This window comes from Schistocerca serialis, chromosome 4 (assembly GCF_023864345.2).
Source record: "Schistocerca serialis cubense isolate TAMUIC-IGC-003099 chromosome 4, iqSchSeri2.2, whole genome shotgun sequence".
NCBI classification, from domain to species: Eukaryota; Metazoa; Arthropoda; class Insecta; order Orthoptera; family Acrididae; genus Schistocerca; species Schistocerca serialis.
This window is the reverse complement of record NC_064641.1, coordinates 184,833,183-184,977,361: the sequence shown is the minus strand read 5'-3', so window position 1 is coordinate 184,977,361 and position 144,179 is coordinate 184,833,183. Positions and strand designations below refer to the sequence as shown.

Genomic DNA, 144,179 nt, shown 5'->3' with positions numbered 1-144,179 from the left:
GACAGAGCTGAACTAACAGACAGAGTAGACCAAGAGTTAACATGTGGCATCCTTTAATTCGGCTCCACAGTGGTAATAGCCATGCAGGCTGCTGAAGGTGTGTCTCAGGGCTGACCACAGACTGTTGGTGCAGTCACATGGCTGTTTCCATCTTCAGAACATCAATTGGTGTGGCCTAGTATTGATAGCAAATGATACCACATTGCTCATCCCCTCCCTCTCCTCACTCCCCCACCCCCTTCCCCACTGAAGAGGCAGGAACCAGAACTTCTGCTGATGACAAGCTCCTGCCTGCACACTGACATATTCAACATGCGAATGCACATCCACATCGTGGGATGGAGCATCTTCATCCATCAGTGGAGGCATAGCAGTGACTGGAGGATCCATGACAGCCCACCATAAGGTGGCAGGGGGGAGGGGCCCACTGCTTCTGGCTGGGACTGCTAGCACTGAGGTGATGGTGATGGCACTGTGTCAATGTCCATTGCCTTCACTTGTGGCACCTGTGGCACAGGATGCAAGTGAGGAAAGACTGCATGGTCCTCCTGGGCACTGACTTGCAAATGAAAGACCAATGGCAGCATCATGCAGCTCATAAACCGAAGCTGATTTTAATGACATGTTTGCAATCAAGTGGGACACACTTTGCTGTTAATGCCCTGTTCCCAGCCCCTGTGTCTTCCAAAAAAATGTGAAAAATATCAAAACCTGCATGTTAAACTTAGTGTGCTGCAGAGGATATGCTGACTGCTGTGGAGGCCGGCCGGAGTGGCCGAGCGGTTAAAGGCGCTACAGTCTGGAACCACACGACCGCTACGGTCGCAGGTTCGAATCCTGCCTCGGGCATGGATGTGTGTGATGTCCTTAGGTTAGTTAGGTTTAAGTAGTTATAAGTTCTAGGGGACTTAACACCACAGCAGTTGAGTCCCATAGTGCTCAGAGCCATTTGAACTGCTGTGGAGGATGCAGCAGCTGAAGCAGTGTCCTATGTTGGTGTCTATGAAAAGCTCAACCAGTGATTTGCCATTGCCTGGTTGGGAATGGTAGTACAAGAAAAAGAACAGTGAAACTTGCTCCTGTGTGTGGGAAGTGTGTAACTTATTCGTCTGTTGCTTGAAAGTCTTGACAAAGCATTTCACTTCACCATTGGATTGAGAGTGGAATGGCACTGTTATAACATGCTTGACGCCATTGGCATCACAAAATGGCTGAAATTCTGCCAATATAAACTGTGGTCCATTGCCTGAAATCAGCACTTGTGATAAACCTTTGATGTGAAAGATTGACATCAGAATCTTGACAGCGCTAGCTGTTGTGGTGGAGTTCATGGGCACCACGAGCAGAAACTTGCTAAAGGTTTCTTCCAAAATAATTCAATAAGAGTTCCATTGCCAAGCGGCGCCAGGTTTGGGCCAACTGAAAATTTTTTATGGTGGAGCAGACTGGTGCTTTACACATGCCACACATTGTAAAGTTAATTGTACTGTTTGACTGTACGTGCTGACCCACATGTAATAGCACTGGATGAACTGCATAGTGCATACAATGCCCCAATGGCCTTGATAGAGAACTTCCACCTGAGGCAACCATTGCACGGTCACACATGACTGATCACTTATAAAGGCACATTTGCATGCCGAGCGTGAGTTTCCGCGGAAACGCGAAATACTAATTAAATAAATAATCAGTGACAAATAAATAAAGCCTATGGCACACAACTGCAGCGCTGTGTCGCTGATAAAACAAAAGCACAATTACGTTACTCTTATGTTTGGATTAAGGAAGGGAGAGCTCTGGTTGAAGTGGTGCGAGAAGCACGTATTTTATTTTATTGTCTGGCACACCGCCATATTTCATGTTATAGAAGAATACTGCGAGTTGCAACCACACTAGGCACTCGATTCTGTAAAGAATTTATATTTATAAAAGTAAGTAGGATTAGGAACTGTAGGCTTATTCATTGAATATATCTGATTTAACTAACTGTGTAACTTTTTTATGTTTAGTAGACAATCACCTCTGTACGACGTATTGGCATGGCTGGCAAATTATTGTAATATTGAGATTTAGATTATGAGTCCGCACCTACCGCAGCAGTCTTTGGAAACGATTTAATTACGAAGTCCGATTATTCAGTTTTATTTCACGGTCAACTACGAGTAACATTGCCTTTACGAAAAAGCCATTGTCAAGCGTCTGATACCGAATAATTAAACGTCAACGTTCCAGATAAGCGAACACAATTGCAATCACAATCACCATCATACAGATAGAATAATCAATATCTAAATAACAATATATATTTTTATTTATTTATTTATTTTATATTGGCGACTGCGTGTCGGACTTGTTATTTTGTCATTTGTTACATTGTTCTCTTTGTTTCATGTAAAAAATCAACTTTCTGGACCTGGACGTCAATGTATGAGAGATAACAAAATCTGAAGATATTTTCCAATTCTGAAATTTTGCGGGAAGACGCAAGGAAACTTCCAGCAAAATAAGGTAAGACGCAGCATCTTTGCATTAGCAGGCTTGACCAGACGTATAATTCAGTGTATTAGCTTTTCAGTAAATTCTGTAGTGTTTCTTTTCTGCATAACAGTTTCAGTGATAAATTTCATTCTCAGTACTTTTCCCTAAACAATAACGTATGCAACAATACCAATACACGAGTGTACAATATGGCCGACTTCTGTACGATATCATGTAACATGGCCAGCAGCCATTACCAATAATCTCAAATTCAGTTTATATTTTTAAATTAACAGACAGCCATTGTTGCTACGAGCGATTCATGCTCAACTACATTTTATTTTAAAATCAGTGTCAAAAATTTTCTTGAAACATATATCACGTGTGGCATGGTAATAACTAGAAAACAATACGCAAAAATGGAACAGCAAGGACGTACTATTCAGACGCAATCCGACAAGGACGTGAGACAAGTGTTAGAAAATGACTTTACGACAGCAACCGGTAGTGACGATTCATCAAACATTGACGCAAGTGTTGACGAAAATTTTGACGATAGGCCGTCCACTACAAAAATTTCAAAATCTCAATCAGAGCCCATGTTAATGCATGACGTCACGTCTAATGACGCGGCGGGAGCAGAGACCTTGCAAACGGTAAACATTGCCGACATGTTACAAATGCTAATGAAACAAAACGCAGAAAATATGGCAACCATAAGGAAACAGAACGCCGAAAACATGGCAACCTTAAAGGCACAATTAGAGACACAAAATGAACAGTTAAAAACACAAAATCAAATCTGATCTCATAGCAATCAAGATAGGTAATGACACTTTGTGTAAACGTGTGGAACTTATAGACGCCACACTGACCAAACAGATGACTGAACTCAGTACTAAATTTTCCCAGCTTAATACGAGACAAGAAAAGACTACAACTGACGTAGCACTTTTACAGACACAAGTAAAAAACCTTAATGTCACGTGTGAAGTTCTTACTGAACAAATTCAAACATATCCTTCAGTACATGACAACCTTGAAAAACGAATTACTGACGTACAGAATAAATTTGACAATGTTGAACAACACCTGACTGACATCTTACAATCAGATGCCACAGCTCATTTTCAAAATATTAATAAAGAATTTCATGATTGGGTTGAGAACAAAGACAAACATTTTGATAGATGCTTACGTGAAAATTTACCAACAATTGTGCACGACTCCGTAGCGCAATACATTACTAATAACAAACAGCTGATCAGTGACGCAGTACAATCCGTCACTGCACCCATGAGACAATTCACCGATCAACTACAGTCTGAATGTAACGAAAATATCAGTCAAAATGTACAGTTCAGAAACCAATATACATTCGAGTATGATACACACATTCCGCACACGACAAATACACAAGAACAAAACACACCACGACTACAACACATACCACGATGTGGAAACACAAACACAAGCTATTATCGGCCCGCATCTCGTGGTCGTGCGGTAGCGTTCTCGCTTCCCACGCCCGGGTTCCCGGGTTCGATTCCCGGCGGGGTCAGGGATTTTCTCTGCCTCGTGATGGCTGGGTGTTGTGTGATGTCCTTAGGTTAGTTAGGTTTAAGTAGTTCTAAGTTCTAGGGGACTGATGACCATAGATGTTAAGTCCCATAGTGCTCAGAGCCATTTGAACCATTTTTGAACAAGCTATTATCATGGTAAACCACAGCAACATTATCGTAATTACTCGCCAGCTGAACATACCAGTAATTACAGTGGAATAAATCCATATCACAATGCGAAGGAAGATGAAAGCTTAATGAAACACAGGCAATTTCAGATTTTTATCCCAGAAAAACGAACCATTCATCCGGTGATTTTTCTTAAATCTTTTAGTAACGCATTTCCACGCACTTGGAGTGACCGGAAAAAGATTTCATATTTTGTCGGTTACATCCAAGGCGATGCAGCTGTCTGGGCATACAGTCAAGCTGACGTATGTACCACGTACAGTGAGTTTGAGCGTGCTTTTCTGAACAAATTCTGGTCGCAATCCGTCCAGGAGCGACTCAGAAGACAAATTTTAGAACCTGAAACTTTTAACAGTAAAAATGATAACTTACGCAGATATTTTGAAAAATACTTGAACATGGGACATTTTTTAGACGAACCAGTCGCAACGCGTGATATACTCCGTGCGTTGAAGGCCAAATTACCTTTCAACATTAAAGAAAAACTCCTACATATCCCGGATGACGATTCAGATTATTTTTTAACAGCCTTAGATTCGGTTGACATGTTACTTGAAGATCAGCGCTTCGCGCGGCAAAACAGCAGCCACAATGTTTACACTAGTGGTATGCAAAACATGCAGGCTTGCCAACTCAATTCTGGCGCGCCCACAGTTGGATACGCGGTACAGCAAAAACAGCAAACTCACATGCCGTCTCAATACGGAAATCAAAATCAACACGCGTATTCCAATACAAACAATAGTTACAACAGTAATAACATTTCATGCGGCAATCCATACAAGAGGCACCGCGGTAATAACTACAACGGTAACAACGGATACAAAGGTAATAACAAAAACACAAACAGAAATAGAAATAATAATAACTACGAGCCAAGACAGCATCAAGGTTGGACTCGTAACGATCAGTACTTTCATTCAAACTCTGCTTTACCACAGCAGCCACCAGGTCAAAATTGGAGCATACCTTACGACCGACAGGTAAGTTATAATGCGCAACAGCAACAACAACCGCAAAAGTTTGGAGATCATAATAGGCAATATCCGAATGTGAATATAATAGAAATGACACCTGATGCACAACCTCAATCTGTGTCAGTACCTAGTACAAATGATAATCCAACAAACTAGAAACAGTCACTACTTTGCCCCAGGTCGTGGCTGAAGAATTCTTGGGGGGCGACTTCAATGTTAATCAGTTATTTGACACCACACTTGAACAACAGAATAATGATATGCCGAGTAATTCTAAACAAAAACTACCTGTTTTATTTATAAGATACAACCACAATAACAATATATCAGATGAACTTTTACAAGACAGTACACAATGTCGTTTAAACACAAATGAAATTGTTTTAGCATCTACTACTGGTGTAGTAGGTGGGATTCCAACTACTATTATCCTAGATACAGGTGCAGCAGTGAGCGTTTTGTCTTTTAATTTCTATAAAAAGATATGTGAATTGGAACCTGTGCCTGAGTTTCCTGCCCAAAACTGTAAAATAACTACTGCACTAGGTAATAAGTCATGTAGGGTTACGAAGCAAGTTTTTGTAAACGTTAAAATAGGTAATGGAACCGTACAATGGCCATTCCTGGTTGTACAAAACCTTGTGACAAATTGCATATTAGGAATAGATATTATGAGCGAGAAGGACTGCATTATAGACTTCTCCAAAGGTAAATGTATTTTAAATGATAAAGGCAGTGTAATTATTATTGATTTGGACAGGAGAACTCTAAAGCATGACAAACACTGTACAGGGTACAAGGTTCAGTTAGTACTTGACAATGACATTCAAGACATGCAAACACACTCATCTGACACAGAGCTAATGGACTTGAAAACATTGCTTGATCATAAGATAAGTGAAGCTACAGCTCTCAGTGTACATGAACGTATAAAACTACAGGAAGTGTTATCCAAATATTTACAAGTTTTTACCAAACGATTAGGTGTTATCAACACGTATGTGTACAGGATTGAAGTTAAGCCTCACAAGATCTTCTACCATAAGACATATAACGTACCGTTATCTCAACGACCTGCTGTGTGGCAAGAATTAAAACAAATGTTAGACTGGAAGGTCATTGAACCATCCACCTCACCTTATTGTAGTCCTCTACTTGTTGTCAAAAAATCAAATGGAAGCATTAGGTTAGTGTTAGACGCACGAGCTATTAATGAAATAATTTTACCGGTTCACACAAAACCTGAAAATTTAGAAGAGCAATTACAGAAATTTCTAGATGCAAAATATTTTTCCACAATAGATCTCGCTAATTCGTTTTGGCAGGTGGGTATCACTCCTGATTCTCGGAAATATACTGCATTTATGTTCGGGGGGCGAACCTATCAGTTTTGTGTTCTACCCTTCGGACTGAATGTCAGCTCGGGGGTATTCATTACAGCCCTGGATACCGTGCTTGGCGACGATTTAGTTGAGACAGTCACACACTATGTAGATGATATACTGATAGCTACACAATCTTGGAATGAACACGTTGACACTCTTCAAAGAATTTTAGAAAAATTTGCACAAGCTGGAGTCACAGCCAACCTAAGAAAATCAAAATTTGGTTGCAGTGAGATAAAGTATTTAGGACATATCATTAATTCACAGGGCATACGTCCGGATCCCAGTAAATTAGATGCTATCAGAAACTTTCCTAGCCCTCGAACTAAAAAGCAGTTAAAATCATTCCTTGGGCTATGTTCATTTTTCAGACGTTTTTTGCCACAACCACTTTTGAACAGTAAACATCTGCTAAATCTACTCAGAAAGAATCAAGTTTGGATCTGGTCGGAACAGTGCCAGAATGACTTTAATACAATTAAACATGCTTTAGTGAATGCTAACATATTGAGCCATCCAGATTTCAATTTAGATTTTTGTATGACTTGTGACGCTTCACGTACTGGCTTGGGCTGTTGCTTATTTCAAGTTGTAAAGAATAAAGAGGAGGAACAGATAAGAATTATTGGGTTTGCGAGTCGCACTCTAACTGAATGTGAGCGTACATACTCCACTACTGAGTTAGAAACACTTTCCATAGTATGGGCATTCAAGAAATTCAATTATTATTTATTTGGAAAACATACGGTAATTTACACCGATCACCAGGCCCTGACATTTTTGTTAACTTGTAAACTTGTACATCCTAGACTATCACGATGGGCAGTTACACTTCAGAACTACTCTTTTGAAATTAAGTACATAAGAGGTAAGGACAACACCATTGCAGACACTTTGTCTAGACTTCCACAAGGTATGAATGATACCAACAGTGACTTAGAAAATATAAATGACTACAGGATTCTCTTAATGCAAGACAAGCAGTATCACCAATATTATATTGATATGTGCAGAAACATGGCTGAATTACAAAAATCTGATCCTCACTGGTATAAGATAATAACATTACTGGTAGAAAAACACAATCATCCTTTGACTAAGTATTACAAGTTACACAATGATGTGTTATTTTACCGCTGACATCCAAATGCTACTAACTGGTGTGTATGCATTCCCAAAGAGTCTGAACGTAATCTAATTTGGCACACACACTTAGTTTGGGGTCATTATGGGACGAAAAAGTGTTTGGCAAAGCTCAGTACATACTGTTATTTTAGCAATATGAGAAGAAAAATTTACAGGGAACTAAAAACATGTGTCATATGTCAAAAATCAAAACCTCAGAATTTATCCACAAAAACAGATTTACATTCTATTTTACCCAGTAAACCCCTGGAAATTCTGTGTACTGACATCAGTGGACCGCATCCAGCAAGCTCTGGAGGCGTCAAATATATCTTAGCTTTTTACGATATATTTTCTAAACATGTAAAACTTTATGCTTTAAAATCCGCCACTGCAAATGCTATAATACGAAGATTCTCAAGTGATTACCTGACGCACGTGGGAAAACCTAAAGCAATTCTATCAGATAATGCAGCATACTACTCTGGGTACAAATGGAGAAATTTCTTGAAGGACAATAACATTAAAAGTATATTTATTTCGAGGTTTAGTCCACAATGTAACGCGACTGAGAGACTTTTCCGAGAATTAAATCGATTCATGAGGACCGATATTTCATCAAAACATACTAATTGGGTGTCCTACCTAAGTCTTTTCGAAGACGTGCACAATAACTTAAATATTTACGATACGAATTACACACCTAACGAGATCATGTTCAATTGCAAACAGAACGATCAGTGGATAGAACCATTACCTAAGTTGTCGGACAAGGAAATCACACCTGAACAGAAAATAAAAGAAGTATTGACTACATTGACACATCACGCACAAATACGAAACAAACATCACAGAAACATAATAAAAAGAAAACAAAAATTCGAGGTAGGAATGCTTGTACTACTTCGTACTCATCATAAATCTGTAGCACTCAAACGACGCAACGCTAAGTGGCGTCTGCTATATGAAGGACCTTATATAATTGTTAACATACCGCATCCTGGTGCGTATCTGTTACAACATCCTAGAACTAACAAAATTATTGGGCTATACGCACACCGAGATCTTAGAGCATTTCATGCTGAATAATGTCAAGGTCATACCCATCAAAATATTGCTAAGCAACTCGAAAAACTCTGTTGTTACAACACAGATAATAAGTAGTATAGAAATTTTCATTTCAGCGGTTCCAGTGACGCAGTTGAAGACAGAAGAACTCTTCTTTCAGCGCGCGCCTCCACCTGAAAGACGGAATATTAAAGTAAAATTTATGATTACGTAGCAGTGGATGACATATTAATTTTTCACGGAACATTTGTTACTGAAGGTACCACTGACTTGGTGTGACACCTGACGAACTGACAGACGTCATCTGTGAAGCGATCTTTTACTTTGAGAAATAGATTAGACGCACATCTCTCAACACGAAAAGCATCTATCAGTAGTCAAGGCCACACAGACACTCTACACACACGCACAAAACGCGAGGAATCGAACATTTTCTCTCTCTTACTATTTTGAATATTTATTGAGTAGTGAAAACGCCTGGTCTTGCCTACTGATGTAATGAATGTTGTGTCTAACCTATCTTAATTTCAGATGTCATCACAAAAAACATCGATAATATCCCAGCAAAACCGCTAAAGAGGATGTAAATATCTGCAATTCATGAAATCAACTGTGGCACAATGTAATAACCTATAGCGATGTAATAATGATGTAAACACGTTTATGTGCAACTATATTATGTTTATGCTAAGAAAATATGTGACGTGTGTATGTATAATTACTTATTTTTTTTAACTGATGTATAGTGTAACTGTTACTATGTAAAAATTTGAACAAAACGCGTGCCAAAAAGACAGTGCATAGTGAACCACTGTTCACGGACATTAACGAACATTACTAACTCTGCAACTACGCGGAAACCTATGTGAAAGAAACTGTTAATGCCATTCATTATGCAGCGTATCAATGTAAACGCGATGAACGATTTCCTTGATTAATAACTATGAACATTTAGGTGAGCTATATTCAGCAAAAAACTGAAAATGTGAAGTGCATAATTCATGCATCGTCTAGTGACATTACTACAGTACCCAACTTCAAGATGTTAACTGGATTAAATGGACACAAAGTGCCTGTCCAGAAAACAACACGACGGGTGGAAGAATTTTGGTTGGAACTTCAGGGAATGAAATGTTCTCGAAATGTGACGGACACTCTTACCTGGACTGTCCAAGGATCGACGCCAGCTATGTGCCGTCCGAGGTTCTGCAACCAAGCTTCCACGGAATGTAAAAAACGAACTGCACGTGGACCAATTACTCGACGGGTCACGTCTGATCTGTAATAAGCAATGCTTTTAGTCACAACCAACTGCATCACTACGACTATAATGGAAATGAGAAATGGACACGCTTATGTATTAATCACGTTGTTATACAACGATGTTACTGTGATCAAAAAACTTTACCACGACGATACTAACCTGTAAAAAATTATTGTGCAGCAGATGAATATGAACTGTAATAACGACACGATGTGTATAGATCAACGCACCTGAAAAATACGGACATTTTTCTTTGAAGTATTTCAAAACAATACTATGTAACTAAGAACATTCAACAATCTAAGTTGTATTGTGTTATAACAAATATTGTAAATTTGAAACTAAGTTACCTGTCATAGAATGTAGTCTTCATATGTAATCTTGGTTGAATATTTTCTTTGTGCAACGACTGAAAAACGCGCGCACACGAATAATATGAACTGCAATACTGTGCCGCGTGATCTAACTGTACGATATAACGGCAGTCCCGCAGTTACACAGACGCTTCTGCGCATGCGCGCACTCTGTTTTGCCAACATAAGAACTTTTTCGGCGCACGCGCGTCATTCAAATTTTGTATATAATATACAGTATAATGTAAGTCATGTAAATAGTTGTAGATAACTTAGATTTTCTTGTGCCTTTAGGTGAATTGCTCGCCTGCAGGTGTGTCCTTTCGCCTCGCAATTCAGGGGGCAATATAAAGGCACATTTGCATGCCGAGCGTGAGTTTCCGCGGAAACGCGAAATACTAATTAAATAAATAATCAGTGACAAATAAATAAAGCCTATGGCACACAACTGCAGCACTGTGTCGCTGATAAAACAAAAGCACAATTACGTTACTCTTATGTTTGGATTAAGGAAGGGAGAGCTCTGGTTGAAGTGGTGCGAGAAGCACGTATTTTATTTTATTGTCTGGCACACCGCCATATTTCATGTTATAGAAGAATACTGCGAGTTGCAACCACACTAGGCACTCGATTCTGTAAAGAATTTATATTTATAAAAGTAAGTAGGATTAGGAACTGTAGGCTTATTCATTGAATATATCTGATTTAACTAACTGTGTAACTTTTTTATGTTTAGTAGACAATCACCTCTGTACGACGTATTGGCATGGCTGGCAAATTATTGTAATATTGAGATTTAGATTATGAGTCCGCACCTACCGCAGCAGTCTTTGGAAACGATTTAATTACGAAGTCCGATTATTCAGTTTTATTTCACGGTCAACTACGAGTAACATTGCCTTTACGAAAAAGCCATTGTCAAGCGTCTGATACCGAATAATTAAACGTCAACGTTCCAGATAAGCGAACACAATTGCAATCACAATCACCATCATACAGATAGAATAATCAACATATTTAAAAAATAACAACAACATTTTTATTTATTTATTTTATACACTGTAGGTATGCAAGAAGAAGACACACTGCTGGACTGGTACGCTGTGCTAAAGCACAAAATAATGGTGTAGAAGTGGGTTGCTAATCTGCTTAATTGTATGTGATCATCCGGTGCAGAGCTTCTGCAACAGTATTTTCAGATTGGGACCCATAACTATCACCTGAGCATTCCATTGTTGCTTGATTGGAAGACCATCAAGTGTTTTATGGTCCAGGACATCAATATGAAAGCAAGAATCTTCTGAGATGTCAAATGCCAAATCAGTCCTGACTAGTAGGCGAGAAATAACAATGCTTAGTCATGGATTGTGCTAAATTTCATACTGGTAATTGAAGAGGAGCACAGACCAACACTGCAACTTTTGTTCCATAAATGAAGGGTATGGCTTTAAAGGACTAAACAACAAGGTGAGAGGCTTGTCATAGTATAATTTTTTTGCCATACAAGAACTGATGTAATTTGCTCACCCCATATATGACAGCAAGAACTTTCTTCTCTGTCTGCAAATACTTACGCCACAACACTGCACTTTGTTTAAGAGTTTAGATGCAAAGACAATTTGCTTTTCTAATGATCCAACTCTGTGTGAGAGAACAGTGCCAGTCCTGTAAAAGGATGCATCAACCGCCAGCATGACCAGCTTGGCTGGATCAAAATGAACAAAACATCACTCAATAAAGCATCCTTCCAGTTTCTCTCCCTAGTCTACTCAAATGGAAGATTCTTTCATTGAAGATGAAGCAGTGGAGTTGCAATCTGCCCAGCATTTGGAATGAACCGAATGTAATAAGTGAGTTTATCCAACATAGTCTGGATTTGTAAACTGGCATCCTCCTCTAGCAATACTTCTGCTCAATATGTTATATTCCAAGCTAAAATTTATGAAAAGGAATTACTTCATTTTCATTATTACAGTCAATATTTACTAGCTCAGGAATGTACAGTTAAAAGTGTTTTTTTAGAAACATATGAAATTACAAAATATTTGGCACACTTAAAATTTCTATTATTAATTATGCAGTCTAGTACTGTTTATTATGTTTTTTTCTGGATTCATTTATGAAATAATAATCAAACTAATAGAAATTCACCTGTGAAGAAAAACTGTAAAACCTTTGGAATATTGTTATTGCTGCAGAGTGAAGTAGTAGTAAGCATGCCTCTGATGTGATCAGACATAGTTTTGTATTTTGGACAAATAGGGGTAATTTCGGCTTTGTTAATGTGAAAATTCAAAAGACAGTGTGATACAGTAAAATGTGAGACAATAAATTATCATGAAAACAAAAATTCAGCAAAGACATTCTTCAAAATTATTTACATCAATTGAACCATGAGAATGTAAAATGTGAGAATTTCAGCTTCAAGAATCAGACCCCTGGACATGAAGAACTGGATCCAGCTGTGCAAGAAAAGATCAGTTTATTGTAAATCTTACTCCTCTCAAATCTTCTGTAAAGACTTCACCATCATGGGCAATAGCAACAACAAGAAAGGGAGGGATAGATTACAAGTTCACAGAAGCTGGAGGTCCCAGATTGCAGTTAAGTTTGACTGCAAAGGTTGGATACCCTTACTGTTGATAATGTGTCCCAAATATTCAGTCTCAGTTTGGACAAAATAGCATTTGGCTTTGTTACACTTTAACCCAGAATCTGAGAGCACAATTTCCTGAGGTGGGAAAGGTGTTCACCAGGAGTACAACTTTAAACTATGATCTCGTCCATATAGTTCATATAAGAAGGAACTATAGCAGTCAATGTCCTAAGTAATGTTAAAAAATTTCAGGAGCAGACACACTGCCAAAGGGCAACTGCAAGAACTTAAATAACCCCATGTGGACATAGATCACAAAAAAACTCGTTGGGACTGTTCATCCAATGGAAGCTGCAAATAAACACCACGAAAATCAATCTTGGAAAAGAAGCAACCAGCACAAAGCTTTTCCTTGGGTTCCTCAGGGACATGGCAAAAGAAAAGACTCAATCACAGTCTGTAGAAATCTGCACATAAGCATAATTTGCCTGAAGGTTTCTTAATAATCAACAATGGGATGCCCACTGATTGGCTGCTGCAGAGGAAATAACATCATTGTCCCACTGAGATACGACTTCCTGTGTGCCACATGACCTCTGAAAGCATGAGGGATAGGCTATGCTTGACAAGACTGTGGTTGCATATTGTCTTGCATGATAATGTGAGCTTCAAAATTACTAGCTTTTCCATGGCCATCTTGAAAAATGTCACTAAATTTGGCACAAAGTTCTGCTACCCTGTCCTTTAGCACAGAGGAGCTCATGGAGAGAACATTGTCTTGAATCTGAAAACCAAGCAGATCAAACAAGTCAATACCAAAAATATTTTCACTGTCATGTGAACATAAAACCGCAAATGAAACCATTTCTATAGCAATACAAAATGTGGCAGATAAGCTGCATATACCTAGTACAGGAATGTCATGTTCACTGTAAGCAGAAAGAATTGTTTGTGACTCATATAGCTTTGGCCTGCCCTATGGATCACACATGTTTCCATTGGAAAGTCACAGATGTACCAGTGTCCAGTTGCATACTTACATTGTGTTAGTCAATTTGCAAAGAAACGCACAATTTATTAACTTGACACTGGATGGAAGAAGTGTGTGACCTCTTCGCTGTTGCACTTGGCTTCCATTGAGCAACACTAGATTCACTAATTGGCTTTGAAAATATTGCATTTACATCCATTGACTGAAAATCTGGAGTTTGTGCAGAGTGCTAATTGCACTTGCCTTTCTGCAAGCAGACAGATCAAACATGGCTGTGCTTGTTCCAAAGATAAAACTTAGCATCATGACAGGGGCATGCCTGTTACTTGTGCGCCATGAATCACTGAGGGCAGACTCCATGAGCCAGCTGGCTAAGTCACTGGTTTGGTTTATGATGATTCCCTGGCTGAGACTTTGCATGCCACACAACCTGTTTACCATTACTCTGAACTGCACAAACAGCAGCAGAATCAAACTCTGCCACTGCACTACCACACAAGTCCTGATGCTCCACCAATTGGTTCAAGTATGAGATGATCTGACACTTTTGAATAATGGCATCACTATAGTGATGATAATTACTAATACACTGTTTCAACTACCAAAACAACACCTATATACCTGGACTTCGCCAGATGGCCAACACCGGAACCAAATTGATTACATACTTTGTAATCAGAGGTGGAAGAGCGCGGTTCAGTCAGCTACAACAAGACCTGGGGCTGACTGCGGATCAGATCATGAGCTCCTGATTGCAAAATTTCGGCTGAAACTTCAGAATGTAGCAAAAAGTATCCCAACTTGCAGATACGACCTTAACTCTATACCCTCCGTCTATGCTGTAGAGGTACAAAACAGATTTAATGTATTACAGCTGGAGGACAAAAGCTTGCAAGAGATGTGGACAGAAGTAGCTAATACTGTCAAGGAGGCCACAGAGAAACACATTCCCAAGAAAAGGAACAGTAAGAAGGCTAGATGGATATCAGTTGAGGCACGCAAGTTGCAGAAGAACGAAGGAAACCAAAAATCAAGGGAGATAGATCAGCTATGTTTGAATTAAATAAAGATTTTCAGAAATTAGCTAGAAGAGATAAAAATATATTCTTTAATGAACAGTGCAAGGAAGTTGAAGGTAGTAATGGAATGGGGAAGACAAGAGATCTTTATAAGAAAATTAGAGAAATTAAAGGAAAATTCCAGGCAAAAATTGGAATGATAAAAGATAGAAACAGGAAAGATCTGAGTGAAGCAGAGGATGTTAAGGAAAGATGGGCAGAGTATGTAGAAGACCTATACAAGGAAGAACTGAATCATGACAGGGCTCCTACTGCTGATGTTAATGTTAATTTAGAACTAGAGCCAGATATTTTGGAGAGCGAAATCCAGTGGGCCCTTGAAAATATGGTTGATAACAAAACTAGTGGACATGATGAAATACCAGCAGAATTATTTAAAGTCACTGGAAAGGATGCAGTGAAAGTGCTGCACTCAATATGTCAAAAAATATGGATCACGCAGCAGTGGCCAAAAGAATGGAAAAGATCAGTATTCATCCCCATTCCAAAGAAGAAAAGTTCTAAAGAATGCTCAGATTACCAAACAATCACACTTATTTCACATGCTAGCAAAGTTATGTTGAAAATCTTACAAAATAGACTTCGCCAATATCTAGATCGATAGCTACCAGAAGAACAAGCTGGATTTAGGAAAGGAAGAGGAACTAGAGATCAAATTGCTTACATTCGATGGATTATGGAAAAAGCGAGAGAATTCCAGAAAGATGTGGACCTCTGCTTTATTGACTACGCCAAAGCCTTTGACTGCATCAATCACAACAAATTATGGAACGTACTGAAAAACATGGATGTACCAGATCACCTCATTCATCTGATACGGAGTTTATACCTTGACCAAGAAGCCACGGTGAGAAGTATGTATGGAACAACGAAATGGATAAAGATTCAGAAAGGGGTCAGGCAAGGCTGCGTACTGTCACCGTACTTATTCAATCTGTATGCAGAACATGTTATGAAGAATGCGAGGCTAGATGAAGGAGAAACAGGAATTAAAATAGCTGGAATAAATGTAAACAACCTCAGGTACGCGGATGATACGATCCTGTTGGCAGAAAGTGAAGAAGAATTGAGAACACTCTTACCGAAGGTGAAAGACGAAAGTGAAAAGGCCGATCTTATGCTGAATGTGAAGAAAACGAAAATTATGGCAACTACACCTACCAATTCGTGGGATATAGCAGGAGAAACCATGGAGGTAGTGACCACATTCTGTTATCTCGGTTCCCAGATCTCTGCTGACTGCGATTGCAGCCATGAAATCCAGAGATGCCTGTTGCTCGGTAGACAGGCGATGTCAAATCTTGACAAGGTTATAAGGTCCAGAGATATAACACTAGCAACAAAGATCTGTATTGTGAGGGCTATGGTCTTTCCAGTTGTGATGTATGGATGTGAGACCTGGACCATTAGAAAGGCTGAACGGCGAAGAATTGACTCCTTCGAATTGTGGTGTTGGAGGAAACTTCTTAGAGTTCCATGGACTGCAAAGAGAACCAACAGATCAATATTGGAGCAAATTAAACCAGATTTCTCCCTGGAAGGTCTAATGTTAAAACAAAAGCTGACCTACTTTGGACACACAATGCGAAGGCATGCCTCGCTGGAAAAAACATTAATGCTGGGGAAGATTGAAGGAACTAGAAGAAGAGGACATCAGATGATGAGATGGATCGATGGCATCACAGAAGCAATGTGTTCCAACCTGGAAGGTCTACGGGAGAAAGTGCAAGACAGGAAAAAGTGGTGTGATTTGGTTCATGGGATCACGAAGAGTCAGAACCGACTAAACGAATAGAGAGAGAGATAGTAACATACTCACCCTTGAATATGCAATGGCCTGTAAGTTCTTATGAGTTAGCCACCCATAGCTTATATGTCCAACTGGATTACCTACAGAAGTGAAAGAATTTGTAACACACAATTGCCACTTTAATCTGTTCACCACAGTACTTGTATAGTGCAGCAATTAGGTCTTTATGAGGAACACTATCAAGGTAGGTGACGGGAAAAAGTTTGCAGGCTACCCAGTTACCTGACACTACACCACCCCAACTGTTGCAATAAAATATGATTGCCTATCCCTACCTTCAACATGAAGTACTTATAAATGTGAACTGAGCTGTCAATGGTACTTGAAGCATTCCTCTTGATAAAAATCAAATGGAGCTTATGGTGATATGGAAAAAAGTGTTGCCAGCTACAGGGGTTGTTGCGGGTGCTGGGGACAGCACTACAGTGTTTGCCAGTGCAGTCTGGGCACAATTTCCATTAGCTGCTGCAAGTGCACAATATGAGTTACTGACAGATCTTACGGGGGACTGGCCATGGCCAAACACACAAAAATAACACTTGTCACTAACAGATTGCAGCCATGAAGGTACACTAGAAGAAATTACTAATCAAAGTCACTAGAAATATCAGCCCCTGAAAAGTGCAAAAACCTCAGTCAATTTCAGGACGAGTGTTCAGAAATACATGCATTAACACTAAAGCAATGTGGGGGACAAGCAGGGCTGATATCCACAATCCTGAAAGAAATACACACAAATAATGCACTTGATGGGAAAGGGAAACAACCAACAAAACAATGTTGCCAATCTACTATATTGATGAGAAGTACGACCAAACAGTAAATAAACAAAGCCTTCCCTCATCGCCAGGTCTTTGAGCACCCAACTTGTTGATGCAAACTACTTTGTGGGTGCTATAACAGAGAGAAAAGTAATAAGATACACATGTAATGTTTAATGAACTTTTTTTATTTAAACTAAATTCCAGTAGCAAAATCCAGATTGTAACGCAGAGACTTATTGAGGACATACAATGCACATGGTGTGGCCACAGTTCCTGCACCAGCCAATCCACATCAGAAAGAAAGATAGCAAAATAAAATTCATTTGATACTTTCAGCCACAGATTCAAGCTGACTACAGATTTCTGAACTCACTGGTAATAATCTGAGGCTGAGCAGATTATTAATAAATAATTCATCAAATTAAATCAATCATTTTATGCTGTTAGACTAAATTTCTCCAGCCAATTAGCATCAGTGAGGAATTGCCAACATGTAGGACTATCATATGGATGGGGCAGAGTAATTTTCACCTTCTCCATTTGTTTAATGTAGAAAATGCTCAAAATGACAAATTTCCTTTACAGTGAAGCTGCACTTATGTTTTCATTTCCTCCCTTTGCTGTGTTGGCTGTTGGAACCTACTCATTAACTGTGGATGATGAACCCTCACCCTAAAGGACATCATACTGGGCTCTATTATTTAAGAAGTCTTTGAGTCACTCTCATATCTGTGAACTTATTCCATGTGCTCATACCTTCATTAACACACTGCAATGAGGCACTGTGTCAAATATGTTGTGACTCGCCGATCATTCAAAGCGCCGCCGCGCAATTAAGAGCATCCTCTACGTGCGGCGCTGTCTGCCAGCCATGCAGCAGCTGCACCACCTAAGCGGCCAGCCGAGCAGCAGCCGCTAGACTGGGACTCAGTGCTCATTCAAATACTAACGTGTACACATGTCTTGCTTGTCAACTTATTCTGTGACTCATGTGTTGTGTCGTTCTGAAATATATGTGTTAAACTTGGCATTATAACAATTGGTGACAAGGTAGTGGATTTTTCCTTTTCACCATTGACCCACAGGTTTCCATGGCTGCTGTCGAGCAACTATTGCAAAATCTCCTTGAACAGCAAATGCTTCTAACAGCGGCGATTTGCGATTTCGTTGCGGCGTCAAATGTAGGGCATTTCTTGTTGTTGGCTATACCTCCTTTTCCTGCTTAAGACGAGACGGCGGAAGACTGGTCTGACTAGGAAAAATGTCTTCGACAGCACTTCTTGGCATTTCATGTCACGGACGAACAACCATGTAAGTCTCTGTTCCTTTCATGGATTTCACCTCAAATGTATCGATTGTTGTCGCAATTGGCTCCTTTGAAGGATCCTGTGTCTTTGTCCTTTGCTGAAATGTGCTCACTTCTGTCTGTCTATTTTCAAAAGCAAACGCATGTGGTAGCCTCTCATGTTGCCTTTTATCATTGTCAAAAACAGCCACATCAATCCTATCGCACTTGGGCTGCTGAACTTCATGGCCTCAGTCGAAAGTGTCAATTTGTTACTGACGTTCACAAAGAATCCTATGCCGATTCCATGGTACGGGATGCTATTATCTGGTCGGTGCCCGACAAAGAAGTTTGGCAATGTGCCCTTCAGTTGGCAAATCTGACTCTAGATGAAGTTCTCTCCATTGCGCAGTCTTTTGAAATTTCTCGCACTGCTGGGGCGCAAATAGAGGCGTGGGTTGATATTGGGGAAATACAACCTCTGTGCGCTGTTGACGATGTGTGCGGCGCGTCCCCGCTGGCCGACGTGGCCGCAGTGCGCTCACACATGCAGCCTCGGCCTAACCGTAAACAACCCGCTAAGAAACTGCAGCAAAAGCCCCGGCAACTTCCTTCCTGTCCGCGGTGTTTTACGAAACATTCACACGAGGATTGTCCCCAATGTTGGGCTGTGTGTCACAATTGCAAAAAGAAAGGTCATGTGTCTTCCGTTTGCAAATCCGACCGCATACATGATGTTCAAGAACATGACGCTGATTCTGCTTCTGTGTTGTCTGTCAATTGCACTTCTTCCCTTTCAGGGAAGTTATTCCTCACTGTCCAAATCCTTGGTCGAGATGTTTGCATGTGGGTGGATACCGGTTCTGCTGCCACTATAATTAATTCTCAGACGTATCTTCAGTTGGGTTCTCCACTCCTGTCACCCGTCACTCGGCAATTACGGACGTACAATAAACAGAAGCTTTCTCTCTTGGGACAGTTTAATGCTGAGGTATCTTACAAATCCGTCGTTCGCACTGTCCTCATATTTGTGGTCGACCAGAGTAACGCAGAGAATCTTTTTGGTTTCGATGCCTTTCGTGTTTATGGGTTCTCCATAGATGACTCTGTCAATGTTGTCTCTGATGCTATTCCTTATGCTCAACTGGATTCCTTGTTGACGACATTTTTGTACCTTTTTTTCTCCTGGGTTAGGCTGTGCGAACGACTTTGAAGCTCATATCATGCTCAAACCCACTGCTCGGCGTAAGTTTTTTTGGGCTCGGCCCATTCCTGTGGCCCTTCATGATCGGGTAAAATGGGAGTTGGATCATCTCACTACTTCAGGGGTCTTGCTTCCTGTCCCTTCCAGTGAGTGGTCCTCCCCTGTTGTTGTCGTTGCTAAGCCAAAAGTTGATATTCGTCCCTGTGGCGATTTCGAAGCCACTGTAAATGCTCAATGCCTCATCGACACTTACCCTATGCCCCGTTCTGAAGAACTGTCACTAAACTTGCTGGAGGCCAGTATTTTTCTCAAATTGACCTGTCAGAAGCTTATCATCAACTTCCTCTTGACGCTGCTTCCCGGCAGTTTCTGGTCCTTAACACGCCTTTCAGCCTCTATCAATACCAACGCTTGCCATTTGGGGTTGCTAGCGCCCCTGCTCTCTTTCAGTGATTCTTGGAACAATTATTGCTTCCTGTCCCTGGGTGTATCAATTACATGGACGACATTGTTGTCACTGGCTCCACCACTGAAGGACATCTTCAAAATATCTGCACACTTTTTCATGTCTTACAGACTGCCGGTATTAAGTGTAATCTTCAGAAATTACAATTTTTTCAGGCATCTATCACGTACTTGGGGTTTCAACTCTCTTGGGATGGTATTCGTCCGCTTCAGCAAACTGTCGCTGCAATCGATGCCCTTCCTCGCCCTACATCTGTTAAGGAACTGCAGGCCTTCTTGGGGAAAATAGCATACTATCACAAGTTTTTACCGTCTGCGGCTTCGGTGGCTCAGCCGTTGCATCGCCTGTTACATAAAAACGTGCCTTTTCACTGGTCCGCATCATGCGATGCGGCTTTCCAGAAATTGAAGACTATGCTGAAACAGGCCCCGTGCCTGGCTACTTATCGACCTGGCCAACATCTTGTTCTTGCCACAGATGCCTCTCAATACGGGGTCGGTGCAGTCCTTGGGCACCGTTTTTCTGACCGTTCGGAACAACCCATTGCTTATGCCTCCAAAACACTCAAGGATGCCCAACAAAAGTATTCTCGAATTGGAAAAGAAGCTTTGGCCATTATTTATGCTCTTCATAAGTTTGGTGTTTTTCTCTATGGCTCAAAATTTCATCTTGTTACGGATCACAAACCACTTGTTTCCTTGTTTCATCCATCAACGTCACTTCCCGACAAGGCTGCACACCGCCTCTTTACTTGTCTCGATTCAATTATGAGATTCATTTCTGGCCAACGGCTCAACATGCAAATGCTGATGCTCTGTCTCGCCTTCCCATTGGTCTTGAACTGGCATTCGATAGGGACGAACTTTTGTGTTTCCACCTGGATGTTGCAGAGCAGCGGGTTGTGGACGGGATCCCCATCACTGGGGACAGGCTGGTGGCTGCTACGGGTTCTGACCCTACCCTCTCCCGGGTTTTACGCTGTATTCAGAAGGGTTGGCCTGATCGCCCGTCCGCTAAGACTTCTGATCCGTTGCGGAACTACTATGCTTTGCGCTACCGCCTCACGGCTAGGGATGGTGTTATCCTCCTTTACACTGACAATGCTTTGCCGCGTGTTGTGGTACCTGCGTCTTTGCGTGCTTTAGTCTTGCGCCTCCTTCACCAAGGGCACTGGGGTGTGTCTCACACAAAATCTCTGGCGCACCGTCATGTGTACTGGCCCGGCATCGACTCTGAAATAGCACACATGGTTGCTGCCTGCAGCCCTTGTGCATCACAGGCCGCTGCCCCGAAGTCATCTTTGTCACCATGGCCTTCGCCTGAGAAGCCCTCGGAGCGCATTCATGCTGACTTTGCGGGACCTTTTTTAGGTATTTATTGGCTCCTTGTAACTGACGCCTACTCTAACTTTCCTTTCATTGTCCGTTGCACGTCGCCTACCACTGCGGCAACCACCAGTGCTCTCGCCCACATTTTTTCTTTGGAAGGCTTCCCCTCTACTCTTGTTACTGATAATGGTCCGCAATTTGCCTCTTCCAAATTTGCGGATTTTTGTGCTCGTCATGGTGTTATGCATGTCACGGCCCCGCCGTTCCATCCACAATCAAATGGTGAGGCTGAACGACTGGTCCGCACATTTAAGGCTCAGATGCGGAAACTTCTGACTTCTTCTGCTGCTGATGATGCGCTTCTCCAGTTTCTGGCGTCTTACCGTTTCACCCCCATGGACGACCACAGCCCAGCTGAGCTCTTACATGGCCGACAGCCCCGCATGCTACTTCATCTTCTGCGGCCTTCCACCTCATGGCCGCGGGTGCCTTCACTTGGTCGGTTCACCGCCGCCGACCTCGTCTGGGTACGGGGATATGGCAGGCAGCCAAAATGGAGCCCAGGCCGCATCTTAAGACACCATGGCAGACACCTGTATGAAAAGTGTTGTGACTCACCGATCATTCAAAGCGCCGCCGCGCAATTACACGCGTCCTCTACGTGTGGCGCTGTCTGCCAGCCATGCAGCAGCTGCGCCACCTAAGCGGCCAGCCGAGCAGCGGCCGCTAGACTGGGACTCAGTGCTCATTCCAATGCTAACATGTACACATGTCTTGCTTGTCAACTTACTCTGTGACTTATATGTGTTGTGTCGTTCTGAAATATATGTGTTAAACTTGACGTTATAACAAAATACTTTCCAGAAATCTAGAAATATGGACTCTGTTTGTTGTCCTTATATGTGTTGTGTCATTCTGAAATATATGTGTTAAACTTGACATTATAACAAAATACTTTCCAGAAATCTAGAAATATGGACTCTGTTTGTTGCCCTTCATCCATAGTTCACAGTATATCATGTGAGAAAAGGGTCAGCTGAGTTTCGCACAAGTGATGCTTTCTAAAACCATGCTGATTCATGGACATAAGCTTCAAGTCTCTAGAAAGCTTATTATATTCAAACTGAGAATATGTTCAAGGACTGTGCAGTAAACAGAAGTTAATTTTGCAGGTTTGTTATTTTACCCTTCCTATATATTGGAGTCACCTGCACTTTTATCCAGTCACTTAGGGTTTTGTGCTTGGTGAGAGATTCGTGATAAATGCTACTTAGATAAGAGGCCAATGCTGTGGAGTACTCTTTGTAAAATGAAACTGGGATTCCATTCGGAACTGATAATTTATTTGCTTTCAAATCTTTCAATTGTTTCTCTACCCAAGGGACGCTTGTTACTATGTTGTCCATACAGAAGTCTGTCTGATGGTTAAATGACAGTATGCTTGCATGATTCTCCTTTCTGAATGATTTCTTGAACATGAAATTTAAAACTTCAGCGTTCATTTTGCTATTTTCAACTACCACATCAGACTGACCAACAACGGACTGAATGGAAGGCCTAGACCTGCTTACTAATTTTATGTAAGACCAGCATTTTCTTGGGTTCTCAGTCAGATCTTTTGCTAAGGTGTGATGGTGGCAGTTGTGTGCTTCATGCATAGATCTTTTTGTAGCTGCATGAATCTCTACTAACCTTTGCTTGTTGTCATTTGTGTGTTCCCTTTGGAACCAAAAGTGCAACAGCCTCTGCTTTCTCTGAATTTCATTATTAAACCATGGTGGGTCTTTTCCATCCTTTATCCACTTCCTAGGCACGTAACTCTCCAGATCACAATTTACAGTCTGCTTAAACTTTACCCATAATTCCTTCACATCCATGTTAGTGGTACTTAGTGACACCAGTTAACAGTCTAAGTGTGATGCTAATAACTGATTATCTGCTGCATCTAGCAGAAAAATTCTCCTAACCTTCTTCACTGATTTATTAACTTTCATAATCATAGTTGCTATGACATCATGATCACTATCACCATTTCTATATCGATATTATTGATAAGGTCCGGCCTACTTGTAGCTACAAGGCCTAAGATATTTCTATTGCATGTGGGCTGCTGAGTTAGCTGTTCAAGACAGTTTTCAACAAATGTGTTCAAAAGTGTTTTGTGTGACTGTCTGTCTGTACCTCCCACAATTAATCTGTAGACATCCCAGTGTATAATTGGTAGCATAAAGTCACCTCCGACTAGTATTGCATGATATGGGTATTTACACACTATTGACTTAGACTTTCTCTTGAATGACTTTAGAACTGTCACAGCAGAATCAGGTGGATGGTAAACACATCCTTCACTACCACACTCTACTTTGGCCTCAAAAGAGATAATACTTTTGTCAGATGGAATGAATCATCAATACCAACACCACCACTACCACCAATTCCAACACCACCACTGCTGCTGATGCGACTACCAGCTTTGCCACCGACACTACCGCCAATGACACTGATACTGTTGCCACTGCCGGCGCCGACTCCACCACTGCCGCTGCTGTCACAACTGATGCCACCGTCAGCTCAGCTGCTGACACCACCACCAATGACACCAACATCACTACTGCTGCTGTTGCTGATGCCACTGCTGCCGACTGTGCCACTAATGACACTGACACCACCACCGCCACTGACTCTGCTGCTGCTGCCGCAACCACCGCTGCCACCACTGTCGCCACTGCTGTGCCACCAATGACACCCAGACTGCTGCCACCACTGACTACACCGCAACCACTGCTGTTGACACCACCAGCGGCATTGCCACTACTACTGCTGTCAATGATGCCAACACTGACTCCACCATCGCTGCTGATGATGCCACCATATACACCACCACCTATGCCAATGCCAACAGCACCAGCACCACCACCATTGCCAATGCCGATTAAATCACCACCGACGATGCCACCACTGACACCAGTGACATCGATGCTGATGCTGTCACTGCTGCAGACTTCACCACCATCACTACCATTGACACAATTGCACACACTGCTGCCAACACAGCCACCAATGACACTGATACTGCTGCAGCCGCCACTGCTAACTCCACTGCAGCCACTACCACTGCGGCCACTACCACTGCAGCTGATGCCACTAATGATGCTGACACTGCCACCATGGCTGCTACCATGGACTCCACCACCATTGCTGCTGCTGATGCCAGTGCTGCCGATGCTGTCACTGAGGGTGTTGTTGCATGGTGCCTGATGCCGGCACTTACTCACTCAGATCTATGTAAATAGGAACATGGGCAGTCTCCTATGACAGTGCTGCCACTGTTGATGGCACCATGAAAGAAACTGGTGGTGCATTAAAGCCAACAGCTTCTCTTGTGACTCCTTTGTCTGTCACCAACACTTGTGCAGGGCCATTTTGTTTTGTGACAGCACCTACACCAGCTAACTCAGATTATGCCCCAATAGTAGCCTCTGAAGTAAACAGAGCAAGTCAAACAAGGTCCCATGTTATGGCAAATATAATCTGAACTTTTCTGGAGTGAGAAAATTCTCAAAATACTATCAGAGAAGAGTTAGCTAGTTCATTAGTGGGGTTTACTCTCAGGCTTAGTATCCTCCTGTTCCATTTACTCCCCTTAAGTGGGAATGTTTCAGCAGGATGAGCAGTAGAATCTGTCCGGTAGACTTTTTACAGAATTTCCAAGACTGGTATGTCACACTCAGTATCATAGGCAACTGTTCAATGTATTTGGGCAATATCTTGTTTCCAAGGCAAGTCTGTGGTGGTAGATTACTGGACATTACTGCACAAACTTGGCTCAGGTGAACTGAGAATTCCTAGCACAGTAATGGAACCAGGTGTGTCAAAAGAGACTTAGGTGCTCTCTAATGATGGGTGCAGAATAGAGTCCGACTGGAGGATGACTGTGAGAGTTCTTTTTGTGGAAGTGTCTGTTGTGTGACATTTGGAGCTGCCAACAGAACCCGAGGAGATGATCCCCCTAATTTATCACTGCATACCAGAATGGGGAAGGAGACAGCTGCTGACTGTATCTATCATCGGCATTGGCAAGATGCGAAACATTGGTAGTGTCCACCCCAGCAAAATTCTAAAGAAATTGTGGCAATAGAGGTGACCATTTCCATTATGGAGGTTGCTCCAGAAAACTAACAGGCTGTGTGCAGCAGTTTGAGAAGGCAGGGTGATCTTCCCACAAAATCCACTAGAGATTTATTGACGGAAGAATTTAAATTATTGGAACAAGCATATCAAAGTGCATGAATAGCCCTAGCTTGTTTTGGGCACACAAAAGATACTTCTTGACACAGGTCCAACTATCTCCACTTTGAAAACATATTTTAACTTCCTCAGGGAGAGGCACAGAATAGAAGTATGCCCTGTCACTGCTATAAGGATCAGAAGTGCCACCAGAGCCAAATCCATACCTGTAAAGAAGCATGTGTTATTAGAATTGTCCCTGCAGGGATTTACTTATTACCAGCTGGCTGTGGTTGTGGATGGACTGACAGTGCCCATCATTCTGGGTGCTGGTTGGTTGAGTCACACCAGTGCCATAACTGACTGCAGGACCAGACATGTTAGCGTATCAGTTAATGGAAGCAGACACATTCTGCCATTCTGTAAACCCTTAGCAATACATGGGGGGTGGGGGGAGGAATGGGGTATTCCCTGTTAGTACTAGATGCAAGGCCGCCATCTGTTGGGGCAGATTACCGAGGGTGGCCTTCCAGCCCTGCAGGTGACAGCTGGCACTGCCTGGGGCAAGGGTCCCCCATCCTCAGTGTGCCAGAGGCAGAGCTGTAGGTCTATGTTAGTGAGGGGAGTTGCTTGACTCTGGAGCAACAGGCAACTTCGTTTGCAATATTAAAATCTTACGCTAGTGTGTTTCAAGATTGACCCAGTGGATTGACCCATTATACCTGTCATTTATGAGTAAAGGATGGAGAGCAATTTTATTCACCACCAAACTTCATCCCTCTGTCTAAACGGACATTAGTGGACGAGGAGGTCAAGAAAATGTCAAAAAATGAAGTGATCAGTAGTTCCAACAGTCATTATAACAATAGGGTAGTAGCAGTATATAAACTGGGGAGTGGTATATGCTTGTTGCTTGACACAAGGTGTCTCAATCAGATACTGATTACTGAATGAGACCAGCAGAAGCCATAGAGGACCTTCTTATGAGATTTGAGGGGCCAAATTTTTCTACACACGGGATATGACCACATCATATTTGCAAATACTGCTTTTAAAATAATCCGCAAAGTATATAGTATTCCTAGTCAACAGAAAGGGCTAAAAATTCACAGTTCTACTGTTTGCACTAAATCTAAGTGCCATGATGTTCATTCACACTCTAGATGAGGTATTGGATCCACAACTTTCCAGGGCAAGTCACACTATATGTTGACGATGTAGTTATCACCTCAAACGGTTTCTCAGAACACTGCAAAACCCTGCGTGATGTATTGCAGGCAGTGGCTCATGTTGGTATGACTCTGGAAAATGTAGGTTTGCCTTTCAGAAGGTAAAATTCCTAGTCATATCATCAGCAGTGAGGTCACACATGCTGATGAGGGCACTAACTTTCTTGAACAGCTGTCGACACCTGAATGACAGATTATACAGTCCAATTCATGCCCAACAAGGATAACATTGTTCCAGATGTTTATCTCATCTTCCTCTTGGAATAGTTGACAAAGATTTGGACCACCCTGAGAGTAAGGAGACTGAATTAGTTGGATTAAAAATGTAGCAGGTGATGCCAAAACCCTAAGCTTCAGGAAATTAGGAAATAGTTAAAATTGAGTGAGTGGGGCAATGCATTTTCTGGACAGAGTTCGCCATGTCTGCACCCATCAATATAGTGAGAGATAGAAACTCTGCATTCCACAAAAATTGCAGGCTAACCTTGTTAAATGGGCCCATCTCTTGTTCAAACACTGTGGGATGACAAAGTGCATCACAATTCTTAAGCAGGATATATACTTCAAGAACACGGAGTCAGTCACTGTCAAGCAACAGGTGAAGTGTGTCTTATGCCTGAAAGCTACACTGTCAACAGAAAGGCTTACAGGTCTAAAGCACCATGTGACGGGTTCTACCCTGAGAGAACTTATATTGGTGGACATTATAGGAAGACTCAGAGTAGGCAAAGGAGGAGCTCATTTCTTGTTAGCAATACTAGATGTATTTACGAAGTTCATCAAATTGTACCCATTGAGAGCCACTTCAGCTATTATTCCTGTGAGATGCCTATGGTGTTATGCTGATAGGTTTGCCAACTCATAGGTGTCTTATCTGCAACAGCCTACAGTTCAACTATTGCACTTGGATTACTGAGATGCATAAGCAAGGGGTCATTATCCATATAACTAGTGTGTACCATGCAGAACATGTCTGATTGAGCACTTTTTCTGAGAAGTCGGGAAACTGGTGAGAACTCAATGCTTGACTAAACATTCCAGATAGGTCAGTTTCATCCTGCAATTCAAAGAAGTTTTCAACAGTCTGATACAAGACTCCATAGGTTACTTCTCTGCTGAACTCATACTGTAGAAGCCAGTAATGACTCCAGTGAGAGCAGCCTCATGATTACTCCCTTCTCTGAAGAAGGGCTGCAGTCAAAGCTGTGTAGTGTATTAAGAGGAAATAGGTGCAAGGAAGCATGAAGGAAAGTATGACACTATTGTACTGAAAGCAATGAAGGACTAGATAAGGAACACTGGTCCTTGTCAGAAAGCATTATCGGTCTGACAAAATAGACAAGAAAATAGCAAAGTCCTGCATTTTATATGGCAGCCCCTAACCATTAGAGGAAGTTCTGGGTGAAAACACTTATCTTGTTATCTACCCAGATACTGGAATAGAGAAAGCCATACAGAACATCCACAACATTAAGCTGTTCATCAGCTAAGTGTCCTACATTTGTATGTTAGTAACTTAATGTCTCAAATATTGTTTACAAGTGTATTTCTTATGCAGTTAGATTGACCAGTTAAATTTCTATTGTATAATAATTATTAGAATTAGTGTTTCTACATTTTTTATGCACATGTATACGCAGGATATTGTGTTTCCTTTATCAGTATTTAAGTGGTAATATAAAACTGTCCAGTTACAGAATGTTCCATTGTGGGAAATAGGGTGAGGAAAGTAGTGAAACCTCTAAATGACAACTTCCAATACTGTTGAGGAAAGAGATATTCAGTGATGTGGAAAGGAAATTGGAAGTATTGGACATGTGTCATGACATGAAACTGGTGGGAGACAAAGGTGGCACCAGCATGTGGGCTGTTCTCTTTGAGGGAGGAGGTACTTGAAAACTATTTCTGGTGCACTACTAAGCCCACTTCTCATGTGTAAATACTTACTGAAGGTAGATTGAGTCTGAGGACTGATTTACTGCAATGGAATAGGCTTGTGCCAGTGTGTAACTCTGCCAGTACATAGTAGTCACACACTCACAAATGCACAAATGCTGACAGTCACTAGGCTGACTGTTTTGAGCAAAGCAAGATTTATGATAGAATAAAGAAAATACACTTGTAAGAAAGGATGGCAACTACCAACGTTTAAATTGTTAAATACTGAATATGTAGAAGGGCCCACATGGAAGAAGAATTTGTTTAGAACACACATTAAGTCGTAAAAGAGGACACATTAAAATTGGGTAAGGTATAAGGAAAAAGGGGATAACTAGAGAACTCCATTCAATATTATACAAATTAAATAGACTGAGAAAGTAGTGGAACTGGATATGATGACTTGCTAGACTTAAGAAATTAACACTAGAGGCAACACAACAATATGTCAGTCTTGGCTCACAGTTTGTCCAGTGACTCTTGAAATTTGAGGAAAAGGAAATGATTATTAGAAAGGGTAGAAGCACCTTTGTGATCAGGAGGCATTTGACTGGCAACACTGATTCAAGGATGGTAACCAAAGATACAAGAAGAACCAAACGAACAGGGAGAAGCTAAGAGAAGGTCACAAAGCACTTATTAAAAAGCATTAAAAATAAAAAATGGAAAGAGAATGTATATTGATTAATTGAATATTATTATTAAGAGAAAAACAAGAAATTTTTTAAACTATATTAATGAAAAGTAGTTGTGATATAAATGTATGAGTGCTGAGCATTTGAGAATTGAGATGGCACCACTGGGAACAGAAAAGTGACACTAAGAAAACTAGTTTTAAGGATAATCAAGTTTTTTTATTAAGTTGTATTAATTGTGTTAGACTTTATCCTACTTGTAAATGTTAAACTTAGAGCCTGAGAAGGGTCAGTTTTGCAACTGAGCCACCATAGCCATATGCCACATACTCCTCCTTCAGAGTGTGCTAACTATGATGTCATCTGCATGACTGAGGCAGTTGGCAGATATGGTATAGTTAAAATTGCTGACAGCTGGTTCTGAGTGGAGGCCTTTCAAGGTCAAGGGTAGGAGTAAACCATCCACTGGGGCACAGAAGGGTGTGTTGCAAGAATCACCCCTGAGAACTGGTTGCAGCCCCTGACAGCAGACAGATGATAATAATAATAATAGTTTTATTCAACATCGAATGGTACACTGCACATGTACAAAGCAACAGTAATGATTAAAGTTATTTGTACAATACACAAGACACATTCTTCTGAACATGTCATTAATTTACAACAAAATTACAATAAGGTGTTTACTTATTTCTATTCACATAATTTCACAAAGCATTTGTTGTTCTTCATATAAGTATGGTACTCTTCTAATGTGTGGAAAGGGTGTTTTACTAAAAATTTCTTAAGCTGATGTTTCAGTTTAACTGTAGGAAGAGCCATGACTGCTCTAGGCAGTGCATTAGCTAATTTTATACCTGCATACTGAGGCCCCTTTTTGTAAAGTGCTGTTCTGTGGCTGCCAATGTAAAATCTTTCTTTATTTCTAGTATTGTACTGGTGGAAATCTGAATAAGTTGAAGACTGCAGCATGCTCTTGTGAAGGAGCTGGCTTCGCCTTTTGGTGATTGCAACTTCCCTCACTACCAATGTTGGGATGACACAGCTGGTCGCCAAATATGGCCAAGCTGCTCCAATACCTGCCATGGGTGTCTGGATTCAGGTAGAGAAATGGAAAGTGCATCTCAAAGCCCATATCAAAGGCTATGTGAACACAACAAATGTGGTGTAGCAATGGGTCTTGAGCTCAAAAACTCTCAAAAGAGTGATTTGATTTTTTCCTTTTTCCTCAGTTTTTCATGAACATGACAGCATCAGTTTTTTTTTTTTTTTTTTTTTTCCAACAGTTCTTGATTTGGACATGCTGTCCTTAATGGCTGAAAGTGGAACTTGGTTATTAGATTAGGATCTTGGAAGGTATGTTTATGTACAGAAGTAGCCCTTTAATTGTGTAAATATCCCATGTGATATTATGATATTAACTTTTCTGGTATGTGTGTTTAAAAATTTTGCACATATCTGGTTCTAGCTTGTGTATGATAGTTAGGAAGGAATTCTGTATTCCTCAAGGACAGCTGTTTCTACCAAATTGTTACATTGAGATGGCTATTGTAATGCAGAATGCAGAGACTTTCTGAGGACATACAGCCCTCATGGAATGGCCACAATGGCTGTACCAGTTAGTTCACATCACAAAGAAAGATAGCAAAGTTCAGAGAATTCATGCTCAAACAGTTGATCCAAATTGAGAGTCCAGAAGATCTGGCCAACTGCAGTTTGTTCGCCGCCACCCCCTCCCCCTCCTCCCCCCGTCCATCACATTGGCTTCCAGGACCTATTTGTTAATTGTGTGATACACGCTACAGTTCAGTGCATAAGTTTACTAATAGGACCAACAGTCATGTTTTCTGGGCTTTTAGTTGCTGGGCTCAGATGCCTTCACGTTGTGGGCAGTGGTATTGTGGAAAATGCCACCATTTCATGATACAAGTGATGCCTCTTATTACCTTGTGAGCAGCCTTGTGTTAGGGCTGTCCATGTGGGTTAGCATGGATCACATTCAGAAACTTGTAGGAATAGTAGTAACATTGGTTGCTACTGCGTCATTACACCATTTGTAAAGTGAGCACCCTGAATCATGACCTCACAAAATGTATTGAGGTAAGCTCTTTCATTTGGCTCCTGCACCAGTTTACATAATTTGGATCTCATGGCTAGCAGCTTACCATTCTCTTGTTCAACTATTCCTCACTCTCTCTAGGGACTGGATGTATTATCATTTACCATAAGATACTTTTTTATGTGATTTTATGTATTTTAGAAAACTTGTAACAGGGCTACCTCCCATTCATGTTTTTACTGCAAAATATTTGCCTAATTTATCTCATTACAGCCTATCACGTTCTGTGATTCTCCCACTGTCCCACTGTTCTGAAACAGACTTTTCAATTAGGCTACAAAACACCTTCTGAGTGAAGAAGTCCAGTGAGTTTATGGTCTGGGGACATCAGATCAGCAGGTGTAGGTAACTTCCTGTCTGATAGGGAAAGGTGATAGGCAGCAGAACATCACACCACCACAGTCACACCAGTCAACCCACAGAACAGACTAGCCATCAGATCAATATCCAATCCAAGTCCATGAGCTAGGCTGAGTCTGCACACCCACAATACTAACAGAGGCTGAGTGACAATGTGTAGACTAGACAGACAGAGCTGAACCAACAGACTAGACAGATAGATAACGTGCAGCATCCGTTAAGTCTGCTCTGTGGTGGTACTGGTCACATGAGCTGCTGAGGGTGTGTCTTGGAGCTGGCGGCAAATAGGCAGTGCATTCACATAGCTGGCAACAGCTAAATGTGGACTGGCATGACATGCTACCAATAGCTGATGATAACACAGATAGTATCCTGTTTAAGCTCCCTTTTTGCTATGTGTATTTGTATGTCATTCTAACTTCTTCCCCTTCATGGGAAGAGCACCAGCTGCATCTCAATCAAGGTCTTAATGCACTTACTGACAACAGCATCATCATTAATGACAAGTGTCAGCTTTGCTTGCCAAAGTGGTGTTCTTTGGTCACATGGTCAATGCCACTGGTATCTGTCCTATGGCTCAATGAACTGAGTTCATTAAGCAATTACTTCAACCACAAGATTTCCATGAAATATGCCATTTTCTTGGCATGGTTCAGTTCTATCGTCAGCACCTTCCTAAAGTTGCTTCCATACAGGCACCTGTCACAGAACTTGTAGTTGGGAAAAATGCAACACTTCTTGGCAAAATTAAAGACTGTCTCACACATGCTATGACTTTTGTGCATCCACTACTTAATGCACAAATGATGACTATGTTGGATGCGAGCAATTTTTCAGTTGTGGCAGGTCTGCAATAAGAAGTACAGGATGCGGCAGAACCATCTAAGCAGTTTCTATTTATTACTGCTGTGGCTGTGGTGGGAGTAGGCAGTTGCACGTGGTCTGCCTTTGTTCAGTCATTGACCCCATTTCAGTAGCCAAAATAGTCTGGACCGGTGCACATTATGGTTTTGCCATTCACGCTTATTATGAAAACAACAGATCTGTGATCACTACACAATAAGCTTTTCGCCAGCAGTTCAACATTCCATGCAAAACTTTCACTACTGGGCTGAAAATAACTCCCAAATTATTAATGAAAGACTGCAACATTCTCCTAAAGTGACAGTGTGGTGTGTCATATCACAATTTGGCATGGTCTGCAGCCCAGAATGGACAAGATTGTTGGAGAAAATGGACTGCGGGACTTGTGGTTCCAACAGGATGGAGCTATTGTTCACACATCTCGAATTTCACTTGATGTTTTGAGAGAAATGTTGACAGGTCACTTCGTCTCTTTGAGGGGTGATGTCGGGTGGCCTGCACGGTCACCAGATTTGGGCATTTGTGACTGCTTTCTTTGGGGATATCTGAAGGAAAAGGTTTTCAAAAGCCACCCTCACAGAGTTAAAAGAGTGGATTATTGTGAAGTAAATGTCATACCCCACGATATGTCTGCAAGAGCTGCTCAAAACTTCAGGGATTGTCTACAACAATGTATTGATGCTAATGGCCACCATCTTGAGGACATTATTTTCAAAACTAAATGAATGTAAAATGGTATATTGTACTAATTTAGAAAATAAAAACATTTTTTTCTCCATACATCCAGATTTACTTTTTATTGCTCCTTAAAACTGCTTAGTCGGTTCTGTCACACCCTGTAGATTAGCCACTTCATTTTTTTTTTTTTTCCTCGTAAAGTGAGAGATCGTCAGTGCAAGTCATCCACCTACGATCGTGGACTACTGGCAGTATATTAGGTTGTCCACAAGTTTAAAGATGATGTGGGGAGCAGACACTCATTGTTTTCACAAACCACTCTACACGCAAGCCTTTGAAAGATTTCTGCCCTCAATCGGTGTATCACCTAGACTATCCTTTCCAGTCACTATTTATTTTTTGCCAATGGAAGAATTTATTTTTGCATTTTTCTTGATAAAATAATTTATCTCAACATGTTTTCTGGAAAAAAAGGAATTTCAATTTGTTTTGAATATAATGTTGTCGTTTGATGCCATTGTGTCACTATGGGCACATGCAACTAAAGAATGTGGTCAACAACTTCCTGGTACAGAAAAATTAGTACACCATTCAAGTGACAAAATTTATTGCACCAAATTATGTAATGTGAAATTTAACAAAACAATGTTATTTTTGTTCAAACAAAGGGTTACATGGCATTTGGAATATTGAACTCGGCTTCTGCCAGTGCATTTTTCTAATCTGCATCTTTTTTCCTTCCCTTCAATGTAATGTGACCAGTGAGAAAACCCATCATATCTTGCATCTGAAACTGGCCTCACCTCTCTCTGCAATGTTTTTACCATATCTGATGTGCACTCTTCATCTTCAAACTCATCCTCAGTCAATCATTGATATCTGCTTTTCCTCAAAGTAGAGCTGTTTTCCTTTTTCATTAGAATTAAAGCTTCGGCTGTCTGGTTTCTGAACTTCAGCGGATCCATTTTTTCTTTACATCCTTTTACTTTGACATCAAATCTCTCAGGTATTGTAGCCATGAGATTCATGTGAAGACATCGAACATGTGAAAAGTTACTTTTACAGGCCTCTTCTTACTTTTCATGTGTATTCTGTACAGGAATATCAATTTTATCAACACCACTCATAAATGCACAGTTCTCCTTTATGAGGACTGGTCTTGTGATCTCCAGATGTTGCTTCTGTGCTGCACTGTACCTCTTTACTTTATCAATAATGTCTGTATCCACATAAGAGGAAATGAGAGTGACAGCACTATTATCGAGCCAGGGAATAACACAGAGACCTTCTTCTGTGGACACACAGACAATGACAGATCCTCTTCCTTCCTTCTTCAGTTCAGACTCATGCCATGAAGGGTACAGGGTGCACCCATCTGCAGGAGGTCGCTCATGTCGGCACCAATGATGTGTGTCGCTATGGATCAGAGGAAATCCTCTCTGGCTTCCGGTGGCTATCTGATTTGGTGAAGACTGCCAGTCTCGCTAGTGGGATGAAAGCAGAGCTCGCCATCTGCAGCATCATCAACAGGACTGACTGCAGACCTTTGGTACAGAGCCAGGTGGAGGGTCTGAATCAGAGGCTGAGACTGTTCTGCGACCATGTGGGCTGCAGATTCCTCGACTTGCGCCATAGGGTGGTGGGGTTTTGGGTTCCGCTGGATAGGTCAGGAGTCCACTACACGCAGCAGGTGGCTACACGGGTAGCAAGGGTTGTGTGGCATGGACTGGGTCGTTTTTTAGGTTAGATGGCCTCGGGCAAGTACAGAAAGGGCAACAGCCTCAAAGGGTGCGGGGCAAAGTCAGGACATGCAAAGACCAAGCAGCAATCGGTATTGTAATTGTAAACTGTCGAAGCTGCATTGGTAAAGTACCGGAACTTCAAGTGCTGATAGAAAGCACTGAAGCTGATATCGTTATAGGTACGAAAAGCTGGCTGAAGCCAGAGATAAATTCTGCCAAAATTTTTACAAAGGCACAGACGGTGTTTAGAAAGGATAGATTGCATGCAACCGGTGGTGGCGTGTTTGTCGCTGTTAGTAGTAGTTTATCCTGTAGTGAAGAAGAAGTGGATAGTTCCTGTGAATTATTATGGGTGGAGGTTACACTCAACAACCGAGCTAGGTTAATAATTGGCTCCTTTTACCAACCTCCCAATTCAACAGCATTAGTGGCAGAACAACTGAGAGAAAATCTGGAATACATTTCACATAAATTTTCTCAGCATGTTATAGTCTTAGGTGGAGATTCAATTTACCAGACATAGACTGGGACACTCAGATATTTAGGATGGGTGGTAGGGACAGAGCATCAAGTGACATTATACTGAGTGCACTATCTGAAAATTACCTCGAGCAATTAAGTGGAGAACTGACTCATGGAGATAACATCTTGGACCTACTGATAACAAACAGACCTGAACTTTTCGACTCTGTAAGTGCAGAACAGGAAATCAGTGATCATAAGGCCGTTGCAGCATCCCTGAATATGGGAGTAAATAGGAATATAAAAAAAGGGAGGAAGGTTTACCTGTTTAGCAAGAGTAATAGAAGGCAGATTTCAGACTACCTAACAGATCAAAACAAAAATTTCTGTTCCGACACTGACAATATTGAGTGTTTGTGGAAAAAGTTCAATGCAATCGTAAAATTCATTTTGGACAGGCACGTGCCAAGTAAAACTTTGAGGGATGGGAAAAACCCACCGTGGTTCGACAACAAAGTTAGGAAACTACTGCGAAAGCAAAGAGAGCTTCACTGCAAGTTCAAATGCAGCCAAGACCTCTCAGACAAACAGAAGCTAAACGATGTCAAAGTTAGCATAAGGAGGGCTATGTGGGAAGCGTTCAGTGAATTTCAAAGTAAAATCCTATGTACCGACTTGACAGAAAATCCTAGGAAGTTCTGGTCTTACGTCAAATCAGTAAATGGCTTGAAACAGCATATCCAGACACTCCGGGATGATGATGGCATTGAAACAGAGGATGACACGCATAAAGCTGAAATACTAAACACCTTTTTCCAAAGCTATTTCACAGAGAAAGACCACACTGCAGTTCCTTCTCTAAATCCTCACACAAACGAAAAAATGGCTGACATCAAAATAAGTGTCCAAGGAATAGAAAAGCAACTGGAATCACTCAACAGAGGAAAGTCCACTGGACCCGACGGGATGCCAATTCGATTCTACACAGAGTATGTGAAAGAACTTGCACCCCATCTAACAGCCATGTACCGCAAGTCTCTAGAGGAACAGAAGGTTCCAAATGATTGGAAAAGAACATAGGTAGTCCCAGTCTTCAAGAAGGGTCGTCGAGTAGATGTGCAAAACTATAGACCTGTATCTCTGACATCAATCTGTTGTAGAATTTTAGAACATGTTTTTTGCTCGCATATCATGTCGTTTCTGGAAACCCAGAATCTACTCTGTAGGAATCAACATGGATTCTCAAAACAGTGATCATGTGAGACCCAACTTGCTTTATTTGTTCATGAGACCCAGAAAATATTAGATACAGGCTCCCAGGTAGATGCTACTTTCCTTGACTTCCGGAAGGCGTTCGATACAGTTCCGCACTGTCGCCTGATAAACAAAGTAAGAGCCTGTGTAGCTGGATTGAAGAGTTTTTAGCAAACAGAACACAGCATGTTGTTCTCAATGGAGAGATGTCTACAGATGTTAAAGTAAACTCTGGCATGCCACAGGGGAGTGTTATGGGACCATTGCTTTTCACAATATATATAAATGACCTAGTAGATAGTGTCGGAAGTTCCATGCGGCTTTTCGCGGATGATGCTGTAGTATACAGAGAAGTTGCAGCATTAGAAAATTGAAGCGAAATGCAGAAAGATCTGCAGCGGATAGGCACTTGGTGCAGGGAGTGGCAACTGACCCTTAACATAGACAAATGTAATGTATTGCGAGTACATAGAAAGAAGGATCCTTTATTGTATGATTATATGATAGCGGAACAAACACTGGTAGCAGTTACTTCTGTAACATATCTGGGAGTATGCATGCGGAACGATTTGAAGTGGAATGATCATATAAAATTAATTGTTGGTAAGGCGGGTACACGGTTGAGATTCATTGGGAGAGCCCTTAGAAAATGTAGTCCATCAACAAAGGAGGTGGCTTACAAAACACTCGTTCGACCTATACTTGAGTATTGCTCATCAGTGTGGGATCTGTACCAGATCGGGTTGACGGATGATATAGAGAAGATCCAAAGAAGAGTGGCGCGTTTCATCACAGGTTTATTTGGTAAGTGTGATAGCGTTACAGAGATGTTTAGCAAACTCAAGTGGCAGACTCTGCCAGAGAGGTGCTCTGCATCGCGGTGTAGCTTGCTGTCCAGGTTTCGAGAGGGTGCGTTTCTGGATGAGGTATTGAATATATTGCTTCCCCCTACTTATACCTCCCGAGGAGATCACGAATGTAAAATTAGAGAGATTCGAGCATGCACAGAGGCTTTCCAGCAGTCGTTCTTCCCGCGAACCATATGTGACTGGAACAGAAAAGCGAGGTAATGACAGTGGCACATAAAGTGCCCTCCACCACACACCATTGGGTGGCTTGTGGAGTATAAATGTAGATGTAGATGTATTCTTGTTTGAAGCTCCCAATACATATGCAATCTGGGTAATCCTAATGTACCCATCAAAATACGTAGGTTGGAATGTAAACAGTGGCAACACTGCTGTGGAGACATTTTGCAATGGAATCTACTATTGTGGCTGATAGTACACATTGTTGACCTCCAAGCAAATGGACTTGCCCATCCCACATCACCGACGTGTGCACAGTTGAGGGAAACACAGTCGCTTGGAGTGAGCAGTCTGACATAATGGTGTCACTATGTTTTCAAAACAGGAACAATGGAGTTGGATCAAGATTGAATGTGCCAGAGGTCGTACAGCATGACAGTGTCATCAATGTCTTCAAGAGGCGTGCAGGGAATCGGCATTGCCATACAGAACAGTGGCACGTTGGGAAAAAGCCTTCAATGAAAGTCAGCAAACTGTGGCAGACATGCATCAGGCAGGTTGTCCTAGCGTCTCTGAAGAAGTAGTTTATGCTGTTGCCGTGTTAGTGGCCAGTGATCGACGCTATACGATTTATGAGCTCACTCATGAAACCGGATTAGTGCATACAACTGTGCATTGCAGCCTGAAGTCATGCCTGAGCATGCAAAAAATTGCTTCACTGCATGACTTGACGGAAACGCAGAAATGGATGTGTTATGACGCTGCTCAGATGCACGTGGAGCGCTATGAGCGTGAAGTAGAGGCTTTCTTACACCATATCGTAACACTGGATGAGACATGGGCCACATCGTATGAGCCAAAACTGAAACGCCAATCCAATGAACGGCATCATTATGGGTAGCCGCGGAAGTTGAAAGTGCATCAAAGCCCCAGTATGGTGAAAGTTATGGTGATTCTCATGTATGACTGTGATGGTGTTATCCTAACGCATTACTTTCCTCCATGGCAGACTGTCAATGCATAGTATTACTGTTCATGTTTGGAGCATCACTTGCGACCAGCTTTGCGAAAGAAGTGGTGACACTTTCTGCACAACCCATACATCATTCTGCACGACAATGCGCAGTTGCATACAGTGCAAGCTGTGGATGCTCTGTTTGGTCAATGGGACTTGGAAGTACTGTTCCATCCACCATACTCCTCAGACTTAAGTCCTTGTGACTTTGATTTGCTTCCAAAGATGAAGGAACCACTTCGTGGCATTCGCTTCAGAACTGTTCCAGAGATTTGACAGGCAGTAGACTGCTCCATTTGCACCATCAACAGAACAGGCTCTGCTAACGGTATACTATGCCTTCCACATCTCTGGCAACAGCTTCTACACAATACTGGTGACTACTTTGAAGGACAGTAACAGGTGCAAACATGTAATTCTTTGGTATCAGTTGAGAATAAATAGTTGCCACTATTTAAGTTCCAACCCTCATATGTACTCCAATCAGTTTTCATATTTTTGAGCTGGTACATTTCACTGGCACTCCATTTTTCTGCACTGAGTACAAATTTGTTTATTCTGAAAGCAGTTCCAGAAAATTGTTGGTGAAGTATTCTGAAAAATATTCAGCAGGACTTCTTACAGCTGTAATATCTGGACCACTGAAAGTAGTGTCAAGGCACGTGAAAGGCGTTTTCTTCCATTTGAAGTTACCTTGCAGCTGTTCATTTTCTTCTTGTGAAGCTTCTGTTTCAGTTTCTAGAGTGTCTCTTTCATGTTGCGAGGTCTGGCACTGCCATTGTGCTTCTTCATTCCTCATATCTGCTGTAGCTCCAACAGTTTCAGGTCCAGACTCTTCACTGTCTGAGAGCTCTGAAAGCTCACTTTGTCATTGAGCTCTAGTACAATCTGCTCAATTTCCTTGTCAGAAAGTTTCGAGTCTGAAAAATTAAAATATTTACTTAAATTATCTATATGATGTGAAAATAATCAAAATATCCAGGATATTAAGGATGATTAGCTTTCAAAATTATTTCAACTAAACATCAAAAATATTACCTACAAAAACGAGAATGTCCACATAACATGAATGCATGTCATCACAATGGTGTCACATGACAACAACCAGCTTTGAAAAAAATGTAGCAAACAATGTAACAAAAAAACATTCACCAAAATAACACACACACAATAACCTTACCTATGTCTTCTATAAATCTTCAACAGGATTGAAACAGAAAGGGAAAAAATATGAGGAACGTTCCACACACTACAGCACCTGTAACACAGCATGACAAACATTCAACTGTTGGCTTCCCTTACGAAGGAGATGAAAGGGATCCATGTGACATGTGCCTTTGCTAGATTGTTGTCATCTGATACCATTGTGATGAAATGCAGGCATTCTGTGTTTCCACTCTGCAGTCAGTGAAACATGATAGTGTCAATTGACAACACAATGAATGAAAGGGCTATATAACACAATTCACAACTGATGTCACAAATCTCTAAGAAAAGGACAATGCCATCACAAACTATCAGTCAAGAATAAATGACCTCTCCACACATATCGACTATGACAAGTTAGCAGGAATGTAGTTGCAAGACTGACAAATTATGGACCTCCTTAAAGTTTCTATAACCATCTTACCTACAGAATATTGTTCCATCCTTGGATCCACCAAGTAAGTATTGTGTGATGTTTTGCAAAACAGAATTTGACATCTTGTACCCACATCAATAATGGATCTCACATTTAACCAGCTCCATAACCCGATGCACCCCAGGATATGCCCATCGACATGACTCATCACGGTCCAGTTCATATAACCTAACGTAAAAAAGGATTGCCTATACTGGACATGGTACATGCATGGCTTACAGCACAGCAAAGTGGATCATCAAGCAAAGCCAACATGCAGTCATTTTGAGATTCCAAATGGTCAATTTCAACATATCCACCTTGACGTGGTAAAGCCTCTCCTTGAATTTGAAGGCTGTCGTTATATACTCTCTGTCATTGACCATGTGACACATTAGTTGGAAGTCGTTTCCCTCAAGAATGGCAGAGACAACGGCAAGAGTATACTAGGTTTTGGCTGCCCGATCTCTTCAACCGATGACCAAGTATGAACTATGAAACCATGGTGTACAATATTACCACACAATGGCCTACAGACCATAAAGCAACAGCCTCATGGACCAAAGGCACTCTACACTTAAAGCTGCCCTTACATATCATGGTGGTTGCTGGGCAGAAGCATTACCTTGGCTGCTATTAGGGATGTGCACCACCTACAAAGAGAATCTTCGTGCCTCCCTTGCTGAAGTCCTACAAAATAAGTGACTCACTCTGTCTCCAGACTTTTTGCTACAAGAACGATTGACAGAGACCTCAGAACTCCCTGCCCCTGTCACCCAAGTCAAATACCACATTGCATGGCTCAGGTTACCGCCTCCATAGCTGCACAGTTTTCCAAAACTTTTCACCATAATGCACTTGCAGACTGTGGCTATGTCATGATCCAGGATGACCCTATCCATGCTGCACTACAGTCAATTTACGCCGGCCTTCACAGGGTCATCTGATGAGGCACTAACACTATCAATATATTACTTCATGGTAAGCCTACCACTATGGTGCTCAACCACTTAAAACCAACTTGGACCTTATGTGATGCCACCCATAACAGTGATGTACAAAGAACTCTGACTGATGAGGATCCTCTGGCTTTTCACAGGGCATGACATGTCAGCCAGCTTGACCAATGACAACACCTCTGTGTTCCAACTAGATGTGCAGCTTTCTGCCAGACAACATTCAGATAAAACTAGTCAATAATTTTCCTGTGGTTGAGGGGAAGTATGAGGAACATCATTTCAAGAACGGCTTTATCACATGACATTTCTCTCACAACTGCAAAATCCCAAGTGAAGTGGACACAGCCACAATCATGTCACAACTCTCGCTTGAGGGCTTCTTAACCATCATTCACCACTCCCACCATTTCACCATGTCCACACTCGAGCCCCGTACTGTCGACAGTCTCCTCAGTCATTCTCTTTATGGCTGACCTTGCCAACCTCTACCTCACCTCAATGAACACCATGCTGTGGAGCAGGATTGAGTCATTGCGTTCCATGAGAAAGTCTAACCACAACCTGCTTTTTAGCTGGCTATAGTGTGGTTGGTGCACAGGCATGAAGATGGTCACAACGGCAATTCTTCCATGCTTCTCTTCCGTCTGTGCTCTGCACTCCTGAGGGAGAGGGAGAGGGGTGGGGGAGGGGCTCTGCCAGTGACAGCAGTTGCCACAGAGAGGAAATTTTCTGACTATCAACAGTGGCCTGTTGTGGAATATCTGAGGAACTACAATAGTGTGTACCTTATGCCTGCTGTGAACATAGGTTTTCATTCATTTAGTGTCAATTATGCAATAAAGTGCATGTTATATGTAACTGTGTCATTCCTACATGTTGTCTTTAACACACTGAGGTGTAAAATCTACAATTAATGAAAGAATAGAGGTGTCTAAAATCAGTTTACATAGGTAGATGACAAAGTAATCATCCAAATCAAAAATCTTGGGGAACAAATGAAAGAAAAACATGAAAAGGGGAATTCCAAAACTTGTCTTAGAATGATGGTGGATGTAAATAAAATTAAGGAAGAGGCTAATATTCTGAAGGTGTCAGGTAGACAAAAATTTGCTGAACAGGTAGATCAACTAAAGGTAGATACTTCTCGAATTGAGGAAAAAGTAGAATCACTAGAAAAAAAGTATTAGGTGACAGAGCTTTCCTCTGAGTCTCACTAACTGGTGTCATGGGAATAGCAGTCATGTCTAAAAGTTTGAAACTAAAGGTTAAGTACATCCACTGGTATTCATAAATGACTGTAGGTGCCAGGTACCAAGAATTCTGACTCTTGACAAAATTCACCATGAAGAAGTACTGTGAAAGACTAACTAGAATTGTTAATTCATCTATTCCACATATAGAGGTTACCAAGAGAAGTACAAAACCACCTTAGTTTGGCAAACATTGATATTGATTTGAAAAATGAGACAGATATGTGGTATAGTAAGGAGAATACCAGTATTATAGGGGATGAACAAGACCCAGAGATGGGAGACCAGATAATTATTTTGAAATGAGATCTGTTCCTATGAACAGAGGATGTGATATAGGAATGAGAGAAGAAAGAGTTCAAGGATATTGCTGGGGTGGGTATAATCAGAGTGACCAGGAAAACAATGCGCATCAGTAAGTGGGGCAGAAAATAAGTAGTGGTCCAATAACGTTTACAGACCATACATACTGATGAAGAAAAGGAGGAGGTCTAAATCAAATAAATGGAATTGGGGTGAGTCAGGTGACAGTAAGGTGCAAGAGTTTGGTCAGTGCGTGTGCTATCAAAAAAATAACACATCTTCTCTGTAGTAGTCATTGAACTCCCAACTAGATAAAATCTTTTGAAATATTGAATCATTGCTAGTGTCTACTAAATCAGCATTCCATGAACTTGGAGTTACAATTGGAATTTATTATACATTCACTATATGTTAGAAAAGAGACTAGCCATTAGCATGTGTCTTTATGTGAGGCTGGCATTCAGTTCTGACTCTGATTTTCAACAAACTGAACAAAATGCTATTTCAAAAAGATTCAGTGTCTGTTGACGTTATTGCAATATATCATGCTTGAGTTATTGATACCTGCTGGAGGAGGGTGAATACCTCAGACAAATAAATAGAACAACCACAACGGAAAGTACTAAACACAAAACTATGTACACTTGTTCATTTATACATCATGCTAGTATGGGATTTTCCTATTTATTATTTTTTTTATTTTTCCATTGTAATTCATACTGATAAAGTAGCAGGAAATCTCAGACCCATTCACTTGCTGTCCCAAATAATGAACAAGCATCAGATTACTTAACCATGTTCAATAAATAATAAATTAATAAGAAAGCAACTTTAATTAGTTACTTTACAACTGTTGGGCTCTTGTCAACTCTCTCTTTCCTTTTCTTTCATGACTGTTCATTACTATACAGTATATTCTACATGTACATACATACACCACTACAAGTCACTTCCTTTCCTGTTTCACTTGTAAATAGAGTGACAGATAAACATCTGTCTACATACCTCCACAGGAGTCCCAATTACTCTTATCTTCATTGTCCTTACGCAAAATGTACATTGGTGGCAGTAGAATTGTTCTGCAGTCAGCTTCAAATGCTGGTTCTCTGTGTTTTCTCAATAATGTATTTTGAAACGAATGTTGCCTTCCCTCCACGGTTCCTATTTGAGTCCCTGAAACACGTCCATAACACTTGTGTGTTGTTCAAACCTACCGCTCACAAATCTCTGGATTGCTTCAATGTCTTCCATTAATCTGACCTGGAGGGGATCCCAAACACTTGAGCAATTCTCAAGAATGAGTCACACTGGTTTTCTGTATGTAGATAAACTACAATTTCCTCAAATTCTCCCAAGAAACTGAAGTTGACCATTCACCTTTTCCCCACTACAATCCATCCATGCCCATTACATTTCATTTCATATTGCTTTATAATGTTACACCTACACATGACTTAATCAAAGAAGCACAATGCGAATGCTGTATTTGAACATTATGGTTTGTTTTCCTACTCATCTGAGATAACACACGTTTTTCTAGATTTAGAGCTAGCTGCCATTTGTCACACTGGCCAGAAATTTTGTCTAAATCTTGTATCATCCAACACTCAGTCAATGAGACCTTCCAATACACTACATCATCATCAGCAAATAGTTGCAGACTGGCGCTCACCCTGTCTGCCAGATCATTTATGTGTTTAGAAAATAACAGTGGTCCCATCACACTTCCATTGGGTGCTCCTGAAGCTCTCAAGGCCAGTGTATTGGGTTCTATTACTTACGAGATCTTCAAGCCGCTCAGACATCTGGGAACCAAAATGGTTCAAATGGCTCTGAGCACTATGGGATTCAACATCTTAGGTCATAAGTCCCCTAGAACTTAGAACTACTTAAACCTAACTAACCTAAGGACATCACACACACCCATGCCCGAGGCAGGATTCGAACCTGCGACCGTAGCAGTCCCGCGGTTCCGGACTGCAGCGCCAGAACCGCACGGCCACCGTGGCCGGCATCTGGGAACCTATCCTCTAGACTCTTACCTTCATAAATAGTCTGCAGTGGGGCACTGTGCTTTTTGGAAATCTAGGAATATGGACTCTGCTGTTGCCACTCATCCATAGTTCACAGGATATCATGTGAGAAAAGGGCAAGTTGAGTTTCACACAAGCAATGCTTTCAAAAGCCTTGCTGATTTGCGGCAGAAGCTTTCCTGTCTCAAGGAAATTTGTTATACTCAAATCGAGAATATGTTCAAGTTCTGCAACAACCCATGTTAAATTGTTCTGTAATACGTTTGTTTGAATGGCCATTTTCCAAAGCAGATGTTTAAATCTATTATTATTGGTTTTTTGTCTCATGCTTACTGTAATTAACACAATTGCATTTGTGCTGTCCACAATAGCTTCGATATAATCTGCACAGCCCGCACATTACTCCTGTAGTGGAACTGCTTTGTGGATGGTATCCAGAAATTAAAATATGATTTACATTTTCCTGTGCTAGAAATTCTTTCAACCATTTCACTATGAACTATGTTCTATAGTCAGACAATAGATTATTAGGTTCTAAAATAATGATCTCTTAACTTATCACAGTATTGGTCATTGCTCTCTTTAGTGGATATAGTGTAACCAATTTAAACATCAGCATTGCAGCACAATAAAGAGGTAATCCCGTTCCTCTCCAGCCTCTAGGTGGTGGACCATGCAAGTCCACTGCCAATAATTCCCAAAGCTCACAGATACAGCATTGTGTGGTGCTCCAGTAATTTGCACTTTAACTTTTGAGAAGTCTTGTAAGATTTTAATAATTTATTTACTTACCATCTCATATTTCTGACCCTTTCCAGCCCAATGGTTTCAGCCTGAAACTACACTTTTACTTTGAATCTATATGTGGCCCACTGGCTTTATCTTGAAGCCAGCACTGCACACTGATTGCATGTGACACCTAGCATCAGCACTGACTACTTGCAGCAGAAAAGTGATAGTTGAAGGTTACCCACCATTTCAGTGCAATGTTGCACTGAGTACTGGGGCATACAGCTCAAACTTAGTTATATAATCGATTTGATGTCTCTACAGCAGACTTCTGAAATTTCAGGTAATGCTTTCTTCTTATACTTCACTTGATGATTTTTGAAAGATTTTTATTAATAAATAGTGATAAGTACTTAAGTTTCTTACAAAAATACTCATGGTTTCATTATGAATCCACTGTGACGTAATGACTTTCATATGATAAACACAGATAAAGATAGTTTTTCCCTTATGGAATGCCAGTATGGATAGTAAACCACCAACAAGAGAAAACCAACGATTTAGAGATTGTGACCTCAGTGCAGATATGCTAATGGGCATGCTTGATGAAATTCCAAATGATCAAGAGTCAGCTGCTTTGGATATTGAAAGTAAATCATATGAAACCGATCAACAAGCACAACTTATTCCATGTGAGGAGAGCAGAATTGAACTTGGAGGATATATGGGTGAAAGTGTTTGTGTTAAAAATGATGACAATGCATATAATGACAATGCAGAACTAATGGAGCATACTGAGTGGGTGCAAGAGACACTTGCAAAAGAAACTTTTGAATTTTCACATACTTGTGGTTCAAAAATCTTCTGTAGTAAAGCAATGCACCGACATATTTGGCTGCTTACTTGGTGATGATTTACTAGACCATCTAGTATTTCAAACCAATTTATATGCAACTCAAAAGCATGGAGGTTCCACTGCTTCCAAACCAACAGATATTGACGAAATAAAGAATTTTGTTGCCACCAATTTATTAATGGGTATCAAGAAATATCCTTCATTTAAGGATTATTAGTCTTCTGACAAAGCTCTCTGTGATTCCTAAATTTCAGTTCTCATGCCTTGGAATAGATTTTCATGGTTGCTAGGGTGAATACATATGAATGATGACAATACGCAGCCAAAAAAGGAGGAGGAAGTCTATGACAAACTACTGTTCAAAATCTGCTCAATGCTGGATTATCTTAGCCAGAGCTACTCTGGCAGCTATAAGCCAACAGAACATCTTGCTGTGGATGAATCAATGAATGGTTTGTGTCATAGGTACGTCAAGCCTCAACTAGTATATGCCACAGAAGTCCATAAAATGTGGATACAAAATATGGGTACTAGTAAATTAAACTGGCTATGTTTCCAAATTTCAAGTCTGTACTGCGTAAAACTGGCCAGGAGATAGAAAAATGCTTAGGTTCCTGAGTTGTCAAACACTTTAATTCAGAACTTGCTGCACAGTCCGTATTTTGATATTATTTACTTCTGTACACCTCAAGCTCGATCTGAGGAAACAAAACAATATGCTTGTGGGAGTTGGGTTTCCAAAAGCATTTGAAAATGAAAAAGAATTTGTCTCAGGGAGAATTCCATTTTCAGTCTAGTGGCTGAGGTATTACAGCAATCGTTTGGAACATCACAAACCAATACAGTTTCTTTCAAATGTCTACAATATTGCAAAAGCACAACATCCTGGCAATTTAAATATGGTTCCCATGTAGAAATTTCATGCTCATATATTCTAATGCCTATATGGTTCTTGTGGAGAAATCCAACATAAAATCAGTTTATTAGATTGATAGAAAAATTAAAAAGTGGTGACACAGAATTTTCTCGTACTTTCTTCGTGTCACTGTTGTAAATGTCATCATTTACAAGGAACATTACAGACACGAGCAAATATCCTTGAAGAAATTCAGGCTCTCCAATTGCTGAGCTAGTTGGAACACTGTCATCATTTTCAAACTGCAACTTCTCTCAGATCCAGCATAACAAATTCAAGCCATTCATTGCAACAGATTAGTGCTTTGACAATGCATCCCATATGCCAGAAAGAGTACCATCATGAAGATGTGCACACTACACTATTACCAAAGTACCGCATCACACAAGATCAATGTGTAAAACCTGCAATGTGGGTTTGTGTTTAATGAAAACAAAGAACTGTTTCACTGTATTTCACTTTGAAACCACCCAACATATTTTATTGTAAAATTCAAATTTTATTGTTATTGCCCATTGTGACAAAGATAGATTTATAAAGAAATTGTTATATTTTTCTTTCCATGTTTATTCATGGACCACAGTGGGCTAAAGGAATAATACCTATTCATATGGATGTACTAAGTTACTCATTTTATGCTGTCTTGTGGTATACATAGTAACCATTTCTTTTCATTCATCTTCCTGTGACATAAGGTTCTCTTGTACAGGTTCCATTTGTCACTGGTGTTTGTATTGTTTTGCAGTAAGTTATCAACATGACTCCTTAAATATACTCGTATGTCTTGCTTCTGTTCTTTTTCTAAATTGTAACAGAAAGCTCCTATGTCGTTTTCATATTTATTAACCTTTACAAAAAACTGTAAAGTTCCCTCCTCCTTTAGTACGTTGATTTGACTGAAGGCCCACAGTCTAGACAGTGTGTCTGGCATTATGTTATCTTGCCCTCTTATATAAAATCTAAACTACAAGACCCATCACGTGAGTCTGCTATGTTGTGGTTTGCTTTTCAGTATAAATATTACTGCACTATGATCAGTGTATATTACTGTTTCATTTCCTTCTAAGAAGTATTGAAATTGCTTAAATGCCCATACTACAGATAAAGTTTCATTTCCTGTCACAGTCTAATTCCATTCATGTTGTGTAAGCATTCTACAAGCAAATGCTACTGGTCTGTGTTGTATTGTATTTTGTGTATTATAACGTTGTGTCCTGCTGTGTGAAGAAGTCCATAACTGCCTGCTGCACATCCTCATCCTACAGGAATCAATGACCTTCAAGGCATTTGACAGATAAAAGGTGTGATAATCACATGGAAAGAGATCAGGACTATAGAGCTTATAGGGCTGGTGCTCAATTGTCTCCCACTTGAGTTGGCATAATGCCTGTTTTATGACATTTGTGATATGGGGACATGAGGCACTATCATGGAGGAGCAGCAGCAGCAGCAGCCATTGTCACACACAATTCCAACAATGGTGGTTTTCAGCAGACATGCTGCACCATACACATTCTTCATTCTCTGATGCGTGTCTACCGGTATTCATTATTTGGCAGCCAAGAAAAAAATAACAGCATATTGATCCTGTTTGTATGCATTTGGTAACAACATTGCCATAGTTTATGTTTCCACAGTTACCGCACACACATCAGAAACACATGAATATATACCCCACATCAGAGTCACACGATGTTGTGTACACCCCAGTTTCACATTGTATTTTGTTTCAATACTTTCATTAATGTACCTGCATTAAGCACTGTATTTGGAAGGAATTTTCTGTAAAATCCTGCCATTCTTAGATGATGTTCTGGATGGAGTTTAGCTGCATCTAATCTGTAAGAATCAGTCTTAATTCCTGTTGTATAATGTGTCCCAAACATTTAACTTTGTTTCCTCTGAATTGTGATTTCGACAGCTTAATTGTAATGGCTTGGGACTTAATCTGAGAAAAAGCTCACCCAAAGTTGAGAGTTTTTACTTCCATGTTGTAGATTCAACTACTACATCATCCACATATAACATTTTATCCCTTGACATGTTGATTGCTGTGTGGCAGCTGACAGCCACAGCACACCTGACCCCATGTGGCTGCAGGCAGCCACAGCAGAGCCTTAAGGCTGATTTCATGTGCCTGGCCTGGCAGTGAAACATCCATCATTAGTGTATGGCAGTCAATGTGTTAATTCATTACTAATTGACTTGCCCAACTCTCTTATGAATACTGATATGGAAATATTTAGACCCAAGGATAGTGGTGGGAATTGGTATGGTCTTCCTTTGAATGAAAATGCTGTGTGTCTCTCTCTCTTTCTTTCTTTCTTTTTTTTTTTTAAATTTATGTGTAGTGTGATTGCCAGTATCCTACATTAAATCCATTGTGCTTATATTCCTTCCCACGCACATTTTGTTTATATTTCCTCTATTATGGGGGACAGTCTCTTTCTGGTTCAATTATTTTATTGACAGTGTGTGCATCTAATACCAACTGCACAGTTTCATCCAATTTTTAATAGTTGCTAAAGAATTGTTGTAACAACTCCTGGTGTCTAAATTATATTCCACTGTAACATTCTATTAATTTCCTTCTGTACTGGTGGTTTTGGAGATACTGGTGTATGCCGGCCGCGGTGGTCTAGCGGTTCTAGGTGCGCAGTCCGGAACCACGCGACTGCTACGGTCGCAGGTTCGAATCCTGCCTCGGGCATGGATGTGTGTGATGTCCTTAGGTATGGCTGTTCATTTATACATCGAGCTAGTACAGGATTTTCCTATTAATCAAGATGGTTTTATTGAAATTCTTACCAATAAAATAGCAGAAGATCTTATACCCTCTTAAGGGCATTCTTAAGGACATGCTTAAGGACACTTAACTTGGGTAGTTTATGAGAGGAAGAAATAAGGGTTAATTAGAACAGAGTAAACAATTCATTTTTGACATTAGGGAAGCAATGGAGAGATTTCTGAAAGGTAGCATGAAGAATAGTGAAGAAAATAAAGAAGCTGAGAAACACTTAGAAGACTACTCAAAAAGATGAGAGAGATACCTGGCTTGATTAATAAGAGAAGACAAGAAACCCTACTAGATTCTATTCCACAGTGAGGAAAGAGAAGGAAATCAATTACTAGGCTGTAAACAGTAAGCTGGAAAACAGATCTTAGGAAGATGCAATTAAAGCTGATATTCTGGCTAAGTCAGAGGAGTAGTGCTAAGAAGAGTTGTTAAGAGAATGGGAAAAGGAATTGAGCAATACGGTTTCAGGTGGGAATGAATATAGAATGAAAGGTGAGGAATGAGAAGAGATGGAGAAATTGGAAAAGTGCGTAGTACAGGACAAAGAGGAGACTGATAGTCCCAGATGAAACAGATTTTCAGAAGTAATTATACGCTGACTCAAGGGAAGAGGCCCATGAAGAAATACTAAATGATGGGAGCACAGACAAACAGAGGATTACAATACCAATGGAAGGAATGGAAAGGGAAGGAAAGGAAAATTGTCTAGGGGTGACAGTCTGATGAGCTCTTGACTTAAAGGAGGAGGAAGTGGTCAACGCCATAGATGAAGAATATGAGGAGGAAAAGCTTGATTTTTGAAAAGTACAGTGAAGATGAGAGTACTGAGATAAGAACCATTGAGGAGAAAGCCACCAGATAAATGATTGATCCAAGAAGGAAATAAAAACTTGAGGCACTTATTAATTCAAAGGAGTGATGAAAAAATATCCCCACAGCAGGGTGAAGAAGTAGGAGATAAGTGAGAAATGTAAGAAAAAGACCAACTAAAAGACGAAATTATGGAGTGTGAGTCGAGTGCGTGCCACCCTATAATTAATATAAAAGCACATATCAAGACAGAGTGGGCATTAGTCAACTCTGGTAGCGAACTCTCGGTAATCCCAGAATCATTGAATGAAAATTAAAAAACTTAACAGAAACGCCAGTAACCTGTATCAAGGTCATAGGAGCGACTGGAAAATTTGGTAAGCCCATTTAGAAAATAGATATTTTTGAAGTTTGGAGTAGGAGGATTGAGTTTGAAACAAAGGTTTTCAGTAGTAACTAGGCTAAGTGTGAACTTTATTTTAGGAATGGGCTGGCTGCTTAAATACAAATTAATTGTGATAAATACTGTTGACGAATTAAACGGGAGGTAGGAGTAGTTGTAAAATTTAAAGGAATGATAGTAAATAACACAGGAAAAAAGGAGTGGTATCACTGAAAGTGATGTCCATAAATTGTGGAAACAAAGTTCAGGAGCTGCAAAGGAATGAGAGGAAAGTAGCTGAGAATGAGATAGAAGGATAAGTTTGAAAAATAAGTAAGCTTGAAGGAATGGTCAGAGGTCAAAAGAAAGACTTAGCAAGTGTAATCAGGAGCAGCATTAAAGTATTCAAAGGCATAGCCCCCAGGAGACGATGGAAATCCTACCTGTGGACCTAAATTGTCCACAGCCCAAATCCGGTGTGTTACTGTTATAGTTTCATGGTACTTGAACAGTTTTCCAAGTTCATCTAGCTTTTTGCACAGAAGAAAGCAAAAACAGCATATGTAGTCAGTAAAATGAAGAACACATATTTCCCTAACTATGGGAATCCAAAGAAGGTTCTCACTGACACTGACTGCAATTTATTTCTCAAGCACAGAAAGAGGGAATGGAATGAAATACCATCCCACTTCTAATCTTGTGGGCAACTGTTTGAGGGAGATAAGGTGGTTATGTAGGTCAGTCTATAGTCATTAACATATTGCTTGGGAGAAATTTTTGACAGATGTGGAGGATGAACTGAACAATGAAGTTTATCAGAACTCTGATTTCCCATCTCAAGGATTTATGGCAGGTGTAGGAATCCCAGTTTAATAGTTTTACACCCACACAAGAGAAATTGGCGAAGAAAAATAGTGAGATGAAGGTAAATATAAGAAAGAACAGTATGATAAAGTCACAACAGGTTCAACTTCAGAGTAGGAGACCAAGCTCTAGTATGAACACATGAAAAATCTGAAGACAATGATGCAGAGATACCAAAATTATTTGAAATTTAGCAACAGCCTTATGGAACAGCAAGGATTCTGCACCCAAATGTGTATTTTTTGCTTTGCTTTGCTGTAAGTCTAAGAAAGTGTTTGGGAATTGGAAAGTTGTAGAATTGAAACACTGCAATATGAGGAACGAAAAATAAGGAACCACATGGAAAGAATGGCCACTGCAATGATCAAAGTGAGCACTGGGGGTACAGGGAATAATGGTATTCCTGTCAGGTGTAATGAAGTAGTAACAATTTTGATGCCAAAGAGTATGCAACAAGAGATGAGAGAGTAGTAGAGAGGTCTTCAGTAACAATTCATAACAGACATAGTATTGCAGTAATGTCAAGCAAAGAATCAATGTTACACTTGTCGTGGTAGTCAAACCATTGACTGATGAAATAAAAACTATCAACCTTATACAATGTGGCATCCTGAACCATGGCTCAAGGAGAAATTTCTAATATTTCATGTCAAATTACATTCTGTAGTAAGACCAAAGACCCAATTCCTTGTCTGTAGGCCCTTAGGAGCAAAATTTGCATGCACTGTAACAGAATATATTTGAATGTAAATGGTCCAGCAATCGGGCAGCAATAGAGACTATGATTAAGTGAAGGAGAATGTTACCATTACATAGCACAATGGCTGGACGGACTTACCCACTGCGACAGGAAAGTAATAATATCGGTACATAGATAAATAACATTAGGTTATTAAAAGTTGTTTTCTGCATTTTGTGTGTTCCATATTTCTTGAGTTTAATTAATACTCAGATCCTTCAGTTTATTGGGTGTAATTGGTATACAGTTTTCCTTTCTCTTTTTTGGTTTGATTGCTATTTGTCGTTTCTAATAATTTGAATAATAATAATAATAATAATCAAATAATAATAATCACAATAATAAAAATAATATGGTTATCTTTGAAAAGGTGCATTCTCTGGTCGGAAAATAATTTGAACAAAACTAGTTACTGGTCCAAAATATATTTCTTCTTGCCCTTTTTTCCCCACAACTGTGTGAAGGAATATGGGAGGATATGTAACAGTTAAGATAGGTAGCCAGAAATGTTTTTTCTTTAGTTAACTAATGTTATGCAATATGGCACTCAGGGTCCCAAGATGGATACCTTAGGGACTTTTGCATCATAATTTCAGGGGCAAGTGTCCCTGGAAAGTACAAGAAACCTAGTAAGGCAACTTCAAGTAGCTATGTTTTGTATTAAATTATGATTCTTATAATGAAATGGAGTGAGGGGAGTGATGTTAGTCACAGATTGTACAGCCTACCCTTACACAGTTTTCCAAACCATGTAAAGCTGTAAAAGGACTAACACTTAACTCACTCTCCCAAGGTCGTTCTGGTTTGATGAGTATGCTTCTTCCTTACATCACTAACCCTACATTTTAATGTTGGTTGCATTATCACCTTCTTTGTTTGTTGCTGACGTGTTAGGGTTTCGGAGATCCCGCCTTGTGAACAACATATCTGTTTTCTTCAATATGGTACAAAATGTGCTTGCAGAAATGTGCATTCAGAGGAAGAACTTCAGGACACTGGTGATGGGAACTTTCTGCTTCTCCAAAGTATCTTTCTTAAGCGTTATTTAAAACCAAATGTGGTGTGAGTGGTGGTGAAGAAAACTGTAGATCAAAGGACTGAATGTCAATTTTACAGTCTTTTTGTACCTACTGAGAGCGATATTCAAGTACATGTCTAAAACCTGGAATTTAGTTTTACGTGAAGATCGACTTGCTACAGCGAATATAATTTTTCAGAATATAAAATTCAATTCTCTAACATTTCATTTATGTACATTATTTAAGAAGTTACATGAAAGCATGCGATTTTGTGTGATAGAAAGTAAAACACTGCAGTTTTTATTAGAACCATGAAATCAACAAGGAGTATTTGAACAACACTTAAATGACTAAAAATTTATGTGGCCCTTAAAATTTTCAAATGATTTCAGTCTTAACTCTTTGTTTAAACATAGGGGTCCCAGAGGCTTCATAGTATACGTTACAGGAAAGCCAGCTTGAGAGTTAAGGGTTAAGGTATTAAATAGGCCAAAAACTGACCAAGTGACACATTCCTTGGTGGCGACAGGAGTGGAGAAAGTGATACTAAGTGCATTTCTAATGAATCAGAAACAGGCTGAAGGTTGCCTGAGGAGGTACACATCTCAACACCCGATGATGCAGTCCATAGTGCCATCACGAGCTGCTGTCGCTGGTGACAGTTCTGCTGCCAGTTTTGGGAGACACCCGCAAGAAATACGAGACAAACTGGCTTGTAGTGTCTAGGCTGTATGAGGAAGAGTCCAAACTGAAAAGCTGCCAGCAATTTAATGCACCTCACAGCAGAAGGCATTACTCCCATTCTGGGGAACAGACTAAGTGCAAAGGCTTGCTGAGGAACTCTATAACATAAAAAAAAATTCATTAACTTCGTAGTACTGATTAATAACTGTCTTAATGGCTACTGGGATTAAAAGGTTCAGGATTGGTGTTTTTGCACTAGTGACTTTTCTTTCACCCAAGCATCAAACATTACAGGCTGTACGTATTACGAACTTTCTTATCTGGGCCCACGATAAGATCAGGTAGAGGCAACCTGATATCATTGTATCAATAGCAGCACTCTGAAAACATCAAGAAAGTGGAAATAAATAAGTGCAACTGTAATAGAGGTCATTCACTTGAACAGTTGGATCTCTATTGTGGCTTGTTGCTAAATCCATACATACTCTCAGTAGCATTTCTTTGAGTAGAAATTTTATAATAAATTCCATAAAAACTTTAATTACTTTTGCCATTATAGTATAAATGTGGGCATGACTTCTTCCAGGTAGATGAGAGTCATCTTTCAGTATGCTGGTCATTAAACTACATGCAAATGCTGGAAGGGGGGTGCGGAGAGGAATGGGAGGAGTGGCTGTAGTGTATAGATAATAATTTTATGTGACAAGGAGTCAGCCAGCACTGAGGAAGTGGAGTGGAGCAGCCATGAAAGGGAAAGTTCCAGCTGCCAAACCTGCTTATTGCTGCAAGAGCAGACATTCTTCGTTTGCTTTTTACAACTCTCTGAGAGGAAACTAGGAAGGGCCAACAGGCTCTATAAAGTGCATCTTTTAGGGAACACAGTGTTTTATGGGGAATGAGTATGTAATAATCATGATTCTTGGTCAAGGAAGAATAATACGAAATTCAGTAGCCTTATTGATGGAAAAGGAGCAAAGGCAATAATGGCCATCATCATTTGGTGCAGTAGAGTGAGTGACAAAGCAAGCTTAAGTGATAGGGCATGTCTCATTAAGCAACTGAGAATGTAAGCTTAATTATATCAAAATATTCAAGGTAAAGCACCAGATCAGTTAGAAAACAGACTTCTCTAAGATATATAGCACAGACCTTACGACAAATCGAGATAAAATAAAAGATCTTAGAGAATAGGGTGACAGAATCTTGGCTTAACCAACTCTAAATAAACAATTAATGAAATTCGACACAAAGCCTGGGGAATCTGTTGCAACACTGCATGTATGTTTTCTCCCTCCTTTTGTTTTCTTGTGCAGCTAGCTTCTCTTTTGTCAAAAAATATGTGCAGAGTCGAGATGGGGATATCACAGCAATAGAAGGTATTTCATTTTTTCAACATTACAGAAGACCACTGCACTCATACCTGCACGCAAGAACATTTCTTTGCAATGAACTAAGCTGTTACAAAAATGAATTGGCCATAAGGTTGTACAGGTCTTGCATTGCACTATTCTCCTGCAAGGTCTCTTGATCTCATGGTATGCGAACATTTTTTGTTTGGGTTTTGGAAAGCGAACGTTCTAAGTGCTTTCCTTCCAACAACTATTTAGCTACTGCATCCATTCCTGCAGATGCTGTTCCAAGAATGGGCTAAAGTTTGACTGTCGTGTGGATGTTTGTCTTGTGTCTGGCGGGTGAAAAATGCAACTGCCAAGGTCAAGTAGTTATGTAGAATACAATACACAAAACTACTCTACAACTTGACATACAAGTAAATTTCATATTTGCAATTGATCTCCTCAAACTTTGCATTCTCATTTAGTTTTGCACACATACTTCTCAATTTTGACTGTATTTCAGGGAACTTTCCTTTATTTAGAACTTGTATGTAGGAACTGCCTGATGTCAACCAATAATATGCACATACAGGGCAGTACACTGTTCGCAACACTTATAAGTTTTGTGAAAAAGCAATATTTTCTATCAAAATAAACAAGACCCAAAAATTCACATTTATGTGGGCGAATGTTCAACCTCTTTGTGAGTGAAGAAATTATTAAATTAGAAATAGTGAAAAATGGACATGGAAATGTTCGTAATTTTAATCAGAAAAAAGAAATATTAAATGAAATGTGAAAACTGTAAGTATCTTTGTTATAAGCCAACATCTGTCTCAAGAAACCTTGTAAATTTATTTGTGTATCATCCATCTAATTATAATTGAAGTTTGAACAAAGACTGAAAATACATACTTCATTAAAAGTTATAAAGGTTGTTATGGCTGTGAAAATGTAGCATAGTATTGATTTGATCTTAGGTCACTAAGGTGTTGATTTTATTACAAAGTCAAGCAAGTTGTAATTTAAAATGTTTTGAATTAATGTGCAATTTGGATACTTTTCACCTGGAACAATAAAAAGGAAACTGTAGTAACCAGTCTGTGTCACTTGATGTCTAATAGGTGCCAGACCAATCAGCATCCATAGGAAACCGGTAAATATTTCACTCATTGTTTCCAATGTTTCTTCTTCCAATGATAACACATGGTGAAATTATTAGTGTATTTGTTAAAAACAAATCACCCATGTGACAAAATTTATTTACCAAAGTAATTAATTTTCTGTATTATGTAATGGATAAATAATATGTTACAGAATGCATGTAAAAGATATACCCTTGTAGTTTTGAAAATATAAACTTGTAGTCTTAAGTGTAAATTAAAATTCATCCTAAGTTTCTTTTATCATTCATGCACAAGATATAGTCTTGCGAAATCTCATCAACCTTTTTGAAAACCACTATATTTGAAAATAAATGTAACTATATAAATTGTTTACACACTTCGTTCACCATAGAGTTATGTAAGTTGAAGATAAACTGAACACTAACCGCCATATTATCATGGGGCTTTTAGAGGAAGAGGTAGTGTACAGCACCTTATTCAGCAATTATATGCCATGTTTAACTAGTACAACGCCCAGTCGCATAAGTAATATGACAGTCTTCTTGAAAGAATGGTGGGTACCACAGTTTACTTGGATTGCATTTTCATCCACCAAAAATGTCTTGTACAGTTGATCTACAACTTGTCACAGATTCTGAACAAGTGCTGTTGACACTCTGCTGACCCATAAAATGCATGGAGATAGTGACGCCTAGACAAATCCAAATCTCATCATGTATCATGTATTCTCCCCCATGTGCAAGTACCTCCCATTGTATCGGAGAGAGAGAGAGAGAGAGAGAGAGAGAGAGAGAGAGAGAGAGAGAGAGAGAGAGACTGTTAAGTTCACTTGGGTAAGGCCAAGGTAAAAAAGCTAAGGGTAAGGTCAAGGCCAAGGTAAAAAAGCTAAGGGTAAGGTCAAGGCCAAGGTAAAAAAGCTAAGGGTAAGGTCAAGGCCAAGGTAAAAAAGCTAAGGGTAAGGTCAAGGCCAAGGTAAAAAAGCTAAGGTCAAGGCCAAGGTAAAAAAGCTAAGGTCAAGGCCAAGGTAAAAAAGCTAAGGTCAAGGCCAAGGTAAAAAAGCTAAGGTCAAGGCCAAGGTAAAAAAGCTAAGGTCAAGGCCAAGGTAAAAAAGCTAAGGTCAAGGCCAAGGTAAAAAAGCTAAGGTCAAGGCCAAGGTAAAAAAGCTAAGGTCAAGGCCAAGGTAAAAAAGCTAAGGCCAAGGCCAAGGTAAAAAAGCTAAGGCCAAGGTAAAAAAGCTAAGGCCAAGGTAAAAAAGCTAAGGCCAAGGTAAAAAAGCTAAGGCCAAGGTAAAAAAGCTAAGGCCAAGGTAAAAAAGCTAAGGCCAAGGTAAAAAAGCTAAGGCCAAGGTAAAAAAGCTAAGGCCAAGGTAAAAAAGCTAAGGCCAAGGTAAAAAAGCTAAGGCCAAGGTAAAAAAGCTAAGGCCAAGGTAAAAAAGCTAAGGCCAAGGTAAAAAAGCTAAGGCCAAGGTAAAAAAGCTAAGGCCAAGGTAAAAAAGCTAAGGCCAAGGTAAAAAAGCTAAGGCCAAGGTAAAAAAGCTAAGGCCAAGGTAAAAAAGCTAAGGCCAAGGTAAAAAAGCTAAGGCCAAGGTAAAAAAGCTAAGGCCAAGGTAAAAAAGCTAAGGCCAAGGTAAAAAAGCTAAGGCCAAGGTAAAAAAGCTAAGGCCAAGGTAAAAAAGCTAAGGCCAAGGTAAAAAAGCTAAGGCCAAGGTAAAAAAGCTAAGGCCAAGGTAAAAAAGCTAAGGCCAAGGTAAAAAAGCTAAGGCCAAGGTAAAAAAGCTAAGGCCAAGGTAAAAAAGCTAAGGCCAAGGTAAAAAAGCTAAGGCCAAGGTAAAAAAGCTAAGGCCAAGGTAAAAAAGCTAAGGCCAAGGTAAAAGGCTAAGGCCAAGGTAAAAGGGTAAGGCCAAGGTAAAAGGGTAAGGCCAAGGTAAAAGGGTAAGGCCAAGGTAAAAGGGTAAGGCCAAGGTAAAAGGGTAAGGCCAAGGTAAAAGGGTAAGGCCAAGGTAAAAGGGTAAGGTCAAGGTAAAAGGGTAAGGTCAAGGTAAAAGGGTAAGGTCAAGGTAAAAGGGTAAGGTCAAGGTAAAAGGGTAAGGTCAAGGTAAAAGGGTAAGGTCAAGGTAAAAGGGTAAGGTCAAGGTAAAAGGGTAAGGTCAAGGTAAAAGGGTAAGGTCAAGGTAAAAGGGTAAGGTCAAGGTAAAAGGGTAAGGTCAAGGTAAAAGGGTAAGGTCAAGGTAAAAGGGTAAGGTCAAGGTAAAAGGGTAAGGTCAAGGTAAAAGGGTAAGGTCAAGGTAAAAGGGTAAGGTCAAGGTAAAAAGGTAAGGTCAAGGTAAAAAGGTAAGGTCAAGGTAAAAAGGTAAGGTCAAGGTAAAAAGGTAAGGTCAAGGTAAAAAGGTAAGGTCAAGGTAAAAAGGTAAGGTCAAGGTAAAAAGGTAAGGTCAAGGTAAAAAGGTAAGGTCAAGGTAAAAAGGTAAGGTCAAGGTAAAAAGGTAAGGTCAAGGTAAAAAGGTAAGGTCAAGGTAAAAAGGTAAGGTCAAGGTAAAAAGGTAAGGTCAAGGTAAAAAGGTAAGGTCAAGGTAAAAAGGTAAGGTCAAGGTAAAAAGGTAAGGTTAAGGTAAAAAGGTAAGGTTAAGGTAAAAAGGTAAGGTTAAGGTAAAAAGGTAAGGTTAAGGTAAAAAGGTAAGGTTAAGGTAAAAAGGTAAGGTTAAGGTAAAAAGGTAAGGTTAAGGTAAAAAGGTAAGGTTCAGGTAAAAAGGTAAGGTTCAGGTAAAAAGGTAAGGTTAGGTAAGGCAGTGAGGAACCAAGGGAGTGGAGATTTAAGCCAGAGGGATTGCGAGAGCACAGGAAATGCCCAAGAAAAAATTCCCATTTGCATAGTTTAGAGAAACTTGTATGGAAGGGATTATCCAAATGGCCCATGTAGTGAAGCAGCTACTGAAGTCATTAGTGTTGGGGTGTGCAGCATGTCCAGTAACTGGATGGCCAAGTTAGTGGTTTGTCACAGTTTGGCAGTAGCCATTTATGTGAGTAGATGGTTGATTACTTGTCATGTCCACATAGAATGCTGTACAGTAATTGCAGCATATCTGATACGTAACGTGGCAGCTTTCATACATGGTCCTGCCCTAATCTGTTAGTCACGTACTAAGCATCATTTTCTGAAGCCATTCAAAGTTTTCCATTAGTTCAAATGCCACTTTTTTATATGAACAATTTGCCAATGTCTGATTATCTTGGAGCTCATTTCAAAGTATACAGTAGGTAAATGTGCAGCATTGTATTGGCACATTTATTTGAGCAATCTGCTGACTACAGAAATACATCAACCAAGAAAGTTGGAGGCTATTTTAGTGAGTACAATTTAAAAAATCATTATGTAGGTATACTTCTATAGTGCCAATACAATACATTTAACTGGAAACAGGTATGAGAGTTTCTGCAATCAATATATGACTTACACTATTTGCCTTCTGAGAAATTAGGTCTAGCAAATATATACCACCTGACTGACAATGAAAGTAAACAATTACAAAATCTGGACACATTTCACAATTTCTAATATGTTTTCATTTCTTTTCATAGATACTGTACACACGGGCAGTACCACAGCAGCAAAAATACTACAGGGTGGGGCAAATAAAAGAGGCCCAGAGAAACGAGTTTCAGAGTACAAAGAAACATAGCAGGGGAAAGGAAATACAGTACTAACCAGACTACAGAAGATGTTGAAAGTGCCCAATATTCATTTCTTGGCACTTTTCACTTTTAAGCCCTCGTCAGCAAGGTGCTGAAGGCGGATTGAAGCTTGACTGCTTCAAGCTGATCCGAAAAGACCTGCTGCAGTTCTTGAAGACTGTGATAGTTGTTGCAATACACCTTAGACTCGTGGGCTCCCCACACAAAGTTATCACACACTGACCTGGATGGCCAGCTAGGGCCGTGACCAGACTGACCTCTGCTGACAACTCTGTCAGGCATGAAGATCGTGTAAATGTGCTCCAAGGATCGACCGGCTGTATGGGCAGTCGCTCCAACCTGTTGGAAGTGAATGTAGGCCTGTTTCTCCTCTGTTAATGCTGCCATAGATGGTTTCAAAATGTCCAGGCCACTTATTTGTCGCACCCTGTATTATTTCATAGGGTATTCATCTTTCTTTGTATAAGTCAACTGGATTATATCTTTATAAGATATTAGAAAAACAACTATAGGAACGTCTACTATTGCTCTGTTTCTTGACGGGATTTTCTGCTACTACCTGAGTTAATATAGGACTTTTTCATACATTACTTTCAGATATTAGAAGCGACATAGCAGAAGTCAGTATAACATCTGCTGTGTGAAGTAGAACTGCAAATTAAGCTCTTTATTACCTCTTACTGGAGTGACATCTCAACATTCAAAAGATAAGTTTACAACTATAGCCACCGAGTTTATTTAATATCCATGACTCATTTTTTTTACTGATAGTAGACACATAACATACACTTAGAATGAATTACATCAATATGTACTTCAAATAAGTACAATGAATAAAAGGAGTCGAGGGTAACACTAGTATCTTTTGCATGAAATATTCTAATTAAATCTGCAAGTACTGTAAATTCACATACACTATACACTGAGGAAACTATTGTACACAACAAATGTTCAATCTTATTAAACTGAAGGTTTCAATGGAGTGGAATGCAATAAATTCTAATAAACAATTGCTTTTCATAGCAGGAAAGATAAATACAGTAAAATTATAAGTAACCAAATCTACTTAGTATTGTACAACTATCTAAAATGTCTCTCACTTATAAAATTCAGTCAGATGAAATATGAATTTGTTGATGGTTTACCAAGGTATCACAAGAAAGTTTTTGCAATAACAGTCTTTATCAGAATTACAAACAAGCAGCTTTCCAAAAGCACTTTCCAGAAGCCACTAAAAGAAAATGAGCAAAACAGCAAAGCATTCACAACCACAAATAGTGTCAAATTAACATGTATTATTCCTCTGTGAGCATGACAGTTCCGACTAAGCATTACGGATACCCAATGCTTGTTCAAGTTCTGCTCGTTTCTGCTGTACTTTCGTATAGAAATAGCGACAGACTGCTTCTTGTGTCCAAGGCTGGTAGAAATATTCTGCTCTCCTTTCCTCTTCTGGATTACCCACAACATCGGTCATTGTCTGTAAAACAAATGCAATGTAATACACTATAATTTCCATTATTACATTAAAATTTAAATGCTTATAACATATCAAACAAAGTAATATAACACAGTCTCTAAAACAAAGTGCGCCGCACTGAAAATTGTGCCACATTTCATTAGTAATCAAAATGGTTTCGCTTTATATGGCAAGCCTGATTCTTCAAGCTATCAGGACTTTGCACCGCCTTTTTAAAAAAATCCAAATTGGAACTATGCGATGAAAATGTTTCTCTGACAGCTTGATAGGGGCCACATTGACTGCATGAATAATACAGAATAGGGGTTACTTTTTTTAAAAAAAGTAAATAGGGATCTCAACTCAGGAAGAAGTGTTGAGGATTTGAACCAAACGTATCTTATTAAACATACTGTGTGTGAATCAGTCAGACGATAGGATGTCAGGACAACTACAAGGCAAAGAAATTATTTAAAATGTGCAATAGGTGCGTGTGTACATTCTTTATTTTTGTATAAGAGATTATATGCATCAATAATTTATATTCAGAGCCTATGTTAAGCTAAGTGAGAAAAACTTGTATGTGATGAGAGAGAGAGAGAGAGAGAGAGAGAGAGAGAGAAGAGAGAGAGAGAGAGAGAGAGAGAGAGAGAGATGGATGGATTTAATGAAGATGAGAGTGCAACTATCATGTGATTTTGTTACGTATTCTGCATGTGGCGAGTCATCACAAGGGATGACTCATGTTTTCAAGCAGAGATGGTGAATATTTTCATTCTATTGTCATGCACCCAACTGGACGGGGCATGAGTCTTGCTTGGGTAGCTCAGATGGTAGAGCACTTGCCCGCGACAGGCAAAGGTCTTGAGTTCTAGTCTCGATCTGGCACACAGTTTTAATCTACCAGGAAGTTTCAGTGTTTACAAACATTTCGTCATTAAATTTCTTGACACCAGGGACTTCTACTCAGCAGATATAAACCAGTGTATGGGTAAAGGTTGGAAAAATGTGCCGTATGTGCTGCTGCTGCCGCCGAGCCCCACTTAGTGTGGTGGCTGATGGGAGTAACTAGGTTCATTTGAATAAAGATATCGTGAACAATCACAGTTTCCAAGATGCCTCTACTGTGCATGCATAGCTTCGTGATTGTTGTGATCATCATGACACCTTTGTCGAACCCTAGTCAGCATATTTTGTCACTTGTAGCGCTAGTAGACACCTTCACTGACTGAGTTACTCAATGTTTTTGGTTTAAACACATCAACAACTAGTTTTTTTTTTGTAATGTTTCACATATAAACAATATGAGTCATAGTTTGCATATGTGTGGTTTTCCACATAACTGAGGAGGCACAGTACTTGATAATCTCAAAAAGACAACTACAGGGAAAGAGATGCACAACACATATGCAAACACCACACAAAATATAAGTAAATATTTGCACTTGACAATGAGAAAAAATTCTCAAAACACATCACACTAAATATGAAAAAATATGTACTTGGTGCAGTGTTTCATTATTCAAATAATGAATGACAGCCACAGGCTTTCCAAAAACATTGATTATGGTGTATGAAATTAAGTCAAATGTTTCTACTTCCTACAAGTTACCAATTCCAGTTACACCAGTGGTTTTTACTACATAATACCTTTATGAGATAGTAAACAAGTCCCTGATAAGTATTTATATAAAATTAAGGGAAGATGGACAATGATCTCTTCAGTACAAATGCACACCAGGTTCGAACTCTTATGGAAATCAGCGAAATGTCACAAGGGGGCAATGGGCGGTGTGGAAGGTTGAGAATTTGGGTCTGACAGGAGGGGGGCAAGGGGGGGGGGGGGGGGGGGTAGTCCATGCAGTTGCACTGCCCATTGCATCCGAATGGGTTAGCAGTCAGAGCACTTGTCTAGCAAGCAGGAAATCTGGGTTTGAATCCTGGCCGGGCACTAATTTCCAACTTTCCCTGTTGATTTGAAGTCAGTGCCCACGCACTGTCAATGCCTGTAATTTCTTTGTGCCTTATTGGAAAATACTGGGGTTGTTCAAGACAATTGAGTAAACAAAGGAACATCACAAAGTAGTCCATAGCTGAATATTTGCACTGAAAACCAAACATTCACTAAGGGATATTTTTGCTGATAAACACAGTTACTGGCGAAATATAGGTTGCAGAAAAATACTAAGTCAATGAGACAGAAGAATGGTGGCTGACAGTTACTAAGGATGATGACTGTGTTCAACGGGTGTCCAACAACTATGCAGTATCAAACACAGCTACTCCACAACATACAAACCACAGCCTCATTGAGTGCAGTGATGCTCCGTTCATCATCATGATGCAGCATGCTGCAGAACTAAGTTTGGTGAGCTGTACTGAACCCAAAATTATTTTTTTTCAATGTTTGTCTGCTGATTGTGTATTCAGTGTAGTCAAAGTGGATGTTATTTTAATAGATTTTTTTAGTAGAGTCACTCACACTTTGACAGTTATCAATTGAAGAAGGATAGATGTAAAACTTGTTACTGTTTTAACTGTAAGCCAATATTAACATGAGAAATTGAAGAGAATTTTAACAATTTTATGAGGTCTTTGTGACTTTTAAGGACAATATGGGACAGTTATTAGAAAGGAATTCTGAGGTAGGTACTATGCATGGCATTCAATACGTCACACAATAAGTTTTTCTGAAAACAGGTTGGTTTTATTCAGGATTTCAAGGCACTGCATTATTTCCCACTCTTCTGTGTACAAAATCCTATTTTTCAACATAATCTCTGGTCAATGGGATGGGCTTATGCCATCTTACTGGGAGGACCTGCATGCTCGCATGGTACCACTCGATGTCCTGCTCCATCAATAAGCTCCCAATCATCCATGTACTGCTCCATGGAATGCACCTTTCATTGGGCCAAACAGACAGAAGTCCGAAAGTATGAGAACTAGGCTGTTGGGTGGATAAGGAAGAACAATCAACTCTGAGCAGCAAGGGTTTTTTTTGTGTGTGTGTGTGTGTGTGTGTGTGTGTGTGTGTGTGTGTGTGCGCGCGCGCTTCTGTCTGTGTGTAATAGATTCCTGCACTTTGTGTGCCAATGCAATACTGCATTTTTACAACTGTAAAATTAAACATTTTACTTCAATTTTTACATCAGAGAAGTTTTTAAATAATACGGGAATGTCCTGGGTGGGATACAAACAATGGGAAAGTCAAGACAATCATTCACCATACAGCTGAAAGCTAAAATGGCAGATACACACATGCCCAGGACTGACAATGTCCCTCTAAGCCAACAAACAAGCAAACAAACAAAATCCACTCAGTTGTAAGAACAACATTGCTGAAAGCGTAATTGTAATTTCAGTCTAGTTTAAGGCCTGTTTACCAACAATATCTCAACCAAATGGTGAATTGTTATCTTTACTCTTACCATTATAATTTTTTTCTTTTTGAAACATCAGCCCTATGCAATTACAATCTGAGACAGTTACTCTTATGACATTTTATGTTTTATTCACACTAAAAAACTAACTATTTTTATTTATTAATTTTTAGAAAGAAACAGTTTCACCATGTTGAGAGATGTTGCCACAGAAGAATGTTTCCACTAGCATTTATTCACTTATAAAAAATAAATAGTATTTAAGAATTGTTGGGGCAATATTTCTCTTAGTTCCACTAACTTTATACAATATACATACCTTTAGATCCCTTGTCTGTGAAATTATCCACTTATTGATGAATTGCTGAGGATCTTTAGCAAAGCTGAGAAAGAACTCCCTGTTAGTCTTTAGCTGATTAATTGTCTCAACAGTTTCATGGATCTTGTTATCCAAACTCTGAAAACATGAGATGAAGATAAATTATAATAGCAATTTACTAAGCAGTTAGAATATTTTGGTATGTGGAGCACTAAAATAGGGGAAAACAGCAGAGAGAGTAAGGATTTGAAAAACTCTTTCAGGTTCCTACATCAGATCAGAAAATACCTTTACTTGAATTTTATGATATCAAGTACTGAATGTTAAGTAGATATGTGCTCATATTAACTTGAAGCAACTCTGCAATACTCATTAAAGTACGCCTTTCCTAAGTATCAAGTAATCTGAATATCTAGATATACCAAAAGATTACATACAACATTTGACTAATACTCTTTCCCTTCCCCACTTTGCTCCCAGGTTAGACACAAATTTAGTAATGATTTCCAACATGGCCAGAAAATGAAATAACTTTGAATTAAAAAAAAAAAAAAAAAAAAAAAAAAAAAAAAAAAAAAAAAAAAAATTGGCAGCTTCATTTTCTTGTAACCTATCTTCTTCCACAAAGAGACCCCAAGTGTGACACCTGAATACCAACCCGCTGTCCACCCAAATGGATGGCTATTGCCACACTGTAATCAAGGGCACAGTTTACCACCCAGAGGCAGAACAGGTTGCTGAGCTCAAAATGCTCAGCATCAAAGGCATGGTTACTTCCACAACCAGTGCTATCTCAACCCTCCAGTGTAATGAGTGCCTCTGAATTATGTGGATGAAAGACTTTTCTTATCTTTATGTAGTAAAAATATCACACCATTAGATTTATCAGTTTTTCAGAGCTACCAAATTTTCTATCCCTAGTTCTTTTAGATCAAGCTGATGTTGAAATTAAAGACAGCAGGCAGAAAGTACTCAGCATTTAAAAATCTATATTCAAATTAGAATACTTTTATAATAATGTTTCACCACAGTGCACAGTCACAAATAGTAGTTTTTCAATTAAGTTTTATAATTTGATGATCTTACAAATATGAAGAAAGATAAAAAAAATTTCCTCTTAGTGCAAGGAATGGCAGCTATGTCTGAATATGGATAAATGCAAGATAATGTTTGTACCAAATGGAAAGAACCCAGAAGTATGTGATTAGCAGTGAATGTATAGAGTATGTCACATTATGTAGACATCTGTGAAGGGAGTCACTCATAAAATACTAGAGCAATCAATTCTAAATTTAGTTCTGAAATTTGGAGTCTTCATGTAGTAATAATGGCAGCATAAACTGAACAAATTCAGACATGAGCTACTATGACCATAAAAGGCTCTGCTAAAGTGTAACAGAGAAGCTCAGAGAACTTTAAGGGGAATTTTTGGAAGGAGGATGAAATAGCACTTTAAAAACCAATTGAATACATTTTAAAGAACTGGTGTGTGTGTGTGTGTGTGTGTGTGTGTGTGTGTGTGTGTGTGTGTGTGTGAGTGAGAGAGAGAGAATTCTGCTGTCTACACCTCACAAAAGTGTCACAAGTGTAAGGTTACAGACAAGGATGAGTACAGAGGCAGGACAGACAGTCAGTTTCCTTCACTCTATCTGCAAATGGAACAGTTCATCAAATCATTAACAACAGCATGAATAATCCTCTACCATATGCTGTACAGTGGCTTTCTGAGTACATACGTCTATGTAGTAAAAATTAAATGTCCTAGTTGTCACTAAACAACTTTGACTGTGGTTGCTTAGTGTGGAGAGCAAACTTTATATCATGTTACTTCCTCACAAGAAAAAATATGGTCTGCTACTCTGTAAATGAATTGACACTGGAAGTCTGAATATAGTTAGTTCATTGACTTGCAGTTGACTGTTTACTCATTGAATGATTCTTCAACTGTGCATGTCTAAACACACAACACAAAGGTGAAGGTGACAGGAAGAAAGTAGAGTCGAACTGAAAGAAAAAGGAAATTCATATGATTGGCCATGCTGATCTACCTGAATTTCTTGTTGACTTGCTGTTGAGAGCAGGAAGTTGTTCATCTGTGTTTTCAGGGTATCATCTACTTCTACGTCAATGTCATAACATGCGGTCTGTTTCTGTTCTGCACCTTCCACACTGTAATGTATAGCATATGAAAGTCACAAAACAATAAAAGCATATGATTAAATGCACAAAGTTTAAAGTCATTAAATGGATACATATCAGCTGGTTAAAACAAATGTAATCGTCACTTTTACAAAACACTGACTTCTTTTTCTGTCAATATCTAAGATTTAGAGTTTATTACCTGATAGTGTGATTGATTACAATTGGATCAGGAGGATGAAGTAAAGGATTCAGACGCTGAGGAATTTCTGCAAATTTCATTCTCTGGCATGCAAATATTTGTTCCAAATACTTGTCACAGTTAATGTATTCCCTTTCATGTGCATCCTGAAAAAACAAATAATATTATTCACGTAACTGTCTTGGTAACTGTTCCACAAGCTGTACAGAACAGGAAAAAATTCACAAAATAATAAAACCCTAATTCATAAAGTTGCTTGTAATAATGCTGCATAGCATGATACATTTACTTCATAACACAAACAAACCATTATATTCAAAGCATTCATTCAATTAGTCATTGATATTTGAAATATTATGATAATTAGGCAATTTTTGTTAACTATGGCCCATTTCTTTTTGCAATTTCACATGTATCATGAGAAAACTATGAAAGGGCAGTTAATAATGATAGAGCAGTTTTAAATTTTGTATCTTTTGTATAATAATTTTCATACACAGTAAAAGTTTACTTAATGCATATGTTATTAACTCCTCGTCCTATAACAACATGGGGTAAGTACAGGGCTATTACAAATGATTGAAGCGATTTCATAAATTCACTGTAGCTCCATTCACTGACATATGGTCACGACACACTACAGATACGTAGAAAACTCATAAAGTTTTGTTCGGCTGAAGCCGCACTTCAGGTTTCTGCCGCCAGAGCGCTCGAGAGCGCAGCGAGACAAAATGGCGACAGGAGCCGAGAAAGCGTATGTTGTGCTTGAAATGCACTCACATCAGTCAGTCATAACAGTGCAACGACACTTCAGGACGAATTTCAACAAAGATCCACCAACTGCTAACTCCATTCGGCGATGGTATGCGCAGTTTAAAGCTTCTGGATGCCCCTGTAAGGGGAAATCAACGGGTCGACTTGCAGTGAGCGAAGAAATGGTTGAACGCGTGCGGCAAGTTTCACGCGTAGCCCTCAAAAGTTGACTGGAGACCGACAGCGCTGACTTCATCTTTCAACAGGATGGTGCCCAACCGCACTTCCATCATGATGTTCGGCATTTCTTAAACAGGAGATTGGAAAACCGATGGATCGGTCGTGCTGGAGATCATGATCAGCAATTCATGTCATGGCCTCCACGCTCTCCCGACTTAACCCCATGCGATTTCTTTCTGTGGGGTTATGTGAAAGATTCAGTGTTTATACCTCCTCTACCAAGAAACGTGCCAGAACTGCGAGCTCGCATCAACGATGCTTTTGAACTCATTGATGGGGACATGCTGCGCCAAGTGTGGGAGGAACTTGATTATCGGCTTGATGTCTGCCGAATCACTAAAGGGGCACATATCGAACATTTGTGAATGCCTAAAAAAACTTTGAGTTTTTGTATGTGTGTGCAAAGCATTGTGAAAATATCTCAAATAATAAAGTTATTGTAGAGCTGTGAAATCGCTTCAATCATTTGTAATAACCCTGTATATCTAGCTTTGTATTCTCATTTTGTAAGTACAACTCTCACTATGGGACTCTCTTCAAATTGCGAACTGTTTACAGTAAGCAGAGTATGGTTGTCTGAATTTGAAGTTCACTTCTACTTGAGAAAGACTGTGTCAGGACTTATAATAAAAGAACAGTGGTATTCTGAACAGTAATGTTGAGTGGTTTATTTATTTTTATTATTTTTTTTAAATTTTGTCTCACTGTGTATTTGAGCTTAAGTCTTTATAATAATTTAGTAAGACTAATTCATTTATGCTTGGAAGATTTTAGTGGAATTTTTCCTTGTGGTTTTTGTCGTCCTTGCTTTGTCTGTCATGTAGTATTTTGCTTTCAAGTTTGCAAAAGTCCTTCACTTTGTCTACTTCCCGATTTTCAAGTTGAGATTTTCACTAATCTCATTTCTGCTACTTGTCAGCAACTTATATGAATGAGCTGAGAAGCTGCCTGTGTGACAGTTCTCATGTTTATCTGACTGTACACAGCTTTCATCTGTCAATACATTTCACGGCCTCCAACTCCCTCTGCTGCCAAAAATCGAATCACTCCTCGTCGTTCTGCTTACTCGCCTTCATGTTTGGTAGTGGATGATAAGTTGTGTGACCACCTCCTCTCCAGTGTGAAACCACACCTGCACTATGCAAAATCAAACTGTGCACACACATCAGTCTCTCTACCAATAGATTGTGCCACCATATCCGCAGTTACGTGGTGCCACCTGTGCACATCATCATCATCGTCATCCTAATGGCACAGCTGTGAAATTTATATTTGGGTGTTTCTTCTGAATATATTGCAATTTCTGAGGCAATGGTTAATGTGGGACCTGAGAACGCAGCTGTTTTTATCTAAATACATACTGGATTTTGCTTCTATACTGACATGAGAATGTTAATGTCATTTACTTCCAACATATTGCCTGCCCGCTGATCTCTCAATGGCTGTGTGAAACTAGGGTCTGCTCTGGAAATGTTGACCAATGTGCAGTGATCAATTTTCGTACAAAGCACTGGGAAGTTCATTTGTTTGTTCAAGAGGGTAGGCCAACTATGTTTGCCTACCTTCAGTTAGTTGACTATGTGCTGTGATGACTGAATTGAGGTGCATGCTCTGCAATTCTTTGTAAATGATTTTACAGAAACTATTCATGAAAAAATTTCATTTTTGCAGAACTAAGAGATTTGTAAGTCAGCTTCATGATGACATGCCCATCATTTCATTAATGATCATAGTTAATGTGATATTTGCTCTAAGTAAGATAATATGCAAAGCTCAAAAAGTTTGCAAGAAAAAATAGGGGTCACTATGATTTTGCATTTGATGCATATTACATAATGTGTTACTGCATATGACATTTAGCTAACATATTTAATTTTTCTTAAACATCTGTGGAGGTCTTTATCTGGCACCTATCTCGAGAAAATTGATCATATGTGGTACAATCACATGCGATCATGCACACTAATTCCTCGTATTTCATACAAACTTTGAGATATCAAAATGAGATTTTGGCAAACAACAGCATGCAAAGAGAAGAATAGCTTTCCATATAGCTATTATGCCAACTTCATTACCTATCACGCTAGTCCACTAACTACAGACATTTCTGGTGAAAGATTGTAATTTTTAAGCGCCATCAACAGCTGGTGAAATGAGAAATACTCTGGGTTTAGGAACAACATAAATGAAGACATTGCACATTTATTTTTGCACTGAGGGGGCACTTTTTCAAAAACAATTGGCCTTACTTTTCCTCAGTTCCTCACTTAATAAACCACTGTTTATGGATTCTCTTGCAATTGTGTCAGTAAAACACGTTAGGGAGGTAATATTGTGTTAACTCTGTTGTGTTTTGGCAAAAGAAGCAAATTTTAAAATGGTAACAACAGAAATGTAGGTTTTACTCAAAATTCGCCACTCATGACTCTTCTCTGAAAGTTACAAATAGTTAACAAGCAAGGCAAAATAAATCATTGCTTTTGTTTTATTTTCAGTGAAATTCTTTCTAGATACTAATCAAATCAGGGATGACAGTACATCTTTTTGAATGGTTACCATGCAAGGGCGGGCATGGAGGAACTATAAATAATATTCACAAAAAATGTAAGTGTAGGCTTCAGTTTAATATGGTAATTCTCCTCCGGTGCTTGACATTTCCTCTATAGTGCCTGCCCACAACCCCTAGCACTACTGTTCTCCCCACATGTGCCCTGTCAACTGAGCATCTACTGGCCACGTTATTTTGAGTGTGCTCTAGGAGCTGACACACCCTCACTCACTCCCGTCATACATCACAGTGAATGTCGATGAGATTGTAGCAAGTAACATAAGTATGCCACTGCCGCCTACCTGGACTTTTACCATTTCCTGCATAAATGAATACTATTGTTGAGTATTTAAGCAATTTTAAAGTCAATTCAATTCACACTATGAATGAATTCAGGCAAAACACAGATTAAATGTGGTTCCTTAAATGCCAAAGGATGCAGTATAGATTACAGTGTTCGGCAACACAATGCAATTTGCCGCCTGCTCACTACTCCCCTTCCTGCACTCCTCTAGTTCTGAGAGAGACTTGTATCACTGTTCCCCCTCCAACCCTGCCATAGTGCTGTGCTTGAGCAACTGCGAAACAAGGATTGCAACATTCATTTTAATTTCATCCCGTCAAACATTGTTTTCAGACTACTGTGACCCTTATTTCTCAGTATGTGCACCAATGACAGTGGACAGAAAAAAAGACTGATTTTATGAAAGAAGGTAGTAATCTTTTCTCATTTATGAAACATGAAACTTGACACACAAATTCCCTGAAAGTATCTAAAGTGCCTGTGCCTGTTATGAGAGTGGTTCACTATTCGTACGATATGAAGGAAGTTTTCGTAAGTTTTATAGCTAGTATAGCTGATTTATAATGGATAATCAGAAAAATATCAGGCCATTTACTTACTTGTAGTTTGTGCGTTTTTATGTACTGCCAGAGAGCACTGATGATAACGGGTCGTGTCTGTGTGTGCACACCAAGAAGTCTTGCAAGTCTAGGATCCAATTTGAACTGCAGTGGTTGGTAATCCAGCAAAAGGAGAATTGTGCAGCGTACATTTTTATCTCCTGGTCGTTTCACCTATTGAAAATATTCATTATTTGTTTAAACTACACAAATAACTACTGAGGTATTGTTGGATATGCCAAACAAAATCACATTTTATTGTTTGCAGTTTTTTATATTTTGGGAAGGTAAAAAAAGGTTTGACTATGCACACATTTTCATAGTCACTATTTTGTTACTTACAGTTAGGGACTGGAAAAATTTGCATACATGTGAAACAGAAGCAAATTCTGCCTCAAAATGCAAAAACATAAAATTACTTCCCTATTTCCTAGTGAATTTTATCTGGATTAACTATTTTATCAGAGGTAGTTTGAAACAACTATTTTCAGTCACTGGTAGTGTACATCATCTGGCGAAGTTTACTTGCTCTACTTCAATAGCAAATAGTTTAAGGTCTCTACGATACTGGAATACTACACCATGTGAATACTTTAGAGTAATTACTTTAGCTAGAACTGCAAATAATAAAATTAATCTAAAATGTGCCATTTCTTATTTGAATGGGAGATGAAGTAGTACAGTATACAGTGGAACACTTGGATGACAGATGGTTGGCACTATAATGTCTAGTTCTAGCAGACTTACCATTTTCCCAGAAAATGACTTCTTAAATTGTCATTCATAACTAATGGGAAGTCTGTCTCTCTAATGACACCTATATGTACTAGTGTTAAAAGAATATGGAAAAAAAGTACAGCATGTGGACACACCTGCCCAAAATGGGCATGACAATCCTTTTTCTAATATAAAAATTGTGTCATCTGTCAGGAACACAGATTCATTTGGTGGAGGCCATCACCTACACAGACACACATGACCACTACCATTCTACTCTGTACAGTGATAATGTGTGTGTGTGTGTGTGTGTGTGTGTGTGTGTGTGTGTGTGTGTGTGTGGTGTGGTGTGGTGTGGTGTGTGTGTGCGCGCGCGCATCAAATTGGTCATCAAATGCTCTTGTAATCTTGCTAAAAACTGTTTACCATGCTTTTCCCATGAAATTTGAATCGTACAAATGTTCCCCATCATCTTTAATTACTTTCAAGATGACAGGAAAGTAAAGACCATTCGAAACAACAATCTCTTAAGAATAACCAGCTGAAACAAGTTGTGTAGCTTGCAGAAACATTTTGTAGGATATGTAAATTTTAAAAATGTCAGATATTAGGTTATATTTTCCTTCCTTAAAAAATTCATTACTTACAACAAATTAAAGGCTTTCAAAAAGCTTTTAAAAACATTGGGCATCATTGATGAAAGATTCAATTCAATGCAAAGGTTGCACACCGCATTTTTTTGAAGTGCAAGGCATGACACACAAAGAAATTGTTCCCCAGGATCCTACTGAATCAGTCTAACTATTTCATTGCCATGGAGAGGTGCCATCTCTGCTCATTATCTCAAGCTGTTACCACCAAAGTGAGTGCTGCTCCACTGTAGAACATCTTAAGTAAGCTATTACCACTGCATGTCTCCCAAATTCTGGTTTCTCAACCACAATAATAAAACGTCAAAAAATGCTGCGAATATTCATAATCTGGCTTCATTCTTTCAACAGAGTTTTGAGCATTGTGTTTAATGCTCTGGCTTAAAGTAGAGTATTAGTGGGGATATGTGGCACGCTTAGTTTTGTGTTATCTGCAGTGTATCTGAAAGCAGCTTCTTGGGCAAAGTCATCATCCTATGTACTGTAAATAAATCTAACATGAAGATAGCACATGCATGTGCTATCTTTATGTTAAAGACTATTTCACATACACACTCAAATGCGCACACAAAATACCTCTCTCTAATTACCTGAAAACCATCTGTTTCCTGTGTTGTTGGCGTTCTATGCCATTCAACTAGATGATTATCTGGCCCATAGAGATCCTTGTCAAGTTCTATGACTAGACTCTTGAAGAATGATGAAAATTTCCTCTTCACCTACAAGAAGAACAAAATTATGAATGCTTGGGTACCCTGATATTATAGACATAAATACAAATTACAAGCATGTGGAGTAATTTCTGCAATACACTCTTATGATTAATGCTGTAGCAAATACTTTAGAGAAATAAAGGGAGATAACTCACAAACTAAATTTAAAACACATTAATGCAGGCACTAAAACTTGTCTTTGACTGTGTCTGCAACACCTATAGTTACAAGATGTTACTGTGGGCATTTGCAGAGAGATGGGCAAGACTCTAAAATTGCAATTTTTTTTGTTGTAACTGAGTTGGTCAATTTCAACACATGTGATGTCATGGTAACTAATTTTATAGGTGGAAAGAAATTAGTCTTATATATTAGAGAATTGACAGTTATCCATTCGATATATGGATAAAACCTCTGTACTCGAGAATCCTGGGGTGGGGTTACTGGGATGGTATTTGAGGGAGGAGGGTGAAAGGGGTGTGTAGCGGTAAGAACCTACTCTTCATCTTCAGGCACACAGCATGACAATCATTTAAATTTATACATGATTAAACTAAAAAAATAAAAATAAAAGAACAGACAGATGATAATTTTTCCTAAAAAAGATGCTACATTCTCATGTCCCTACTTCTAAAACACTGACATTATTGCTGAATGGTGGGATCAGTCTGAGGAGTCCAATATGAGATTCTGCGTCTACATGAAAGCATGGGACATTTGAGTTTAGTGTGCTGATCCTTGGCTGCTCTTCCTGTTCAGAGTCTATTCATGAGCAGTTGGGTTTTGGTTTTGGTACATGGTGGGGTAACAAGCTCTCTGGTTGATTGTGACTGCTTGTGCGCCTCAATAGCTGAGTGGTCAGTACAGTGGAATACTGAGCAAAGGGGCCCGGGTTCGATCACCAGCTGGGTCAGAGATTTTCTCTGCTCAGGGACTGCGTGTTGTGTAGTCGTCGTCGTCATCATATCATCATCTCATCATCATTCCCCCCCCCCCCCCCCCCCATCAACATGCAAGTCACCGAAGTGGTGTCACCTAAAAAAGACTTGCACCAGGCGACCAGTCTGACAGGAGGCCCTCACCACATGACATTTCATTTCACTTTGCAATTGCTTATGACAGGGAGTTGCTGGTGTTTGACTCTCAAAGGTGAAACAACTACTTCTGCAAGATTGTTGATTGGACTTATTCAGAAGGCTCTAGTTTCCAGTCTTACACCACTACCATGTACAGGGTCTAATAACTTGAGTTCGATGGTGCTGGCGATTCATACGAGACATCTATAAACTAGCAGAGACAAAATTATTGTTTTACAAAATTTTGGTGAAATGTCTCCTCTATTTCGCAGATGTAACCAAGGAAACAGAGAGCATACACACAAAAAGGTTCAACTTTTACAAGCTTTCAGAGCCAGTGGCTCCTTCTTCCGGCAGAAGAGTTGGAGGTGAGGAAGTGGGTTGAAGGGAAAGGACTGGAGAGGTTTAGGAAAAGGGGTACAGTTCAGGAGCTAACAGAGGAAGACAAGGTAGTATGCAAGACAGAGATTACTACTGAAACATTATGCACGAGTTAACAAGAGTGAAAAGCTAAGAGCATTGTAAGTAACAGAGAAAGGGAGGGAGAATGTGATTTCCTGATCTGTCTATTTTTTGCCAGAGGCAGAAAACTAAAATGGAGTGAAGAAAGGAGTAGTTATTGCAAATAAATGCTGAGACAAGAGGAATTAATGTAAATTAACACTAGGTGGGTTGCGAGAACCAAGGACATATTGTTGTGCTAGTTCCCAACTGTGGAGTTCTGAGAAACTGGTGTCTGGGGGAAGAATCCGGATGGCATGTGTCGTAAACAGGCACTGAGGTCAGAATTGTCATGTTGTAGAGCCTACTGTCATGTTGTAGACTACCACCCAGTTATCAGTCAGGATGAATGGGCATAGGCAGAGGCTATAAACTGGCAAAATACAATATCCTGCTGCAGAGCAGTTTACATTAATTCCTTCTGTTTTGACATTTATTCATAGTAACTACTCCTTTCTTCACTCCAATTTAGTTTTCTACCTCTGTGATACCCTGACCTGTCAATTTTTTGCTCTCCTCCATCCCATCTCTGTTACATACAATGCACTTAGTTTTTCACTCTTAATAACTCGAGCACAATGTTTTACTAGTAGTCTCTGCCTTGCATACTATTCTGTCTTCAAACATTAAGCTTTCAGATTTTCAAATCTCATCCAGTCCAGTCCTCAACAGTCAGTCTTTCCTTCTCATCTCATCTGGCAAGTCTCCCCTGACCCAGGGTTCTGGGTGACTTTTCTGAACTGTACCCCCTTTTCCTTCACCCCTCTTCCTTCCCCTTCAACTATTCAGCAAGAAGGAGGAGTCACTGGCTCCAAAACATTGTAAAAGTTAGAGTCTTGTGTGTGCTCCTGCTGCCACTTGGTGAGTAAATTTTTTATTATCCATTTGCATTAGATCCCATTAGTTAATGAATGTGAGGTAGCCATACAAATCTGTTGTTTAATAGTAAGTTTAAGAAGTAGAATTGTTCAACTACCTGTAACATCTGATCTGATAAATAAATCTAGTACAGACCTGAGTCTATAGAAATGTATGACAAAGGTCAGAAATAATACCTCTAATTTTAAGCCCAGTCATGTGCCTTCCCTATAGGTCTCTGAAGCTGACGTTCTATATTATGCAATGGATATAGAGCGGCTATGAAAGTGAAAATTATCTTCATACAATGCCAATGAGATTATAGGTCCCACTGCAGTTCCAATATTATTTATTGCTTTCACAAAGAGGTTAGTACTCAGTACTAATCCCTGTGGAATCCTCTTCTCCTGAAGATGTTAACTACTAAGAACTGTGCCTACTCTGATCTAAAACAGTGTAAGTGATAAAAAGTTCTACATATAAACTTCTATACAGTCCTGGAACCCCCTTTTATGTAACGTGGATAACATGTGCTGACACCAAGTTGTATCATACACATTTTGAAAGTCAAGGAACACAGTTATCAAGTGTCAGCATTGTGCAAAGTCATCAGGGATTGCAGATTCTAGGTTTAGTACACTTGGACAAGGCTTCAAGATGGTTATTCAGACAAACTGGTCTCTAATTATATATGTTTTCTGTATCTCTTCCCATTCTCAATAACCTATGATGCTCTTCTGCCATGGAGAGGAAAATTTTTTTCCTTGCACAAGCAAATAAAATCTCAATGATATTCTTTTTATTTGTTTGGCTGAGGTGTTTTAGCATTTGACTTTGTACACTACTCTCGGGAATTATCCTGCCATAAAGCTGAAGCACTGGGGAGCTTCCATTTATTGAAATGGATATAACAATTTGTTAGGTGTGGGGAGCAGAAGTCTGGGAAGAACCTAAGTTGGTGACAGAATGGGGCTGATTTTTCTTCTTTCCAGGGGTCGCTAAAAATACAATATCTGATTTAGAGGCCTCAGAATAGTTATGGCCGACAGCTACATAGTTCAACTTTTGCAATAACTCTTGTTCTTGCACTGATTCAGAGGGTTTTTGATGTTCGTTTCAAAACTTTATAAGGGGAATTGATGGTAGTACTGTTTCTCCTGACCATAAAACTCAGAAGTTCTCCATAGTAACTCCAGTGTCTGGCCATTCAGTGACATCTCAACATGCATGAAATCATTTTGGTGGGATTTTCGAAATATTAGGATTTTCTAGATCACAGTGAAACAAAGCACAGCGAAATGCAAGCACATGGTAGAAACCTTGTACAATGCACATTGTTTATATTCACACGAAACAAAGACAGCAACGCGGTAGCTTCAACGTGACGACTGGCAGTGATTACTATGCTGTGACTTGTTTGAACCTCATAGCCAGTGGCTCCTGTTCTTCACTTGTTAAACTGTTATGCTGAAAACTTGAAATGCATAAATGAAGTACAAAGTTTCACCAGCTTGGATATAAGTTGCCACAAAATTTGTCATAAGCTTGCAGGGTAAATTGTCTTTGGAATATGACATCTTGAATTTAAGCTGTTGCAGCAATTGGCCAGTGACATTTGCACAGAGTGGAAGGCTTACTGAGGAACGCCAACTTGGTGTTTTCTGACTCTGTAGTGGTATCTGGTGCACTGAAGATGGCTCTGTTGCAGGGAGGAGGCAACCAGTGGTGTCTTCTGGCTTTGCAGCAGGTTGCAGCATTGTCTAGAGTAAAACTGGACCAATGGCTAGAGAGCTGCAGTGGGCAGCTGGAGGATTCCAGTGGCAACATCATAGTTACAATAGATACTGAGGCCACGTCAGTAGAACTTGGGGCGACAAGTGGTACTTGGCAGGTGCAATGCCAAGCCAATCATCTACTCAGCTGGGCCACGAGTTTAAATGCAACTGTCCAGTACTGACTGTGGAGTATCTGTGTCATGGGGAAGCATCTCCAACATATCGGTGCACACTCCACAGTAGAGTGAAAATCTCATTCTGATCTCTAACACAGTTCAGGGATCAACATACAGCCGTTGCCATACAGTAGTGGGCTGAACCACAGAACCTCCCTGAAGGCTGGTCAGGGTCCCAGGCCACTGACCTGTGGAAGTTAAGCACAGAAATTTCTCGCTACTGCTGAGCAGGAAGGTCTTTGTACAGCTACTGAGCCTCAGTAATGGTTCTGGGCTATGTTGTAGCTTTTTACAACCGGATTTTTTCAGTGCTTGAGATTTAGTAGCATTTGTCATTCTCATCAACAGAGATCCATTTTTAGCCTTTTCTAATGCAGGTATTTCTCAAAATGCTTCCTCATTATGTTCCACAAAGAATGACAACTTGTTGCTGTAGACATGACTCCACTTCTTTGTGTTTGTCCCTCATCTCTTCGGCGTGGCCAGATATGGAAATGATAAAAGTGTTGTAGCCAACAGCTTTATAACTGCTATTGACATGGCTATTTGTTTTAATAAGTTTGATCTGTTTCACTTGTGGATTATCTGCCTTGATGACACTATTCAATCAAGGGCTCTCTCCATTGTCATCAACTAGCCACAGCAACTGTCAACTGATCATTGCACAGAATCCAAGTGCCCCGCAAAACATGGGCACTCACTCCATGGCCGCGTGGGGAATTCACAGCTTTGACATCAGTAGTATGAAACCCATATTGTCAGAGGGTTACAGTCAAAACAGTATGTGACAACTCTTCCCTGTTTAACTGATTACCACACTGGATTTTTGGTGTGTATGCAAAGTCCGCATGACTAAGATGTGCTTAAGATCCTTGTGCTTTGTGGACTCTTGAGTGCCACAGTAGGTGTTCTTCACCAGATGGCATGTACAGCTACAAAATTTAGAAAATGAGATGAAGGGTCAAACACTGAAGGAGAGAGGGGGAAAAAAACTCCAAAGTTGGACTAAGTTTGGTCATTTCTCACAATAGGCGAGAGGAACCAAGAGCTCCAGTGCATGTCATATATTGGCATAAGTGTTTTAAGCCCCTCAGGGAAGGAAAGGGAAGGGGATGCAGAATGTACCACAAAAGCAAGAATGACAAACACAGGTTTAAGAAAAGTAGGTAACAAAGACATTGTGGGTAACAAAAGATATTTCAATTGATCAAAGTGAAGAAAATATAAAAAAGTTTAGGAAAAGAAGACAATAAGGACAAATGAACACACATTTCATGTACTGCAAGTGTTATTCTGTCCAAGGTTCATAAACAAAAATTTCAAAAAATGGTGAAAGTCACAACGAGCTTCAAACTAAACTGTTTCTGTTCCACAGCTGAGAAGTGATCTCATAGCAGACACAAACAACTGGATTCTATGAAACCAATCAGTAACATGTGCAAAAGGTGAAAATTGCAGAGATACATGAGGCGCAACAGGTACGATGATGTAAAATGCTTTAGGTGAGAAGCAGCAGTGTGTGCACACACATGAGAGAGAGAGAGAGAGAGAGAGAGAGAGAGAGAGAGAGAGAGAGAGAGAGAGACAGCATTGTAAATGGTTCAACAAAGTGTGATAACATGTCTGTCACGCTCAATTAATAGATGTGCGGAAAATAAATGCTTTCAGACTATTAACATATACCAGTCTCAGTGAAGATAGAACTCTCACAAGTGTAATTTCATATGAAGTACTGATATTAAAGTTGTTACTCAATGAGATGGTGAACTGGCCAGAATACTGCACATGCATTTAGGAGGAACAGAGTTCAAACACTTATATGGCTATTTAGATTAAGGTATCAAAGGATTTCAGAAACTTGCTTCAATAAATGCCAAAGAGGTTACTTTAACAAGGCAGTATCTGAATTCATTCCCCATATTTGTATTTGGCAGGGCTATTTCTAATGAACATCCTGGGAGGATATCATAAGCTTTTAATCAAAATGTGTGGGGAGTGGCAATGAATTAGTGTGCTCTAATTTAAATTTGTCAATAAGGAAATAATACACTACAAAATTGTGACCAATTAAACTGACACTGACTATATGACTGCTAAGGCTTACATATATTCTCATCTGCACATATTACTAGGCAATGTATTATCCAGTTACCTCCAGGTTTTATGAATGAAGGTACAAGGGCATTCTTTTTTTTTTATTAATAGGGCTAGTTGCAGAAAGGCACAAATCTCTACTCTTTTTAGCATGCACTGCTTGTCGTGAATGATATACAGTACAATTATTATAGAAACCACCTTATTTGGATCATTCTTGCTATCTTCAAGAAGCCTTCCTTCAACACGAAGTTCCCACGAAGCTACACTTCCTTCTTCTCCCTCCGATGGGTCCTTGGCAGGGTAGAAAGTATTGGATATGAAGATTCTAAGTTTCCGTTTCTGCTTCATTGGTCTCTTCAATGCTTCCTGTACAAATAAAATTGGCAAAAGATTAGGTATACAGTAGGCACAGACCATGGCAAAAAAACACTATTTCTAGAGACTTTTTGGAAAGCTTTTACTGAACCTTGAACCTGACTACTTAACATTAAATCACAATATAATGAAAAGGATAGTTGCTACTCACCATATAGCAGAGATGCTGAGTTGCAGAAAGCACACCAATAAGACTGTCACACAATTAGCTTTCAGCCAACAAGGCCTTTGTCAAAATTAGACAACATACACAAACACATGCAGATACTTGTGCAAACACAACTTGCAAACAACTCACACACACATGACCACACTCTCTGGCAGCTGGAGCCAGACTGTGAGCAACAGGGCATCATGAGAGAGGCAACTAGGTGGGGGTAAAGAGGAGGCTAGGACAGGGGGAGGGGTTAGCAGGGTAAGGGTTGGGATGGTTAAATGCCACTGGGAGCATACAGAGATGAGGTGGAGAGTGGGGCAGCTAGGTGCAGTCAGGAGATTACACAGTGGGTGGGGGAGAGAGGGGAAGTTAGTAGAAAAGGAGAGAAATAAAAAGAATGGGTGCTTTGGTGGAACAGAGGGCTGTGTAGTGCTGGAATGGGAACAGGGAAAGGGCTAGATGGTTAAGGACAATGACTAACGAAGATTGTGTGGAGGGTTATGGGAATGTAGGATACATTTCAGGTAGAGTTCCCACCGGTGCAATTCAGAAAAGCTGGTGATGGTGGGAAGGATACAGATTGCACAAGCTGCAAAGCGGTCACTGAAATGAAGGATGTCGTGTTGGGCGGCGTGCTCAGCACCAGTGTGGTCCAGTTGCTTCTTGGCCACAGTTTGTTGGTGGCCATTCATGCAGTCAGCTTATTGGTTGTCATTCCCACGTAGAATGCAGTGCAGTGGTTGCAGCTAAGCTTGTAAATCACATGACGGGTTTCACAGGTAGCCCTGCCTTTGATGGAATAGGTGATGTTTGGGAGTGGACTGGAGTCAGCAGTGGTGGATGTCTGCGACAGATCTGGCATGTAGGTCTATTACAGGGATATGAGCAATGAGGCAAGAGGTTGGGAGCAGGGGCTGTGTAGGGATGCACAAGGATGTAGTGTAGATTCGGTGGGCAGCAGAGTACCACTGTGGGAGAAATAGGAAGGATAGGGGGCAGGACTTCTCATTTCAGGACACAACGAGAGGTAGTCTAAACACTGGCGAAGAATGTAATTCAGTTACTCCAGTCCTGGGTGGTACTGTGTCATGAGGGGAACGATCCTTGGTGGACGGATGGTGGGGCTTTGGGAGGTGTTGGGCGACTGGAAAGATAACGCACGGGAGATCTATTCTGTACAAGGTTGAAGGGTAATTACCATCTGTAAAGGCCTCAGTGAGACACTATATTTCGAGAGGGACTGCTTGTCACTATAGATGCAACGGCCACAGATTGCTAAGCTGTGTGGAAGCGACTTCTTTATATGGAATGTGTGGCAGCTATCGAAGTGGAGGTATTGCTGGTGGTTGGTAGGTTTGAAATGGATATAGCTACTGATATAGCTATCTCTGAGGTGGAGGGAAACACTGAGGAAGGTGGCTTGATGGACTGAGTAGGACCAGGTGAAGGGACTGGGGGAGACTGTGTCAAGGTTCTGATAGAATGTGGATAGAGTGTCCTCACCCTCGATCCAGATCATGAAGGTGTCATCAATGAATCTGAACCAGATGAAGGGCTTGGGATTCTGGGTGTTTAGGAAGGATTCATATAGATGGTCCATAAATAGGTTGGCACAGGATGGTGCCATGCAGGTGTCCATAGCCATACCCCGGATTTGTTTGTAGGTAATGCCTTCAAAGCAGAAGTAATGGAGGTGAGGATATAGTTGGTCAGGGCAAATAGGAAGGAGGTGGTTGGCTTGGAATCTGTCAGTGCTGGGTAAGGTAGTGTTCAATAGTGGTAAGGCCATGGGCATTAGGGATGTTAGTGTAAACGGAGGTGGCATCTACACTGTATAGTAAAGGGCAGGAACTATGGAGAGTCGGTGAAGAAAATGGTTGATTTCTTTTATATAGGAGAACAGGTTGCGGGTAATTGGCTGCAGGTGTTGGTGTACGAGAGCAGAGATTTTCTCAGTGGCAGCAAAGTAATCGGCCTGGATGTTTGGCTTCATGGACTTCAGGAAGCATGCAGACCGGGGGGAGGGGGGGGGGGGGGGGGGGTGTGATGGTAGCAGTGAGGAGAGAGTTGGACTCTGGGGAGAGGTTCTGGGGTGGGCCTAAGGATTTCAGTAGAGACTGGAGATGCTAATGGATTTCTGGAATGGTGTCACAGTGGCAGGGTTTGTAGGTGGATGAATGTAACAGCTGGCAGAATCTTTCGGCCAGGTAATCCTTGTCCTTGCAGTTTAAAATACCTTCCACAGTGGTATTCCACTTCCCACTAAAGGTACACAATATCCTTGTCCATCTCTACACAACCCTGCACCCAAACCTTTGCCTCATTGCTCATATCCCTGTAAAAGACCTAGATGCAAGACCTGCCCCATACATCCACCCATCACCACCTACTCCAGTCCTGTCACAAACATCACCTATACCATCAAAGGCAGAGCTACTGTGAAACCAGTCCAGAGATCTACAAGTTAACCTGCAACCACTGTGTAGCATTCTACGTGGGGATGACAACCAACAAGCTGTAAGTCTGCATGAATGGCCACCAAAAAACTGTGGCCAAGAAGCAACTGGACCATCTTATTGCTGAGCATGCTGCCCAACACGATGTCCTTCATTTCAATGACTGCTTTACAGCCTGTGCAATCTCTATCCTTCCCACCAACACCAGCTTTTCTGAATTGCACAGGTGGGAACTATCCCTCTATGTATCCTACATTCCCATAACCCTCCTGGTCACATCCTTTGCTAGTGATTGTCCTTACCCATCTAGCCTCTTCCCTGTTCCCATTCCAGCACTACACAGCCCTCTATTCCACCAACACATTCTGTCTTTTTACTTTTCTACTTTTTAAGTCCCTCCTCTCTCTCCTGCCCTCCATCTAATCTCCTGACTGCATCTAGCTGCCCTATTCTCCACCCTGTCCCTGCACACTCCAAGCAGCACTTTACCATCCCCTAACCCAACCCTGCTATCCCTACTCCTCCCTGACCCAGCCTCCTCCTTACCCCCACTCGGTTGCCTCTCTCATAATGCCCTACTGCTCCAGCTGTCAGAGACTGTGGTCATGGGTGCGTGAGTTGTGTTTGCATGGGGTGTGCATGTGTGTATGTTATCTAATTTTGACAAAATCCTTGTTGGCTGAAAGCTAATTGTGTGACAGTCTTTTTGGTGTGTTTTCTGCGACTCAGCAGACTGAGTATAGCAAGTACCTTTTACATTACACTGTTACTTTACATCCTGGATTTTCCACTGTTTGATTTTAACTTCAAAACAGGATTTTCCAACCATGGGATTGTAGAACTATGTTTCTACAATGCAGTATAATCGTCATACAGGTAAGAATGGAATAAAAGAACATTACAAATTTTGATGCTTATGTTATACTAAAATAAGGAAACAGCAGAGTGTGCTAATTTCTCAACAGACATTTCAAGTAAATTCATGCACTGCATGAACAACACTTAATAGTTTTTGACTAAAATTAATTCTTTAAGAAGGAGAATAGGGAACAAATGACACCTCGAAAGCAAAACATGCAACAGACTAATCACTAACAAAAATAGGGTGTCCCAACAACTCTTGTGATATATTAAAATCTCATTCCAATCAGTTTAGGAAGGTCTCTTCACATTGCACAGAATTTAAAAACACTTGACTCCAACAACTGTTAGTTAAAAAAGCAGTGACTCACCATATCTATGGACACCCTTATACACAAAATGCAGTTTGCTGAAGTGTGGCATACTGAAACTTTAGCACCCACGTCCATGTAAGCTAGTGGTAGAAGGTAGTCAACACCACAGGGGAAGAAGCCCTATTCTCAATCTAGTTAGCGTGACTTCATTTGGTCAGAGTCATTGGTAGAATGTTCGTCAGGGCCAATCATTCCATATGATGCTTCCTCCCCCTTTTTTTACTTCCCAGAACACTTTCCTATTGAATAATAGCATTTTTTCTAAAAAGTGAAGTGATTCCACTTTGCCACAGTTCTGCTTGACAGATCACCATGGTCACAATGTCAGCTACTTCATTCCTCTTTAACTCCTCATGCCCTGATATCTGAACAGAGTAGGACTCTTCCCGAAGAGCTATCAAAGGAGAAGGATGACCTGAAAGTACTGGATAATTTTATCTGCTGTATACACGAGTGAAATATTTTGTGGAACACCCAGGGAATCAGATTACATTTACTCCTTCAATCAGTTCTTAAGCACACCTGATGATGGTGACATGCCTGATCGCCGAAACATTGTGCCCATTGGACACTATGGCAGATTAAAACTGTGTGCCGGACCGAGACTCTAACTCGGGACCTTTGCCTTTCGCGGGCAAGTGCTCTACCAACTGAGCTACCCAAGCATGACACATGCCCCCTCCTCACTCTGCTGCAGAATGAAAATCTGATTCTGGAAACATCCCCCAGGCTGTGGCTAAGACATGCCTCAGCAATATCCTTTCTTTCAGGAGTGCTAGTTCTGCAAGGTTCACAGGAGAGCTTCTGTACAGTTTGGAAGGCAGGAGACGAGGTACTGGCAGAAGTAAAGCTGTGAGGATGGGGCGGGAGTCGTGCTTGGGTAGCTCAGTTGGTAGAGCACTTACCCACAAAAGGCAAAGGTCCCGAGTTCGAGTCTCGGCCCGGCACACAGTTTTAATCCACCAGGAAGTTTCATATCAGTGCACACTCCACTACAGAGTGAAAACCTGATTCTGGAAAGAAGAAGTTGTTAACACTCCCACACTGCTACAGATCGGAACACTTTTTCAGTCTGTAAAGTTAGGTTAATGGAAATATTGATGATTAAAGTAATGGGAGGGGATGATAAGCCCTCACATAGAAATTATGCGAACTATTATTAATCAATTTGAAAAAGTTCAAAGACATTCAATAGCCACTTAGCTGACAGCAAGATCTGGAAACTCAAAGTATTTGCAGTGAACAGTAAAGTATACCGATGAATAATGATTGAGCATCTCCTACTACTTAAACAGCAATAAATACACAACCCATATTAAATTTTTATCTCCTGAAAATGTGCTTAAACAGCTATGATGTCTGCGTGTGCATTGGCAGGAGGAGAAATTTTGAAACTTCCTGGCAGATTAAAACTGTGTGCCAGACTGGGACTCTAACATGGGACTTCTGCCTTGCGGAGGCAAGTGCTCTACCGACAACTCTCCAAGCATGACTCGCAACGTGGCATCACAGCTTCTTTGGTTGGTTGGTTGGATTAAAAGAGGGGGGAAGGGACCAAACTACGAGGTCATCAGTCCCTTGTTCCGAATAAAACAATGCCACAGAATAAAACAAACAAGACTGACAACTCAAAACGGAATGAAAGGAAAACTTATAAGAATGATGAAGGGCAACATACACATAAATGGAGAAAAGGGGACAAGAAAACCACAGAAACGCAAGAAAAAGGATGAAGAGATTAAAACCACAAAGCAGATTACCAAGGCTGCCTGACCATGAGAATAAAAAAGGAGAAGGCAGCCACTCTGCAACACATTAAAACCTCCATCCTAGAAAGACTAGGATGGAGGACACAGAGGGACAAAGGACATGCACTAAAACTTAAATCAAATGATAAAACCCACCCTCACGAATAAAACTAAATCAGCCGATGAAGCGTTGTCAGATAAAATTAGCAGCAATGAGTCCAGTAACTCATTTTGTTGTTGGGCAGTCAAAGTGGGAGAGTGTGCCACAATGTGGGCCACTGTCAATCGGGCAACGCACTGACACTCAGGCGGGTCTTCACAGTGGAGGAGGTAACTGTGGGTCACCCAAGTGTGGCCAATGCGGAGCCAGGAGAGGACAACTGCTTCCCTGCGAGAGGCCTGCATGGAAGTCTTCCACACATTCGTAGTCTCCTTACTGTCACGCAGTTTGTTGTATGTACTGTTACGCCATTCCATATCCCAAAGCCGAAAAACCCTACGGCATAAGTCAGAATGCAGGTCAGGTTCAGAGATGCCCATCTCCAGAAGCGGTTTCTGCATTGCCTGTTTGGCCAAGTTCATTGCCTGGGATGCCGACATGTCCTGGGGTCCATACAAACATCACTGAACGACGGGACCAGTCCAGGGCATAGATGGACTCATGGCTGGACGCTACCAAAGGATGGCAAGGTTAGCACTGGGCGATAAGCTTGTAGGGTGCCCAAGCAGTCAGTACACAGAATAAATGATTCCCCGGGTCTTGAACAGATATACTGAAGTGCACGAGAGATGGCCCCCAGTTCTGCAGTGAATACACTGTAGCCATTTGGCAAGGAAAGCTGTTCAAAATGACCTCTGTGGATGTAGGTGAAACCAACATGACCATCAGCCATCGAGCCATCGGTGTAAAGCACTTCAGAGCCCCGGAACATGTCAAGAATCTAGAGGAAGTGACAGGGGAGAGGGGCACGAGTAACTGAGTCCTTAGGGTCACGCGAAAGGTCCAGACGAATCGGCGGCCTAGGTGTACACCATGGGGGTGTAAGCGGATAGACCTGGATAGTAGGAGAGAAAGGGAAGGACTCCAGTTCAGACAGAAGGGATCGCACATGAACCACAATTGTTAGTCCTGACCCAAGCTGCTGATGCGGGAGATGAACTGCCGTGGGTGGAAAAAGGAGACGATAATTCGGATGCTCAGGAGAACTATGAATGTGTGCAACGTAACTGGCGAGCAGTTGTGCATATTGGATCTGCAATGGAATGACTCTGGCCTCCACTAGAACACTGGTCACCAGACTCATTCTAAAAGCTCCCGTCGCTAGGCAACCACGCAATGCTGAGGGTGCCACCGAACCATAAACCAGACTCCCATAGTCAAGGCAGGATTGAACAAAGACTCTGTACAAGAGTGGCCTGCACCCCAGTTGGTGTTGCTCAGGCAGTGGAGGGCATTGAGGTGCTGACAGCACTTCCACTTAAGCTAACGAAGGTGAGGTAGCCAAGTCAATCGGGCGCCAAAAACCAGTTCTAAGACTCAATATGTCTCCACTACAGTGAGTGGATCATCATGAAGGTAAAGTTCTGGTTCCGATGAACGGTACGATGCCAACAGAAGTGCATGACACACGACTTAGAGGCCGAAAACTGGAAGCCATGGGCTAGAGCCCATGACTGTGCCTTGTGGATGGCTCCCTGTAGGCGCCACTCAGCAACACCAGTACCGGTGGAGCAGTACGAAATGCAGAAGTCTTCTGCATACAGAGAGGGTGAGATGGAAACTCCACCACTGCCGATCCCAAGCCCGGGGCCCCTCTCGCAAGTCATGGGGAAGAAGGAAGGGGAGGAGTAACAACCTCGTAAAAAAACCTGGGTCCATCTGGCTCCGGATGGTAGCATCCATTTAGGGCTCCTACCTAGGGTTACAGGCGAAGCCCGGCCAACGGTCTCGGAGGTGGAAGAGGAATATCACTTCCCAACAGCAGAGAGAGTGGAAGAACCACTGAAAAATATCAGATAGTGGCTGTACTCCATTTTAGGGGCGGCTACCAAAGGCATCTACGTCCCCATGTCTGGGGCGGCCTGAACACATCTTCTGGGGCTAACAACTTCAGTCGTATAACTGGACGGACACAAGCTGCCTCATAATAATAATAATAATAATAATAATAATAATAATAATAATAATAATAAGACAAAAGCTATATAATATAATAATAATAATAATAATAATAATAATAATAAGACAAAAGCTATATAATATAATAATAATAATAATAATAATAATAATAATAAGACAAAAGCTATAAATACTTATGCTATACCAATATTGACCTACTCATTTGGAGAAGTGAAATGGAGTAACACAGACCTAGAAGTGCTCAATACACTTACACGATCACAATGCCACAAATATAGAATACATCACATACATTCAGCAACAGAAAGATTCACATTAAGCAGAAAGGAAGGAGGAAGGGGATTTATCGACATAAAAAACCTGCATTATGGACAGGTAGACAATTTAAGAAAATTGTTTTTAGAACAAGCAGAAACTAGCAAAATACACAAAGCAATCACTCATATAAATACATCGGCTACACCATTGCAATTTCATAACCACTTCTACAACCCCTTAGATCACATAACATCAACAGACACGAAGAAAATAAATTGGAAAAAGAAAACACTACATGGCAAGCACCCGTATCATTTAACACAGCCACACATCGATCAAGACGCATCCAACACATGGCTAAGAAAAGGCAATATATACAGTGAGACGGAAGGATTCATGATTGCAATACAGGATCAAACAATAAACACCAGATATTACAGCAAGCATATTATTAAAGATCCCAATACCACAACAGATAAATGCACACTTTGCAAACAACAAATAGAAACAGTAGATCACATCACAAGCGGATGTACAATACTAGCGAATACAGAATACCCCAGAAGACATGACAATGTAGCAAAAATAATACATCAACAGCTTGTCTTACAACATAAACTTATAAAACAACACGTTCCCACATACAAGTATGCACCACAAAATGTACTGGAGAATGATGAATACAAATTACACTGGAACAGAACCATTATAACAGATAAAACAACACCACATAACAAACCTGACATCATACTCACCAATAAAATGAAGAAATTAACACAACTAATCGAAATATCCATACCCAATACAACAAATATACGGAAGAAAACAGGAGAAAAAATTGAAAAATACATCCAACTGGCTGAGAAAGTCAAGGACATGTGGCATCAGGATAAAGTTGACATTATACCAATTATACTATCAACTACAGGAGTCATACCACACAATATCCACCAGTACATCAATGCAATACGGCTACATCCCAACTTATATATACAACTACAGAAATCTGTAATTATTGACACTTGTTCAATTACCCAAAAGTTCCTAAATGCAATGTAACATATACCGTACAGTTAAAAGGAAGTCACCTTCCATTTTTAACCAGACATAACGTCTGAGACAGGAAAGAAATAATAATAATAATAATAATAATAATAATAATAAATAGCTCATTGCTTGGATCGCACTATGGAACCGATATTACCCCAGGGAGATAATCCCCCATTGACCAAGGTCGATGCAAGCAGGCATTTGGATTCTGGGGGAGCTGCCAAAAAAGTGCATGAGGGAAGAGGCAAAGCTCCCAAGAACCTCAAAGAAGATTGAAACTAAAAAGACTTTCAGACTTGGAACCATAAGTGTACAGACAATGACAGACTGCTAAACCTAAACACGTAATCGATGATATGAAAGAGAGAAGCATTGGATTATTAGTGATGCAAGAAACAAGATACAATGACGAAGATACAGTGGAGTCAGAAGGCTTCATAATACTGAAAGGGAAGTCAGGAGTTAGAGTGGGAACGGAAAGACATGAACCTAGATTCATTGGTATGGGGTTCATAGTAGACAAGAGATGATAAGATGGCATAACTGAAATGAAGAGCAGGTCAGAAAGGATATAAACACTGACAATTCAGGCAGGGAACAAAAAGTATACAATAATAAATGGACATGCACCTACAAATGACAAGAACACGAAAGACAAGAAAGTGGCAGACAGTTTCTTGGAGGAACTAGATGATACACTGAAAAACATACCATATAGACATGTAAAGGAAGATTATAATGCAGAGATTGGAAAAGAGAAGCAACATAAAGGAGTAGTGGGGGAGTACCCTGCACCAGCTGACAAACAAAAATGGAGAAAGACTAACTGAACTGTGTCGTAAGAAAAAGACATGGGCAAACCCATGTACCCGCCTTGGGGAATTCCAAATTGACCACATAGCAATCAGCTGGACAAACACTAAAGAGATCATGAACACAAAGGAACACAACGGTCAGGAAGAACACAAGAATAGAATCGGATCACTGTATTACAGAAGTGAAGTGCCTTTGGATTCCAAACAGGGGCAGACTGCCACAGACGAATAGAAGAACAGAAAACATAAAGGCATACAGAGACAAATTAAGAGAGAATCAATCCAGATATGAGGAAGGAACTGAATCATTCAATGAATGGGATGACATGAAGTGAAATATGGCAAAACAGGCTGAACTATGGGGAAAGGAAGAAAAGAAACGGAAGCACTGGTGGTGGACCAAAGAGTGTGAGGAAGCAGTAGAGACTCACAGGAAAGCCTGAAGAGACTGGAGCAGCATGAAGGACCCGGAAAAATGGGAAGCTTTCGTAGGAACAAGAAAGGAAGAGGCCCGAACAACAAGATGGACCAGAAGACAGAAGATGAAGCAGGAAATGGAGGAGATTGAGACCAACTTCAGAAAAAACAACAGCAGACACTTTTTCGGGAAATTCAAAAAGAGTCTGATTGGGTACAAGGGTAGAGAACTGTTTATCAGAGATAAGAAAGGGGAGCTGGCTGTTAGTGTGAAGGAGACCTGTAGGATTTTTGCAAAGTACTTTCACGACATGCTGAACAGTGAACCACCTGAAGACAAGCTGGAACTGGGGCCTGACACACAAGAGAGAGAGCCATGCCCTCCAACCAGGGATGAAGTCGCACATGCCATAAGCGATCTAAAGAATAATAAGGCAACTGGAGAAGATGGTATAGCAGCCGAGATGATAAAGTGTGGAGGAAACAAAGCAACAGACAACATGACCAACATAATCCACCAGATCTGGAGGACAAAGAAGTTGCCAGAAGGATGGAAGAATGCAATTGTAGTACCAATACATAAGAAGGGGGACAAGTGAGATGCAAACAACTACAGAGGAATATCACTGCTAGAGGTCATATACAAGGTGCTGTCCAAACTATTGCTCAAGAGAGTAGAAGAACAGGTAGAAAGTACAGTTGCGACTACCAAGCAGGATTCAGGAAGGGAAGAGGTTGTATAGAAAAGATATTTATCCTGAAGCAACTGATAGAACATAGGGCCTTAAAAAACAAAAAGACACTAATGACCTTCATGGACTTCACAAAGGCATATGACTCCATCGACAGACAGACTCTTGTTAGGATCCTGACGAACAGAGGACTTTATGGAACTACACAAGAACTCAAAAGAAATTCTGACAGACACAAAACCAAGGGCGAGATTCAGAGGAGCACTGTCAGAAGAATTAGAGATCAAAACTGGGGTTAAACAGGGAGATGGATTGTTGTCATTGTTGTTCAATATAGCACTGGATGAAGTGATCAGGCAGTGGAGAGCAATAAACAGGGAAATGGGAATACCAAAGACCCATGTGGTGGACAAAAAGGACAACAGGGCTCAAGTGGACTGCCTAGCCCTTGAGGATGACATAGCAATAGTAAGTGAGATGGAAGAAGATGCAAAGACACAACTCGACAACTTAAGTAAGGTAGCCAGTTAAACACCTGGGAGAATTTATAACAGGAAGGAACAGGAGCAAGGAGGGAATATCAGAGAGAATAAAGAAGATGTCAGCCTTCTGTATGAAGAGAGAGATATACAATAAAAAGAATATATCCACAGAGGCAAAGATAAGCCACTACAAAGCAATGGTGAGAAATGAAGTATTATATGCTGCTGAGACAATGACACTACGAACAAATGGGGCAGAACAACTAGAGAAAGAAGAAAGACAAATACTGAAAAAAATACTAGGTCCCAAAAGAGGTGGAGAGAGGTGGATGTGAAGACCTATGGAAGAACTGTACTGGAACATGAGAGTAATATCCGGGGAAATCAGACTCAAAAGGGCAATGTTTGCTGGACATGTAGTTAGGATGAGTATGGGGAGAATGATGAAGAGAGTGTGGGAAACAACAGGGAGGACAAGGGGAAAGACAGGAACCAAGTGGGTTGTTGAACTTCAGAAGGACTGGTTGGAATTTGGGATCAAGGTTGAAGGAAAGGAAAATTGGAGGAATATGCTGGAGATCAATGACAGAGAAGAACACAGAAAAAGATTAGAGTGTCATCATTAGAGCCGACAGGAGAAAAGAACACTGAAGATCTAGGAAGAAGGGTGGGAGAGAAGATGAGAAAGAATGAAGTGGTTCTGGGAAAAGAAGAGGAAAATGCAGTCCACGAAGGGGCTACCCGTGGTCCTACAGAGGCCGTAATACAAGAAGAATAAGAAGAAAAAGGTGAGACTGACTGCCCTATAGCTGCTGCTAGACTGTTAATGGCCACTAAAAATAGTGATACACTCAATACAGAGCCCTGCGGGATCCCCATTCTCCTGGATCTGGGAGGTGGGGGGGAGGGGGGGGGGCGGTGTGGGGGGGGGGGGCAGGGGAGAACTATGGGAGGCATGAACCTGGATGCGGAAAGTTCGTAGCGACAGGAAATTCTGGATAAAAATTGGGCGTGGGCCTCGGAGACCTTATAATGTGGCGAGGATATGTTGCCGGGTGATGTCATACCCTTTGTGTAGATAAAAAAGACAGCAACAAGGTGTTGGCGTCTGGAAAAGGCTGTTCAGATGGCAGACTCGAGGGACACAAGATTATCAGTGGTTGAGTGCTCCTGGCGGAAACCGCCCAGATATGGAGCCAGTAGGCCACGTGACTCCAGGATCCAACCCAACTGCTGACACACCATATGTTCCAGCAGCTTACAAAAAATGTTGGTGAGGCTGATGGGCCGATAGCTATCCACATCAAGTGGGTTTTGAGTGGGTTTGAGCACCCGAATGATGGTGCTCTCCCACCATTGTGGTGGAAAGATGCCATTGCACCAGATCCGGTTGAAGATGACTAGGAGATGGTGCTTCTAATCAGATGAGAGATGTTTAATCATCTGACAGTGGATCCAATCCAGCCCAGGAGCTGTGTCAGGGCAATGTGCAAGTGCGCTGAGGAGCTCCCACTCTGTAAATGGGGCATTATAGAGTTCACTGTGGCGTGTAGTGAACGAGAGGACTTTTCTTTCCATCCACTGTTTGAGGGTGCGAAAGGCTTGGGGGTACTTCTACGACTCAGAGGCTCAAGCATAGTGCTCGGCAATCATGTTTGCGTCGGTACATAGCACGCCATTGATGGTAACGCCACAGACACATTTTGGGGTCTGGTACCCAAAAAGACGTCTGATCTTCGTCCAGACTTGGGAAGGTGACATATGGCGCCAAATGGTTGACACATACCTCTCCCAACACTCCTGTTTCCATTCGATTTATAAGTTAGTGTACACGGGCACAGAGCTGCTTAAAGGCTATCAGATGCTCTAGGGAAGTGTACCGCTTATGTCTCCATAGAGCTCACCGACGCTCTGTAATTGCCTCAGTGACTTCTGGCGACCACCAAGGGACTGTCTTTCACTGAGGGATTGCATTTTCTGCCGCAGAAACGATTGTGGTAGCCACCTGCTCAACCATCACATCAATGTTACCATGTGGGGGAGAGTCAACGGTGACATCAGAGGTGAAAATTTCCCAGTCCACCTTGTTTAAAGCCCATCTGTACAGGTGTCTGCGGGCCTGACGCTGGGGCAGTGACGGGAAGATGGGGAAGTGGTCACTACCACACAGGTCGTAATGTGCACTCCAGTGGATAGATGAGACGGGAGAAGTCCTTGGCTGCAAACTGATATATCAATGGCCGAGTAACTACCTCAAGCCACAATGAATTGTGCAGCGGCCCCAGTATTTAAGAGGCAGAGGTTGACGTATCGACATCTTTGCCTTGGTCCGTAAGCACGGTGTCACCCCACAAGGGGTTATGGGTGTTAAAATCTCCCAAAAGTAGGAAAAGGTTTAGGGAGTTGATCAATCAGTGCAGGGGTACTGCACCATCTGGAGGAAGATATACATTGCAGACAGTTATTTCCAGTGTCATCCTTATTCTGACAGCCACAGCTTCAAGAGGGGTTTGAAGGGGCACAGTTTCACTACAGAGAGAGTTTAGGACAAACGCAAACTCCACCTAACACTCAAAGTCACTACGGTTCCTGTAATATCCCTTATAGCCACAGAAGGCAGGGGTCTGCATTGCCTAGAACCAAGTTTCATGGAGGGCAATGCAGAAATCAGGTGTAATGCTTAACAGTTGCCGTAGCTCAGCCAGGCGGGGGGGGAAAACCGCCGCAATTCAACTGGAGGATGACGTCATCGTGAGGTTGGGAAGGCATGGAACATTCAATGAGGTAGTTTGTGCCTCAGGGTCACCTGTTGCCACCGACTTATTGCCTGAGCAGTGTACATCCATCGTGTCTGAGGGTCTGGCGAGATCTAGGTCCTCAGCGAATGCCAGAATCTCCACCTTATCCCAAGATGCGGAGCCTGTAGGTAGCAGTGGTGGGGGTGCCACCGCAAGTTCCTTCTTCTTGGGGGTCTTCTTTTTCGATTTCTTGTGCTGTTCCTTGGGTTCCCTGGCTAGGAGGACTTCACTGTTTCAGTCTCTGGGACTGAGGATGAGCGTGAAGCCCTACGACCAGCTGCTTATGGGTTCTTCAGCCAATGGTGGGTGTCAACTGTCCCATTAGCAGAAACCTGGGAAGGGAGTGACCCTAGGGACCCCTTCCTTGCGAGAGGAGTTGAAGAAGCCTTGCGCTTCTCTGGCTCAGAAGTGGGGACTGAAATCCCCAATGGTTTGGGGGGGGGGGGGGAGGGGGGGGGAGGGGGGGGTGTTTCTCCCGAAGTAGGCTGTGCGGGAGCAACAGGGAGGGAAGTGCCCCCCCTACCATCAACATGCTACATGTTTTGTACTTTTATTTCTACATGAACAAATATTTAAAAAAACTGAGAATTAATGTAATTATGCCTTGATATCAGTTGTTTATGTTGTAAAATGCAACAGGGACTTATCTTGCATGAAAGCATAGAAAACTGGAATCTGACTAGTCCTGTAGTTCTTGCTGAAATCAAAGGAAAATACATTTAATATTAGGATAACATCAATAGTATAAAATGGTTCCTAGGCACGAAGTCATCCATATGCAGGTATGTATTATTAACAAGAATTTAATACAATGTATTTATGCTGCTAAATTAAATCAGCTGCCTAAAAATTCAAACTTTCAGAGCAAATGTTCTGACAGAATAATTCTGAAACAGGGGGAAAAGCAGTACTTTAAGAATCTATTAGACGCAGATTATTATGGCAACAGAGATGATGCCGTGGTTACACAAATGATTACTGCAGTAAGAGCCTGCTGAGTCGAGCATATTTTATAGCAAGGTGATGCAATTGCAGGAAGGCAAGAGCGATACTCCACACGTTTGCCAGAACTAATACCTGCTGCTTTATAGCCCTGTTTTTGGACATCCAAGGTTGGGAGATTGGAATCCTCTTGGAAACTGCACTTCCTCTCATCTGTTCACCTTCAAAACCCTGCAACCTGGAGAGAGAGAGAGAGAGAGAGAGAGAGAGAGAGAGAGAGAGAGAGAGAGAGAGAGATACTTGTGGCTATGAACTCAACTTTGATCTACAGGGTGGTCCAAATGAAGTTTCGGATGAGATTATCTCGAAAACTATACATCGGGTAAAAATAGTGGGTAAGACTAGTTCGTAAGCTCAAAGAGGGACATCAAATGATACTACACGTGACCTCCAGCCCCCGCCCCCTTGGGTGGGGTGGGGGCAACTTTTAAATCTTAAATGGAAACACCCATTTTTATTGTAGATTCGGATTCTCCATAAAAAAGTAATCAAGTTTTGTCTGAATCATTTTTTTAAACCATTGGCAGATGGCACTGAAATCGAGAAAGAAGTAAAATTGGGGAAGAACTCAAATTTATTTAGAATTATCCGAGAAAGACTCATCACATCAATAAAAAAAAAAAAAAACATGCACCAATTCTTTTGTTATGCCAAATTAAGCTATTTTTGTACAGAATGTACTGTATCCTACTTTTAGCGTTACCCAGGAACAACGACATGGACGTAGTAGAATGATGTGCCCATGGGGTGCTTCATTAGTGTGAGTCCCCTTACCTCTCACAATTTGGGGTGCTTAATTAACGAAATTGGCCATGAAGTAATTGTTCAAAATTATCCCCATTTACTTCAATGCATAAAAGTCAATTGCCTGTGAAAGTTGTCCACAGTTTTGAGCAGCACATCCCATGGTATGGCTGCACATGCTCTTCGAATGTGTTGCCCCGTATTGTTTCTGGTTGTGGGGTATCTTTCATAAGGAATATTTTTTTAGTAACCTAACAAGGAAAAAATCAGGAGATGTTAGGTCTGCTGAACGCAGAGGCCACTGAATTGGTCTGCCGCGTCCTATCCACCGACCAGGTTACTGTAAATTTAAAACGTTCTGCACATTTTTAGCATAATGGGGAGCTGCTCCATCCTGTTGGAACCATATTTGTTGCCTAGTTTCTAAATCAACATCTTCGATTAGCTCCAACAAATCATCGGGGAGAAGTTGTAAATAAAATTCCCCAGTAACATTTCGGTCAAAAAAAATATGGTCCTTTCAAGGAACTATTTAAAATTCCACACCAGACCATTAACTACCATTTGTGTTGATTGTCAACGGGTCTGTGCCAGTGTGGATTGACAGGGGACAAACACTGCAGTTGTCCTACAACAACTAAGGCCACCAACAACATTCCGTCCACCAACAAAGACAGTGGCAACAGTCAGTAAGTTGACTACCTGTTTCTTCTTTAGTGCCCAAAAACTATTGGTCACATGAGCACATCACATGTTGTGTATGAGCTGGCAACACCACTCCCCACCTCTGCCATCTGACAATCACAAAGGAATTTTAATCTGAGCATACCAAAGATTCAACTGTAACTGTAAGATGACTCCTATATTAAGCTCTTACACCGTGAAAACACTGACATCAGGTCTGTTAATGTAAGATGACCCTATATTTTTCAATTGATGAACCTGGTGGGAAAACCTTCTCTTATAGTCTGGTAAATACAGTATTTATGAATATATTCAGCTTTTTTACTGCACTATTAACCACTGATACAGCAGACAGTAATTATGACATGGAGGTAAGACAACTTTATGATTCCTGGTTGGTGGAACTGAAACCTCACTCTTCCCATGTCCTCTTCTGTTTGTTATAAATAAACTGGAAGTAGTCTTGATCACATAAATTTTTTAATGTGGTGACCGGTTTCGACCTTATTAGAAGATCATCTTCAGACCATAGATGTCTGCCGGAGGCAGCGGCACATGTCAACCCTGTTGCCTGTGACTGCTTGTGTACTAGTTAGACGGTCTTATAATAAGATCGAAACTGGTCACCACATTAAAAAATTTATGCAATCAAGACTGTTTCCAGTTATTTATAATAATTATAGGTCACCGTTTCCTATCTTTAAAATATTATGTTTGTTACTCTGAAAAATTGGATGTTTTGCTTTGGTAGATGCTATTTGGCAAAATTTACCTGTTTTTTCAGTGTAACAATAACGCGTGTTGATTTGACTTTGACAGCAATCCTCCTTATTGACTCCTTCCGATCTTTATTACTAACTAACTAATCCACTTCATGGCTCAAGGTTCTGGTTCTAGTCATTCATTGTAGGCACTGTTGACAACAGTAATTCCCACTTTGCTCTTTGCTATCAGGATTATGATAAGTACTGATCACTTTTGTCCTGAGTTTGTTTTTCCAGTATTGGTATTTGCTTTTCAATGGTAACAGGTGCACTTATGAAGATTGGTACAAAAGTGTTATGCCGAATTGTTTGTGCAGTGACAGCAACCACATCACAGTACTTTTGCATCTGTATGTATGGGTCCTTGAATGTTTCAGTTGTTGCTTAATACAGACTTTTTCACAGTTGTGGAGGGATTTTCAAAGACAAAGGTAACTGGGGTGACAAACTGAATAAATTATAATTGCATTATTATTTTGTACCAAGCCACTGAAAGCCAAGGGACATACTCAGAAAACTTCCTTGGACAGTCCTCATTTTTTAGGGTGAAGTTCAAATTTACCCTCTACATTCAGCAATCAAAAATTTATGTCATTTCTTTCCAACCTTTTAAAAATGAAACATTATATATATATATTTTTCATGTAATTATCATGCACAACTTAATGCTGACCATACTTGAAACTGCATCCTCTTCGTATTACTAGTTTTGGCCAAAATAAACATACCTGGATGTCTAATCTCTTTCTCATTATTGTCGAATCCAATTTTCGTTCAAAAGCCAACAGATCCATATAGGCTTGAGATTCAGGGACAAGATCTCTAACTTTCTGTGGAAGAATCTTATCGGCAAGTTTCTTCTTTTTCTTGCCTGTTGTGTGGGGAAAGTCTCTGGAAAGCAATTGAAACACCATAAGAGAACACTAATAAGTTACAAGAAACTAAGTTTTATTTAGACCACTAAATACAGAATTTTAGCTCTAAATATTAGTGGTAATATAATGGACCAACCAAACAAACACTGTTCTTAATAGCAAAAACACTGAATTAATCATAATGTTGTACCAACCTCTACACATATCAACTGCTGTGATTATGTGCATTAGTTCTGTTTGTGCCATCCAGAGATGCATTTGTGGTGTGAGTTGAGTGACTTTGTGGTGACAAATGAATGGTGTCAGCCACTACGCTTGCGTCCACCACTTGGAGCTCTGTGCTAATGTTAACTACATACTGCTTAGAGTTTTAACTCTGACTTCATGTTTATTTTGTGTTCTTCTGTTTGTGTCTCGACAAGTCGCCTGTATCGACTGATTTTTTTCCGTTCTGTTTTCGAGTTAAAAAAACTACTGAAGCCTATTCTTAGTGTGTGACTATGTACTATCTATTATTCCCATCAATGTAAAACAGACAAAGCACAAATTCTACGAGTTCCAGACTGTTCTTATTTTACTCCATTAATTTTGAGTTCTTCGATTCCTATTAAACAATCTTATTTTATGTTCAAAAATTACTCCCTACAAGGCAATTTGCTTTTTCAGTTGTGAGGTGTACATGTTCTATTTAGTTTGTTTTGTATTACTGCACCACCATCCAGCATGTGGCAGAGTATTTATGGCACCACTATCATTTCTCCCTTTCCTGATCCATTTGTCAATCGTGTGTGGGAAGAATGACTCCCAGTAAGTCTCTGTATAGGCTTCAATTCTTTTACTTTTCCTATTGTGGTCATTTCATGAGGTGAGTGGTAAGAAGTAAACTACTACTGCCTCCCTCTTCTTGTAAAGCCTGTTCTTGGTATTTTAACAGTAAATCTCTCCTCGAGATGAAAAATGCCACTACCCTGGAGTTTGATGAGCATTTAAGTAACACTGTTGCACTTACTAATAGTGATAAAATGCATCTCTCTTCTTTGGATCCTTTCTATCTCTTCTATTAATCCTACCTGATAAGTATAGCTGGGCAACATTAATCAAAAAGTTAACTTTGATTATCATTAATCTGTTACTAAAAAAGTTAACTCCGTTAAACATTACAGCACCACTTTATAGGAGATTTATCAGAAGTTAATCATTAATCGTAATAGTAAACTTCTTGTCATGGGTGTTCTTAAATGAGTAAGTGAATCAAACGCATTACCAATGCGTAAATGAAAGTGTTTTGGTTGCAGAAGTTTAGGTAGGACATTGAAAATAAATAGAAAACAGCTTGATGATTTAGTTTTATAATCATTTAGTTATCAATGCTAAATTGCAAGAGAATCAACATACAAGGAAACTGGGCACTATCTGATATAAAATGCTTATTTTCCTTCATGAACATCAATATCTTAAAATTTTCAACTGAGAATGAGGCTCATTTAGGAGAATGTCTTTGCCCACAGAAAAAAAAGTCATTCGACTGCAGCACTCAAGGATGTAGGGGTATTATATTTCATATATAAATTCACTGAAACCTGTTTCCCTAGAAATATTGCACTGTTTAATGATTCTTCCGATTTCATATTCAGCCACATTCTGACTATGTTTTGGGCTTTACTTTTTACAGATGTTTTGATACTAGGCTTCTCTTTAGATTGAGTAACAGACGTTAAAAACTATTCCTCTTCGTTGTTGCTGCTTCTGCCACTGCAGTTTACAGCATCTCTGTCTTTTGAACTTTTGGTGGTTCCATGCCTTAAAGCCTCTTCTACAACTTTTCCCCTTTGTTTTCTTACTACTTCCAGTTGACTGTTGTCGCACATTTCCAGCCATATCAACCGAAACTTTGGATGAAATGTTGCAGTCAATGCATTAACTAAAAGCAGTACTTGATGTGAACTCAGTAAACAAGCAACAATAAGCAGCTAGTTATTCTAGCCTGCACTTGACTGTTTACACCAGTCATGTGCACCCTGATGTAGCCACACACCTACAAGACAAACTTGTCGGAACACAATTCCTGCAGGCAGCACGACATCGCTTTAGTCATAAGTAGTAGATACCTGATTAATGATAAATGCAGTCAGAGAAAGTTAATGGAAGTTACAGAGTGTGTTAATGTTTTTTGAAAGTAACTTAAAAGTTAATCCATTACTCGAAAAGTTGACTTTGTTAATTAAAAATTAGCAGTCTTGTGCCAAGCTATGCCAATAAGGGTTCCAGACTGTCAAAATATACCAAGAACCAGTTGAACAAGTATTCTGTAGTCATTTCTTTCAAGCAACAGTTACATTTACTTTGGGTTCTTCCAATAAAATTCATCCTGACACTTTTGCTTTCTTACAAGTGGTTTCATGTGGAACTACCACTTTAGGCCACTCTGGACAATTACTCATATATACCTTACAGTCTTACTGGTTCCAGTGATTTATAACCAAATGCATAAATGAACAGTAATGGATATATCTACCTGTTTAAGAGCAATATGTTATGTTTATTAATGTTCAGGTCAACAGCCAGTCCCCTAAACCAATTGTTCATCCTGCATTTTGCTACAACCTTCTGGTTTAACAACTGTCCTATTTACAACTGCATACTCCACAAATAACACAACAGAGCTCTGAAATGGAAGAAAGGTGAAACCTTACGACTGAACATCCTGCTGATGACAAGATCATTTGAATAAGAACATGATTGTTTTGTCCTTTTTAAGGGAAACACACAGGCATTTGCCTTAATCAATTCAAATCTAGATGGCTGGATGGGAATTTCACCTGCTCTCCTTCAAAATATGAGTCCAGTATCTTACCAGTACACCACTTTACTTAGTGAAGGGATTTACAATGTCATTCGCCAGGTCATTTTAATATATGATGAACATTAATGACACTATAATACTCTCAAGGTGGTTTCACAAGCTAGGGTTTTATACCTACAATTTAGTCCCATTAACAAAATGTTGATGTTCTATTTGCTGGGAAGTCCTGAATATATCCACAAAGCTGGCCCGATATTCAGTAAACTTGCATTTTTTTTCCATTACCAGACAGTGTGGAACTCCATTGAGTGCCTTCAGGAAATCAAATGTGGTATCAACCTGGTTGGTGGTATCTACAGCCCTCAGGATCTCTCACACCAACAAACCAAGCCAAATTTCGTGAGATCCTGTTTGCATAATCCAAGTTCATTCTTCAAGTGGCCTGCTTTCCCCTTCAAATAACTCATAATATAAAGTGTAAAATGTAAATACTTCAGAAGTAAATGAGAACAAGCGCACGCTGCGCGCGCGAGCGCGCGGGCGGGTGTGTGTGTGTGTGTGTGTGTGTGTGTGTGTGTGTGTGTGTGTGTGTAAGACTTACCTTAGGGGGAAAAAAGGACGGGTATACACATTGCAGGTTGGGGCAGATGGAGAAATCGGCCGTGGCAGAGCACGCACTGAATGAGACCGACCACATAATAAAATTCACCGACACGGAAGTTCTGGCTGTAGAGAAGCACTATCACACGCGCTTGTTCAGAGAAGCTGTAGAAATACCAAAACACGTGAACAGTTTGAAGAAGAAAGAGGAAAGCCTAAAGGTAAACAGATCCTGGCTTCCCGTACTGCAGTGAACGACCGTTGCAGGTAGCAAGAGGAGAACCGCACCGGAAATGACCGTGGAGAAGCCCTCGGACGTTAGCGCGCCAGGTACATATAGTCTGCAGCCGCGAGCTCGGCTCCAGTTCACCACCGGCAATGGAGGGTGACGCTTTGACAATGCCAGCCACTCGTGCTGGCGAAACGTCAGAAAAATCATTAGATGAATGTCGGCCGAAGAACCCGAGACAGAAGCCAATAGGCAGTTTGTCAGTATAAAATGTGTTGCATAATGCTGAAACAGGCTGACATAGGCCTATAAGTGCATCCGTCCGATAACCCACTTTGAATACGGGAAAAATCTGCACCCTTTTCCAATTATGCGAATGTCTTCGTTGCTCCAATCATTTATAATATACTTCTGCTAGAATGAGAGAAAGTTCTTTCATATAATTTGTACAAAATTAAACACAAATCTCACCACGCCCAGTTGTCTCATTTGTTGAACGATTTTAGCAAATTCTGTTATTTCTCAATCACTTATCTTGACAGCTGCTATTTTAGCATTGATATCATGACTGACCTTCCTCAGTGAACCCATTTTGGAAGACAGAATTTTGTACTTCAATTTTCTCTGTCTTGCCCTTTATTTCAGTATCAGAATCATTTTGTGATCAAATAGGTGACTGATTCATTCACTAATTTTACATGAGATAAAAACTTCCTAGGATTTTTCCTTCAGACTGGCACAAAAATTTCCTTTGAACTACATTTCTCACATTACTCTCCTTAAGCCCATTTTGGATTCCACAGATATGCAATACCCTTTAGTCCTAGAATGGTAAAACTGAGATATTTGCACAAGAACTTTGTGAAGTTTAGCAAGTAGGAGAGCTACTGTCAGAAGTAATGCTGTGAGGGCAGGTTCAGGCCTGTGTCACAGTTTAGCACAAGTAAAGAGTACAGTACAATGCTATTGAATGTTTTCTATTTGCATTACATAGCTTCACTTGAATGTTTGATATTAACTGCTCAGATGATATACAATTGTTTCCTGTCAATCTCTTCGTACCTTAATTAACATATGCTCCCACAAGCATAGCTGTGGATGCTATATCAGCTACAGGATAAAAATCATACTGGTCAGTGATGAAAGTACTACATCTACATCTACATTTATACTCCGCAAGCCACCCAACGGTGTGTGGCGGAGGGCACTTTACGTGCCACTGTCATTACCTCCCTTTCCTGTTCCAGTCGCGTATGGTTCGCGGGAAGAACGACTGTCTGAAAGCCTCCGTGCGCGCTCTAATCTCTCTAATTTTACATTCGTGATCTCCTCGGGAGGTATAAGTAGGGGGAAGCAATATATTCGATACCTCATCCAGAAACGCACCCTCTCGAAACCTGGCGAGCAAGCTACACCGCGATGCAGAGCGCCTCTCTTGCAGAGTCTGCCACTTGAGTTTGCTAAACATCTCCGTAACGCTATCACGGTTACCAAATAACCCTGTGACGAAACGCGCCGCTCTTCTTTGGATCTTCTCTATCTCCTCCGTCAGACCGATCTGGTACGGATCCCACACTGATGAGCAATACTCAAGTATAGGTCGAACGAGTGTTTTGTAAGCCACCTCCTTTGTTGATGGACTACATTTTCTAAGCACTCTCCCAATGAATCTCAACCTGGTACCCGCCTTACCAACAATTAATTTTATATGATCCACTTCAAATCGTTCCGCACGCATACTCCCAGATATTTTACAGAAGTAACTGCTACCAGTGTTTGTTCCGCTATCATATAATCATACAATAAAGGATCCTTCTTTCTATGTATTCGCAATACATTACATTTGTCTATGTTAAGGGTCAGTTGCCACTCCCTGCACCAAGTGCCTATCCGCTGCAGATCTTCCTGCATTTCGCTACAATTTTCTAATGCTGCAACTTCTCTGTATACTACAGCATCATCCGCGAAAAGCCGCATGGAACTTCCGACACTATCTACTAGGTCATTTATATATATTGTGAAAAGCAATGGTCCCATAACACTCCCCTCCATTGATAACAACATGCTGTGTTCTGTTTGCTAAAAACTCTTCGATCCAGCCACACAGCTGGTCTGATATTCCGTAGGCTCTTACTTTGTTTATCAGGCGACAGTGCGGAACTGTATCGAACGCCTTCCGGAAGTCAAGAAAAACAGCATCTACCTGGGAGCCTGTATCTAATATTTTCTGGGTCTCATGAACAAATAAAGCGAGTTGGGTCTCACACGATCGCTGTTTCCGGAATCCATGTTGATCCCTACATAGTAGATTCTGGGTTTCCAAAAACGACATGATACTCGAGCAAAAAACATGTTCTAAAATTCTACAACAGATCGACGTCAGAGATATACACTCCTGGAAATGGAAAAAAGAACACATTGACACCGGTGTGTCAGACCCACCATACTTGCTCCGGACACTGCGAGAGGGCTGCACAAGCAATGATCACACGCACGGCACAGCGGACACACCAGGAACCGCGGTGTTGGCCGTCGAATGGCGCTAGCTGCGCAGCATTTGTGCACCGCCGCCGTCAGTGTCAGCCAGTTTGCCGTGGCATACGGAGCTCCATCGCAGTCTTTAACACTGGTAGCATGCCGCGACAGCGTGGACGTGAACCGTATGTGCAGTTGACGGACTTTGAGCGAGGGCGTATACTGGGCATGCGGGAGGCCGGGTGGACGTACCGCCGAATTACTCAACACGTGGGGCGTGAGGTCTCCACAGTACATCGATGTTGTCGCCAGTGGTCGGCGGAAGGTGCACGTGCCCGTCGACCTGGGACCGGACCGCAGCGACGCACGGATGCACGCCAAGACCGTAGGATCCTACGCAGTGCCGTAGGGGACCGCACCGCCACTTCCCAGCAAATTAGGGATACTGTTGCTCCTGGGGTATCGGCAAGGACCATTCGCAACCGTCTCCATGAAGCTGGGCTACGGTCCCGCACACCGTTAGGCCGTCTTCCGCTCACGCCCCAACATCGTGCAGCCCGCCTCCAGTAGTGTCGCGACAGGCGTGAATGGAGGGACGAATGGAGACGTGTCGTCTTCAGCGATGAGAGTCGCTTCTGCCTTGGTGCCAATGATGGTCGTATGCGTGTTTGGCGCCGTGCAGGTGAGCGCCACAATCAGGACTGCATACGACCGAGGCACACAGGGCCAACACCCGGCATCATGGTGTGGGGAGCGATCTCCTACACTGGCCGTACACCACTGGTGATCGTCGAGGGGACACTGAATAGTGCACGGTACATCCAAACCGTCATCGAACCCATCGTTCTACCATTCCTAGACCGGCAAGGGAACTTGCTGTTCCAACAGGACAATGCACGTCCGCATGTATCTCGTGCCACCCAACGTGCTCTAGAAGGTGTAAGTCAACTACCCTGGCCAGCAAGATCTCCGGATCTGTCCCCCATTGAGCATGTTTGGGACTGGATGAAGCATCGTCTCACGCGGTCTGCACGTCCAGCACGAACGCTGGTCCAACTGAGGCGCCAGGTGGAAATGGCATGGCAAGCCGTTCCACAGGACTACATCCAGCATCTCTACGATCGTCTCCATGGGAGAATAGCAGCCTGCATTGCTGCGAAAGGTGGATATACACTGTACTAGTGCCGACATTGTGCATGCTCTGTTGCCTGTGTCTATGTGCCTGTGGTTCTGTCAGTGTGATTATGTGATGTATCCGACCCCAGGAATGTGTCAATAAAGTTTCCCCTTCCTGGGACAATGAATTCACGGTGTTCTTATTTCAATTTCCAGGAGTGTAGGTCTATAGTTTTGCGCATCTGCTCGACGACCCTTCTTGAAGACTGGGACTATCTGTGCTCTTTTCCAATCATTTGGAACCCTCCGTTCCTCTAGAGACTTTCGGTACACGGCTGTTAGAAGGGGGGCAAGTTCTTTCGCGTACTCTGTGTAGAATCGAATTGGTATCCCGTCAGGTCCAGTGGACTTTCCTCTATGGAGTGATTCCAGTTGCTTTTCTATTCCTTGGACACTTATTTCGATGTCACCATTTTTTCGTTTGTGCGAGGATTTAGAGAAGGAACTGCAGTGCGGTCTTCCTCTGTGAAACAGCTTTGGAAAAAGGTGTTTAGTATTTCAGTTTTACGCGTGTCATCTTCTCTTTCAATGCCATCATCATCCCGGAGTGTCTGGATATGCTGTTTCGAGCCACTTACTGATTTAACGTAAGACCAGAACTTCCTAGGATTTTCTGTCAAGTCGGTACATAGAATTTTACTTTCGAATTCACTGAACGCTTCACGCATAGCCCTCCTTATGCTAACTTTGACATCGAATAGCTTCTGTTTGTCTGACAGGTTTTGGCCGCGTTTAAACTTGGAGTGGAGCTCTCTTTGCTTTCGCAGTACTTTCCTAACTTTGTTGTTGAACCACGGTGGGTTTTTCCCGTTCCTTACAGTTTTACTCGGCACGTACCTGTCCAAAATGCATTTTACGATTGCATTGAACTTTTTCCATAAACACTCAACATTGTCAGTGTCGGAACAGAAATTTTCGTTTTGATCTGTTAGGTAGTCTGAAATCTGCCTTCTATTACTCTTGCTAAACAGATAAACCTTCCTCCCTTTTTTTATATTCCTATTAACTTCCATATTCAGGGATGCTGCAACGGCCTTATGATCACTGATTCCCTGTTCTGTACATACAGAGTCGAAAAGTTCGGGTCTGTTTGTTATCAGTAGGTCCAAGATGTTATCTCCATGAGTCAGTTCTCCACTTAATTGCTCGAGGTAATTTTCGGATAGTGCACTCAGTATAATGTCACTCGATGCTCTGTCCCTACCACCCGTCCTAAACATCTGAGTGTCCCAGTCTATATCTGGTAAATTGAAATCTCCACCTAAGACTATAACATGCTGAGAAAATTTATGTGATATGTATTCCAAATTTTCTCTCAGTTGTTCTGCCACTAATGCTGCTGAGTCGGGAGGTCGGTAAAAGGAGCCAATTATTAACCTAGTTCGGTTGTTGAGTGTAACCTCCACCCATAATAATTCACAGGAACTATCCACTTCTACTTCACTACAGGATAAACTACTACTAACAGCGACGAACACTCCACCACCGGTTGCATGCAATCTATCCTTTCTAAACACTCTGTGAAAAGTGAGTTGCTCCCTGTTATGTTTAATGCCTACAGTAAGTCTGTAATGTACTTACTCACAATAGAGTTATCACATACTTACCAGTGGCATAGCAACAAACTCACCATCACATATCAGGCACTGGTTAGAATGTGGGGCAGTAGTTGTACTATTAACATGAATGAAGGTATACCGAAGAATCAATTTAATCTAATGGTATAGGGGGATCATTTATCATGTAAATTTTGACAGAGGGTGTCTGCAGTGGTTTGACCTGATGCCAATCTATCAGTGACACTGGTAGATTGGCATCAGGTCAAACCACTGCAGAGTTGGTCTGGCGGTTATATCTGTGTTCTATTGTAGTTCATAGACAAAGATAACAATTCTTAAACACAGATCTGGCAACCATAAGTTCAGCCAAGAATAGAGAAGACCTATAATGTGTGCCAATGAGGTAATTTACTGCTATGAACTAGGAAATATGACTGCCTCCTCCTCCTAACTACTGTCTACCCTCACTGCAGCTATCAGCATAATAATGCCAAGAAACATGGGTATAAAATTTTGAACCAGCCAATGGGTAACCTTGCTTCTCCCATGCGTGTAACATGACCCCACCATCTAAGCCTGTTCGTCCTGACTGCTACATCTATAGAGTTCATTCCCAGTTTTTCTTTGATTTCCTCATTGTGGACACCCTCCTGCCATTGTTCCCATCTACTAGTACCTGCAATCATCCTAGCTACTTTCATATCCGTAACCTCAACCTTGTAGCATGAATATGGAACACAATTCTCATCAGCTTTTAATTTGGCAGAATTTTGGCACTTGCTGTTATACATTACACACTCACGAATCAGAAGCCCCTAACCGAGTGTAAAATTTTTTTCGGTGGACGAAAAGATGCTCATACCTTCATACATTTACGTGATACTGTGATTTCTTACCAATATGACACCCTTAATATGTACTGATTGTGCTTATTCCAATGTATTTTCTGCATCACACATCTCATTTTAAACTGCCGTAGAATGCACAGTGACAAGTTGTTTCGACTGGCACTCTAAGCAGCACCAATAGTGATTTCAGACGTGTAATTCAACTTTTGAATGCCTGTAAGTTAAAACCTGTAGAAATTTACAGTGAATTACAGAAAGTGTGTTAAAATGTGGTATTGGACCTCACCCTGTTATCTTGGCTGTGGTGAACGACTGATCTGTAGCACAGCCCAAGGTCTAGGTAAGGCTGAAAGGTGACAATGAGGCTGAGAGTTGGCAAAGCCAACAAATCTGACAGCCAAATAAAGGTTGTGGTAACAAATTGATCAAAGCACAGTGTAATGTTTACATTCATGCCATATTGAAAAATACAAGGGGGCAGGGGGGTTCAATACATGTAAAGATACATGTAACAAATGATAGAAATGTGAGGAAGTTTGTTGAAAAGTTCGACACTGGACAATAAAATATTCATGCTGAAACTCGACCAAGGTACCAGTCGCTCATCACCAATGGTTTATAGCCAAGTGAACAACAATACCATGCAAGACAGCTTTTCATGAAATTGAAAGAATTTCTGACTGGGAAACATTTTCGAAGTAATGCCGAGGTGAAGAAAGCAGTAAATAAAAGGTAATTACCAACTATGACACAGGAATCCTAAACCTGTTTGACAGGTATGACACGTGCTTAAATAACAAATGATTTATATAAAGGAAGTAAAGCTTCAATTTTGTACGTAATGTATTTCTCCTTAGTGAAAATTCTTTAACTTACAAAGCCAAATGGCTGTTATTTTCCCAATTACTTGCATATATATTTCCCTTAGGCTCTGTTGTGCCTAGAAAGTACTTGTTTAAGAGGTTTGCAACACTACATGCACTAGTTACCATGCACTCATTTATTTTTTTACAGCTGTCTGTTCCTCCTCCTTTTTGGTCCCATTTCTCTCTGTCTTCACTATATCCCATGCAGTTTTTATTTTGTTGCCTGGAAACTGACTTTTCCATAGTATAATCCATTATATTAGTTGCACTGAAATTCTACAATACTTTTAATGTGACATCCATCACTTCAGAAGGATGTGCCGATAACTTTGCTAACATTTCTAATCGGAAACTAAAATGTTTAGCATTAGCATTCCTTCTATACATTGCAAAATGAGATTGGTTACATGAAATTCTTGTCACTGTTTGGCAATACCAGTGCATTTGGCTATTTTTCTCATGTTTACAAACTTCCGTACAAGAAAGATTCACAATAGGAACTTAATGGGATCCAATGTCTTCAGGGAAATAGTATGCAATAAGTAAAAAAAAAAAATCTGTTGAATGTGGTGCAATTACTGATGTTATTAGCTTTTATATTTGGATTCTAAATGAATTCTAGGTTAGTATTGATGGCTTTGATAATAACAGATCTGCTATGGGAGGTCAAGAGAGTGAAATCATGCTATGGTAGCAGAACAAGAAGTGTAGATATACTGTGGAACTGAACCTGTACATGAACATCTACTGCAGAAATATAAAACTGGCAGTGAAATAGAAGGAACAGTTGTGTGAAGGTACCGACAACGGTGTCACAGCCACAGCTATCTCTATAACTGGAACTTTTAAAGTAAAAACCATGAGAATATTCACTTAAGATACATATTTGCATTACTAATTGTGGCAACTGACTTCCCTCAAAGTATGATAAATACTGCATCAGTTTAAGAGCTGTGCTAGATAATACACAAATCGCATCAATAATGGCAATTAGCCTACAACACTCTTGCAGCAGATTTTGTTTTCTTCATATAAATACTCTTAGGTAGTACTTTTGACAAGACATTTATCCAATATTCATAAAATATAAAACAAATATACTGCTAAAGCAAAATAAGTGTGTGCGAGTATTTTGCGAGTTTCGTATGGTACGGTAAATGATTCAAACTCACGCTTTTGGTTGAGGTGCAGGTGGTCTGTTGTCAGACGGCCGTTTGGATGTTGATTGCTGTGTCATAGGTCCCTGTCGCATTGGTGGATAAGAGGTTGGCTGCTGAGGTCTGGGCATCATGTTTGGTCCAGCAGAAGAGCCCATAGTAGGAGGCGGATTAAATGCTGGACGTGGCTGAAGCTAGGAAAGAAAAATGCCATTCACGGGGATTAGCTCGATGCCCAGTAGTTCATAACAAAATTTTACAAATAAACTTATATTAATATTGACATCTTTGTAATAATATGCAAGGTGTAACCACACACATAAATCAAGGTAACTGATATATGCTAAAATAAAAATAATTTATAGCTGACTGACAAAAACATTTTTTAAAACTCGTTACTTCTCATAACTTAGGAACAGCGAGTATTTATAATAACGAAAGTGTTAACAAAGTGCAACACCACACTCTAAAACCCTGTCATAAATTATCAATCTTGATAACAAGGTTATGATACACAATAAGGAAAAATTATATTAATATGCAGTTGGTAATAGAACGTCATGTATTTATGATTTATAACCAAAATAATTTGTCTGATGCTTTCATGCTGACTTCCGAAGAAAGTAAGCGCAAGACAAGCCTAGTTGTCTAATCGTCTGCGAAGATCACTACGGATAAAACAATGGAAATAACTTTCTTAAGCCAATACTGGGGCAAGATGAATCACAGTTCACACAGTTCCAACTCAGAAAATATGTTAACATCACTTGTAAGGAGTCTTCGACATGGAATGTCAATGAGACGAATGAACTCTTTTCGAAAGAGATTCATATCGCCTATTTATAACACGTGACAGTACACAAAGGCATTGAACACAACTGTCATACACTCTCTTCATGCGAACTCTTCTTTACGTCAACCCGTACCTTTGTTTATGTTCTGACATTGGTAACCTCACTCTGAACTTGACATAACCTAAAAATCGCTGAATCTTTCACGAAACATTATTTGCAACGAACGTCTTCGCGGAGTACTTCTACAACGGTGCTTTTTTTTCGCTGCACTGATTATCATTACAGCAACAGACAGAATCATATTTCAACACGAAGCCGCGAAGTGTGTGTTTTTTAAAAAGTTTCACTGATGTATTTATACAAATTGAAAACACCGTCGAAAGTTGTGTACAACTACAGAACATAACTAAACCACTGTAAACAACTTAAGATTACATCACAAGCTACAACGCACAAAACGCATTTCGCGAGTTCAGCGCTAAGTACCGGAAAGCTGGGACCCGCATACTGCCTCAAAGGTGGCACTGGCGGTGGTGGATACCTCTGCTGAGGAGGCACACCAGGTCCGGCTGCAGGTGGACCTGTAAATCGCTGCGCCATTTTCGCGTCTTCCGCATAAGTTTGCATATTTTACAACAAATCAAAGATATTAACCAGTTAATACTCAAAGATTATATATAAAACTGTCAAAGAAATTCAAATATTAAACTATCGATAAGAAGTGACCCAAGTAGCGTCATCAAAGATCGTTAAATCGTAGCTAATGTTAGGCAACCCACGGAACAAAAAGCTCTCAGGACAACAACTGCTTTGAAACCGTTAACTGAACTCGCAAGTGTAACTGGAACAGGACTGTACGACAGCGTTGTTCAATTACTTACAAAACTGAAACGTATCGACAAATGAGCAACGAGGAGAATTATAATATGCTGTATCTGAAATTTTTTTCCGAGAACTGTATGCCTGTCCAAGCACATTAAAGACGAAGAAAGCGAATAAATAAAGATAATAATATTGAAAATATTTATGGTAGTTATCAGAGACCAGTAACTACATATTTACTGTTTACTGCATTGTAGTTCATTAACGAAAACGTCATTGCATGTCTTACTGGTATACAAACACTGTAGTCAGATAAATGGAATACGATAAATATATTTCGGAGATTGTCTACCTCCAAATATCCATTTTAAGGCATTATTTTCGTAAGCAAACGTGTAACCATTTGGGTCACCTTTGGTATGGAACTACATGTTTACTATACAATGGCCCTAAGATATGCTGCGTGGCGTTCAGAGCAAATGAATTATTCATGATCTCGGCTTCTATACCTGCAGCTGACTGAGAAGGAGAAATGCAATATACACGTTTTTTGTGTAATAATATAATACACAGTAAATCCTGAAATTGCAATGCAAAAAAGTTTAAAGACCAATTAACACTAGACAGAAAGGAACGAAACGAAATGTTAAAATATCCCACAATGCACATTAATTGATGGTTGTCACGTAGACCATCCCTCAACGTTAAGGTTTCTCGGGAAGATAGTTCTGACCTTGACGTCGGTAGTGGGGGGGAGGTGGCAGCAAGGCATCGTCGGTTAACGTCGAAAGTTGAGCTATTCTCGCCGCGTTCATCCACGTCACCGCAGTGGATTTTGCGCTTTTCTGACTTCTTAGTTTTAGTCTATCGATTGCTTTGTTTTCTTGCAAAGATTCCATAAGAACTTAGCTATTTTTTATGAATGCTCTTTTACAAAAGAGGGCACATATCTAAAAGCGAAAAAGACAAAGAAAAGTCCTACACTGTGCACAAATAAGAACATAAATTGAAAAAAACATCTCTTTAAAGAAAACTGTTTCATCTGTAAAACTGTCAGCTCCACAGAAGGAAAAAATACTATCTTTTGTTATGTTACTTGGTAAATAGAAAAAAATATGTACACTGGATAAAAAAGGGTCCTGTGTGTTGTCTTTTAAATATAGTTTGATATATTTCTATGTACATAGTTTCTCTAGCAAAATAAGTCGATGTTCTGGAATGTTTGGACGACATTGTTTCACTTGTTCAGTTTACCAGGCAAACTTGTCATGGACAACCATTATGAAGTTTGCTTTCACAAGTAACAAACTTTATCATTGCTTGTTCTTTAATTCCGACGTTTTGTGGCATAATTGGTAACTCCTAACGTCACTGTCGCCATCCAGTACTGGGGTAAGCAAATATATGTTCTGCTGACATTCCATCTAGTATGAACATGGCTTCAGCTGACTGTGATATCGCCATCTAGTGTGTTGACATCGTGTGTGAACTGGCATTCAATATTACAATCAAACCATCTCCGCACTTTGCGGTTACTCAGCTACTGAAAGAGAGTTTTAAGAATTTGTGTCATATCAACACCAAAAAAGTGACCACTTACTACATGCTAATCTCAAAACTTCGTTAGTTTCACTGTTATCAGTCATCGGTTTCTGAATGAGTGGGAGTAAGTCATTGGTGGAAGTGGCAACAAATGACTATTCACATTGCTGTGTAGAATTTATGAGTCTGGCGACATACCTTCAGATTTTTGGAAAAATATCATACACATAATTCTGAAGAGTGCAAGAGCTGACCAGTGCAAGAATTATTGTACAATTAGCTTACAGCTTATGCATTCAAGTTGCTGACAAGAATAATCTACAGAAGAATGGAAAAAAACTGAGGATATGTTAGATGATGATCAGTTTGGCTTTAGAAAAAGTAAAGGCACCAGAGAAGCAATTCTGATGTTGCAGCTGATAATGGAAGCAAGACTAAAGACTAAACAAGACATTCATAGGGTTTGTCGACCTGGAAAAAGCATACGACAATGTAACATGGTGCAAGGTGTTCAAAAGTATGAGAAAAATAGGGGCAAGCTGTAGGGATAGATGGGTAATATATTATATGTACAAAAGCAAAGAGGGAATAATAAGAGTGCACAACAGAAAGGTTGAGGAGTGGAACTAAAATTCAAGGTGAAGGGATATCAGTGATACAATTCGGTGATAAAATTGCTGTCCTGAGTGAAAGTGAAGAAGAACTACATGATATGCTGAATGGAATGAACAATCTAATGAGTACAGAACATGGATTGAGCGTAAATTGATAAAAAGATGAAAGTAATAAGTAGCAGAAATGAGAACAGCGAGAAATTTAACATCAGGATTGATGATCACGAAGTAGATGTTGTTAAGAAATTCTGCTATCTAAGGAGCAAAATAACCAGTGATGGATGGAGCAATGAGGACATCAAAAGCAGACAAGCATTGGCAAAAGGGCATCCCCGGCCAGGAGAAGTCTACTAGTATCTAACATAGGCCTTAATTCGAGGAAGAAATTTCTGAGAATGTACATCTGGAGCACAACAGTGTATGGTAGTGAAACATGGATTGTGGGAAAATCGGAACAGAAGAGGATGGAGGCATCTGAGATGTGGTGCTACAGGTGAATGTTGAAAATTAAGTGGACTGATAAGCTAAGGAATGAGGAGGTTCTGCACAGAATTGGAGAGGAAACGAATGTGTGGGAAACACTGACAAGCAGAAGGGACAGGATGATAGGACATCTGTTAAGGCATCAGGAAATTACCTCCCCGATACTAGAGGGAATTGTAGAGGGCAAAAACTGTAGAGAAAGACAGAGATTGGAATACATCCAGCAAATAATTGAGGATGGAGGTTAGAAGTGCTGCTCTCAGATGAGAGGTTGGCATAGGAGAGAAATTCGTGGTGGGCCGCATCAAACCAGTCAGAAGAGTGATGACACCCCCCACCCCCACAGCCCCAAAAAAGAGTAAAACTCTATTTATACTGATGTGTATCTGTGTTTTTGAGATAATTTCTTTTTATGACTTTTATTTTACAAGACTGTACACAAAACAGTATAATAATGTGTAAGGTGTCAGACAAATAACACATCTTACACTCAATTCCTGAAACAATTCCGATTAACTCGTTAGTCACATGACACTATTAAGTGAAATTTAACGAATTTTATTAATATGCAGATGTAATAAATAAGCCAGCATTTCGTGAATATAAAGCAGTAATACTCACACTAGTAATTGCACCCATGTAATTTCCCTGATCTGAGCTACAAGACGCAGTTCTGAGGGAAAGAGAATTTTACGATGGCAATGCTCGTCCCATGTAGGCCGACACCTTTCGCTACCGGGCACCTAGCAGATGCAATGAGATGACTGAGCCATTGCGTAGGCTGTTGGCAAAAGCTCAAACTTGTCCCTGCTTTTAACAACAAACCTCCGGAAAGCCATTCTGCAGGAACACGGCAGGAGAGTCCAGATAAAACGTCCACAGAAATTCAACTCAAAACATTGGTGACTCACTATAGCCACCTGTGTTAAAAACTTGCATGAGAGAAAAAGCTGTTTATCTCTGTATTACGTAGCAGAATTTAAACTCTGCCCTACGAAAGAAACGACACCTGTGATAAGCTGGAGTGGAGTGGAGTTATAACAAGTATGAACGCCCTGATTGGCCAGAAAGAAAACGTGTGGCCACCAGCTTTGATATAGGTAAATTGAAGTCAGAGTAACTGCCTCTTTTCTTGCAGAAAATCGTCAAGTGTTTGAGCAAGGTGACTCGCACTGCACTGAGATGGTTGTGAGAGGCATCATCGTAACACTTGTTCATATGCTTGTCTTAACTCGTTTGGAGTTAAACTGCAAAGTCTCCTAGTTCGGAGAATCGCACCAAGCACTGACAGTTGATGCTTGCAAGGGATTTGAGGGTAATGACATATTCGCTGTTCCAGCCAAATAGTGTGTACCATACCAATTAACTTAGCTAGAGAATAACTAGGAGTCTTGGGTTCACCAAAGAACTGGGAAATGTATCCGACTGGTGTTCAACAGTTCAGAGAGATTTCGAATAGATTCTCAAGTTCACAGCTCGCGCCAACAGCCGCCACTGCCGCCATCGACTCAAGGTAAACACATGCGCGCTCGTGCCACGCCAGCAAGTGATATTCAATTGACAAACAGAACTGCAGTCGTCTCCATCTCTCCTACTTTTTTTGTACATTCAACCATGACCTGTAGTTAAACTAGTTCATGACTGTTGGACCAAATTGAAGCAGAAACGCGAGATATCCGATCTAACGAAAAGGACTGATCAGCCACTGTAGAGTCATGCATTGTTTTAATTGTGTACTTCTTTCTGATTGCTCTTTACCGACCCCCATTCAATTTTGTGTATTTCCATTGTGCATTTTAGCGTAATTGATATCTCTGGCCCCAACTGCATTTAATTTGTTGGCATTTTTATCGATTCCCAGACATGATCATCAACTATCTTACCATTAAAGAACCTTATAATAGTTAGGAATTTCGCTTCACAATTATGAAATCCCAGTATCAATATTTCACAATCCTGTACGTAATTTTGCTAACATTGCTATGTCATAAAGTCATACTCAGAGTAAAAAAAAACCTTAATAGTGAAAATATAGGATTTTCAACTTTTTGCTAACGCATAGTTAGGTCTGAACCCATACACTAATTTCTGTTACCGATAATGTTTCCTTTACAGGGAGTGTAGTGGAACCGACATTGAGATCATTGATTACACGTGTGCAATGGTATTTTCCTACCTTGCAGACCGTAGGTACAACACCAAATTCCTAACACACTCACAAAGCATCCTTGTGCGACTGTGGTAGGAAGATATATCAGAACCAGTCTCACATGTGTTAAAATGTATTTATGTTTTCAGGCTCCAGAGCTCATTCTGGGGACTAATGATAGTGATAAAAGTATACCTGCTGCTGTGATGTCTAAAATTATTTAGTTCTAGGTACTGTTTGTGTCTGTCTTATATAACTACATTGACAAAGATTCATATGTGATCTATCAAACCAATCAAACTTCATTTGTATTTGTTTATTTAATGTGAATATGGAACATACTGAAATTCATACACTAGTTTTTCATGTTGTAATTTTTTTACCTGTAACTTATACATATAACTGGAAATTGTCCACGTAGTATAAGCTGTCGCAGGACAACAGTCAATGACCATTTTATATTAAGTAGAAACCTAATACTCTATAATGTCCTTTAAGTATGTGTCACTGTTTCCTTGGTATTTTCCATTTTTTGTATTATTCTTCTGCATTAATTACTCCTGAATGCATGATCTACAACTTTTTTAGTTATCTCGTTTTCAAAAAAACATTGAAAATTGGGCTGTTGCTTTTGGGAATACAAAGTGCGTTATAGGAGTCATACAGTGTTGTTGCTAGGTACTGGTAATTTGTTTTGGTACAGCTTAGACACAGCTTATTTACATAAAAGGGTCTCAAAAACCAAAAATTTCAAAGAAAATGGTTTACTTGACTAGGCTGAGAGTATCCTTGATGAAGGATTTGTGATATGAGAAGTCACATATGATGGCAGGTTTATGCTGGTTCTAGGCTTTCTTGCATTGTTAACATTTTGGCACTTTGGATGCCTAACTCATTCTTTCCTCTTAATGTGTTAACAGTGGAGTTTGATCATTTTTATGTTATGTTACAACAAAAATTTTCACCAATTAGAGAAACATTTTACAAAGATACATAAATCAAAACTGTGTTCTAACAGTTATTATTTCGAAGCTTTGGTAGACAACATGTGAATGAAGCAAATGACAGCTTTCAGAATGTACTATATTTCAAAGCCACAAGGTGTAGTCACAAAATTTTATTTGCAGATTGCTTATTGCTTTACAACAAAATAAATTATATGTATCAGTCACTATTGCATTATTTCAACTCAAACAAAATCCTAATAAACTCTGTGGACCTTCCATGCTTCAATACACGTTTTAGTCCAGTTTATATTAAAATTTTTAAATCATGCATGGAAATCTGCTAGACACTATTTGTAATGTGGGCTGTAGAGATGGTCCTTGTACTGAACAGATGATAGTAATGTCATGAGCATCAAATGTGCATTTATTCCTATACTGAATCTACTTTTTTAAGAGGTAAGACATGCAGAGATTGCCCTCAAAAGAAGTATTTAAAGAAGTTTATGATTCACACAACTGCCTGTTAGCATACAATTATTTATTTTAATAAATATCTACACCTGCATCAACATAGATACTCTGCAAGCCAATGTAAGGTGCATAGTGGAGGACACCCTGTACCACTACTTGTCATTTCCCTTTCTGTTCCACTCGCAAATAGAGGGAGGGAGGAACGACTGCCTGTAGCCCTCTGTATGAGCCCTAATTTATCGTATCTTATCTTCATGGTTCTTATGCGAGATGTATGTTAGCGAGAGTAGAATCATTTGACAGTCAGCTTCAAATGCTGGTTCTCTAAATTTTCGTAATAGTGTTTCCCAAAAAGAAGGCCCCCTTCCCTCCAGGGATTCCCATTTTAGTTCCCAAAGCATCTCCATAACACTTACTTATTTTAATATGAACGTAATGCTATATGATACAGCTCTGATTGCCGTTAAATTTTTCAAAGTTTTAATTCAGTTTTTCTAAAATATAAAAGTATTTATTAAGAATAAGAGAAATTCATGAAACATTTTCTTTCGCTGTTTGCTTGAAGCAACATACTATGGGATAGTAAAAGTGTGCAATAATTTGTTTTCCTTACAATATGACATTGTATTGAGATCTGCATTTACATCTATACTCTGCAAACCACTGTGAAGTACAAAGCAAAGGCTATGTCCAACTATACCAATTATTAGGGCTCTTTCATGTTTCATACACGTAAGGAGCACAGGAGGAATGACTGTTTAAACGCCTCTGTGTATTCTGTAATTAGTCTAATCTTGTCCTCTGGGTCCCTACTGGAGCAAGACACAGGGAGCTGTGGTACATTTGTATAGTCATCATTTAAAATTGGTAATTAAAATTTTTGTAAGTACGCTTCCTTAAGATAGTGTGCATCTATCTTCAAGTGTCTGCCATTTCAGTTTCTTCAGCATCTCTATGACACTCTCCCATGGGTCAGAAAAACTTGTACATACATTCAATATCCCACATCAGTCCTATTTAGTATGTTCCTCACACCTTTTAAACAATGTTACAAGATGGATTGCTTGAATGTATAGTAAGCAATCTCCTTTGTAGACAGACTGCATTTCCCTAGTATCCCACCAGTTAACAAAAGCCTGCCACTTGTTTTACCATGGGTAAATCTATGTCATCATTGCATTTCATATCCTTACAAGGTGGTACACTCAGGTATTTGTATGAGTTAACTGATTCCCACTGTAACTCATGATAAGTTGAGAGTCGTAATATACTATGCTTTTTCCATTTGTGAAGCACACAGCTCTACAGTTTAAACATTTAAAGCACAATGCCAGTTTTTGCACCACTTTTAAATGTTATCAAGATCTGACTGAATATGTGTGCAGCCTTTGCAGACAGTACTTCGTTACAGATATTTGAAACATCTTTTTCCAATGGTGAGGTTTCTACAATAGTTGATTTCCTCTTTTACGCATGCGAAATACGATACATTTACTAACGTTTGGGGTTAACTACCTGAAGTCAAGGAACACTGCATCAACGTGAGCGCCGACGTTTGCGGCCCTCTGGATGCCATGGAAAAAAAGAGCGAGTTGAGCTTCAAAGGATCTCTGTTTGAAGAATTTTTGTAGAAGAGATTTTCGTTCTCCAAAAACGTCATAATATGTAGGAACAGAATGTTCCATAATTCTACTGCAGACTGACGCCAGTGATATAAGCCTATATTACTATGTGTATCTGTACAAAGACCATTCTGAAGAGTAAGAAAGACCAGTGTTTTGGTCAAGTCGCTAGGTACGATTTGTTGCTTCAGCCACCTACGACAGACTACTGCTAGAAAAGGAGCAAGCTATTTTGCATAATCTTTGTAGAATCTTACAGGATCTCATCTGATCCTGATGCCTTTTCATAAGCGACTGTAGTTACTTTTATTTTCAGCCGTCACTTATCTTAATGTATGACACTTTGGCATTTGTGCGTTTGTTGAAGAGAGGGACCAAATTACGATCTTTCATAGTGAAGCAGTTTCCGAAGACTGAAATACGTATTTAAGCCTTTTCTCTGTCGTCTTCCATTTCGGTGCCAGTACGGTCACTGAGCGAACATATAGATGATTTCGATTCATTTACTGGTTTTACACAATACCAAAATTTCTTAGATTTTTAGTAGGTTGGGTGGAAAAATTTTACATTCAGATTCATAGAACTCTTCTGTCCTTGCTCTCCTTACTCTCATTTTGCTTCGTTCGGCTTTGTTTGTCAGCAAGGGTTTTTACTTCTCTTAAATCCGCGATGAATCTCTCTTTGCATTCATAATAACTTTCTAACATGGCTATTAAATTACAGTGGGTCTTTCCCATCCCTTGAAATCTTGCTCAGAACGTACTTGTCTAAAGGGTGTTAAAAGATGCTTTTGAATTTTATGCATTCCAGGTAATCATCCTCAGAACGGAATATTGGGTGTTGACTACTCAGATACCCTTGAATTTGTATCCTATCACTCTTGCAAAGAGAAAATAATTTTCTATGCTTCTTTAGATTCCTTATAACACAGATGGTCATTGACTCTATCACAGCCTGATGACTACTGATGCCTCTCTCCGTTAACTGATTCGAAAAGTTCAGGTCTGTTTGTTGCTAGGATGTGTAAGATGTTACCCACTAACTATGTGTATGAAGTAATTTTCGGGTAGGGCATTCAGAATAAGTCACAAGAATCCTTGTTCCTGCACCAGTTTTGATCGCGTTTCTCTCCCATTCTATAGTTGGAAAATCGGGGTCTCTCCTTATTACAATACTGTGATGAGGAAATTTTTTCACAATATTCCGCCAAGTTCTCCTAAAACATCACGCCGCTACAGCTAATGACGTAGGCAGTCTATTAAAGCATATGATTAGTGATTGCCGTGTTTAACACACATTTGATGCTTAACTACAGGCATATTATTTGATATTCTTCACAATAACCTCACCAGCTATTAACGAAATCTTTACTATTGTACACGCTCTATTTGATCATAAGCGTGCTGATTGGATCATTGGAAAACGTTATGTGTCATCACATGTAATGCTAACAGCGAAGTTTGGAGGACGGGGTGTTACAGAATGGCAGTGTTTATTGTAGTTAGTGTGTGGTCTCTAAATGTAGAAGGATATGAAGACATTTTACAGCATTGAATACTGTGTACAATAAAGGAACAGTTCGGAGATGATGAGTGTTTGTTTCAACACGACAATGCACCTGCTATAAAGCATCATCTATGAGTCCACTGTTCGTGGACAACAACATTCCTGGAATACTCTGGCCAATGGACCACCTTTGGGAAGAGCCAGAATATCGAATTCGCTTCAGACCCAAGTGTCCAACATCACTACCTTCTCTGGTTTCGGCTCTTGAGGAAAAATGAGCAGCCATTTCTCTACAGTGATTCAGAAATCTCACTGAAGGTGTCCCCAGCAGAGTTCAAGCCGCAGGAGAGGTAAAGAGAGGACACACACCATATTAACAACTTCTGAAAGGTGTTTTTAGACATTTGGTCAGGTAGTGTATGCCGCCAGCATTGTCGTCTAACATACCCTTCTGATATACACACATCAAAAAAAGTTTTGGTTCACCTAGGTTCCGAGAGTTCCGGAACGTGTACAGAAATTTGGAATAGAGATCAACATAAACATCATTTCCGCCCTTTTTATTACCCATGAAAACCACACATTACATGTTGTACCACCATACAGCGAGACCTTCAAAGGTAGTGTTCCAGATTGTTGTAACACCGGTACCTCTAATACCGTGTAGCACGTCCTCTTGCACTGATGCACGCCTATATTCGTCGTGGCATACTATCCACAAGTTCATCAAGGCACTGTTGGCCCAGACTGTCCCACTCCTCAACGGCGATTCGGCTTAGATCCCTCAGAGTGGTTGGTGGGTCACATCATCCATGAACAGCCCTTTTCAATCTATCCAAGGCACGTAATACAGGGTTCGTGTCTGGAGTACATGCTGGCCACTCTAGTCGAGCGATATCGTTATCCTGAAGGAAGTGACTCACAAGATGTGGACGATGGGAGCCCGAATTGTCAGCCATGAAGACGAATGCCTCGCTAATATGCTGCCTATATGGTTGCACTATCGGTAGTAGGATGGCATTCACGTATCATACAGCTGTTACGGCGCCTTCCATGACCACCAGCGGCGTACGTCGGCCCCACATAACGCCATCCCAAAACAGCAGGGAACCTCCACCTTGCTGCACTCGCTGAACGGTGTGTCTAAGACGTTCAGCCTGACTAGGTTGCCTCCAAACACATCTCCGACGATTGTCTGGTTGAAGGCATATACGTCCGGCCGCGGTGGTCTAGCGGTTCTAGGCGCTCAGTCCGGAACCGCGCGACTGCTACAGTCGCAGGTTCGAATCCTGCCTCGGGCATGGATGTGTGTGCCGTCCTTAGGTTAGTTAGGTTTAAGTAGTTCTAAGTTCTAGGGGACTGATGACCATACATGTTAAGTCCCGTGGTGCTCAGAGCAATTTGAACCATTTTTGAAGGCATATACGACACTCATCGGTGAAGAGAAAGTGATGCCAATTCTGAGCCGTCCATTCGGCATGTTGTTGGGCCCATCTGTACCGGGCTGCATGGTGTCGTGGTTGCAAAGATGGACCTCGCCATGGACGTCGGGAGAGAAGTTGCGCATCACGCAGCCTATTGCTCACAGTTTGAGTCGTAACACGACGACCTGTGGCTGCACGAAAAGCATTATTCAACATGGTGGCGTTTCTGTCAGGGTTCCTCCGAGCCATAATCCGTAGGTAGCGGTTATCCACTGCAGTAGTAACCCTTGGGCGGCCTGAGCGAGACATGTCATCGACAGTTCCTGTCTCTCTGTATCTCCTCCATGTTCGAACAACATCGCTTTGGTTCACTCCGAGACGCCTGGACACTTCCCTTGTTGAGAGCCCTTCCTGGCACAAAGTAACAATGCGGGCGCGATCGAACCGCGGTATTCACCGCCCAGGCATGGTTGAACTACAGACAACACGAGCTTTGTACCTCCTTCCTGATGGAATGACTGGAACTGATCGGCTGTCGGACCCCCTCCGTCTAATAGGCGCTGCTCATACATGGTTGTTTACATCTTTGGGCGGATTTAGTGACGTCTCGGAATAGTCAAAAGGACTGTGTCTGTGATACAATATTCACAGCCAACGTCTATCTTCAGGAGTTCTGGGAACCGGGGTGATGAAAAACTTTTTTTTATGTGTGTATATTCTAATCTGTAATTAAGATTTCTTTGCTGTTCACTTCCGACTGCAGTCAAATTTCTGTGCCTAATACTGTCCTAGAATTATTATCTTTAATTAGCGAACCCATCAGTACTTGGTAATTGTTAAATATGTATGACAACTGCATGTACATCTAAGGTTCTTGCACCCCCTCTCTCTGTCCATCTTCCCATTTCTCCTTTTCTCTCCGTACATCTCCTACCCCATCTCTCTGTGCATAAGCTCCTCCCCCTTTTCTCTGTGCATCTGCTCCTCTCCCTCTCTGTATCGATTTCCATCTAAGTGTTCAGCAGCTCCCTACATCCCCTCCTTCCCCCATCTCTCTATGAACAACCTACGCCCTCTCTCTCTCTGTCTAGCTCCTCCTCCCTCCTCTTTATGTCCATTTCCGTCTGAATGTTTAGTAAAGTATCGTGTAAAAATTTGAAGTAAATCCATCAAGATCTTGGTGCAAAATGATGGATGGGTTGCGCAGAAAGGGTCGCCTCTTCTTTCGCAAAGCTGGTCGCAGGTGATGCTCCTAAAACGAACAGTAATACTGTGCACTGACGCCCTGCCGTGGAGAAACGTACTGCGTTAGGATAACACCATCACAGTCGTACATGAGAACGCCACAACTTTTACCATACTAGGGCTCTGATGCACTTTCGACTTTCACGGCGACCCATAATGACGCCATTCACTGGACTGGCGTTTCAGTTTCGACTCGTACGATGTGGCTCATGTCTCATCCAATGTTACGATACGGAGTAAGAAAGCCTCTCCTTCACGCTCATAGTGCACCATGTGCGTCTGAGCAGCGTCGTAACGTATCCATTTCTGCATTTGCAGAACCCATCGTGGTGCAATTTTTCGCATGCCCAGGCGTTCCTTCAGGATGCAAAGCACAGTCGTATGCGCTAATCCGGTTTCTTGGGCGAGCTCACGAATCGTATGGCGTCGATCACTGGCCACTAACGCGGCAACAGCATGCATTTCTTCCTCAGAGGTGCTAGGACGACCTGCTCGATGCATGTCTGCCACAGTTTGCCGACTTTAGTTGAAGACTTTAACCCAACATGCCACTGTTCTGTGCGGCAATGCCGATTCCCCGCACGCCTCTTGAAGACCTTGATGACACTGTCGTGCTGTACGACCTCTGGCACATTCAATCTTGATCCAACTCCGTTGTTCCTGTTTCGAAAACGTAGTGACACCATTACGTTAGACCACTCGCTCACAAGCGACTGTTTTTCCCTCGATTGTGCGCACGCCGGTGACGTGGGACGGGTGAGTCCATTTGCTCTGAGGTAAGGTAGGTATGTCAAAACGTGTGCTATCAGCGACAATAGTAGATTCCATTGCATTGTGTCTCCACAGCAGTGTTGCCACTATTTAAGTTCCAACCTACGTATATTACAAATATTTATAGCCTATGTTCGTCTGAATGTTCATTAGAGTATCATGTAAAAACTTGGAAGTAAATCGTTCAAGAACTTTTCGAGATTTGCTGTAACAATGTTTCTCCTTTTATGTATTACATACGTATGCATATAATACGTTATAAAAATATATCGCGTATCTGCCTATGTCTGTCTGAATGTTAGTTAGAATATCACGTAAAAGTTTGAAATCGGTCAAGAGCTTTTCGTGATATGTGGTAACTACACTTCCCATGCCCACCCGAACATTCATTGAAGTGTCGTGTAAAAATCCGTATCGGGCAAGGACTTTTTGAGGTTTTGGTAACAACATTTCCTCTTTTATGTATTAGGTACATATGTATATATTAAATACATTACAAAAATATATCGCCTATCTGCCTTTGTCTGTCCGAATGTTAGAGTATCGCGTAAAAGTTTGAGGTAACTACATAGCCTAAGCCTATGTCCGCCCATACATTCATTAGAGTGTCATGCAAAAATCTGTAGTAAATCGGTCTCGAGATTTTCAGTAACTATCGATCCCCGACCGATATTTATGCTATGTAAACATGTGACAGCAGAACTGTCAAACTGAATGCAATTTTTTTATTTTCTTTTTCATACCAAAAATACCATTACCATCCACAAGTACGAAAAAAAGGAAAATAAGATCGTGCCGTTCTCGTGATGATCTTTCAAAGCCGGCCGCTGTGGCCGAGCGGTTCTAGGCGTTTCACTCCGGAACCGCGCTGCTGCTACGGTCGCAGGTTCAAACCCTGCCTCGGGAATGGATGTGTTGATGTCCTTAGGTCCATTAGGTTTAAGTAGTTCTACGTTCTAGGGACTGATGACCTCATATGTTAAGTCCCATAGTGCTCAGAGCCATATGAACCATTTTGATCTTTCAAAACTGATTTTAGTTTCCGGCTTTTCTAATTGATCTTCCAACTTTTTTTTTTCCTTACAAACCTTGTCCTGACAACTATGAACACAACAAAGTCAAAACAACCAAAACTGTTGAGCCATTCTTAATTGATGATATTTCATACATGCGGCAGTTGATGCTAATTTCCGACTTCTCCGTTGGATTTTCCAAAGTTTTCTTTCACACAAATCTTGTCCTGACAATAACGAAAGTAAAAAAACCAAACAAATTGTTCAAATCAAGCTGAGGTAATGATGCTTCGTATATGCGCCAACTGATTTTTATTTATATAGACAAGTGATACTAATTCTGGGACCTAACAGTTGATGCTACTACAGTTTACTAAGATCACAATAACATTTCCTGTTTTCGATCTATGAGGAAGAACTTTCTCTGAGAATAATGTGGCTGACCTATCTTCGATTTCAGTAGGCAACTGACGGGGCTTATTTCAATAGTGGTAAAAGTCCACTTTTGTTCATTTTAAGATACAGAGTCCTAAAGTTAAATGAGCGCTGAAAAATCTTCAGTTGAGATACCAGAAATATTCAAGCATACGGCTTCTTGCTAGAGATGAACCTTTCTTTCTGTTTGTTTGGATCATTAATGTCATAAGCACCAGAGTCAGAAAAGTGGAGGTAATGGACTTGTACCACTATTGAAATAAGCCCTTCAGGCCGGCCGAAGTGGCCGTGCAGTTAAAGGCGCTGCAGTCTGGAACCGCAAGACCGCTACGGTCGCAGGTTCGAATCCTGCCTCGGGCATGGATGTTTGTGGTGTCCTTAGGTTAGTTCGATTTAACTAGTTCTAAGTTCTAGGGGACTAATGACCTCAGCAGTTGAGTCCCATAGTGCTCAGAGCCATTTGAACCATTTGAAATAAGCCCTTCAGTTCATCACTGGTCGCCTGACTTATTGAGGAGGCCCGACTATTATTTTTCCACTCGATCGCGGAGGCCGACAAATTCTTATCCGATATCGTCGCAGAATCGTCTGAGACTCTGGTTTGGACCTTACACTACACACCAAACCAGACCACCGCGATCACTCTGGATATGATGTCACAAATGGTGAGCTGAGCCAGTGGTGGACACAAATGGCGGGGCCACCCGCATTTCACCCGTGCCGCCAACGCCAGTCAGCCCGCATGCTATTCGTTCGTTTCTTGCGTCAGTCGACTCGACTGAGTCGAGTTATCGAGTAGTTGTATTTTGCTACGCAGCACGCGCGTACGCGTCATCGCATGTTATACTTTTCTGTCTGTTACATAGATAGCTAACACATACCTACGAGAAAATTCAGGGCCATTCTAGTGATCTCGATACGTTATTCTGTCTGGCATTTGTTCCATAAAAGTCTCGAATATTCTATTATTTTCTTGTACAGAGAACCTTCGATACATAGCTTTATAAATATCTACATCTACATCTACATCTATACTCCGCGAGCCACCTTACGGTGTGTGGCGGAGGGTACTTATTGTACCACTATCTGATCCCCCCTTCCCTGTTCCATTCACGAATTGTGCGTGGGAAGAACGACTGCTTGTAAGTCTCCGTATTTGCTCTAATTTCTCGGATCTTTTCGTTGTGATCATTACGCGAGATATATGTGGGCGGTAGTAATATGTTGCCCATCTCTTCCCGGAATGTGCTCTCTCGTAATTTCGATAATAAACCTCTCCGTATTGCGTAACGCCTTTCTTGAAGTGTCCGCCACTGGAGCTTGTTCAGCATCTCCGTAACGCTCTCGCGCTGACTAAATGTCCCCATGACGAATCGCGCTGCTTTTCGCTGGATCATGTCTATCTCTTCTATTAATCCAACCTGGTAAGGGTCCCATACTGATGAGCAATACTCAAGAATCGGACGAACAAGCGTTTTGTAAGCTACTTCTTTCGTCGATGATAATGTCACAAGAGTCTCTGTCCCTGGCTCCAGTTCTGATTGTGTGACTATCCCATTCTATACCTGGTAGATTGAAGTCTCCCCCTATTACAATAGTATGATCACGAAACTTCTTCACGACGTTCTGCAGGTTCTCTCTGAGGCGCTCAACTACTACGGTTGCTGATGCAGGTGGTCTATAGAAGCATCCGACTATCATATCTGACCCACCTTTGATACTTAACTTAACCCAGATTATTTCACATTCGCATTCGCTAATAACTTCACTGGATATTATTGAATTCTTTACTGCTATAAATACTCCTCCACCATTGGCTATGGACTATTCGGTGAATACGAAGCTAGTTTACGTTCAGAAGCAGAAATATTAACACTGAAGAATGAATAAGTAAAAAGTCTTACAAGGGGAGGCCGCCAATTGTGAAATTCAGATTCGATTCATACTGCGCATAATAAAAGCTCATGGCCAGAGGTGTAATGTGGCAAAGCACCAAGATGCACGTCTCAGCCGTTGTCGAGAAAATCGACAGTTAAAAGAAACCGTTGCTGTGAAATACTCTCTACGATTAACAATTTTCCACAGCGTCGTGGCGCAGCGGTACGCGCTCCGGTTCGTAATTCGAAGGTCGCCGGATCGAATCTCGCGCCATGCCACTTTTTTTTATTATTAGTTTATTGTAATTCAAATATAACATGTGTAAGCAATTCATTAATAGTTTATATATATATATATATATATATATATATATATATATATATATATATATATATATATATATATATATAAGCAATTCATTAATAGTTTTTATATATATATATATATATATATATATATATATATATATATAAACTATTAACGAATTGCTTATGCATGTTGGTGAAGGCGGATCGCTCTCCAATTGTACCGCCTCCATTTTTCCGTTTGTTTAACATGGTGTACCAAAGCTCTCACGTCCGCACTGATTTTCGATGATGTTATAAGTTGCGCTAGGGACCGCATCTACCTTCTTTCGAAGTTAGCAGGCAACTACGCTGTTACGCGGCGGCTCGTTTCGGCCCATTCAACATCTGTCCTTCAAGTGTAACGAGCGAGTAACGGAGTTTATATTTCATACCTGCCACAGCAAATTTGTGTTCGTGGGGTTTCTATTCTAATTCGAACGTTTGACTTACGCTATACGTATTCGTTTCGGAATATCGTTTCTACGTCTTCCGTTAACTATACGTGGTTAACATTATGAAGACAATTAATAACATTTGTGAAATACAACTTTGTTTGGGTAAAACATAATGATGTTCGAAGTCACCATTTTTTCCACGACAAACGACTTTCAACAACTTATTATATGCATAATTGTCGCAACTGATTGCCGGGAATTATATATATATATATATATATATATATATATATATATATATATATATATATAATTCTATCCGGCGACCTTCGGATTACGAACCCGAGCGCTTACCGCTGCGCCACGACGCCGTAGAAAATTATTAATCGTAGAGAGTATTTCACAGCAACGGTTTATTTTAACTGTTGATTTTCTCGACAAGGGCTGAGAAGTGCATCTTCGTGCTTTGCCACATTACACCTCTGGCCATGAGCTTTTATTATGCGCAGTATGAATTGAATCTGAATTTCACAATTGGCGGCCTCCCCTTGTTAGTTGTAGCAAGTGCAAGTGTCAAGATTAGTCAAGAGTGAGAGCGATCAGTTGATTGTGAAGTATTAATTATAGTAATTCATAATAATTTCTCAGTAAAAATATTGTTAGCAGACTCGTAACAATATTTTTACTAATAACGTAACAATAGTTTCCCATGTCTAACTCGTAATACGAGTTATGTATGGGAAACTATTGATGCGTAAGGTTAGCTCAAGATATCTTTAGCGCCCCCTCCTTGAGCCTTTTCTGTATCCACCTCTGAGCTGAGCTCCCACCTCATGAGCCATGATCGCTTTGCAGATAGCACTAACCGCAGTTTATTGCCCCTCATTTCCAGCAACTGAGTTTCCCAACAAGCCACGGTCTTCCTTGTCATGTATGTGGTGACTGATCGCAAGACGATTAACGAGGAGGCAGAGCCAGCTAAACGCACAAGTGACACAAGCCGCTGGCTAGGGCGCCGAGTTGAGACGAGCCCCAGAGCCGCAACAACTATAAGACTTCTACAGGGTGTTCGGAGATTCCCGTTACAAACTTCTAGGAATTGCAGAGAGGAGTGAGTACACAATATTTAGAATAGGAACCCATGACCAGAGACTTATTGTTTCCATTCTGCGACGGTTTCAAGCCAGATGTGTAACGCTTCCATGTCTGCTTATTGATTTTGTTGTGGTCTTCAGTCCTGAGACTGGTTTTATGCAGCTCTCCGTGCTGCTCTATCCTGTGCCAGCTTCTTCATCTCCCAGTACCTACTGCAACCTACATCCTTCTGAATCTGCTTAGTGTAGTCATCTCTTGGTCTCCCTCTACGATTTTTACCCTCCACGCCGGCCGCGGTGGCCGTGCGGTTCTGGCGCTGCAGTCCGGAACCGCGGGACTGCTACGGTCGCAGGTTCGAATCCTGCCTCGGGCATGGGTGTGTGTGATGTCCTTAGGTTAGTTAGGTTTAAGTAGTTCTAAGTTCTAGGGGACTAATGACCTAAGATGTTGAGTCCCATAGTGCTCAGAGCCATTTGAACCATTTTACCCTCCACGCTGCTCTCCAATACTAAATTGATGATCCCTTGATGCCTCAGAACATGTCCTAGCAACCGATCCCTTCTTCTAGTCAAGTTGTGCCACAAACTCTTCTTCTGCCCAATTCTGTTCAATACCTCCTCATTAGTTATGTGATCTATCCATCTAATCTTCAGCATTCTTCTGTAGCACCACATTTCGAAAGCTTCTATTCTCTTCTTGTCCAAACTATTTATTGTCCATGTTTCACTTTCATACATGGCTACACTCCATACAAATATATTCAGGAACGACTTCCTGACTCTTAAACCTATACTCGATGTTAACAAATTTCTCTTCTTCAGAAACGCCTTCCTTGCCATTGCCAGTCTACATTTTATATCCTCTCTACTTCGACCAACATCAATTATTTTGCTCCCCAAATAGCAAAACTCCTTTACCACTTTAATTGCCTCATTTCCTAATATAATTCCCTCAGCATCATACGACTTAATTCGACTACATTCCATTATCCTCGTTTTGCTTTTGTTGATGTTCATCTTATATCCTCCTTTCAAGACACTGTCCAGTCCGTTCAACTGCTCTTCCAAGTCCTTTGCTGTCTCTGACAGAATTACAATGTCATCGGCGGACCTCAAAGTTTTTATTTCTTTTCCATGGAATTTAATACCTATCCGAATTTTTCTTTTGTTTCCTTTACTGCTTGCTCAATATACAGATTGAATAACATCGGGGAAAGGCTACAACCCTGTCTCACTCCCTTCACAACCACTGCTTCCCTTTCATGTCCCTCGACTCTTATAACTGCCATATGGTTTTTGTACAAATTGGGAATAGCCTTTCGCTCCCTCTATTTTACCCCTGCCACCTACAGAATTTGAAAGAGAGTATTCTAGTCAACATTGTCAAAAGCTTTCTCTAAGTCTACAAATGCTAGAAACATGGGTTTGCCTTTCCATGATCTATTTTCTAAGAGAAGTCTTAGGGTCAGTATTGCCTCACGTGTTCGAATATTTCTACGGAATCCAAACTGATCTTCCCCGAGGTCGTCTTCTACCAGTTTTTCCATTCGTCTGCTTAGGGAAAGTGAAAACTCTCAGAGTTGCTTGTCCTGGTATGCAGTACGGCAGACAGGATGACGTGTACTACGTCCAGGGTCACCTGATACCACTTAACGTCTGCCTTGCTGGGAGACCTATTCATTGCCTGTGCGTCTCCGATACAGTAACATGATTAGGTACAGGTTTTCGGAATAGACAGATGTGCTCCTTGTGTATGGTGAAGCTCGAGGTAACAGAGGAGCTGCTAGTCGGCTGTACCACGAACTTTTAAAGCAACGTAACATGCCATCGCACAAACCTTTTACCCAAGTTATGCAGTGACACCGAAAAACAGGTACCTTCACCGCGAGGAGGCAGGACTGTGCCGCTCCACGGCAACGCCGCACGCCAGAATTTGAACAAGATGTACTGCTTCGCGTTGAAGAGAACCCGTCAACGAGTGCTCGAACATTGCGCGTGCAGTGGGTGTTAGTCGCAGTATTGTCTGGGACGTTCAGCGTGAGCAACAATTACATACTTACGAAGGGTACACGCAATGTGTTCGGCCAATTTTCCACAACGCGTTGCCTACTGCACGCGGTTCCTCCACCGTTGCATCGACACACCCCTGTTTCCACGCCGAGTTCTGTTCACAGATGAATGTAAGTCCACTAGAGACTATTTTCTGAATTTGCGAAACAGCCGTGTCTGGGCAGACCACTGTATGCCCGTCAGGAAATGTGGTTTCAGCATGTCGGTGCACCACACCATTTTTCACGTGCGGTTCGGAGACATCTCAACACACGATATGGTGAAAGATGGATACGCCGAAGTGGTCCAACCTCGTGGCCGCCGCGATCGCCGGATTTTGCTTCTGTGGACTACTTCTTGTGGAGTCGTAAGCAAAGTTTAATTTACGTTTCTCCTGCAGAGACAGTGGACGATCTGCTGCTACGACATCTGGCCGCTGCACTAGAAACTAAAGAGAGACCAGGTGGGATGGAGGGTGTGTATCAGAACATGCTTCGTAGATACAGTGTCTATAACGATGTTGGTGGTCGCCGCATCGAGCCGCTAGTGTAATGAATCAGTACTGATCTGTACGTACAATATGTAGGGTTCTTTTTTGTTTTGCAGTAATTAAAACTTGTAATGTTCAAGCGTTAATACAAACAAATCTGCTTAAGTGAAAATTCGATGTATCTTTATGTTTTCTTTCGACTTGTTACCTAATAACGGTACGGCGTCACACCTAATTCAGATCCTCAAGCAAAAGTGGATGAGTTAACATTTGAACTGAAAACGTCGTGTTCCTATTCAAAATATTGCTTACTCACTCCCTTCTACGAGTCCTAGAAGTTCGTAACTGAAATTTCCGAACACCTTATATACAGAACAGTTAGTCGCGTAATAAAATGAAACAGCCGCAGCCGTCATATTGACGTTATTTTATTAACAAACTGCCTATTGGCTTCTGTCTCGAGTTCTTCGGCCGACGTTCGTCTAATCATTAGATGAACGTCGGCCGAAGAACCCGAAACAGAAGCCAATAGGCAGTTTGTCAACAAGTGGCCACGAAAGCCTTAACAATTTTGTGTTATTTTATTAGATAGCAATCAGTTTCGGTAACTCAGTACACCATCTTCACCTGGTCACCGAAACTGGTTGCAGTGCAATAAAGTGACATCGTAACGACGACTGCAGGTGTTACATTTTATTACGAAAAGTTTTGCAGACCACCAATCGCAAGGACGGACATAGAAAAACGGTTAGTAGTGGCCGCTTGTAACGCCAAGGTGAAAAGGGCGCGCAAGTGCGAGATTCGTGTACAGTGTGTTTCACAATTAGTAGCGAAAAGAGGAACGGCTGAAAGTGTACAGGGGAAAATAAGGCAGGGAGAAAAGGTCAAATAATAAGTCGCTTGTGTGGAAAAATATTCTCGAACCGGCCCTGCAGGAGAAGAGCGCTAAAGAAAGCAGCTCTCTTTGGCCGCTGTGTCAGCGAGTTCATTCTCCTGCATTCCCATGCGCCCTGATACCAAACAGAAAATTGTCTCTTTGCTAGAGAAGGAAAAAAATGAATCAAAACCAAGATCACCATCTGATACAGGGTGAAAATAGATTAGAAATAGTTCGATGTACAAAACTTCTAGGAATGTACGTTGATCAAGACTTCAACTCCTAGAATCATTTGGAAAGTACACTTGTAACAACGACGACGCTGTACTATTGTACATATAAGTAAATTTTTTTTCCATCTGATTTTTCGATAAACTAGTGTAATTGATGTTCTGATTTCATTTCTTTTTTGTTTCATGTCATTGTGTTAAGAAAACTGTAAACAAGTTTCTGTGGTGTCACCGCCAGACACCACACTTGCTAGGTGGTAGCCTTTAAATCGGCCGCGGTCCGTTAGTATACGGCGGACTCGCGTGTCGCCACTGTCAGTGATAGCAGACCGAGCGCTAGCACACGGCAGGTCTAGAGAGACGTCCTGGCACTCGTCCCAGTTGTACAGCCGACTTTGCTAGCGAAGCTACACTGACCGATACGCTCTCATTTGCCGAGACGATAGTTAGCATAGCCTTCAGCTACAATTGCTACGACCTAGCAAGGCGCCGTATTCAGTTGATAATTAATATTATGAAGCATGTACCGTAACGAGAGATGTTCTACAATTGTGGATTAAAGTTAAGTATTACCTCATCTACGTCCTTTATTTGCACTTCTCAAGATATTGTCCTGTTCCAGACCTCACGCCAGTCAGCCTGTGATTAAACGCGTGCATTTCGGCCTCCTCTAGAAAAACAGTGTTGGCTCTTCTGCCAACACTACAAAAGTTTCAATGTGAATATTAATGTTTATGTTAAATGTCAAGCAATATTGTAATAGAATTGAAATGTAACAAATGTTGAGACTGTTGTAAGGTGTTTAAAATTGTAACTGTGCGTCTGGTCCATACGTAGGCAATGTGTTAGTATATGTAGAAAGCAAAACCTCGGGTGAATACCCTGTCTGTAAGCGAGCGGTGGATGGCAGGCGAGCGCGGGAAAATGCACGCGGGCACTGCACGGCACAACGGGCTCAGCAGTAGTTAGTTGGAGTTTGGCACTGGTTTGAGCAACACCTTCTGGAGCGAGGAGGCTCTCATGGAAGACGTAGCTTCATTGAGCCTCGGGTAAGCCGTTCCAACGCCCACACAGCATGGCAAAATTCCATAGGCGCTAAATGGAAAAGTAGTGCGACGCTAAGAAGAATTAAAGTGCCGATACATCAAGAGCCATAGCTGTGGTTGCATGTGTGCTCTGTGCCTCGCCATCTCGCCGCCCGCCAACCGCCGCATCGATACAAGCAGGTTGAAAGTTTCAGTACTGTATTCGTATGGACCATAGAGTGAACTGTTCAATAATAACCTAAATTTTACCAGAACTTTCCCCTCATTTAATTATCCTCACAACTAACCTAGACAGGGTCCTTTCCGAATGTTGTGCAATCCGAGTGTCCCGAAATGAAAAATTAAATTTTGTGTTAATAATAATTACTTGCAGACCTAACTATGTTAGAATGGTGTTTAAAGAATTGTTTTGTTAATGAACCAGTAAATGAATAACGGAGGTCTAACGAAGTTGAAAGATAACTTTAATATTGATATAGTAATTAAGTTTAATTATTTCGAGACAGATATAAAGGTATTTAAATGAGCAGTAAATAAGATAAAAAGAGTAGTAAATCATATACTGGAAATCTTGAACGCATAATAATTTCAGTAATCAATTTTTGTAATACAGTGATCATAACAGTTTCAGGGTCCCCCCCTTTTTTTTTTATTCATTTGAATTCTGAAGTGTTACAAATTGGCTTGACCAGCAAAAGTTAAAGTCGATATAAAAGCCAAAATTTATCAGTGTTTTATCTTTATCAAAACTGACATTTTGTGTGTGGCTCGAAAGTGCTATTTCTAGGGTGACCTATGCGCGATTTTAATCAGATCAATAGACAGTACGAAGTTTTGTAGTATACATTATAGTGTAGTGTTATGTATTCATGGTTTTTCCATATCAGTACAGAACGTGAAACTATCAGTTCAATAGATTTTCTGGTTCTAAAATTTTACTATATTATGCAGTGTTACTACGTGTTGTTTAGCATGAATATACACCAACTTGTACAGGGAAGAAACTCAGTTAATGCCTAATTAGGCTGGCGACCGCATTATTATCAAATTGGTAGCATCTTCAGTGTTGCTTTTGGTCCATCTTGACGTGTAATTGTATTTTGAACTTACTTGACGGATCATTGTTATTACAGAGTGGGTGTATGTCTGATTTGCCACCATTCAGGTACACGCGGTCGATATCTATACAAAAATCCTTTTTCATAAGGTGAACCCCGCTCACTTACCATAGTACAGGCTTTAACGAGTATTGTGTGCCCCACGCGCATGTTACACACTCCTCAGTAAGAGTTATAACAGCTTACTTTGATTTGCTTCCAGTGGATTGTAGCTTATGGAATAGTTTTCCCGGGGTGCAAGTAACAGTCGATCAAATGAAATTTCGACATTACAGGAAAGGGCTACTCGAATCGTGTCACTTAGTTCTACAAGGACTTACAACAAGTCCCTGTTTAAAAACTTGCGTGTGCTTTTGCACGCTCCCTATACATATACAAATACGTGTTAGTGACAAGAGCTAATCTTATAGACATGCAAATTAGTAGTGATTACCATAGTTATAACAAATGATGGAACTGTGGGTTTCTCCATGCTGAAAAAAATTACAACAGCTCATACTCAAAGACGTGGTAGCCACTTTGGTGTCATTCTTTATAATGTTATGCCAACATATATAAAGCAGCTGGATAACGAAACGGCTTTTAGAGCAGAGTTAAAAACATTTATTGTTCAGAAGTGTTTCTACAGTTAAGTGACTACAATGAGGTGACAGAAGTCATGGAACAGCATTATGCACTGATAGAGATGGCGTTATTGTCGTGCACGCAAGGTATAAAAGTGCGGTGCTGTCATTTCTACTCAGGTGATTCGTGTGAGAAGGTTTGCGACGGGATTATGCCCGCACGACGGGAATTAACAGACTTTGTACGCGCAATGGTAATTGGAACTAAACGCATGGGCCATTCCATTTCGGAAATTGTTAAGGAATTCAATATTCCGAGAGCAATAGCCTCAAGAGTGTGCTGAGAAAACCAAATTTCAGGCATTACGTTTCACCACGGAGAACACAGTGGCCGAGGCCCTTCACTTAACAACTGAGAGCAGCTGCCTTTGCATAGTCAGTGCTAGCAGACAAGCAACTCTGCGTGGAATAAACGCAGAAATCAATGTGGGATGTGCAACGAACGTATCCGCTGGAAAAGTGAGGCCAAATTTGGCTTTAATGGGCTATGACAGCAGACGACCGACGCGAATGCCTTTGCTGACAGCACGACGTTGCCTGCAGCGCCTCTCCTGGGCTCGTGACCATATCGGTTCGACCCTAGACGACTGGAAAACTGTGGCCTGGTCAGATGAGTCCCGACTTCAGCTAGTAAGAGCTGATGGTAAGGTTCGAGTGTGTCGCAGACCCCACGAAGCCATGGACCCAGTTTTCAACACGTCGTTGCGCAAGCTGGCTCCATAATGGTGTGGTCTGTGTTGGAGTGGATCCTCTGGTTCAACTGAACAGACCGCTGACTACTTGGAGACCATTTGCAGCCTTTCATGGGTTTCATGTGCCAAACAACAATGGAATTATTATGGATGACAATGCGCCATGTCACTCGCAAACAACTGTTGGCAACTGGTTTCAAGAACATTCTGGACAATTCGAGCGAATGATCTAGGTATCCTGAGCGCCCAATGTGAATCTCAACGAACATTTATGGGACATAATCGAGAAGTCAGTTCTCGCACAAAATCTTGCATCAGCAGCACTTTCGCAGTTATGAATGGTTAGAAAGGCAGAATGGCTCATTATTTCCTCAGGGTACTTCCAAGGACTTCTTGAGTCCTCGCCGAGCTGCTGCACTCCACTGGGGAGATGGAAGGCCGACATGATATTAGGAGGTATCCCATGGATTTTGTCATCTCAGTATATATAAGCTTGCAGAAATACTAGTTCATCGTTTACTGCTGAACACTTTTTATTCTGTTAACAGGTTTACCATCTATGCTGTGTGTGTCTTTGTTCAAGAATGTTTCTGCTCTTAAAGATGCGGAACAATACATCTCCTTGGAATAGTGAAACAGTTTCAAGAAAAGTTGAGATGGATGTGGCGGTGGCAGGTGGTCTTGTGTTTATGTTATTCAGAAGTGTGATATAATATGTTTATGTGTTTACAATTTTGGAAGTGTGTAAAATGTTTCCTGTTCTAGTGATACAGCTGATTACTAGCTGTGTATAATGTAAGCTCCCTGCTGACTAGCTATACAGGGTGGTCCATTGATAGTTACCGTGCCAAATATCTCACGAAATAAGCATCAGACGAAAAAACTACAAAGAACGAAACTCGTCTAGCTTGAAGGGGGAAACCCAGATGGCGCTATGGTTGGCCCGCTAGATGGCGCTGCCATAGGCCAAGAAGATATCAAATGCGTTTTTTTAAAATAGGAACTCCCATTTCTTATTACATATTCGTGTAGTACGTAAAGAAATATGAATGTTTTAGTTGGACCACTTTTTTCGCTTTGTGATAGATGGCGCTGTAATAGTCACAAACGTATAAGTACGTGGTATCACGTAACATTCCGCCAGTGCGGACGGTATTTGCTTCGTGCTACATTACACGTGTTAAAATGGACCGTTTACCAATTGCGGAAAAGGTCGATATCGTGTTGATGTATGGCTACTGTGATCGAAGTCCTCATCGGGCGTGTGCTAAGTATGCTGCTCGGTATCCTGGGCGACATCATCAAAGTGTCCGGACTGTTCGGCGGATAGTTGCGTTATTTAAGGAAACAGGAAGTGTTCAGCCACATGTGAAACGTCAACCACGACCTGCAACAAATGATGATGCCCAAGTAGGTGTTTTAGCTGCTGTCGCGGCTATTCCGCACATCAGTAGCAGACAAATTGCGCGAGAATCGGGAATCTCAAAACCGTCGGTGTTGAGAGGAATGTCGTTACACGTATTGCCAAATGCATTGAGGTTGACAGACATCATTTTGAACATTTATTGCATTAATGTGGTATTTACAGGTAATCATGCTGTAACAGCATGCGTTCTCAGAAATGATAAGTTCACAAAGGTACATGTATCACATTGTAACAACCGAAATAAAATGTTCAAACGTACCTACGTTCTGTATTTTAATTTAAAAAACCTACCTGTTACCAACTGTTCGTCTAAAATTGTGAGCCATACGTTTGTGACTATTACAGCGCCATCTATCACAAAGCGAAAAAAGCGGTCCAACTAAAACATTCATATTTCTTTACGTACTACACAAATATGTAATAAAAAGGGGGGTTCCTATTTTAAAAAACGCAGTTGATGTCCGTTTGACCTATGGCAGCGCCATCTAGCGGGCCAATCATAGCACCATCTGTTTTCCCCCTTCAAGCTAGACTAGTTTCGTTCTTTGTAGTATTTTCGTTTGACGCTTATTTCGTGAGATATTTGGCCCGCTCACAATCAATGGCTGTTTGTTTTTTCATACCTTCCATGGGGTTCATGTGGATGATCGTTATGTTTATACTGACCAGTGTCGTAAGTAATAGACTGAGGAGAGTGCATTAATATTTCTGAAATTGCTTACGACGACGCTATTTTCTATGATTCAATGCTCGATAATAAACAATGAGGGTTGCCCTGAATTGCTCCTGAAATGGACCACTATGCACAAGGTACTGTCATATAAACCTTCCATTATTCAAAGAAGATAACTTGAGTAGATGGTGTCTACTTAGGAACGTATTATTAGGTGCGGTTAGCTGACTGAAGTAACCAGCGTGTGCATGTATCTGCACGGACAGAACGCGTGACGAGAGTCCCACCCGCCTGCATGCAGGCTGCCCTGCTACACTTGTTCCGCTATCCTACTGTTCTTACGCCGGAAGGCGTTACCGGTCTGCAAGCGCCAAGGACTTCCCCACAGGTTGTCTCTGTTCAAGTACATTTTTAAAGTGCTGAACATAGGCGAGAGGTTGGTACGGTGGGTATTGTCAAACTAGGGGCTCTTAGAAGGACTCTTTGCTGTTTTAGTCACCCATGCGTTAACGCTACACTCCTCTTGATCACTTCACAGGAGGGTGTGAAACAGGAGAGCTGAAAAAGCATAAGCACACTTTGCTGTTTCGGATCACATTCAAATTTCGTCGAGTGGTTTTGAACGGTCTTAGTGCTTCCACCCTGTACAACAAAGAAAAAAATTGTGGTCGGATTGCAGTCCAAAGGGTTGTAATCATGTTCAATGGGATTGCTGGCTCACAATGCCCTTAGAGAAGGGTGAACCGCCCGAGGGGTGTCAGCATCTACATCTACATCTACATGGATACTCTGCAAATGACATTCAAGCGCCTGGCAGAGGGTTCATAGAACCACCTTCACAATTCTCTATTATTCCAATCTCGTACAGCGCGCAGAAAGGACGAACGCCTATATCTTTCTGTAAGAGTTCTGATTTCTCTTATTTTATCATGGTGATCGTTTCTACCTATGTAGGTCGGCCTCAACAAAATATTTTCGCATTCGGAGGAGAAAGTTGGTGATTGGAATTTCGTGAGAAGATTCCATCGCAACGAAAAACGCCTTTCTTTTGATGATGTCCATCCAAAATCCTGTATCATTTCAGTGACACTTTATCCCATATTTCGCGATAATACAAAACGTGCTGCCCTTCTTTGAAATTTTTCGATGTACTCCATCAGTCCTATCTGGTAAGGATCCCACACCGTGCAGCAGTGTTCTGGAAAAGGACGGACAACCGTAGTGTAGGCAGTCTCCTTAATAGATCTGTTACATTTTCGATGTGTCCTGCCAATAAAACGCAGTCTTTGGTTAGCCTTCCCCACAACAATTTATACGTGTTCCTTCCAATTGAAGTTGTTCGTAATTATAATTCCTAAGTATTTCGTTGAATTTACGGGCTTTAGATTTGACTTATTTATCGTGTAACCGAAGTTTAAAGGATTCCTTTTAGTACTCATACAGATCACCTCACACTTTTCTTTATTTAGGTTCAATTGCCAATTTCTGTACCATACAGATATCTTTTCTAAATCGTTTTGCAATTTGTTTTGATCTTCTGATGACTTTACTAGTCGATAAACGACAGCGTCCTCTGCAAACAACCTAAGACGGCTGCTCAGATTGTCTCCCAAACCATTTATATAGATAAGGAACAGCAAAGGGCCGGTGGAAGGCCAGAAATCGCTTCTGTTTTACTCGATGTAAAAGGACGTCAAGATCGCCGCCCTGTTGCTCATCCCAATACAAACTGCTGCTTTCGACCACGAAAAGTATGTGAATTAACGCCCCAAGGAAAGCGGTGGTTTCACACCCCGAAGGCTTTTCGTGTCGGTTCTGAGCGGCAGTGTTTCTGAAACGTTTTCCTCAGCCACCCACAAGAAAGCTGCTTGATCTCAACGCAGGGCGTCGAAAGCAGGAGCGAAATAAATATAAGATGGGGCGTGACGACTTTCCCGTTGTGTGACATGTCCACGGTGGCAGTTGGCAGAATTTTGGTGAAATTTGGTGCCAATGTGACATCATTACACCTAACGTGAACTTCTGAACTCTGGCTTTGTTTTCGCACGTGTCGATATCTTGCTGTTTGAAGCGGCTGACGAGGATGATGTCCCAGGGTGCCATATTTTTGCACAATTACAGATTAAGGTCATAGGCACCTTTGGACCAAATTTCAAACTTCTGTGTCACAATGTAAAACAATTACGGGGTTTCGAAAAAATTGTCCTTTAGTGGTGTCGCGCAGTGTACTCCACATTGCTCGCGTGTATAGTTGGCTGAACTCAAACGCTTCTATTCAAGCACTAGCTCTTTAGCGGTGCAACTACGTGGATATCTATCGAACAAAGCGTAAGGTCCATCTCAGAAAGAAGAATGTTAAAAGATCTTGCAAAAAACTCACAGAAAATGGATAAAAGTGAGCACACCATGAAGCAAAGTCGTCTGTCACTAAAAGTGCTGATGGCACAACTGGATTAGATACATTCGGTTGATTTGCAAGGAGCACAAAGGGATTGTCGGCAACGGCCTTGCCGCAGTGGATACACCGGTTCCTGTGAGATCACCGAAGTTAAGCGCTGTCGGGCGTGGCCAACACTTGGATGGGTGACCATCTAGCTGCCATGCGCTGTTGCCATTTTTCGTGGTGCACTCAGCCTCGTGATGCCAATTGAGGAGCTACTCGACCGAATAGTAGCGGCTGATGTCAAAGAAAACCATCATAACGACAGGGCAAGCGGTGTGCTGACCACACGCCCCTCCTATCCGCATCGTCAACTGAGGATGACACGGCGGTCGGATGGTCCCGATGGGCCACTTGTGGCCTGAAGACGGAGAGCACAAAGGGATTGTCAGAACTTTAGTTCTAACCACAAAATTTATGAGTAAAATCACTACAAATGATGGTAGCACGGAGAAATTTAAG

General features: G+C 40.8%; 1 protein-coding gene across 3 annotated transcripts; it reads right to left on the bottom strand.

The window, feature by feature from the left end:
* Nucleotides 1-62,299: 62,299 nt before the first annotated feature.
* Nucleotides 62,300-113,938, bottom strand: LOC126473244 (brahma-associated protein of 60 kDa). Of its 3 annotated transcripts, none has more exons than XM_050100161.1 (10): nucleotides 113,782-113,938; nucleotides 112,517-112,695; nucleotides 100,642-100,804; nucleotides 82,295-82,462; nucleotides 75,491-75,619; nucleotides 73,534-73,707; nucleotides 69,090-69,235; nucleotides 68,797-68,917; nucleotides 66,749-66,886; nucleotides 62,300-63,067 (listed from the first exon to the last, which is right to left on the bottom strand). In XM_050100161.1, the coding sequence occupies exons 1-10, from the start codon at nucleotides 113,920-113,922 to the stop codon at nucleotides 62,912-62,914; spliced, it is 1,515 nt and encodes a 504-aa protein (XP_049956118.1). In that variant the 5' UTR covers nucleotides 113,923-113,938; the 3' UTR covers nucleotides 62,300-62,911. The 3 variants fall into 3 exon arrangements, with proteins under 3 accessions (XP_049956118.1, XP_049956119.1, XP_049956120.1); XM_050100162.1 differs by lacking the exon at nucleotides 113,782-113,938 and adding an exon at nucleotides 113,750-113,773; XM_050100163.1 differs by lacking the exon at nucleotides 113,782-113,938 and adding an exon at nucleotides 113,428-113,667.
* Between the last annotated feature and the right edge of the window lie 30,241 nt (nucleotides 113,939-144,179).

Excerpts from the sequence above, each read along its gene's own strand:
- LOC126473244 (XM_050100161.1), bottom strand. The coding sequence starts at position 113,922 with ATGCAAACTTATGCGGAAGACGCGAAAATGGCGCAGCGATTTACAGGT. Across the intron at positions 112,696-113,781 it reads ATGCGGGTCCCAGCTTTCCG|CTTCAGCCACGTCCAGCATT; the intron begins GTACTTAGCGCT and ends TTTCTTTCCTAG. Across the intron at positions 100,805-112,516 it reads CCTGCACCTCAACCAAAAGC|AGACTTTCCCCACACAACAG; the intron begins GTGAGTTTGAAT and ends ATTGCTTTCCAG.